General features: G+C 42.6%; 1 non-coding gene across 1 annotated transcript; it reads left to right on the forward strand.

The window, feature by feature from the left end:
* Positions 1-132,773: 132,773 nt before the first annotated feature.
* Positions 132,774-132,847, forward strand: Trnat-ugu (transfer RNA threonine (anticodon UGU)). The gene has a single exon. It is a non-coding gene; the product is annotated as a tRNA-Thr (tRNA).
* The last annotated feature ends 11,332 nt before the right edge of the window (positions 132,848-144,179 follow it).

A 144,179-nucleotide genomic window follows, 5' to 3' on the forward strand; every position in this document is an offset into this window, starting at 1 on the left:
AAGAGTATCATTCATTGGTTCCTGTGAATGGATTCACCCTCAATTTTGAAAAGACACATCATAGTCGAATCTGCACATCTAATAGTACAACACTAATGATAAGTGTAACACGTGGTGAGGAAATAATGAATAAGGTGGAAACTTCAAAATTCGTAGGTGCTCATATCAATGAGAATTTAAATTGGAAAACGCACATTTTGAAACTTAGTTCAGGCACATGTGCACTTAGAATTATTTCAAATCTTGCGAAGACGAATCAGTACATTGATATATTTTGCATATTTTCATTCAGTAACGTCATATGGAATAACGTCCTGAGGTAACTCATCATTAAGAAAGAAAGTCTTCACCGCGCAAATCCATTTTGTAAGAATAATATCTGGTGCTCACCCACGATCATTTTGTAGACATCTATCCAAGGAGTTGAGTATTCTGACTACTGATTCATGGTATATTTATTCTCTCATGAAGTTTGTTGTAAATAGTTCACTACAGTTCAAAAGGAACAATGATGTGCGTAATTACAATACCAGAAGGAAAAAATGACGTTAATTATTCCAAATTAAGGTCGTCTTTAGCACAAAAAGAGGTGCACAGTGCTACAACAAAAACTTTTGATCACTTAAGAGGTGATATAAAATGTCTGACAGACAGCAAAGTAAAATCTGAAACCAAACTAAGAAAATCTCTCCTTGGCATCTCCTTCCATTTCGTAGAAGAATTTCTGTTACTATAATGCATCTTTCTTCTTTTGTAGAAAAAAATGAATAAATAAATATAAATGATCAGAACATAACCATATGTACAAATTTGTGATGTGAATGTAGAACGGCCCGTTCCACATCACTATGATCTATAGTGCAACATGATCCATAGAACAAGTAACTACAAACTACTCCGCTACTTTGATTGCTACTGCTTCTAATTACTTTTGTTTTTTACAGTTTACTATCAGTCCATATTCTGTACTCCTTAGACTGTTCGTTCCTTTGAACAGATCCCATAGTACTTCTTCATTTTCACTAAGGATAGCAATGTCGTCCTCGAATCTTATCACTGATATCCTTTCACCTTGAATTTCAACCACAAGCTTGAACTTTTCTTTCGTTTCCGTCACTGTTTCTTGGATATATAGAATGGACAGTTCGCGCGAAACGCTTCATTCCTATCATACACCGTTTTTAATCCGAGAACGAAGTGTCACTCTTATTATTCCCTCTTGGTTCTTTTACATATTGCATATATAGCTTGATAAGACTTACATGGAACTAATCGAATAATTACATCATGGATAATGGAATCCACTAAGATATGCAACAATTACTACGATCAGGCTTACAATCTCTCGATAAACACTGTAACTCCGCTGTCCATTCAACACACGGCTCGTTCACCCGCTTTCGTTGCTGATTTAACTTAAGGCGCGTTGCCACAACATACGATTTATGCTCAAAATGTGCAGTCGACGCCGTACGCAACTCAATAAATTTCAATGAAGCAGGGTCCTTGCGTTGAAAAGGCTTTTGCACCAAATTATACAAAAAGGAACTAGAAGGAAGTAGGAGTGCACTCACATCTACAGGGTCATCAACTTTTCTTACCTTGCAGTAGAGCAGGAAATGTTTCGGTAGTTGCCCACCCCTTCTTAACCCACTTGTCCTTAATCATTTCGGCTGTCCGAGCATGTTTCCGGGACTGATACAAACTTCTACATATTGTACTGACTACTGATTACTGCGACTGCTAGCGACAAATGGAAAATCCGGATTGGAGTCCCGGTCCAACACTAATTTTTATGTGTCACCAATAGGTAATTTCTTCACACGTAACACAGATAATGTCAGAAAGATTGTGCGCCGCGCGCTATTAGCCGAGCGGTCTAAGGCGCTGCAGTCGTGGACTGTGCGGCTGGTCCCGGCGGAGGTTCGAGTCCTCCCTCGGGCATGGGTGTGTGTGTTTGTCCTTAGGATAATTTAGGTGAAGTAGTGTGTAAGCTTAGGGACTGATGGCCTTAGCAGTTAAGTCCCATAAAAAGAGAGAGAGAGAGATTCTGCAATAGCGAATAAATGTCATACGAATTCTAAGAATAAACAAGACATTCAGCGCTTATTTATTCCTAATAATAAACTAAGTGCTTAAAACTTTTATCATTGTGATCGTTAACTATGAAAACTGAATGGTGATTGAGAATTATTATTTTCAGATGAAGTTCGTGGTAGAGAAACACCTCAAGAGAAATCTGTGCCGCCGTAGGTCAAGTCAGTTCATACTTTCTTGGAGTAATGAAAATTACTGATACTTTAGTTGTAATTTTCACCATTAAAATAAATTCAAGGCGGTATTTACAACAATTACCTGAAAATGGCTTTTAATAATTCTGTCTCAGGTATAACGAATTCGTTAGGAACGATACTGAACCTTTCAAGTACGGTACCGTTGTGGAAGCTGGGAAGCTGATATGGTCCGCGAGGATATTTTCTACTCAAATGTAAAAATTTATGGCGAAAACGATCTCTGTTAAGTAAAATATTACTCCAAAGATATCGAGTTAGCCCTATAAGCCGTGATTTTCAGAAAGTTTGCCTTCATGTTACTTTAAATTAATTACCTCTAAGTTTTTTACGCTAAATGCTTCTCTCAAAACACTAAATAAGTGTTCGACTATAGCCATAGTTCACAAAGATGTTTTTAAACATATGGTAGGCGCATTTAGAAGATGCACAAAAACACAGAGAAGAACGATTCATGTCTTATTTCTGGTGAAAGGATATCTTTGAATAGTTACGTTGGATTCAAAGTGCATGCATCTAGAAATACATATGAGTTGTCAACCTATGTGTAAGACCGTTTTATGGCAAAATAAAATTTTCCATGTAGAGCAATTCTATTTCATGTGATCTTTAACTCTTTGCAAAAGGTAAGGAAATGTTGTTTCGAATTACTATGCCCCGTCGTGCACTCTTCGGATGTGATTATGTGGAATGTCCATACTCCTTGCTGTTTTCATTCTTGTTGGACTAGCATCTCCAGAGAAGAAACAAGGCGCATGACAGCACCCAGTTTGTGAGATAGGTCGACCCGACTCACATTATTGTCAACAATAGAAACAGCTGGAAACGCTTTTGCAACGTCTGCGTACCTGCTAACGATACAAGAAATGGAACAAGTTGTTATGTGAAAAAGAAAGTATGTCTCAGTGAACTAAAAATAAAACAAAAACTGAAATCAAGTTCTCGGCTAGAAGTCAATTTCGTCGTGTGCAGACAGTTACGCATTGTTTGGATCCGCCTCTCAACGGCCTCTAAACTGCGCAGTTCTGCTGCAGTCACCCTAGGGAACCTACAAGCGATAACTTGCAGGTAGTTGTCATCAGCTAGTGATGATCACTGCGCGACCACTGTTGCACAGATCAGTGTTTTTGTGTCTCACGATGGCGGTCGAGTGTTCGAATGAAGTCTATGTGATGTACGTCTCTTCGGCATGTAACTTGGAGTGTTGACAACTCTCTCGCTTGTGCTTATGGTACAAACTTCAGACGAGGCATCAAGGCGTGTTGACTGACTGAACACTGACACAAGCCACACTGTGCCGATCACGACTGAACAGACAAGAGAGCTTTCTGAACTGACAAGGGAAAAGTCCAACCCAAATTTTTTAATGCAGGGAGAATACTCTGAAGGAAATACAATCTCAAAAATTTAGCTGCTATGACACATTGAAAGCATTTTTTTTAATGTTGAAAGTTGCCCAATTTATAGCTCGCCAGGAGGTTTGAAAAATCAGATAGGGCATAAAGCAACAGGCAGGCGCATATCCTTGGTTGACGGGACATGAGTAAATAGATAACACGACCCAACGCAGTCGTAATCTATAAAGCTAATTTCAGTTTCCGTTGATAGGTTCTCTGATAGTTTCTTACAGCAATTTCTCTTTAGAATTTGTAGTTCATTCAGTATCCACAATATTTAGCAGTTGCCTTTGCGGTATCACTTATTGTTAACAATGGAGATAAAACTGAAGTAATTTTCTTTGTGTTTTCTTCATGTATGCTTGTTAATAACATCTGTCTTTGTGCATGTTCTAGAGTTTCGCATTAACGTGGAATCCAGTTAATGGTTTTAATCTTGGAAAGATAAGATATGAAGAACTGCTAAGCAACTGAAATCAAATACTTCTGAAAACCTATATACGTGTTATTCATTAGTTAATTACTTGGTGATGCATTCGAATTACGTCGACATTTCGTTCGAAGTTTTGGAAACATTAGAAGAAGCATGAAATAAATCTGACATTTGAATTGTGGTTCGAAAGATTATTGTCGTGTTAATTAAAGTCCAAACAAAAGTGCAGTACCTTCCTAGCCCAGAGAAAACATAGATATTAATAGCTTCCAGTTACAAAGAAATGGCTGTAAAATTTTTGGTTAAACAAAATCTGAACATGATCTGTGTAAATGGAAGAACGGTATACATGAAGTACAAGATATGCACCAAAATAAAACTTGCAAAAATGTGAAAGAACAATTATTCGAAAGATTTAGAACTCAAGAGAGTCAGTGCACAATTACTTAGGGTAATCTCTGATCTTCAGGTTAAACAGATTCAGCAAATTACGTGGAAAAGAAAAAGGAAGTCTCGAAATTACGAAGTTAACTTCGAGTAATCATGTACTGTCGACGCCATTAATAGCTGATGCGGAGACGAAGCTTGTTGTCACCCCCTAAAATACTGTATATAAAGCCATTCAGTCAGGTTGGATGCAAGAATTGTGTGAAAACCTCCCTTTATGTAGAGCAACATTCTGTATTATTCTGCAAGATAAATAGCAATGATGTGGAATGACTCATTTTACACTCACATCATAAATTAATTTGTAAATGTGGCGACGTGCTGAGCACATGTAAAGCTTTTTTTTTTTTAAATAAAAATTGCAGATTTGAATCATTAATTTTTGCCACTATCTTCTATTCCATAGAAGAAGTTGAAGGAGACACTTGAGCAATCAGTGAGCCTGTGGCACAATCATATGCAACAACGCCAGTGAAAAGTACCAGTGGATTTCTGTTTCCACAGCTTTATACCTGTCTTCAGGAACCCCAAGGCGAATTAGAACCAAAAATTAAACAAAGGATTGTTTAGTTGGAAAACTGAGGAAAAATGGGAGAGAATAATCGTCAGTGTTTCATCTGAAATATCTTACCAGTTGCAGAAAATAATTCACTGCTATTTTAGGAATCTTGGCCTGGATTCTTGTTTATAGAAGGACGATGACAAGACTTAATATAATACGTATTCATCTAGAGGTTAACATTTTGATTCAGCCTTTCGATATAAAAATATTTCGACAGTGTAAAACAGTTTTCAGCAAATTGTCAGACTGTATAATTTCCGATAGCTCTTTGTCATTACCTCTTCGTCATCTGAGGTTTATTATCGGAACAGTATTGTTAAACTTTTGTTATCTGTGCATTGTCAGCTTACATTACCACGTTTTACGAATTTGATCAAGAGTGCCTGGCATGCAGTACAATGTGCAGAACAATGGCCATGACCATTTCTTACCCCGTGCCAATTCTGTCTAAATAAAACTACCAATTTCTGTGAAGTGCCTGAATGCATTTATTTTTCTTCTATCAGTTGTGCCTGCTGTAAGGAAAATGTTTGTTTTCATTATCCCATAGACACTTCACATTCTTGTGGTGACTACAGTCAATAAAAATGGAGCTCTTTCATTCTTAATAAAATATACATTATTCAAAAATTATCGCAAGAACTGTGCTGCTGGAATTGCTATAAAATATTCAGCATCAAAAAATCGTCTGTAATCATGCATTGATGATTTTCTTTCCTATCCTAGTCATTTGTGCGACAATTACATCTCCAGCAGCTTAGCTGTCGATATGAACTGCCAGTTTTCAAAAAATTAATGATTTGAGACATTTTTGGTATGGTTTAAGTGCTTAAAATTCGCTTTTGTGTACTCTGGACATAGCGCTACGCGGTGCTACGCTCTCTTGGCACGGCAGCGTCTGCTTGTTCACCGATTCGCGTTAGGCAGGAAGGGCTTACAGACCGCAGTTTTAAGAGGTTCTTCACGCGACAAAAATGAGTAACTTTAACATTTTTTAAAAATGCTTGCAGTTTCCTTTAGCAACTAAAATTTTAACAGCTCATTTCTTTTGGTTTATTCCCCTGTTTCGGATACGCTTCGACATGTCGGACTGGACCTTCAGTTGTGAGTATAGGAATTTATTTTTTCCTCCGTTACACAGGTGGGCGTACGTAACCATTCCCTGTGGTCAAAAGAGTATTGTGAAAGAGGATTAAGGTGAAAAACAAAATATACAGCGTTTTTAAAAAAAATTAGGTTTGCATCTGGAGGAATATAGTTGGCAGAACCCCAATCGCTGACCCATTCGTGGGTCAGGTGGCGTGATACTCACCTCCTGGAAACATGAAGATGCTAGTCTAAGGTCTACAATAGGCCGCTATTTCGATAGCACTAGTGCAATGAATGTGTGTGCTGTGGACCATCTTTTTAATCAGTCTCAAAATAAGATACACGTTATCTTCTCTAGTAAATGTTGCTTGGCGTGCAAACCAAGTTTCTTCCTTCGTGTCAGTATTCATTTAGCCAGTGCTAAATCATGGTCACAGACGGAGAAAAATACCTAAACGCCACATACAACTGTACAAGACACTGACCTGTACTCCGAACCAGTATGACATAGACAAGAATTATTACATTCCGATGTCAGTTCCATGGATACCGCCGACTGAATGCGTAGAACACCAAATCACTTCTTTATACTGCAGCAGTAGAGTAGAATGGGCTCCACGGTTGTGCTCTGTGCTGACAAAAGTCATGGCACATGCTCATCACGAGGAATAAAAGGATAGTGCATTGCTGGAGCTGTCATAAATTCCATCGAAAATTTATTTAACACTTTCGAGAGGTCGTGCACAAAATCCTGCACCGGAAACACTTTCGCGATTATTGACAGCTATAGAAGCAACATGGCCAAGTTATTTCTACTGGGGACTTCCAGCGACTTTTTAAGTGAACGAGTTTCCGACATGATTTCTGACGCACGAAGGGAATGAATAGATTTTGAACGCGGAATGGTATTTGGAGCAAGAGACATGGGACATTCCATCTCGGAAATCGTTTGGGAATTTAATATCCCGACATCCACAGTGTCAACAAGGGGCTGAGAATATCAAATTCCAATCGCTACGTATCACTACACGGAGCACTGACCGACGGCCTTCGCTTTACGACTGAGAGCAGCGAAGTTTGCGTAGAGTTGTCAGTGCTAACAGACAAGCAACATGCATGAAATAACCACACAAATCGATGTGGGATGAACGATGAGGGTATCCGTTTGGTCAGCGTGGCGAAATTTGGGGTTAACGGGCTCTGAAAACATACGACCGACACAAGTGTCTTTGGTAACAGCACATCACCTGCAGCGCCTCTCCCGGTGACCACATCGATTGGACCCTTGGCTACTGGAAAACAGTTGTCTGGTCAGATGAGTCCCGATTTTAGTTGGTAAGAACTGTTGATAAGGTTCGAGTGGGGCGCAGGCCCCACGATGCCATGGACCCAAGTTGTCAACAAGGCATTGTGGAAGCTGACGGTGGCTCCGTATTGGTGTGGGTTGTGTTAATGGAATAGATTGTGTCCTCTGTTCCAACTAAACCATACATTGACTGCTTGGAGAGCACTTGCAGCCATTCATTGACTTGATGTTCCCGAACAAAGATGGAATTTTTATGTATGACAATGTGCCATGTCACCAGGCCCCAGTTGTTCGCGACTGGTTTGAAGAACATTGTGGGCAATTCGAGAGAATGGTTTGGTCATCTTGATGACCCGATATAAATTCCATCGAAAATTTATTTAACATATTCGAGAGGTCGTGCACAACATCCTGCACCGGAAACACTTTCGCGATTATTGAGAGCTATAGAAGCAACATGGCCAAGTTATTTCTACTGGGGACTTCCAACGACCTATTAAACACATGCCTCGTCGAGTTGTTACACGACGCTGGGCAAAAGGATGTCCAACACGACATTAGGAAGTATCCCATGACCTTCGTCACCTCAGTGTGTGTGTGTGTGTGTGTGTGTGTGTGTGTTTGTGTTTAAGAACGAAGCTAGTTCCAGTCATTCACAAGGTGCTCGGAATGCCAGCCAGCCAGTCAGGCAGCAGCACACGGCCGAGACAGACGCAGAAATAGGGTAAAGTAACCGATTTTGTGACTTTTACGAGTGCCTAACCTGGAGCAAATTGTATAATTTCATCTGTGTGTTGTGCTATTTTAGTGTCTTGAGTTTCTGCGTGTTAATTTAATATCTAATAGCCACAGTTCTCGTGTATTCGTTTGCATCAGAAAGTAAACCGGTTTTATGATACATTACAAGTTCCTAATCAGAAACAAATTATTTAGTTTCATTGAGTGCTTCGGTAGTTAGGTTTTTGCATCTCCGAGTATTAATCTAATTTATTAACTTAAGTTCCTGCGTTTTCATCAGCGTCTACAGTAGAGTTCTGCAGCACATACTAATAGTTCGTTATTTGGGTAGTTTAGTTTTCCACAGTCTTTAGTATGGATAGGGACTGGGACTTGTGTATGGATGCGAGCCTAGTTGGTGACACTTTGCTCTCAGCTCCAGGCTGTGATGGCTTTGGTTACACAGCTTCAAGCTGCAGTGGGTGGGCACCACTGTTGTGGGCCAGCCATGGGGATCCAACGGATGGCCAGCATGTCTGAGTCCTCCGATTGGTCCTCTCCAGTAGCCGAATGGGAGGTCGCCCCAGGGCATAGCAGGTGACGAAAGACTTCCCTGGGGGCCACACGTAAAGCCTCCCCAGTTAGTCTGACAAACAGTTTCCAGGTGCTTTCTGTGGCTGACATTGTCACTCAGTTAGATGCCATTGTCTGTCCTGTTTCAGAGGAAACCATCCAGCCTGCAAGATCCAGGCAGTGACAGGGGGTGGGATTATTGATACTTGGGAGCCCCTTAGCGACATGGCCGCCAAGAAGGGAAAGAAAACCAATGTGCACTCTGTGTGCATACGGGGTGGAGTCATTCGAGATGTGGAATGGGTCCTTCAGGATTCCATGAAGAGCACAGGGTGCAGCCAACTGTAGCTGATGGCTGAAGTTGATACCAATTATGTGTGTCACTTTGGACTGGAAGAGATTGTCTCTGGTTTCGAGCGGCTAACAGAAGTGGTAAAGGCTGCGTCTTGCTTGCGAAATGAAAGCAGAGGTGACCATTTGGAGCATAGTCGGACCAGCTGCAGACCTCTGCTACAGAGCCGACTGGAAGGTCTGAATCAGAGGCTCAGACGGTTCTGCAACCGTGTAAGTAGCAGATTCCTCGACTTGCACCATAGGGTGATTGGGTTTCAGGTTCCGCTGAATAGGTCACAGTCCACTACACACAGGAGGCGACTACAAGGGTAGCAGGGGCTGTGTGGCGTGGAATGAGCAGTTTTTTAGGTTACAGGGCCTCAGAAAAACACAAAAATGGCTTCAGTCACAAAGGGTGCAGGCCGAACACAGGAAAAACGTAGATACAGAAACCATCGGTAAATTGTCGTAGCTGTGTTGGGAAGTATCAGAGCTCCAAGCACTAATAGAAAGCACTGATGCTCAAATCGCTATAGGCATTGACAGCTCTAAAGCAGGGAATAAGTTCAACCGAAATTTTTGCGAAGAACCTAACGGTGTTCCGAAAGGATAGGCTAAACACAGTTGGCGGTGGCGTGTTTGTTGCTGTTAGAAGATGTTTATCTTGTCGAGAAATTGAAGTAGATAGCTCCTGTGAGTTAGTATGGGCAGAGGTCATTGTTGGCAACCGGAATAAAATGACAATTGGATCCTTTTACCGACCTCCCAGTTCAGATGATACAATTGTGGAAAGGTTCAAAGAAAACTTCAGTCTGATTACAAACACATACCCGACTCATTCAGTTATAGTTGGTGGGGGCTTTAATTTAACCTAGATATGTTGGCGAAAGTACGTTTTTAATTCCGGAGACACGCATAAAACATCATCCGAAATTGCATTTAGTTCAGGAGTCCACGCTAATATACCGAGCGGGGTGGCGCAGTGGTTAGACACTGGACTCGCATTCGGGAGGACGACGGTTCAATCCCGCGTCCGGCCATCCTGATTTAGGTTTTCCGTGATTTCCCTAAATCACTCCAGGCAAGTGCCGGGATTGTTCCTCTGAAAGGGCACGGCCGACTTCCTTCCCAATCCTTCCCTAATCCAATGAGACCGATGACCACGCTGTCTGGTCTCCTTCCTCAAACCAACCAACCAACCAATCCACGCTAATAGTAAACAATTGTGAAAACACACTTGACCTCTTAGCAACAAATAATCCTCTTCAAAAAAGCAGATACAAATTCACTTGACGCCTACCTGAGAGACAACCTCCATTCCTTTCAAATTAACAATCTAAGTGTAGACCATATATGGCTTGAATTCAAAGAAATAGTATCGGCAGTACATGGGAGATTTATACAAAATAAATTAACAAACGACGGAGCTGTTCGTCCTTGGCAAACAAAATGGGTCAGAACACTGATGCAGAAACAACGAAACAAACATGCCAAATTTAAACAGACGCAAAATCACCAAGATTGGTGAACTTTTAGAGAAGCTCGAAATTCAGCACTAACTTCAATGCGAGATGCTTATAATAGTTTCCACAACGAAACTGTCTCGAAACCTGGCAGAAAACCCAAAGAGATTCTGATCGTATGTGAAGTACGCTAGCGGCAAGACACAATCAATGCCTTCTCTGAGCGACAGCAATGGAGATACTATCGAAGACAGTGCTACCAAATCAGAGTTACTAAACACAGCCTTCCAAACTAAATATCCCAGAATTCGAATCAAGAACAGCTGCCAACAATGTAGAAGTAAATGTCCTCTAAGTAGTGAAGCAACTTAAATCACTTTAATAAAAGCAAGTCTTCTGGTCCAGACTGTATACCAATTAGGTTCCTTTCAGAGTATGCTGATGCATTAGCTCTATACTTAATCATAATACAACCGTCCACTCAGCGAAAGATCCGTACCCAAAGACTGGAAAACTGCATAGGTCACACCAATATGCAAGAAAATTAGTAGGAATAATCCACTAAATTACAGGCCATTTCATTAACGTCGATATGCGGCAGGATTTTGGTACATATATTGTGTTCGAACATTATGAATTACCTCAAAGGAAACGGTCTATTGACACACGGTCAATATGGGTTTAGAAAACATCGTTCCTGTGAAACACAACTAGCTCATTACTCGCACGAAGTGCTGAGTGCTATCGACAAGGGATTTCAAATTGATTCCGTATTTCTGGATTTCCGGTACGCCTTTGACACTGTACCGCATAAGCGGCTTGTAGTGAAATTGCTTGCCTATGGAATATCGTACTAGTTACGTGACTGGATTCGTGATTTCCTGTCACAGATGTCACAGTTCGTAGTAACTGAGGGATAGTCGTCGAGTAAAACGGAAGTGATTTCTGGCGTTCGCCAAGGTAGTGTTGTAGGCCCTTTGCTGTTCCTTATCTAGATGAAGGATTTAGGAGACAATCTGAGTAGCCGTCGTAGATTGTTTGCAGACGACACTGTCGTTTATCGACTAGTAAAATGATCAGAAGATCAAAACAAATTGCAAAACGATTTAGAAAAGATATCTGAATGGTGCGAAAATTGGTAATTGAGATTGAATAGCGAAAAGTATGAGGTCGTCCACATGAGTGCTACAATGAATCCATTGAACTTCGGACACACGATAGATCAGTCAAATCTAAAGACCGCAAATTCAACTAAACCCCTAGGAATTACATTTACGAACAACTTAAATTGCAAGGAACACATAGTAAATGTCGTGGGATGGCTAACCAAAGACTGTGTTTCATTGATAGGACACTTAGGAAATGCAACAGATCTACTAAGGAGACTGCCTACACTACGCTTGTCCGTCCTCATTTAGAACGCTGCTGCGCGGTGTGGGATCCTTACCAGATAGAACTGACGGAGAACATCGAAAAAATTCAAAGAAAGCAGCACGTTATGTATAATCGCGAAATAGGGGAGAGAGTGTCACTGAAATGATACAGGATTTGGGGTGGACATAATTAAAACAAGGACGTTTTAAGTTGCGAAGGAATCTTCTCACGAATTCGAAAATATTTTGTTGACGCCGACCTACGTAGCGAGAAGCGATCACCATGATAAAATGAGGGAAATCAGAGCTCTTACGGAAAGACATAGGTGTTCGTTCTTTCTGCGCGCTGTACGAGATTGGAATAATAGAGAATTATGAAGGTTGTTCGATGAACCCTCCATCAGGCACTTAAATATGGTTTGCAAACCATTCGTGTGGATGTAGATGTAGATCACATATGCATGGTAGCTATCCACACAACATTTTCAGCAACCTTCCAACTGCTTCATAAAACATTTTCTAGTCCATGCACTTTGTAATTACTAACCACAGCACAGTTTGGAAAGAAAACAGCAATGTAACTGAGTATTATTAAGCAAACTGGTGTTTACAATCTTTCATTGTAACTTAACAATATTATAATAGAATGGAACGACAGAAAAGAGAATTCAAAAATGGTTCAAATGGCTCTGAGCGCTATGGGACTTAACATCTGAGGTCATCAGTCCCCCAGGGCTTAGAACTTCTTAGACATAACTAACCTAAGGACATCACACACATCGATGCACGAGGCAGGATTCGAACCTGCGACCGTAGCGGTCGCGCGGTTGCAGGCTGAAGCGCCTTGAACCGCTCGGCCAGTAGAGAATTCCATAAAGGTCAATGTGCACGCGAAAGAACTCACAAATACGGATGGTACAGGAATGGAAAGAAACGCTTCTTCTGAAAAATTGTAATCGAAAGCTGCAACTCTTAGTGACACAGCAACTCGATATTTGACTATAGGACGTCCCCTACAAACCCTATCGAGAAAAGTAGAATTATATAGTGTCATATCTCTAAGGAGCACACGGAAGTATAACTGTGAAATGATTTGCAGTTGTATTAGTTACAAACAGATATAATGTGGGTGACGCCAATGAGTTTAAGAAGCTTAACATAGAATCTCAAGAAACAGAATGTCGGGACACGGACTTGTCTGTATCCCACTCCGAACTTTCCATATTTAGATACTCTTTGTTCCAACGTCCCCAGCCTCGTCCGCAGTTTATCGAATGTAAGAGCAGTACAACACCAAGTTCTTTCACTTCTCTCACAGCAAGGTCGTCGCGGCGGCGTGGCTTCACAGCAGCTGCACCAGTGTCCAGTAACAGGTAAACCCAGCCGCTCAGTAAGGCTTACCAGGTGCCAACGTCGCACACCTTGAATAACGTAAAAGTACTACACTGAATGTCTTGCACAGCTTTACACTGCAGCCACTTTGATGAAGGTTGACCGGTTTCTTGACTCATGTTCCAGCTCGCCTGTCGCTCTTGATATTTTCTATCTTCTTCTCTGAAGACTTCCTGATGAACGCTACGATCTATCGATAGATGCATAAACGTACGTTTTCCGCAACATAAAATGCGTATTTCTTACCATTCACATATCTTTCCAAAAATATCAAAACTGGAATAATACCTATGTTTTACTGCAGCACTCAAGGTAATAAAACAGTGCAGAATGCAGTATAATATCCTTTTTCCTGAAAGCCTTCCGAAAGTACATTGCGAATGTAGTGCGATATTTTCTTTCTTGTAGCTCGATTTTAGATACGAAGTAAATTCGACACTGTTTGTGTGCCTCAAAACTAAGTTCTTCGTCCTGTTTACACAACGGATTCAGAAAGAAGTCAAAACTGAGCTTACATTTGGTACAACGAGCGTGTAATGTGAATTATTTGAGGTGTGAGTTCAAGCAGTGACGTAAAGAACGATCCCGCACACAGCGCAATGCAGATCGGTGGTGTGTGTGTGTGGCTGGGGTTGGAGGGGGCGGGGGGAGGGGGGCGTACTAAGTGTTGCGGCGGGGGGGGGGGGTGTAGGACAAACTGTCTTCAACTGCGCCCAGTGTACAGAAAATGGTTATGGAAAAAGATAACGACCAATCAAAACCGATACCGATATTTTAGTCCTTAATAATCTACACTCCTGGAAATTGAAATAAGAACACCGTGAATTCATTGTCCCAGGAAGGGGAAACTTTATTGACACATTCCTGGGGTCAGATACATCACATGATCACACTGAAAGAACCACAGGCACATAGACACAGGCAACAGAGCATGCACAATGTCGGCACAAGTACAGTGTATATCCACCTTTCGCAGCAATGCAGGCTGCTATTCTCCCATGGAGACGATCGTAGAGATGCTGGATGTAGTCCTGTGGAACGGCTTGCCATGCCATTTCCACCTGGCGCCTCAGTTGGACCAGCGTTCGTGCTGGACGTGCAGACCGCGTGAGACGACGCTTCATCCAGTCCCAAACATGCTCAATGGGGGACAGATCCGGAGATCTTGCTGGCCAGGGTAGTTGACTTACACCTTCTAGAGCACGTTGGGTGGCACGGGATACATGCGGACGTGCATTTCCTGTTGGAACAGCACGTTCCCTTGCCGGTCTAGGAATGGTAGAACGATGGGTTCGATGACGGTTTGGATGTACAGTGCACTATTCAGTGTCCCCTCGACGATCACCAGTGGTGTACGGCCAGTGTAGGAGATCGCTCCCCACACCATGATGCCGGGTGTTGGCCCTGTGTGCCTCGGTCGTATGCAGTCCTGATTGTGGCGCTCACCTGCACAGCGCCAAACACGCATACGACCATCATTGGCACCAACGCAGAAGCGACTCTCATCGCTGAAGACGACACGTCTCCATTCGTCCCTCCATTCACGCCTGTCGCGACACCACTGGAGGCGGGCTGCACGATGTTGGGGCGTGAGCGGAAGACGGCCTAACGGTGTGCGGGACCGTAGTCCAGCTTCATGGAGACGGTTGCGAATGGTCCTCGCCGATACCCCAGGAGCAACAGTGTCCCTAATTTGCTGGGAAGTGGCGGTGCGGTCCCCTACGGCACTGCGTAGGATCCTACGGTCTTGGCGTGCATCCGTGCGTCGCTGCGGTCCGGTCCCAGGTCGACGGGCACGTGCACCTTCCGCCGACCACTGGTGACAACATCGATGTACTGTGGAGACCTCACGCCCCACGTGTTGAGCAATTCGGCGGTACGTCCACCTGGCCTCGCGCATGCCCACTATACGCCCTCGCTCAAAGTCCGTCAACTGCACATACGGTTCACGTCCACGCTGTCGCGGCATGCTACCAGTGTTAAAGACTGCGATGGAGCTCCGTATGCCACGGCAAACTGGCTGACACTGACGGCGGCGGTGCAGAAATGCTGCGCAGCTAGCGCCATTCGACGGCCAACACCGCGGTTCCTGGTGTGTCCGCTGTGCCGTGCGTGTGATCATTGCTTGTACAGCCCTCTCGCAGTGTCCGGAGCAAGTATGGTGGGTCTGACACACCGGTGTCAATGTGTCCTTTTTTCCATTTCCAGGAGTGTATATTTTACAGTATTTCTTTGGTCTCGATTACTAAAGGTTTTTTTTCGTTTCTTACTAAAAACCCGATGAAAACCGGCATGTCAATTCGCTGTAGCAGCAGTGCTAAAAGTTTTGGTTTTTAATTGTAATGTTTGCTCCTAAAATTTCCATTGTTTTTAAAATATTTCGTCATTATAAGAAAAAGGAAAATCGAGCAGTGCTGCTCTAATAACACTGCTCAGTTAGAAACTAGCAATAAACATGACATGAGAATCGGTACAGTACTGCTGAGACAATAATGTACGTACCTGTTGCCATGTGGTGTGACCAGATGGATGGTAAACGTGTGTGCGCAGTCTGTGAGAATTGCCCCACCTGGTCCATATGGTAGTTACTCGCTGTCGTCCTCAGACAAAGTTAGTACTGCAGAAAGATACCATCTCTGGTTAATAGATTAAAAACTGGAGTAGCCAGAACAAACTTACGGCATCATAAAAGGAAAAAATATTCACAAGTCCCTTGGAACAGGAGGCAAAATTGAGTGATATACCTATAGTTTTATTAGTGTTTTTTAAACTTGGGTTAATAACAAAACCCCTAATTTTGTGGTTGGTTTAGTATCAAAAACTGATGCCATTCAAAAGCGATAATGCAGAAGAGTAATCAACCGTGACCTTTCGCTCTCGACGTCACGGCGCCCATCTCCTTCACCTTCGACATCTTTACTGAGACACTGACAACGATTTAATTGTGCCACAGCCTCAATCTCATACGCATGGAGATTTAATTCTTCACATTGTTTGGAATCGTTCAATCCTTGTTCGAAGCTTATGTTCATTACTGGAAACAATAACAATAAAGAACCGGTCTTTTGAGCTGTTTTAACGGTCGGGTTAAATTGGAGATGAAAAAATCGGTACAACCGCAAATCGGTTGTTTCAGCTATAACCGTCATTCCTAGCACAGATTACGCAAGTACTCTTTCCCTACACAACCAGTGCCTGGTACGCCAGCTAGCCTTCTAAAATGCGCCCCCTTCTTCGTTGTGGGTTTCCTTCAGTTGGTGCTGACAACAACAAAAAATGATTCAAATGGCTCTGAGCACTATGCGACTTAACTTCTGAGGTCATCAGTCCCCTAGAACTTAGAACTAATTAAACCTAACTAACCTAAGGACATCCCACACACCCCTGCCCGAGGCAGGATTCGAACCTGGTACCGAAGCGGTCGCGCAGTTCCAGACTGAAGCGCCTAGAACCGCACGGCCACTCCGGCCGGCTGCTGACAACAGTTGGTTCTCTTAGTAATAGTCCCCTCAAGCTTTTTGTATGTTTGTGATGTACGCAATGTTACAGTGTAAGTAAATGGCAAGTAGAAGGCGACTCGGATATTACAACTGTGAACGTCAGTTGCCTGTGTAATGCAGTTTATTTCCTCTTATTCTAAGTTATGCTTTCAGTAACGTAACACGTATCGCTCGTTGTTTTATCTTGACTGAACTTAAATGTTTGCATTCAATTAATAGAAACAGATCATATTTAAGTGGTGCACAAAAGACCAAAATAAAAACATGCCCAGACTTAGAAGTTAAAAAGACAACGAAGATATATACGACCTTCCAGCGATCACCTAATAACCCAGAACAGATATAAACTAATATCGGTAACGACAGCGAAATTTGAGAAAAGCCTGACGATTTTAAAGTTGAAAGTGCAGGCCAACACAATTGTAAAAACGGCGAAGATAAAAGATACGATGTTGTTGCATCTATGAGTGGGAAATACTTACGTTTGTGGTCAAGAATTAGAGCATGAGTCCTAAATGCTGAGTGTATACATTGTTCAACACATAATTTAGCTCTTGTACTAAATGATTCCGTTATCAATATAGTGCGACTGCAATAGTTTTGAGAGCAAATGCAATGCATTTATCCAGAATGAGATTTTCACTCTGCAGCGGAGTGTGCGCTGATATGAAACTTCCTGGCAGATTAAAGTTTGGAAGGTAGGAGACGAGATAATGGCAGAAGTAAAGCTGTGAGTACCGGCCGTGAGTCGTGCTTCGGTAGCTCAGATGGTAGAGCACTTGCTCGCGAAAGGCAAAGGTCCCGAGTTCGAGTCTCGGTCGGGCACACAGTTTTAATCTGCCAGGAAGTTTCATATCAGCGCACACTCCGCTGCAGAGTGAAAATCTCATTCTGGAAACATCCCCCAGGCTGTGGCTAAGCCATGTCTCCGCAGTATCCTTTCTTTCAGGAGTACTAGTTCTGCAAGGTTCGCAGAAGAGCTCCTGTAAAGTTTGGAAGGTAGGAGACGAGATACTGGCAGAAGTAAAGCTGTGAGGAGCGGGCGTGAGTCGTGCTTCGGTAGCTCAGATGGTAGAGCACTTGCCCGTGAAAGGCAAAGGTCCCGAGTTCGAGTCTCGGTCGGGCACACAGTTTTAGTCTGCCAGGAAGTTTCACAATGCATTTATGTTTTCCTCAGGGCTTCTGTTGTTCGACCGTCCACAATTAGACGGCCTTCCAGATTTGGTTAACTGTTATCAAAGACCATTTTATACAAATTTTGCATTGCCTATATAGCATCATTTTAAAAGTAAGAAGATGGAGAGAGAGAAGATGTTTCTAATTTAATTAAAAAAATATGGAAACTTTTGATTTTGTCCTTCGTCTCGTACTTCAAAGTAATAGTTTCGAAAATATTAATCTAGTTTTCAAACTAATGGATTCACCTAATGCTGATACAGAGAATGCCTCCCAGCTTCTTCAAGCTTCAAGAGGCAATCTAGCCACCTTAAGAAACAATTTTGAAGTTTTAGTAGAACAGTGGTTCCCAGCCTTTCTGACATCATTGTCACTGAGTGCAGCCAGAAATTAGCTGGTACCCCCCACCTTCTCCCACCACCATCATCAGCGCTTAACATTTCTTTAGAATGAAAAAGGAAGCAATTTTTATTGCACCCTGAGTGCTACCTACAACTTCTCAGAAAAGAAAGCTTACGATCATCATTCAGTGTAGACACTCGTTACAAAAAATGCTTCCTCTGTACCACTTCTCTCCCTGTCAGCACTTTCTTAACCCACATCCTGCACCCTCATTTAAAATCAACCAAATTAAAATATACTTAAACCTACTGTTCGTAAATCAGTTGATTGCTAGAATCCTTACTGTCAGAAAATGAAAGGCTTAAGGCAATGCTTAGCACCTGACAACTGCCAGTAATAATAATAGTAATACTCGTAGGAGACTTTAACGCACAGATCGGCAGAGAAGAGAAATACAAGGCAATAGTAGGAAATTTTCCTGCACACAAACGCACCAATAAGAATGGAGAAGGGCTCGTCAACTTCTGCAGACAATTTGACGTAAATCTAATGTCCACCGTTTTCAGGAAATTACCAAGGAGAAATAAGACCTGGTCTTCCCCTAATACACATGTAAGCTCGTATCAGCTGGATCATGTGGCAGTAACCAAACAAAACAATAGAGAAATCGTGAACGTATGGATCAGAACAGAACTAGGCGTAAATTCGGACCACTTTTTAATAGAAGTCAAAGATAAATTTTAACCTAAAACAGCAAACCCCAAAATTAAAAGAGTCCATAGAATTGACACAAAATTTCTGTCATGAAACAGGAACGAATTCGTTAAAAAGATTCACGAAAAGAAAATGAGAAACTGGGATGAAATCGGAGAAGCAATGATAGAAACGGTGAAAGAACTAGAAAAACCACGAAGAAGAAGGAAAAGTAGATAGTGAAATAAGACATGTGACGAAGTGACAGAGCATAGCCTAACGGCTTGAGAAACGTGGAATTCCTGCAAAAAGGAAAGAAACTTCAACACATTCACTGAGATCAGAAAACAGACCTCAAAAATTATTCTAACAGAGAAACGAAAATATGACAGACAACGATTAGAGGAAATAGATATCAATTTCAGACAGAACAACACTAGGGGCTGCTACAAAGTTTTCAAAGAAGAAATAACAGGTTACAAGCCGATGAGCGTACACTTCATATAAGTTCAATAGGTAAACTGATTACCAGCGACAAAGATAACTGAGTTACTAGCAAAATTCTTCAAAAATTTTCTAAACTGAGAAGAATCAACACAACGTCCTGATTTTCACACAGCCTCAAAAGGAAAATCCACCTTCAGAACCACCATCACCACATCAAATTGAACAATACATTGGCCAGCTGAAAAGCAACAGACCTTCAGGTGAAAACGACGTATTAGCCGAAATGTGGAAACTGGGAGGGAAGCAGGCAGCTAAAACCATTAATGAGGTTGTTAAAGACTGCTGGGAGAAAAAAAGATTGAATACGGGATTACTGGAAAGATGCCACAATCCGTCCGCTACATAAGAAGGGCGACAGGACGACACCAACAATTTCCGAGGCATATCTCTACTGCCAGTCACCTACAGAATTACGTCCAAAGCTCTATTTAATAAGATAGACGGTCAAGCAGAACGCACAACTGGCGAGTACCGAGCAGGGTTCGGAAGAAATAGATCGTGCCCAGATCAAATTTTTAACCTGATACCTATCCTCAGGATCACAACTGTGCGGAAACTTAACAGAGTCGTTACATTCATTGATTTCAAAAAAGCATACGATTTGTAGACAGGCAGTATTCCTAACACTGGAAGAAGCAGGTACCGAAAAAACCACTAGAGAATTAGTCGAACAGACACTCGTAGACATAACCAAAAAATTTAAATTTCTAGGAGAAGTTTCTGAACCCTTCATAATCAACATAGTGGTTCGGTAGGTCGATGAGCGTCCAGCGATTCTCTTCAATCTGGTCTTAGACAAGGTCATGAGAGAGTAGAATAAAGAACTACAAGAGAAAAACGATGTAGGACAAGGAAGAGGAAGATCTGAGGTGAAATGTCTCGATTTTGCTGACGACATTGTAGTGATTTCTAAGGACAAAACAGATGCAAAGATAATGATAGAAACACTTCACAAAACTGCAGCTAAAACCGGATTACTAATGTCATATGAGAAAACGGAATTCATTGAACGTAAAAACAACAGAGAAAAATATATACGAACACAACACGGAAACATCAAAAAAATTGATAAGTTTACGTATTTGGGAGAATGGATACAATCCAATGGGTTAGATACCACCACAAGTAAGGAAAGATCAAAGAAAATATAATTAGCATACAATCTCACCCAAAACCGATTTACTAAAAGTATCATTTCAAGAAAAAATTAAACACTACGCAATGTTAATTAAACCGGAAGCACTTTACGGATCCGAATACCTAACACTGAATAAAAGAGGTGAACAAGAAGAACTGGGAAAGAAAGAAATGAAAATACTCAGAAAACTTATAAAAGATCTACACTCCTGGAAATGGAAAAAAGAACACATTGACACCGGTGTGTCAGACCCACCATACTTGCTCCGGACACTGCGAGAGGGCTGTACAAGCAATGATCACACGCACGGCACAGCGGACACACCAGGAACCGCGGTGTTGGCCGTCGAATGGCGCTAGCTGCGCAGCATTTGTGCACCGCCGCCGTCAGTGTCAGCCAGTTTGCCGTGGCATACGGAGCTCCATCGCAGTCTTTAACACTGGTAGCATGCCGCGACAGCGTGGATGTGAACCGTATGTGCAGTTGACGGAATTTGAGCGAGGGCGTATAGTGGGCATGCGGGAGGCCGGGTGGACGTACCGCCGAATTGCTCAACACGTGGGGCGTGAGGTCTCCACAGTACATCGATGTTGTCGCCAGTGGTCGGCGGAAGGTGCACGTGCCCGTCGACCTGGGACCGGACCGCAGCGACGCACGGATGCACGCCAAGACCGTAGGATCCTACGTAGTGCCGTAGGGGACCGCACCGCCACTTCCCAGCAAATTAGGGACACTGTTGCTCCTGGGGTATCGGCGAGGACCATTCGCAACCGTCTCCATGAAGCTGGGCTACGGTCCCGCACACCGTTAGGCCGTCTTCCGCTCACGCCCCAACATCGTGCAGCCCGCCTCCAGAGGTGTCGCGACAGGCGTGAATGGAGGGACGAATGGAGACGTGTCGTCTTCAGTGATGAGAGTCGCTTCTGCCTTGGTGCCAATGATGGTCGTATGCGTGTTTGGCGCCGTGCAGGTGAGCGCCACAATCAGGACTGCATACGACCGAGGCACACAGGGCCAACACCCGGCATCATGGTGTGGGGAGCGATCTCCTACACTGGCCGTACACCACTGGTGATCGTCGAGGGGACACTGAATAGTGCACGGTACATCCAAACCGTCATCGAAACCATCGTTCTACCATTCCTAGACCGGCAAGGGAACTTGCTATTCCAACAGGACAATGCACGTCCGCATGTATCCCGTGCCACCCAACGTGCTCTAGAAGGTGTAAGTCAACTACCCTGACCAGCAAGATCTCCGGATCTGTCCCCCATTGAGCATGTCTGGGACTGGATGAAGCGTCGTCTCACGCGGTCTGCACGTCCAGCACGAACGCTGGTCCAACTGAGGCGCCAGGTGGAAATGGCATGGCAAGCCGTTCCACAGGACTACATCCAGCATCTCTACGATCGTCTCCATGGGAGAATAGCAGCCTGCATTGCTGCGAAAGGTGGATATACACTGTACTAGTGCCGACATTGTGCATGCTCTGTTGCCTGTGTCTATGTGCCTGTGGTTCTGTCAGTGTGATCATGTGATGTATCTGACCCCAGGAATGTGTCAATAAAGTTTCCCCTTCCTGGGACAATGAATTCACGGTGTTCTTATTTCAATTTCCAGGAGTGTATATAAAAACATAGAAGCAATCACAGACACTGTAAGAAAGAGGAGATAAAAATTTTACAGTCATATGTACAGAATGAATGACAACAGGCTAAAGAAGAAAAGTTTTCTGGGAAGATTAAAAGAAGAAGATTGTACCTTTGTCTTAGGTTCTAAGCGGTCTATAATTGGCCAAATTCTGTAATAAAAACTAGTAATAATAATATAGTATAGATCCTACAGCAGTTGCCATTACATTCTTACTTTTGTGTTGTGCTGTCAAATAGTTCACTTACTGTTGCGAAGTAAATACGTAGCAATTTCTAGTCTATTGAGGGAACTACTTACAACTTGCTTTCATGTGATATTTTACCATGTTGTTGTTGTTGTGGTCTTTAGTCCTGAGACTGGTTTGATGCAGCTCTCCATGCTACTCTATCCTGTGCAAGCTTCTTCATCTCCCAGTACCTACTGCAACCTACATCCTTCTGAATCTGCTTCGTGTATTCATCTCTTGGTCTCCCCCTACGATTTTTACCCTCCACGCTGCCCTCCAATACTAAATTGGTGATCCCTTGATGCCTCAGAACATGTCCTACCAACCGATCCCTTCTTCTGGTCAAGTTGTGCCACAAACTTCACTTCTCCCCAATCCTATTCAATACTTCCTCATTAGTTATGTGATCTACCCATCTAATCTTCAGCATTCTTCTGTAGCACCACATTTCAAAAGCTTCTATTCTCTTCTTGTCCAAACTATTTACCGTCCATGTTTCACTTCCATACATGGCTACACTCCATACAAATACTTTCAGAAATGAATTCCTGACACTTAAATCTATACTCGATGTTAACAAATTTCTCTTCTTCAGAAACGCTTTCCTTGCCATTGCCAGTCTACATTTTATATCCTCTCTACTTCGACCATCATCAGTTACTTTGCTCCCCAAATAGCAAAACTCCTTTACTACTTTAAGTGTCTCATTTCCTAATCTAATACCCTCAACATCACCCGACTTAATTCGACTACATTCCATTATCCTCGTTTTGCTTTTGTTGATGTTCATCTTATATCCTCCCTTCAAGACACCATCCATTCCGTTCAACTGTTCTTCCAAGTCCTTTGCTGTCTCTGACAGAATTACAATGTCATCGGCGAACTTCAAAGTTTTTATTTCTTCTCCATGGATTTTAACACCTACTCCGAATTTTTCTTTTGCTTCCTTTACTGCTTGCTCAATATACAGATTGAATAACATCGAGGAGAGGCTGCAACCCTGTCTCACTCCCTTCCCAACCACTGCTTCCCTTTCATGTCCCTCAATTCTTATAACTGCCATCTGGTTTCTGTACAAATTGTAAATAGCCTTTCGCTCCCTGAATTTTACCCCTGCCACCTTTATAATTTGAAAGAGAATATTCCAGTCAACATTGTCAAAAGCTTTCTCTAAGTCTACAAATGCTAGAAACGTAGGTTTGCCTTTCCTTAATCTTTCTTCTAAGATAAGTCGTAAGGTCAGTATTGCCTCACGTGTTCCAGTATTTCTACGGAATCCAAACATCTTCCCCGAGGTCGGCTTCTACTAGTTTTTCCATTCGTCTGTAAAGAATTCGTGTTAGTATTTTGCAGCTGTGGCTTATTAAACTGATTGTTCGGTAATTTTCACATCTGTCAACACTTGCTTTCTTTGGGATTGGAATTATTATATTCTTCCTGAAGTCTGAGGGTATTTCGCCTGTTTCATACATCTTGCTCACCAGATGGTAGAGTTTTGTCAGGACTGGCTCTCCCAAGGCCGTCAGTAGTTCCAATGGAATGTTGTCTACTCCGGGGGCCTTGTTTCGACTCAGGTCTTTCAGTGCTCTGTCAAACTCTTCACGCAGTATCGTATCTCCCATTTCATCTTCATCTACATCCTCTTCCATTTCCATAATATTGTCCTCAAGTACATTGCCCTTGTATAGACCCTCTATATACTCCTTCCACCTTTCTGCTTTCCCGTCTTTGTTTAGAACTGGGTTTCCATCTGAGCTCTTGATATTCATGCAAGTGGCTCTCTTTTCTCCAAAGGTCTCTTTAATTTTCCTGTAGGCAGTACTATCTTACCCCTAGTGAGATAAGCCTCTACATCCTTACATTTGTCCTCTAGCCATCCCTGCTTAGCCATTTTGCATTTCCTGTCAATCTCATTTTTGAGACGTTTGTATTCCTTTTTGCCTGCTTCATTTACTGCATTTTTATATTTTCTCCTTTCATCAATTAAATTCAATATCACTTCTGTTACCCAAGGATTTCTACTAGCCCTAGTCTTTTTACCTACTTGATCCTCTGCTGCCTTCTCTACTTCATCCCTCAAAGCTACCCATTCTTCTTCTACTGTATTTCTTTCCACCATTCCTGTCAATTGTTCCCTTATGCTGTCCCTGAAACTCTGTACAACCTCTGTTTTAGTCAGTTTATCCAGGTCCCATCTCCTTCAATTCCCACCTTTTTGCAGTTTCTTCAGTTTTAATCTACAGGTCATAACCAATAGATTGTGGTCAGAGTCCACATCTGCCCCTGGAAATGTCTTACAATTTAAAACCTGGTTCCTAAATCTCTGTCTTACATTATATAATCTATCTGATACCTTTTAGTATCTCCAGGGTTCTTCCATGTATACAACCTTCTATCACGATTCTTAAACCAAATGTTAGCTATGATTAAGTTGTACTCTGTGCAAAATTCTACCAGGCGGCTTCCTCTTTCATTTCTTAGCCCCAGTCCATATTCACCTACTACGTTTCCTTCTCTCCCTTTTCCTACACTCGAATTAATGTCACCCATGACTATCAAATTTTCGTCTCCCTTCACTATCTGAATAATTTCTTTTATTTCATCATACATTTCTTCAATTTCTTCGTCATCTGCAGAGCTAGTTGGCATATAAACTTGTACTACTCTAGTAGGTGTGGGCTTCGTGCCTATCTTGGCCACAATAATGCGTTCACTATGCTGTTTGTAGTAGCTTACCCGCATTCCTATTTTCCTATTCATTATTAAACCTACTCCTGCATTACCCCTATTTGACTTTGTGTTTATAACCCTGTAGTCACCTTACCAGAAGTCTTGTTCCTCCTGCCACCGAACTTCACTAATTCCCACTATATCTAACTTTAACCTATCCATTTCCCTTTTTAAATTTTCTAACCTACCTGCCCGATTAAGGGATCTGACATTCCATGCTCCGATCCGTAGAACGCCAGTTTTCTTTCTCCTGATAACAACATCCTCTTGAGTAGTCCCCGCCCGGAGGTCCGAATGGGGGACTATTTTACCTCCGGAATATTTTACCCAAGAGGACGCCATCATCATTTAATCATACAGTAAAGCTGCATGTCCTCGGGAAAAATTACGGCCGTAGTTTCCCCTTGCTTTCAGCCGTTCGCAGTACCAGCACAGCAAGGCCGTTTTGGTTATTGTTACAAGGCCAGATCAGTCAATCATCCAGACTGTTGCCCTTGCAACTACTGAAAAGGCTGCTGCCCCTCTTCAGGAACCACACGTTTGTCTGGCCTCTCAACAGATACCCCTCCGTTGTGGTTGCACCTACGGTACGGCTATCTGTATCGCTGAGGCACGCAAGCCTCCCCACCAACGGCAAGGTCCATGGTTCGTGGGGATTACCATATGTGATAAATATCTCTCAGTTTTCTTGTCGAAGATACATTGTACAAGATGCAAAGTATGTGTGTAGTGGATGAACTATATGAGGAAGATGTCCTTCATATTTTAGTTTAGCAAGCTGTACCCTCCACCACAGGGTTACTTAAGTAGTAAGCGTTACAGTCTTGTGAAATAATGATAAGAGTAACGATCTTTTAAAACAATTTAGTTTCGTGATAGGAACACAATTGAACCCTTTTGTATACCTAAAACAAAATTAAATTTTACCCCCCCCCCCCCCCTCCCTGGGGATAATTACCCTCAGATTGGGAACCGCTATAGCTGAAGAAGTGACAGTAGTAGCGATAGTTTGAAGCATTGATCCAAAGTTGACATCAAGGCGTACCCGTAAAGTGATGAAATTTTTTGTCGAACTTTCTGCTGATCATAGAATTTTTCTATGTTTCTGTTGATATTTTAATTCAACAACTGAACGAACGTTTCACCAGGCAGTTTAATGTTAATGATTATCGTCCTTTGTTACATACCATTGATCTTTTTGAGTAAGGAAATTAATATATTCAGAAAAGAATAGAAAAGCTGGTTAGGAAATACGGATTATATTTCCAGGATCTATGCACAGCTCTTCAGCTCTTCTTTACTATGCCGGTTGCCTTTGCTACGGCAGGAAGGTCATTTTCTAACCTCAAACTAATAAGAAACGTTTCTTAGAAACTCAACGTCTCAGTTTAGATTAAGTGCTTCAGCACTGAACACAACATTTGTCGTTTCCTTAACTAGGGTGACGTTTTCGAAACGTTTTTGAGTAGGAGAACTGGAAAGATGTATTTGTTTTACCATAATGCTGCACCCTCACATCTTTGTTCTACAAGGAGTGAATCAATAGGTGAGTTTATTACATTCTTAACCAGAATTATGGTGTGTGAATGTCTAATGTTTTCATATTTTTCTGTGAAAGTTTATCAGTAAGCAAGGCTCCCAGAATTTACTTGTAGGGGACCCCAAAACATTACGTACGCCACTTAGCTCAATAACGTCCAGCGAAACTTATTTAAGGAACTAGGGATAATAACTTCTGCTTTACAATATATTTATTCCTTGATGAAATCTATCATTAAATGCCCATCTCTTTTTCCAACGAAGAGCTCCGTTCATGGAGTCAGTACTAAAAATAAGATTAATTTTCACAAAGGTTCAAAGTAAAATGTCCATTATTCAGGAACATGCACTTTTAATAATTTCTAAACTGCTATAACAAGTTTACCTACTAATAAAGTTCAGTTTAAGAAGATCGTAATGCATTTATTGGTGGCTACTCCATTGATAAAATTCTCAGTAGAATCCACAGATGTAAATATGTTATTAATTATATCAAATAATGCGAGTATTAGGTGCAATGCGACTTCTGTACAAATTCAGTGCAGTAATGCTTTCAGGTTCCGTACCTGTGGTCTATCGGTAGGTCTTTGACAAGTAATCAAAATTTTCTCAGTCCGAGTTCGAACCAAACCACTGTCTACATTCTGAATAAAAATAATCAGCAATGGAACCAAAGATTCCAGCATAAGAAGTCATCCTCATTTTGCCAACGGCCATGTCAAAAAGGGCACAGGAGCGGACAGAGATCCAGGAGACTCTCTTACCCTTTGGATTGCAAACCGTCCCAAAAGGAGGAAAATCAGCAATGATCAACGGCACGATGATGCAGAAGGCAATGGAAACCACTGCATTAAAGACACGTAATGTGTATCCATAGTGCATGTGGTTTGTAATTGGAACAGGTCCTGATGATCGTCTCTCCATTGGCTAACGATTCCGGCCTAGTATCCCATTCGTATCTCCGCCATGGGATTGCCAAAGGGGAAGTGACCTTGAGAAAAAGATCGAATAACCAACGAAAAGAGAACGTTCTACAAGTCGGGGTGTGGAATGTCACAAGGCTCAACGTGGCAGGGAAGCTAGAAAATATGAAAAGGGAAATGCAAATTCCCATCTAGATATGGCAGGGATCAGTGAAGTGAAACGAAAATTATTTCTTGTCAGATGAGTATAGAGTAATATCAACAGCAGTAAAAACTAGTGTAGCGGGATAGGATTCGTTATTAATAGGAAAGTAGGGCAGAGAGTGAGTTACAGTGAACAGATCAGTGATATGATTGTTCTCATCAGAATCGACATCAAACCAACACCGACACATGCCGGTATCACAAGCTGAAGATGAAGAACTGACTCAGCACTTAGTTAAGTCGAAACAACCTACGGTGAAATTAAAAGCAAGGACGGTAATATTAAGAGTGCAATGGGAAATCCACCGTTAAAGGCAAAGGAGAAAGTGGATAGACGGAAAGAGAACGCTGAATGCCTGTATGAGGGTGAAGATTTGTTTGGTGACGCGATAGAACAGGAGTTGATAGGGAAGAGAACTGACGTCCAGTATTAGAGCTGGAATTTAAAACAGCTTTGGGGGATTTAAGATCAGATTAGACACTCCATCGAAAGTTTTAAATGACTGAGGGAAGTAGCAACAGAGCGACTCTCCACGCTGCTGTGTACATGGTGTAATATTGCCGATAATTCATCAGCCTTTCGGAAAAACACCACCCACATAATTCCGAGAGTAGCAAAAGCCGACAAGAGCGAGAATTATCACACAACCAGCTTAACAGCTCACGCATCCAAATTACTCCCAAGAATAATATACAGAATAACGGAAAAGAAAACTGAGGACCTATTAGATAACGACCAGTTTGGCTTAAGGAAAGATAAAGACATGCTGAAGATTCACTGATGACATTGCTATCCTCATTGAAAGTGAAGCAATATAACAATGGAATGAATTGTCTAATGAGTACAGAATATGGCTGGAGAGTAAGTCGAAAAAAAGACGAAAGTATTAAGAAGTAGCAGAAATGAAAACAGCCAGAAACTTAACATCACAATAGGGGATCACGAAGTAGATGAAGCGAAATAATTCTGCTACCTAGGCAGCAAAGAATCACATGATGGAAGGAGCAAAGAAGACATAAAAAGCAGACTAGCAGTGGCAATAAAGGGCATTCCTGGCCAAGAGAAGTCTGCTAGTATTAAATATAGGCCGTAATTCGAGGAAGAAATTTCCGATGGAAAATTGTGGAGGAAGACAGAGATTGGAACACATCCGCAAAGATCTGAGGACATAGGTTGTAACTGCTACTCTGAGATGGAAAGGTTGACACAGGAGAGGTCTTCGAGGCGAGCTGCATCAAATCAGTCAGAAGACTGATGACTATTTCGAGATCTATGGAAGGCCCACCACTATCTCTTTCCTTCTTTTGTAAATGTTAATTGTGTATTTGTTTTGTGACATGTTCTCCGTCTTTCCAGGATCACCTAACAAAGGATATATTCGAACGAACAGTACATCTAACCTATTCTAATTATCTGACCAATACAACTCAAATCCCTGTCACGTTAAACAGCCATGGAAAAAGTCCTTCGCATTATATCAACAGACATTACTGTCGATTTTAACAGGAACAGTTGACGGCTATTAATGTAGTCCCTATAATCATCTTGAGGTTGAAGCTCTTTTGTCTGTGTTTGCTTTAATAATAACATATGTTTCTGGGTGGGGTCCACCTTTAGCAAAACACAGTTTTGTTTGTTGTCCCAGACATATTTGACTGCAGCTGCAGCAGTATCAGTGTTTTTTTATTATTATGTCTGTAAAACATAAGGAATGTTCTTTACTGTTTAAATAGATGTAAATATTAGTTTCTAAATGTTAATTACTGCCTTTTGAAGAGCACATAAAATTATGTATTCATACCTTCTTACCACATGGTGTTGTTTTCCTGCTGTATCACGATTTTGCAGCGTCTGTTTTTCTTTACAGTTTGTCATCTGCAACTATATACAACTTAATGTAGGCAAAATATTTCCACAAAAATTCCGATTTCTAAACTGTTGTGGCTAAGGCGGAAATTAACAATTTATGTGAAAGGTTGTGTGTTTGTGTGTGTGTGTGTATATCTATTTACATTATGTTACACTTATGTTTTCTTGTTTCATTATCTTCATTGTCAAGTTTTGTGTATTGAGTTGTCACTGTCACAGACATTGTCACTGTTTACCAGCTGTAAAAACAAGATGGAGAACAGTGGAACAGTGGAACAGTCGAAGTTGTGAAAACAATATGGCGGACAGTGGAAAAGTTGAAGATGTCATTGGAGGTTCTTTTGAATTTCTCATAGGTGCGTGTGTGTGTGTGTGTTTGTGAAAAAAGAGAGAGAAGGGGAGAGAGAGAGAGAGAGAGAGAGGAAGAGAGAGAGAGAGAGAGAGAGAGAGAGAGGAAGAGAGAGAGAGAGAGAGAGAGAGAGAGAGAGTAGGTTTGAGGATTTATCATTATTATTTTACTTATGTGTATTTACGTTTAGTTTTATGTGTGTGTGTATGTGTGTAGGGTGGGGTTGACGGCAGAGAACAGAGTTCCACTGCAGAGAGTGGCTTATTCATTTATTACTTGCTTTCCTTCAACAATGGCTTTTTGTGTTTGGTTTGATAATTTTCTTCTATTATTAGTTTTTGTGGATGGCTGTTGCTGCATTTGAGAAGTTTCAAATCAGTATTGGTGTCTTTTTGGCTATGTTTATTGTCCATAAGGTATTCAGCAAATGTGGAATGAGAGCTGTTACTTTTTAATGCTCTTCTGTGTACCTGGTATTAAAGTTTCTGCTTGTCCATCCCATATAAATTGATTTGCTGTCCTGACACATTGGTTGGTAAATACCAGATATGTTCTGTGTGTCTGTGCTTGTGTTTGTTGTCCTTAGTTTCCTCTGTGTTGAGTTGTCTGTCCCGTAGGCTATTTTTAGCTCCTTTTTTAGTATGTTGCCTATTCTGTGGGCTGCTTTGCTGTTGTAGGTGTAGGTTTGTTGTTGTGGCTGTTCCTTGTTCACACATGCACGTTTGTGTGTTCTGTGTGTTTGTAAGTTGGTGAGAAGACTTTTGTTTTTGTGTGTTGGGTGTCTTTTTTAATTTTGTTTTAATTTTGTGGTTCAGTTTATCTATAGTGTTTCTTTCATATCCATTCTCTACAGCTATTCGTCTGATTGTCTGTAATTCATTGTTATAGTTGCTTTCAGAGAGTGGAGTTTTGTTCAGTCTGTGTAGCATATATAGTAAAACGGCTAGTTTGTGTAAAATCAGATGATTAGAATATTTGTGAATGGCAGTGCTAGTGATGATGATTACTTTTCTGAATATGGAGAATTGGTTATGGTTGTTGTGTCTGTATATTGTGAGGTCAAGGAAATTTAACATTTTGTTGTTTTCTGTTTCTATGGTGAATTTTATTTTTGGATGGACTTTGTTCACATCACTATAGGTTGTAGGACATGACTCAGTTATTTGTCTAGAAGGCATATGACATCATCTACAAACCAATACCAATATATTATCTGGTATTGTTTGGGTCCTACTGTTGTTTCAAATATTTTATTTTCAATGTGATTAAGAAAAATTTGGCTAGAGGTCCACTGACTGGTGAGCCCATTGGAAGTCTTTCTTCTTGTGAGTAGAACTGATTGTCAAATGAGAAATAGTTTTGCTCTTTGATTAGTTTTAGAATTTCTTTTATGTGGCCTTTGGGAATTTCTGCCTGTTCTTCTAATTGTTGTTTGATGATGTTGATGGTTTCCGTGGTGGGGATATTGGTGTACATGGATGTGATGTCAAATGATGTAAGTGTGGCTGTTGTGGGTTCATTGATGTCTTTGATTTTTTTTGTATCAGCTCTTTGGTGTTGTGTATGCTTCTGTTATTTGTTTATATCTGATGTTTCTGTAAGTATGTGTGCATTTCTCTGGCTAAGTAATATGTGGGTGCACTTCTGAAATTGACAACAGGGCGTCTCAGAATGCCCTCCTTGTGGAGCTTTAGTAGGCTGTTTAGTGTGGGTGCTTGATGAATCTTTTGTTTCATCTATTTTGGTTCCTGTTTTGTGAATATATGTAAATAATTTTCTCACACACACACACAGACCTATGAGAGATTCAAAACAACCTTCAATGACATCTTCAACTTTTCCACTGTCCGCTATCTTGTTTTTACACCTTCGACTGTTCCACTGTCCGCCATCTTGTTTTTACAGCTGGTAAACCGTGACAGTGACTGCGACAGTGCCAACTCAATACACAGAACTTGACAACGAAGATGATGAAACAAGCAAATGTAAGTGCAACATATTGTAAATAGATACACATACACATACACACACACACACAAACACACAACCTTTCACATAAATTATTAATTTCCGTCATAACCATAACAGTTTAGAAATCGAAATTTTTGTGTAAATATTGTATATAGTTGCAGATGACAAACTGTAAAGGAAAACAGACCCTGTAGAAACGTAATACAGCAGGTAAACCACACCATGTGGTAAGAAGGTATAATACATAGTTTTATGTGGTCTTCAAAAATCAGTAATTAAAATTTAGTAAGTAATATTTATATCTATTTAAACAGTAAAGAACATTCCTTATGTTTTACAGCCATAATAATAAAAAACCCATTGATGATGCTTCGCCTGTAGTGAAACATGTCTGGGTCAAAAACAAAAATTGTGTTTTGCTAAAGGAGGACCCCATCCAAATATACATGTTAATGTAGTCCCTCACCTATTATCCAACCCTACAATGAACAATTTGGCTATGGTTTTGTCTTTAAGGCGTTAACGTGCAACTAAAGAACGTCCACCTCTTGAACTCCTTCCTCGAGGAGGCAGGAGGCAGCCTAACAGAATGGCCTGCAGTATTTGCTGGCATGAATGTGTATGAGCGTGCTCGAGTCCAGTTGAAACTGGTAGGCCATCATCACAGGGAATCCTCTTCGGACATCGGGAAACTTCAGAACAGACATTGTTCACTGAAAAGAGCATATTCCAAGTTTTAAGCAAATGATCTTGATGGAACTTGGCTGATATGTACTGGGGTGAAAATACACTCCTGGAAATTGAAATAAGAACACCGTGAATTCATTGTCCCAGGAAGGGGAAACTTTATTGACACATTCCTGGGGTCAGATACATCACATGATCACACTGACAGAACCACAGGCACATAGACACAGGCAACAGAGCATGCACAATGTCGGCACTAGTACAGTGTATATCCACCTTTCGCAGCAATGTAGGCTGCTATTCTCCCATGGAGACGATCGTAGAGATGTTGGATGTAGTCCTGTGGAACGGCTTGCCATGCCATTTCCACCTGGCGCCTCAGTTGGACCAGCGTTCGTGCTGGACGTGCAGACCGCGTGAGACGACGCTTCATCCAGTCCCAAACATGCTCAATGGGGGACAGATCCGGAGATCTTGCTGGCCAGGGTAGTTGACTTACACCTTCTAGAGCACGTTGGGTGGCACGGGATACATGCGGACGTGCATTGTCCTGTTGGAACAGCAAGTTCCCTTGCCGGTCTAGGAATGGTAGAACGATGGGTTCGATGACGGTTTGGATGTACCGTGCACTATTCAGTGTCCCCTCGACGATCACCAGTGGTGTACAGCCAGTGTAGGAGATCGCTCCCCACACCATGATGCCGGGTGTTGGCCCTGTGTGCCTCGGTCGTATGCAGTCCTGATTGTGGCGCTCACCTGCACGGCGCCAAACACGCATACGACCATCATTGGCACCAAGGCAGAAGCGACTCTCATCGCTGAAGACGACACGTCTCCATTCGTCCCTCCATTCACGCCTGTCGCGACACCACTGGAGGCGGGCTGCACGATGTTGGGGCGTGAGCGGAAGACGGCCTAACGGTGTGCGGGACTGTAGCCCAGCTTCATGGAGACGGTTGCGAATGGTCCTCGCCGATACCCCAGGAGCAACAGTGTCCCTAATTTGCTGGGAAGTGGCGGTGCGGTCCCCTACGGCACTACGAGGATCCTACGGTCTTGGCGTGCATCCGTGCGTCGCTGCGGTCCGGTCCCAGGTCGACGGGCACGTGCACCTTCCGCCGACCACTGGCGACAACATCGATGTACTGTGGAGACCTCACGCCCCACGTGTTGAGCAATTCGGCGGTACGTCCACCCGGCCTCCCGCATGCCCACTATACGCCCTCGCTCAAAGTCCGTCAGCTGCACATACGGTTCACGTCCATGCTGTCGCGGCATGCTACCAGTGTTAAAGACTGCGATGGAGCTCCGTATGCCACGGCAAACTGGCTGACACTGACGGCGGCGGTGCACAAATGCTGCGCAGCTAGCGCCATTCGACGGCCAACACCGCGGTTCCTGGTGTGTCCGCTGTGCCGTGCTTGTGATCATTGCTTGTACAGCCCTCTCGCAGTGTCCGGAGCAAGTATGGTGGGTCTGACACACCGGTGTCAATGTGTTCTTTTTTCCATTTCCAGGAGTGTAACACAATACATATTTTTCCGTATTTGCTCAATTTCAGTGTTAAGGAGTTAAACACGCACCAAAAGATAATTTAGCATATTGGGTTTACAGAGGATATCTTCTTGATTATGACATTTAAAAGATGTCTTTCATACAAAGGTTGAAATGTAATTAACATTCTTGAAAAATGTATCAAGTTTAGTTATAATTTCAAATTTTGTAAAACACCACATCACCATCAATTAATTTTGAAAAATGAAAACTTTTGTTACAACACAAATTGAAGAAGCCTTCAGGCCACATTCAACCATGTGTAGTAAAGGTGGTTCTGATACACCAGTTTTGGAGAGAACCCTGTACACAATGTGATATCACATTATTATCAAGGTAACTAATTACAGGATATAAATATTCATTGTTATTACAATTATTTCTTTTATTTACTTTTTATGTTTTAAATTGTTATTTTAAGTTTTAAATTGATTTTCTTGTTGTTTATTTATAGTTTACCATTTCATACACATGTATTTTGTTAACTAAAATAACAAATAATTCGTTATTATGATACAAAATCATCACAGTAATGCTCATCTGTAAAGATTGCTTAAAGCATGCAATTTCATGCACCATACACATTAAATGAACTAAATATTAATAATTAACATTTAGATATTGTAATTACTTATATTGAAAGTAATCTGACAGTGTATTGTGTACAGGCTTTTTTCCAAAAATGATATATCAGCAACCAGCTTTATTACACAAGGAGGGATGTGGCGTCAAAGCTTCTTTAATTATTTGTTGTGGCATAAGTTTTCATTTTTCAAAATTGGTTGATGGTGGTAGAGTCTTTAGCTGAATTTCGAATTATTGCTAAAGATGACTATACAATTTTCAAGAATTCATTCATTGTAAATTTTGTATGAAGCAGATTTTTAAATGTGACATGGTTTTGAAGATTTACCTCTAAGCTTAATAATCTAAATTACCTTCTGGGGTGTATTTTACACCTAAAAACTGAAACTGGACCAAAATGAAAACATACCTGTAGCATTATTTTGGCCTCTGTACATACCTGCCAAGTTCCATCAAGTTCTTTTATTTACACACAGGAATGTTCTCTTGTGACTTCAGTAAAGTAGGCCTGCACCGATTTTCAACCACATGTCTAGTTTATCTACGTGCAAGCTTGCGTAGTTTGAATTTTAACCATCTGCTGAAAGTCATTATGGACATTCATGTGTATATCAGGTGAATATCCACGACATCACAACTCCAGCTACCAGACGTGACCAACATGTGACAAGCCACATCATCCCTTCCTCATTTCTGTTACCCTCTCACTTCTGCATTCAGTTCTCCAATTAATCTAAATGTAGTGTTTTAGTGGCAATTCAAATGAAACATTCAGTGACAGCCTAGTATTTTACCAGGCACTAAAATGAGGAAGCCAATCACAATGTAGATGTGAAAATGCATAACTATCATTTTGATTCCATAAAAATGAGGTCATGTTCAAAGATATTTGCCTCTTACTTCTACACTAGTACATTATCTCTAAAGATCACACATCATTAATGTTCATTATTTACAAAAGAATGGTGTCCACATAGGACTATTAGTCTTTTACTGTAGGAATGCTTTTACATCCTTACGCGGATACAGTCCCCGTACTCTCCCTGAGTGGGGATCTGCTAAGAGATAGCTACACTCATGTGGCACACTTACTACTCTAAAAGGTCCATTGTACACCAATTGCCGAGGACTTAGGATGATTGCGTAAGAGTACCAAGTCCCCAACATTAAATTTTTGGTTATTCGTCACATGTCGATTATATTTTTCTTTCCTTTTCTGAGCGCACCTGGTAAGGTTGCACCCTGCTTTTCTTATCTTCTCTTCCTTAGGCTCTGGAATGACTGGGACCTTAGGCAAAGGTGCCAGCCACTCATTCAAAACTCTATTATTATTCATTATAATCTCGTTTGGTGGATACCCCGTAGAAGCATGCGGGGTTGCGTTGTGAACTTCTACAAACTTACGTATCAGATCTGGCCATCTTGTGTGTTTATATGCAATGTATAACCTGAAAAATTTATTTAACTCTCCAAATGTTCTCTCTACTAAACTTGCTTGTGGGTGAAAACGGGAAATTAGTATATGCTTTATATCTTGTTCATGTAAATAGTTTTTCCAGGTATGGCCTGTAAAATAGGAAGCATTATCCGATATTATCGCTTCAGGCTTACCCACTTGTGTAAAATATTACTTCCCTAACCATTTAACTATTCCACGAGCAGTGGCTGATTTAAGGCAGTATATTTTTAAATATTTAGAGAAAAGGTCATACACCGCTAAAATGTACTTCAATCCACCCCTGGCTCGTGGGTAGGGTCCTGCTATGTCTATAGATACTAACTGAAGTGGTCGATGAGGCACTATAGGATGCAGTTCAAACCTTGTGGACTTATTTTGAAACTTAGCTTTTTGGCACAGAGGACAAGTCCTGATAATGGTGCGAGTCTGCTGGCTTATCCCCTTAAAATAACAGAATTTGGACAAAATCCTTATTGTCTTGCCTATCCCAGCGTGACCCCATGCTAAATGCGTGTGCCACACTACAGCTGGGATAGCCTGTTGTGGTATACACACGACTCCATGGTCATTTGACACACCTGTTTTATAATACAGAATATTATCTACTATTTTGAAATTCTGAACACTTTTAAGATTGGTTCCTTCTTTAATTTTACTAATGATATCTCGCCAAATCGGATCAGTTTCCTGCAATATAGACATATTTTTACACATATGTAAAAAGTCCCTCCTATGTACCTTATCTTGTACTAATAGTATTCGATGTTCCTCCGATTGTTCCAAAATATTTGACATTGAGGATTGCCCTTGTGGAAGCCTCGACACGGCGTCTGCTACAACATTATCTTGTCCTTTTAGGTACATGATTTTAATTTTATATTCCTGTAATGCTAACCTCCATCTTAGCAAGCGGGTATGGTATAATTTGCAAGTCATTAAATAGCTCAGAGCCTGGTGGTCACTGAATACTTTGACTTCTTTACCATAGATGTAATAGTTAAATTTCTTTACCGCCCAAACCACTGCAAGAGCCTCTAATTCGGTAGCGGAATATGCTCTCTCGCAGCTGTTTAGTGTGCGGCTGGCAAATCCGATTACATTGATTGTTGTGGGGTCGTTGCTCCTGTCCCACTGAAATAAACACGCGCCCAGACCGTATGAACACGAATCTGTCGCTATACAACAATCTTTTGTCATGTCTGGGTGTCGCAGTATGTTTGCGTTCACCAAGGCATTTTTGATAGCGTCAAATGCACGTTGATATTCTTCTGTCCAAACCCAGTGTGCATTTTAACGCAACAGGCTCAATAAAGATTCGTTATTCATTAATTGGTTGGGAACAAACCGTCTAAAAAAAGATGCTAGACCTATAAATGCTTTGAGCTGTTTCTTAGTTCTCGGACTAGGAAACCCACGAATTACATCAAGTTTTTTGCTGTCAGGCTTGATGCCTTGTGGTGTTATTATGTGACCTAGAAATTTAATCTGATTACGTCCAAATTTGGATTTATCAAGATTCGCTGTTACTCCCGCTTGCTTAAACCTTTCTAAGACTTTACTCAGTAGTTCTACGTGCTCCTCCCAGGTGGCAGTGGCATTCACTAGATCGTCTACATACACTGTTACCCTTTGCAGCAAATCCGGACCTAACACCGCGTCGAGGGCTGTTATAAAAACTCCTGCACTTACATTTAGGCCGAAAGGTAGTACCCTAAATTGGTAGCTCCTTCCCCCAAATATAAATGCAGTATATTTCCTCGACTCGGGTGTGAGCAGGATTTGCCAGAAAGAACTTCTCATATCAATAGATGTCAAATATTGCACTCCATGAAATTTTTGAATTTGCTCATCAAGATTTTCCGGATGAGTCCTAACAGGTACAATAATTTCATTTATGTCTCTCGCATCTAGTACTAACCGTACCTGTTCGTCTGCTTTCGCTACCGCCACCAAAGGACTACTATAAGGCGACAAAGACGGTTCTATTATTCCCCACTCGATCAGTTTTCTTATTTCTTTAGCTACTATTTCCTTCTTGGACCAAGGAATGGAGTATGAGGCTCGACAGTAAGTTTTGTGAGGCTTTACCTCGATCTTGTACTGATATCCCTTAACAATTCCTGGTCGTTCAGAAAATACATCTGCATAATTAAATAATAACTGTACCAAATCCTGTTGTTGCATTGAATTTAAATTTTCGGACTGTGATACTTTGTTCACAAGTGCGTCCACATTTGCTTTTAATTGATCACCTTGTACGTCAGGATAATAGAGATTCTGGCCTAGACAATGATTGTCTAAATGTAGTATCCACTGATTCCTACACCTTATGTTAATAGCGTTACAATTAGGTACAGGTACCTCTTCAGATCTGAGCATGGACAATTCTATTCTCCTACCAGCATTCATCAAATTTAATTTTCCCCGAGAAAGGTCGATTATTGCGTCCCTTTCTCTCAAAAAATCTACCCCCAAAATGCAGGCTACTTTTAAACCCTTTACTACCAGGAATGAGCACGCTATGGCTTCATCCCCTAAATACATCTCTACCCGCACTTGGAGTTTAATTATTTGTCGCTGTGCACTTATGGCTCCAGTGACTTTACAATTATTCACGGGAAAAGTCAGCATACGCCTTTCCTTCCCCAGTACTTTGAATAAGTCCATACTCATAATACTGACAGTAGCACCTGTATCTACGACCGCTTGTACATCAATATTGTTAATTTTGACCCCTATTATCGCTTGTACTTTGTCTTTGTGCTCCTTTATGCACGTGGATGGTTCAGTTATTAATTCATCTCCCATCTGTACCCCGTCATTATACCTAAGGATACAGATGTTGTTCGGTGTTTTGTTCTGTGTCGGGCTGCTCTCACTCCAAACCTCAGCCGACGATGGAGAGCGTATCTCGGCTGCATCTAGTTTGTTGAACTATTGCTAGTGGATGGGTGTGGCTGCTCTGTGTCACTGACCTCCACTATGTGCACGTTGTGTTGCGTCGGCCGCCACGGTTGCGCAATTGGCGCATTTTGTGGTGGCGGTCGGTTATTGTCATATCTATCACTGTTTTGCCGGTCCGGACTGGGCCTCTGGTTCTGCGGCCAAGTTCGGTTTGCGTCATTATAAGTATTAGTATTGCTCGGCCCCCTGGCATTATTCCATCTATTATTGCTTGGTGGGCCTGTCTCATACCGGTCATCGAACCTCCTTTTCCGGTCATTATTCACCGGCGGACTATTGCCGTTCCGGTCTCTACCTCTATTTCCGTTTTGCGCATAATCTTGTCTCCTATTATTACCTCCGCCGTTTCCATTACTTGGTGGAGGCGTGTTATTTCTACCATTTCTATAACCATTTCCGTTACTTCTAGCCTGTTCAGAGGCTGCCTTAACGTCCTCCTGAATCAGGTCAATTGAGTCCAGAACAGACAAGAAATGTTCCATATCATTTTCGGGCACGTGTATAAGTTTTTCCTTTACATGTATCGGCAAGTGTGATTTCAAAAGTCTGATCAAATCCCGGGATGAAATCTGTTCGTCCCAGTAACGGGTCTTATTAATGTATTTCTCGAAATATTTTCGCAAATTGCCTAGTCGTGGAGAATACGGCTCTGGATTATATACCTCCTTCCGTAATCTCTCCTGGATACATGTTGACCAATATTTGGCCAAGAATGCCTTCTCAAATTGCTCATATGTATCGCAACTATCAGCTGCTTCGGTTGCCCATAATGCAGCATCTCCTTGTATGTAAGACATAACGAACTGTATTTTCTGGGTATGACTCCAAACGCTAGGCAAAATGTTTCTAAATCCCTTGATAAACACTACAGGGTGAACAGATTTCTTCTCCGTTGTAAAGATCTGAAACTGTCGGTTCCTAATCAAGCTTTCTTCAATCACTACTTTGGAATGACATTTATTTGTTTCGCTTACATTGGTTGCCTGTTCTGTCTCGCAGTCGCAATTTTTCACTGCAGTATTTATATGCCTATCATTGTTGGACCCGGCTGGCGTGACATACGCCTGTGCCTCGCCATGCCGCAAGCTAAGCTCCATTTCGGCAAGACGACGGTCCATACTCCGCTGCCACAGCGGAATGTCTTTGTGCACTATCCTTTTTAGATCCTGCACATCCGCACTTGAGCCCACATTTCTGGCCTCAATTGCGGCGTGCACTTTCTGATCTATTTCTTTTATGACTTCATTTTCTACTTTGTGTACTTGTTCGATCACTTTGTCCTCAATTACTTGAGTTGTGTCAATTTCCAATTGCTCGACTCTGTTAGTCAGGACACTAATTTCTTCTACGATATTGGCGTTAGCCACTTGAATACTGTCTACTCTTTCGCTTAATTCATGCACTGTTTTGGGTATGGTTTCATATTTTTGTTTCAAACTAACAAGCTCACTTTGCATAACTTCTAAAGTTTGCATCAACTGCAAGTCCCTCTCATGCAGGCGTCGGTCACGCTCTGCTTGTTTAGCATCACGTTCTTTATCGCGTTCTGCTTGTTTGCATGCAAATTCAGCTACCAATCTCTGGTCACGCTCTGCTTGCATATGTACAAATTCAGCTTGGAAATTTATCATGCGCTCGAACATAACTCTTAATGATTGCACTTCTGACATCACACCACTCTCTGGTCCGTGTCCAGTGCTTGCGGATGGCACAGTATTTCCGCTATCAACTGAATCACTGGGTGGCAATGGCAACATTTCTTGTCCTTCTGCCCCCAGATTCTCACATTGTACTTCCTGAACTACGTCACTAACATTACTTTGTGTCCCACTTTCCAACTCGGTATCACTACTTACTGATTGTTGCTCATTATCCATGTTGATATCTTTCTGACTACGCAATCTAACCATAGTAAACAAAAGAAATAAAATCTGAACTAAATATCCTAACACTCAGGTTTCACTGACATAATCACACAAGAAATGGACGTTAACTAATACACACTTACTATATACTACAATGACTAACTACCTAAATGTCCTGTTATTTTAAAACAAAGTACTAACAACAAGCACACCACTAATGATCCGAGAACACTGCACTGAGGCTACTTTACTACCCACAGGACAACTACACTGTAGCTTTACCTTTTGGTGATCTATCTTGGGTGCAGCTGCCCCCTGATATTGTGGTAGGTAATTAATTTTTCGAAATATTGAGCTCTCTTCTTCAGCTTGCCTCTGGGTACATAGTGTTCTCATGCAAAAAATCATACACAGGTATTACCACACAATATTGGTTATGCAATACATACAATACATAGAAAAATTGTTAAATGTTCTGCAACAAAGTTCGACTATATTAATTCCGTAGTTATCTCACGGGTATTTAGTGGCCACTGCATATTCGTGCCCCACGTTGGGCGCCAATTTAACAAAATCGTCGTCACAATTTCGTTAAAGAAGAACAATAAATTTTATTCTTTTGCTTTTAAGTTAATTTTCTTTCGTGCGAACTTTGTTGTAGAACCACTCTCTTATTTTCGTGTGGTAATAAAAATTTTTACTTTCTTAAGAATTACGTACACTTAAAGAAAAAATAATATTTACGTGAACTCATATGAACAGGTTAAGAATATTAGGTTGAGAATTGAGTCCTTTAAATCTTTCGGCCTTGGCATACACTTTCCAGATGCAGTGGGTTTTTTTTTTAAATATTTTTACTGAATTTTATCCCGGCACTAGCCATAGAACACAAGATTACCTCTATTAGCAGAAAATGTTTTAATTATTGCCAAGCCGACATTTATCACTGATCAAACCAACTTCACTATGCATTTGAGTTAATTTTAAAGAACCAAACTGTTTAAATTTCAATGTTAACAAACATTATCTATCCGCCTACGAATGCACAAACGTATAATTAATTCAAATTTTATCAGCCACAGGATCACTGAAAAAGAAGAACAATTTCTTAATTCACTATTGATTTTTATGCATCTGTTCCCGATTTACGGGTTTGATAATTTTTTTTAAATGTGCCGCCGTTGGTCGCGGCACAGCCCAGCAACACCGCTAAAAAATGCTGAAAAATTCTTAAAGAAATTTTATAGATGACGTGGGCAAGCTAATTTACATAAATAATTCACACATTTGATAAATTCTGATATATTTAGATCAAACAGTAGTACAACTCACATTAATTCGTAACGCATCGTCTAATGGCGGCTAAGTCCAGACAGAGACAAAAGAAGTCTACACATTCGTAAAAAAAACTCTTTCACAGTGTCCTACCGCAATGACTTCTGAACAGAGAAGACCAAAGAATACATAATGCATTGTGCTTAAATAGTATTGCTGACTATTAACATTTCTTTGCAAATTGACGATATTATTCTCTTCTGGCAACATTTTATATCTCTGCTATCGCAAATACTGACACATTTTACAATCACACAATAAATACAGAAAATTTCCTATCCTAAATACAGAGAAATATTACAACAAAAAATATAAGGAGAATAACAAATGTCTTTTACACCACATTCAGTAATATTTTTGTTCAATAATTACGATATATACAACTTGCCCAGAGCGGCGTATACGGTACAAATAAACTCTTGTTCTTTAATAACGTGAGTTTGCCAGGGAACGTTACACATTCCTTCATATGTGCACACACACACGCACGTACAGACACACACATACACACTGCATCATATTGTACCTTGCACTGACTCATTAAATTTCATCTCACGTATGTGTATGTAACTCCAAAATATTACATATAATGTTTCCACAACCACGAGAAATTTCCAGTCTCTCTCTCTCTCTCTCTCTCTCTCTCTCTTCCTCTCTCTCTCTCTCCCTCTCTATCTCTTTCTTCTTTCCATCTCCGTAAATATTGTAACACCTCATCATTAAATTTCAGTTCACATGCGTTCACTTAATTCGAAAAACATTACATACAGCATTTCCACAGCTGATTCATCATTATCTCGCTGCTTTATACACCATGGTAAATTTCCTTTCCTATTTCCGCCTATTTCTCTCTCTCTCTCTCTTTCCACTTCTGTAAATATGTAATGCCTCTTCACTGAATTTCATCTGACATGTATGTACACTGCGTCAAATAATAATATACAGTATTTCCGCACCTACCTCATAGCCATCATCATAATAAGTAAATTTCATCTCTCTATAATGCTTACTTAAATGGCGTTACTACATTATAATACAATGGCGTGCTGAAAAGTAGTGCCTCCGAATTTTGTATTTGAAAGCTCTTGACGCTTTTTAAATAAAACAAATGTTACCAACATTCTACATCTTCGTTCTTCATGTTTACATGTTTGCAGCCTTCTGCGCTAGAGGGCTCGTAATTGTAGCGTGTAACGTATCGGTGTGTAACGTAACTACACTCAAGAGCCAAAGAAGCTGGTACACCTGCCTAATATCGTGTAGGCCCCCACCAGCACGCATAAGTGCCGCAATACGATGTGACATGGAGTCGACTAATGTCTGAAGTAGTGCTGGCGGGAACTGATACCATGAGTTCTGCAGGTCTGTGCGTAAATCGGTAAGAGTACGAGGGGGTGGAGATCTCTTCTGAACAGCACGTTGCAAGTCATCCCAGATATCCTCAATCCCTCCGCCACACACCGTCAGGTGGCTTGCGGAATATGGATTTAGATGTAGAAATGTTCATGTCTGGGGAGTTTGGTGGCCAGCGAAAGTGTTTAAACTTAGAAAGCGATCCTGGAGCCACTCTGTAGCAATTCTGGATGTGTGGGGTGTCGCACTGACCTGGAATTGCTCAAGTCTGCCGGAATGCACAATGGACATGAATGGATGCAGGTGATCAGACAGGATGTTTACGTACGTGTCACCTGTCACAATCGTATCCAGAAGTATCAGAGGTCCCGTATCACTCCAACTGCATACGGCCCACACAATTACAGAGCCTCCACCAGCTTGAACAGTGGCCTCCCGACATGCAGGGTCGATGGACTGATGAGGTTGTCTCCATACCCTAACACGCCCATCCGCTCCATACACTTAGAAACGAGGCAACATGTTTCCAGTCATCAACAGCCCTATGTCGGCGTTAATGGGCCCAGGCGAAGCATAAACCTTTGTGTCGTGCAGTCATCAAGGGTACACGAGTGGGCCTTCGGCTCCGAAAGCCCATATCGATTATGTTCTGTTGAATGGTTCGCACGCTGACACTTGTTAATGGCCAGCACTGAAATCTGCAGCAATTTGCGGAAGGGTTTCACTTCTATCACGGTGAACGATTCTCTTTCTTCATCGTTGTCCCGTTCTTGCAGGATCTTTTTCCGGCAGCAGCGACGTCGGAGATTTGATGTTTTAATGAATTCTTGATATTCACAGTACACTCGTGAAATGGGCGTAAGGTAAAATCCCACTTCATCGCTACCTCGGTGATGCTGTGTCCAGTTGCTCGTGCGCCGAGTATAACACCACGTTTAAACTCACTTAAATCTTGACAGCCTGATACTGTAGCAGCGGTAACCGATCTAACAACTCCGTAAGACACTTGTTGTTTTATATAGGCGTTTCCGTCCGCAGCACCGTATTCTGCCTGTTTACATCTCTCTGTATTTGAAAACGCATGCATATACCAGTTTCTTTGGCGCTTCGGTTTATATTAAAGTGTGAGAAACAGCATGCTGTAATCGAGTTTCGAATTACAAGAGTTCGCCCACACATCTCTCTTTCAGCATCACAATGCCAAACCACACATGAGCTCTGCGACATCTGAACCTTGGGTTCATTGTCGTCCGTCATCCTTCATACAGTCCCGACCTGACCCCATCAGACCTGTTTTTAAAACTCAATGAACACCTTCGAGGGCATCACTTTCTTAGTGATGAAGCGGCACAAGCAAAGGTGAGGTTGTGCCTCTGTCAGACGTTCTACAGTAACGTTACCAACAAACTGCTCTCTCGTTGGGAGAAATGTGTTTGTCGCCAGGGTAACTATGTTGAAAAATAAATATGTAGGCACGAAGCATAAAGAAGGAGAATATTAATAACGTTGTTTCATTTAAAAAGCTTAAAAACTCAGAGGCGTTACTTTTCTGCACATTTTCATACATTACGACAGATTGAAAGGAAAAAAAACGCCTTAATCGCAAAGATGGGAATTTACTAAAAGACCAGCTTTGGCTTGACTGTATACAAATTTTCGATGGTGTCAAACGTATACTGTCCACAAGAAAATCTTCATTCGTCTGTCGGTAGCCTTTGCGAGTGGTTCATTTCCTCTATATTCCATTAAACAATTTTTGTGCATACAGGTTCGTTTGTCAGTTTACAAAGTACTAGGATATTGGTCATGTTTGCCACTATTCAGAGACCTATGAATTTTTGCTCTTTACTGTCATTCTGTTTAATAGCGTGCTTATACACTAGCAGTTTCACTTCTCATACGATGATGTACTGGAAGTGATATTAATTTCATTGCTATCATTACTCTTGTAATAACGTACTTACACAAAGGCATCACTGTTTCCTTGTGATAATGCACTGACAGTCCTTCAAAGATCCTACGTTATGCCAGTATATTTTATGTATTGGTCCTCGTCAACATCTTATTCTATACTTGTTGATTTGCATGGTGTATTTCCGTTCGTAATTTCAATGTACTTGGGCTTATTGCCTGTTTAGACAGCAAAACGTACATGTTTACCGGGCAATGCGCCTCAGGAGTTGTTTTTCTGGTACCCATGCTCTCCACTTCCCCTCAGTCGGCATTTAGCTATTAACATGGTCTGTTATTCTGACTTTTTTTACTAGCCCTTGATACTAGGGGTCTTAATTTATACCTAAAATGTCATGGGAAGACAGCTTTTACTGAGTGAATTGCTAATGTACAGTTGTAAGTACTACTTGCCCAATGTTGTTTGTGATATTCCTACACTTGTAAAGAGTAGCTTCTGCTAGGGATTTAATATTGGTCCATGGACTTTTCATTATAAGTTATCGCATTGGATGCAGGTCTGTCCTTCTGAAGAAGACGGGTTTAGATCCGTCGAAACCGTGGTCAAGGTTATTTGGAAACCACCATCTTTTGCCACTGGTTGGCTATCCTTTATTCCTGCTGCTTCCAAAAAATACTATAGATACAAGTTGTATTATATTTTTTAACATTTTCGTACAATAAATCACAGTTAACTTTGACGAAGTATGTATAGTTTGACATTTTATGCTGTCGCATATAATGGAAATATATGAATTTAATACATGTTCTACGTCATTTATAAAACTTTTTACAATATAATCTATTGTAAATGGTACTTTGTTACGATACGAATAAATATTTGAAATATTTCCCCACCAACTAATCAAGTTTCGACAGCTGTATCTGCTTTAATAAAATCGAAATGACTCAGAATTGGATTTTGTGAACAAACTACCGACAGTTTGAGAAAAAATACTCACTGTAACAATCAGCTAGTTTGTTATATTGAAACATAAACATTCGTACTTATAACACACTTCAAAAGCAACAAAGTGTTCAGAGTCTGTAAAGCACTCCTTTCTGAGCGATTGTCTTATTTTTACATTCACTTCTGAGAAAGAGTTGGAAATGGAGTCACAACAATCTTGTTTTGGATAGCAAATATTAACACCTCTTATAGTTCCACTGTGTGATAGCTTGTGAAGAGGAATGACATTTTATACATAGCTGTTTTTGTTAGAAACGTATCACTATTCTTGAAACCAACTGTGTCCTCGTTGTTCACTCTTCCTTAATATCTCATGCACATAATGCAACTGTTGAGAAAGTCAAGTTCGTCGGCACTGATAGTCAAAAATCTTGATGGCAGAGATATTTTGCAGTCTTTCAGATAAATCAGCACTGCCACTTCAAATCTGTTGCTGACGCTTCTCGCACTCTGTATTGGGTTGTGCTTGCCTTGTTCAACACGAGAAGTCTTTCAAAGCATGTTGTTGCTCCTCCTACTTCCAGATAATTCACCTTCTGTAACACGGAAGTTGAAGAATCGCTGCTTTCTTGTGGTAAAACAAATAGTTGAAAATCAAAATGTAAATTCTATTAGTAGACGTAGTATGTAGTATATGTCATACTAACATTTTATCTGCAAAAAGAAGAAAGGTGGAATGAAGACAACGACTATGATGACAGCGACGTCTTTGATGGTGCAGCAACAATGACAAGCTATTCACAGTGATTCTTTAGCTTTTATAACACCCCACCACGCAGAAGTAACAAGTTCAGCAAGTCCTATTTGTTGACACGAGCACTATATTTCGGCTTTCCACATTCGCATGGGACACAATCTCCAAATTGGAGGTAATTCAACCTCAAATGCGCCTGTTATGAGTCTACATTTCAAAACGTGAAGTAGATATGCGTACAGAAGGAACTCAAATGCCTCTCTGCGTCTCTGTGCTGCACGTATTACATTGTATAACCACTATTTTGTGGGTAAAAATAAAAATTATCCACTGACGCTTACGTCAGATGTGATAATCCAAACCACCACGTCTCCCATGCCAAAATAGCCATCAACAGCCACCGGGAGAGAGCGAGATAAGGTAGGTGCCCAGCTGAGCACTACCTTGTACGCTGCATTCTGTTACGCGCGTAAGTTATTGGCGCTACAATTCAGCCTATATTTTTACTTCTTCACTCCAATCGAATACTATCCCTGCCCATATTTCCAAGACCTTCCTTTTATAGTTTCTAACCATATGTAACATAAAAATACATAAAATGTGGTACCATTTGGGCAATGTGGGTTAATTTTGCAGGATCACTGCCATTACCGTCAGTCATAGTGGCTTGCATTACCCCAAATGCATGGTTTTATTCGACTATTCATAAACAATTATGTAACACAAAAATAAGGTTTACCTTGGTACTGTTTAATCAGTAGTATGTCAGCAGAAGTAAGGAATCAAGCAATTAATTGTGAATTGTACTATGGCCTTGCCTACAACAGACACAACATCTCGCTTCACATTAAAAAAAAACCGTCAAGACGACCAATACCACACCCCTTCTATTTAGAAGACTGTTGCTGCGCTGTGCTCACCACCGTGAATACTCGGGTAATCACCGTTACCCTGGAAGATATCATTATTTATTTATTTTTCCACAGCACAATATTAGTTGTAGAAATATCAGTAATATTAGCAGTAGCAGTAGTAAATTTTTCTTTTCATAATGCTCTCTGTAAGCTCTTGACGTTACAACGTAAGGTACATGTGACCTCCTTTGTCTTCTGTCAGTAACACTGCATCCTGCTGATGTCATTGTCTCTAGAATTCTTTGTGTAACCTCTGGGTGCCTCTTCTGCTGCACTGTTCAGGTATTAGTAGAGCATTTTTGTGTTTTCGCTGGACATTGCAGTTTGTATGTAATACATTTTGTCTAGCAATTAAATGTCGATATTTTGAAAATGTTTGGATGTCGCCTTTTGTTCGCTCCTACAACTTCTAATTGGTGTGATCCGGTTCGCCACGATCTCCTTTACATTAGTATTCCTTCACATAAAATTTGCTGTATACAGCACCACGCCTCCTCCTGCTCCTCCTGCCCGCTTGCTCAAACGGAGGTAGCAATAAATAGCTGATGGTTGGCGAGTAGCAGTTAAATGTAATAACATGTTATTTCCACAGCTTGCAAGATTTGTTCGCACAATGGCGATAATTAGACAGCCAAGTTAATTTCACTGTCAAATTATAATTATTGCTAGTCTATGAAGCTATGCAGCACAGAGGTGTGAAACAACATCACCTGCATTTGTGTGCTTCAGTCTGCATACCTGTTTCCTGTTGCTTGTAACGTAGAAGTGAAATATGACGATAGCAATGATACAAAATGTTCATTTAAGCGCATTGCATTCTCCTTGACAATGCTTATCTTGAGGACACACATGCCTTGAAGATCATGATCCTTGTAAATCTGAAAGAGAAAATATTGACGAGACAGGACGCATCGCTTTTTTCCCTTTTGGAAAGCACCTCCCCCCCTCCTCCTCCTCCTCCCCCCCCCCCCCCCCCCGCCCCACACACACACACACTTGCTGGTTCCTGGTTCATCAGGAAGGCCCAGGAGTACTTGGAAGAATTCGGAACTACTCAGCTGACTCAGCAGCAAGGGGTGGTTATAAAAGCCGGTTTCCACTCGAGGAAGGTAGTGATGTCATGTAATCATAGCTGTCAAAACTGTTCAACACTTTTTATTTCAAGAACGCGTGCGCAACCAAAAAATGTAAGACTGACACATATATTACTATTAACAGTCTTACAGCTTTCAAATACTCATTACTTGCTGTAACTCATGGATGCTTTTTCTCAATCAATGTTTCAGTTTCTGCAAGCAACTGGAGAGAAAGCAGTGACTGTCGTTTCACGGAAAAATACGACTAATCGTGACACAATTCGACATACACTGCAACTTTCTGCAAAAATGTAAATCTTTCATGTGTCGCTTACTGACTCCTCTTTTCTTTCTTCCTGAAACGTTTCTGCTTTTGCAGGTTTTTCATAGTCTATAGTTCAAGGAGAGGGAGACCAAGAGATGAATACAGTAAGCAGATTCAGAAGGATGTAGGTTGCAGTAGGTACTGGGAGATGAAGAAGCTTGCACAGGATAGAGTAGCATGAAGAAAGAGCTGCATCAAACTAGTCTCTGGACTGAAGACCACAACAACAACAACAACAACAACGTTCAAGCATTTGTTACACATGTTTCTAAGCTGCACCCTTGCATCTGTAAATGGAACGAAAGCCACATACTTGCTGTAACTCAGACATATTTTTCATTCAGTATTGCAGAATCTGCAAGCAGTTGCCATCTAGCAACCGATCAAGCAGTGGAGCTTTTGCAATTAACTGCTACCTAGCGCCCGGATGGAGCAGCAGTTGAAAGACTGCAGCGGCTGATACCTGATCAAAGAAGACGGCCACAGACAGACAAGTCTTTCTGTAGACTGTACTTCAACGCCTCTGTCATTGACTTTGAGACTAACCTAGTAATATTATGCTATTAATGTCAAGTTTGCAGTAATGGTTGAATCAACACCAAAACACATTAAATAAGGATTGAATAAGGCCCAACCAACAAATGGGTTGCTGGTGAGTCAGTGTTTACAAATCGAATATCTTCAGATATGATAGCTAACAGGGTTAAGTTTAAGGAGCCTAGACATTCCTTGGACGTCTGTTTTCACGTTTTGGAGAAGAGAGTTCGACTATTAACATTTTCAAATCAATTTTTCAAAAAATGGTGCAAATGGCTCTGAGCACTATGGGACTTAACATCTAAGGTCATCAGTCCCCTAGAACTTAGAACTACTTAAACCTAACTAACCTAACGACATCACACACGTCCATGCCCGAGGCAGGATTCGAACCTCCGACCGTAGCGGTCGCGCTGTTCCAGACTGTAGCGCCTAGAACCGCTCGGCCACCCCGGCCGGCTCAATTTTTCACTAGTCTGCAAGTTTCTCCTGCTCAAGTGAGGTGAAAAACAAACAAATGTATCACAATACAAAGAATATGTTATTGCTACTTGGCTAATATCATTGATAAGATGTGAAATAAATTTCAGTGTTTTCAGTAGGGAGATTCGAGTTGGGGCTTGAAAGAAATAGTTCATTTGTGTGTTAATGTACTTGAAAACAAGTTTTTTGTGCAGGACTATATGCGAAACTTCCAGAAGAGATAGCACTTACAGATACAGTAACAAATTCCAGTTAAAGGACAATGCCTGTTTTAAGTGGTCACTTCTAGTAGTTCTCTATTCTGTAAGTAAGGATGCCCAATTTGTGTACAAATGCTGGTGATATGAAAAGAGATAAAACTTCGCCAACATACCGTTTCCTATACAGCTGGAACACATTGTCGAAAAACAGAATGAAGACCTCTGTATAATAACTTCTGCACCCAGTTTGACTGTGGAAGACAAGACAGATGAGAATGACTGTTGTACCGCAACATGTCACAAAGTACCACAATGGGTGCAGGTTTCTAGTGCAAATACATACCTAATACAAGGTTTCTAATACAAATACATACCGTTTCTACTGTGTAAACAACCTTTCAACGATAGCACACAGTAGCATTACAGGACAGCACCATTCAGCCGTAATACGTGTACGATGATTGCACTATTCTGATTCGAAAAAAATTACATGCCCATTTAGCTGAACGCACACAATTTATTAGCCAATTGTGTCATACCTAGAAGCTAGACGGAGTATGTAAAATTTACCAAGTTTATCAACAAATTGATGCTGCCGTTTGTAATTTATACTGATAAGGAATGTGTGTTACAACCTGATGTTACTTGCAGTCATAGTAGTGACTCTGGTTCATAATCCGGTCGGGTACATTTAAGTACACCATTCAGAATAACATACTAAATACACTGCAGTTATATTGAGGGGTGTTCTGAGTTTAAATTGTACAGAGGAAGCGACTGCATGCACTGGTTCACTGAACATCTGCATGCAGTCTCTGACAGTGTTAAATAGTTTTTGTTGCGAGATAGAAATATGGAAATAAGTGCTGAAGAAGAATTAGCCTTTCACTCGACAGAGGTCTGCATTGTTTGCCAAGAACTGTTTCGGGAAAGTGATGTTAAATTCAGAGACAATTACAGTTTCCCTGGTGCATAGTGAGATGCAACACAAGCCAGTTGCAACTACAAGTCTCACTATACAATGCCAATAGTGTTCCACAACCTCAGCAGTTGCAACAGGCAATTCTTGATCACAAACGTACGTGAACAAAAGCCGCTAGATTGTGATGAAGAATTAAAATTACAACCAGGTCACGTTTCTTCTCTTTCCTCTGATATTCAGACACATAAATAATTTATTAGAGCAGTTCTGTTTGATTTAGCGATTTGTAAAATTGTTGACAAAAGTACACGTCGTATGTGAAATCTAGTGAACTCAAGATACTGAGGATATTTTCCTGATGATTGAAAGGTTAATCTAGTTAATCAGAAGGGGATTTTCCATATGTGTATGTGAACAATGAATCGTTCTTACTGGAAGGTCACTTACCCACAATTGGAAAATTTAAAACTTTATTAACAGGGCAAACAATAACAAAAGCCGAGTACCAAAGAGCTTCCAATGTTTGGCATGTATTCAAGTGTAAAACGCTTAGAGATTATTTTGATTTATACGTGAAAGTTGGTGTGAAATTTATGTATTACTCCTCGCTAACATGTTTTAAAACTTGCGCAGTCTATCCCTTAAAACAAATAGATTGGATCATGCGCATTACACTGCTCCACATGGTTTGGCATGGGATACTCTGCTGAAATTAATAAAGCTGAAGTATTGCCGATGTTGAACTATTCCGTTTTGTTGAAAGAGTTTAGATGGTATTGTCTATTGTTCTTGTAAACATGCCGTTGCTAACGACAGATTCACGGTTAGTTGTGATGATAAAATTGATTAATCTTACGTTATCTGCCTTGAGGCGAAAAGTCTTTTCAGCTGAGTGATGCCACAGTATCTTCCAGTGACCAACTATGTATGTCTTTCTCCAGAAAGTGATGAAATTAGTGACGTGAAAAATGTATCGAACTAATCTACCATGGGGTACGTGCTGGAAGTGGATTTTGAATGTCCCAAGGGTATTCACGATTTTCGTTGGGATTTGCATTTATGTGCAAAAAAAAAAATGTTGCCAGATGTTTATGAGGTTACGAGGAATGATTTGCAAACAAGACCTGATACTTTTCGTTTTCCTGTACATAACAGATTCAGTGTTCTACTGATAAATACAAAGAGGGTGGGCTGAATAAAAGACAAACTGAATGGTGAACCTATTACAGAATTTGTCAGTCGATGAGAAAAAATGTATGCAATGAAAGCAGTGTCGGAATACATAATACACAGATCAAGAATGTAAATAGTTATAGGTTAACCATAAATGGATTTAGACGTTAAAATAACTTTACAGTATGTAATTCAATCAAGCCACCAAGTATTTTCTACTATTAAACAATACAAACTAGGTTAACCTGCAGAAGATGATAAATTTGTTGTATGCGAGTGTGTATGTATGCGTGTGTGTGTGTGTGTGTGTGTGTGTGTGTGTGTGTGTGTGTGTGAAAATACGAAACAATGTAAAAACACTGAATGTATAAAATATAAAAACATTGTACATTTTCAACTCTTGCCATTTATTGAATGAAAATATAAAAAGTAAGAAACATTCAATTTTAAAAAATGTGAAAACATTGTACAATTAATACTTTTGTGTTTTATACTATGAAAATGTGAGTGAAAATTACAATAAATTTTATATCTATAGCATCATTTCATTTTAGTTCTTTTTCCTCCCATTCCCTTTGTCATAAACTGTTTGTGCTTCATGAAGCAGCCATTACAGAGAGAGATAGAGAGAGAAAGTAATTTGGCATAATATTAACTGAATTGATGTCTTAGCTCCTGATTGATCATGTTATTAGACACCTGCACCGCTGAGCTATGAGGAGTTACCTCCCTTTCACTCTCTCTCTCTCTCCCTCTCTCACTCACTCACTCTCTTTTCTCAAGAAGTAGCTGCACTGAATCGCACAAGATGTTCCTCAGATGTGTGTGTGTGTGTGTGTATGTACGTTTGTTTTGTGTTATTGTGAGTGTGTGATGGTGCCAGTCTATGGAATTCAAAGAAATCTCTTCGTATTCGACCAAATTCAAGTGTATGTTATGTATTTTTTCGACGTGGGAATACTGTATATATTTGAACAACATGCCAGTTTGCGCAATTCAGAGACAAATATTTTTGAACGTAATGACGTTTTTATGCACTTCAAATGAAGCTCACGTAATTTCACAGCTACATTGTGACTGACCACCTCGTTTTAATACCCACAAAAATTCTAAACTGAGATTGGCTAGAGAGGGTAATGAGGAAGGGAGGAGAGAGAAGGGAGGGTATGACTTTTCAATTGATAATCATAGATAAGGTGGTTGGGATTTGTGACAACAGGGGTGTTCATGAGATATCCACATGTTTATACTTCATGACTTTCATAAGGCAGTTGAACTCCAAAGAGTGCCAGCTTACCCATAGATATACAGAGGGGGCCTAAAGTCTAGGTACAATGAACGGTATTTCTTTCCTAAAAATTATACAACTTACGATTTTGTGGCGTTTGACAAATTAAAGAACAAATTGTCAAGCTTGTTTGCATATTTTTGTTGCAGGTAGAATCTGAGTATAGAGCACTATAATTGCTGTTGTAAAATGACATCAAGCGAGGAGAAGGCGCAGTGTGCTCTATGGTATCACAAGACAAAATCTCCAAATCTTGCGAAAGAGAAGCACCTGGCATAAGGAGTGTTCTTACGCGCTGCATGAAGTTTAAACAGCCTGGTAATATGTTGGATATTTCGTGAACAGGGCGGCTTTCAGTCAGTGGACAAAGTGTCGGAGTTGAGGAAGAGGTGTTCTTACGAAGCCCTTCCAAATCTACTCAACGCGAATCTCGTGAGTTATGGATTTGCAGGCCCACTGTGCGAATAGTTCTACAAACAGACTTCACCTACATGCTTATAAGATCCAGATAAGTCACATGATGCAACCAAAGGAAGGAACCTGTCGAGCACCTTCTGCGACTGAGAACTGGCACCAAGTCCACATGCTGCCTTAGATCACGTTAGGCACCCCCTGAAATGAATGTTTGGTGTGGTTTGAAGCACAACACACTCATTAGTCCTTTCTTTTATGTCGAAAAATCAGTAACAGCTAACAGGTAACTGGATATGCTAGAACAACTTGCGAAACCGCAACTGACAGGCTTCCAGCCTCATGCTATTTTCCATTAAGATGGTGCATCACTTCATTGGAAATGTCACGTTAGAAATTTTCTTAATAAAGCATTTACCGACAAGTGGATTGGGCATGAGGGTCACGTCTCCTGCCCTGCAAGATCACAAGACATAAAGCCTTTAGATTTCTTTTTGTGCTCCTACGTAAGAAACAATGATAACAGATGCTTTTCCTGGTATTACACGAACATATGGCACGAAATCGAATAAAGATTGGGCATTGTTCGAGCAACAAATGATGCATGCGTTGCAATTTATTGACATCGTAACAAAAACGTGGTGATTTATTCTTTCATTAGTCATAAGCCGCAAATTTGTAAGTTCCATAGTTTTTGTAATATAAATATTGATAATTGTACAAAGACTTTAGTGACGCCCTCTTCTACTCACATTTACGTCGTCAGGTGTCATATGTATCTTCTGTATCACATATACTGAAGTCACACATTACGGTTTCCGTCTGTACGTTCGACCTAATCTCAGGAACTACCGGTACTGTAGGGACCATGATATAGTTTTCACTAACAAATACACTGATTCACGAGGCAGGTTTTTAGGCACAGGTGATAGGTTTAAGTCCATCTGATTGACACACCAGGCCAACATGAGCTACCATTACTGGGTGTTCAGAATGACCTGCCACTGACTTCCTGCAATGCACGACTCTCAGATACTAAGCTGTTAAGAACAGATATTTTGGTATGGGGTGAATGTATAAGGGATGTTAAGGGAATTATGAGAAAAAGTCACATGTGAAATGTAGCTCGCACTGGAGTCAGGTGGTAATCAATATCGTACTCCGAATTTTAATCACAACTGTACGTAATGGCCTGTAAACAAAATTGCAGGTATGCCAGACAAGTCATCAGGCATGTTCTAAGTGTGTATAGATTAATGAGTCAACACCACTACCGGATCGTAAAAGCATGGCTTTAGCTTTGCAATTGTAAATAAATTAGCCTCTGGGTCCAAGTATGGTTTTTAATTTCTTTACTGCACAATCTATTTCAGGATTGCTAGTCCCATCTACAGATCAACCTTGAAATATACATCTACTCGATGTTTCCATTACTATGGAAAGTCAAAATACGTAACTTCAGGCTTTATAACTTTTCTTTTTTACTTTTGAGTGGTTCATTAATAGGAGGTGGAGTATTTTCTACAGTACAAAGCAGGATGCTCAAAGTTTAATGCAAAGACATTTGGTAAAAAATCAGTTAATAATTTAAAAAAAAATAGCTTCTACTATATTCCCTGTCGCAGCTCCTTTGTATAAGCTTACAATACTGTTGTAATCACCTGAAATTAAAATGTATTCTACTTCCTGCTTAAAATAAAATGGTAGATCATTAAGATGGATCGAGTAAAGCAATGAGCTTATGATCGAACCATGTATATCGCCTTTGTGTTTTATCCCTGTATAGATTATGTGACGCCCCTCTTCGCGTTGCTGGACATCCTACGTAACTTCCTGCATCCTGTCTCTCACAGAAAATTATGTTTTACACAAATACTCTCCATAAATTGGAGGATCTTAAGTGGTAATATTTTATAATTTAAAATTAGTATTTTGTTCCCAGTAAAAGTATAATTAATTGTCTCAGTAGGACTGCCCTTTTTGCATTGCTCTTGTGATTACTACATAGATGGGTGATAAATAACGAGTGCTGTACGCATTACCTTTTTAAAACTTTTGTAACTGTTATAAGGACCGCGGGTGATTCTGTTCCATCCTGCTATAGTTGATGTGTTTAATGAGGCCTCAATGTCTTCCGTATATTTTCCTATGAGGGAAAGAGAGAGTATATTGCTGAGAAATACATTATCAAGTTATAAAATATTAATCAACTTGTGTTACTCATGAAGAATGATAATCATTGGATTATTTGAAAAGTAACACTGTAATGACAAAGTGCGATATATTTAAACTGGAACTGAACTATGCTATGAAAACTATATAACAAGTTCAGTATAAACATCCGGCAAAAACATAATAAAGTCTTAGCTTTCAAAGTTCGTACTAAATAAATTTATGAATAAAGAAGTTGGACTTCCTGAATATTTTTAATTGATCTTCTGTCAACAATGAAACAATCACCGAAAATTACTCAAGAATAAAGAAAACATGTAGAGTTTTTTATACGGTATTTTTTGTTTGTGTCAGAGGAGACAGCAAAACATCAGTGTCAACAGACTTTTGTGTACTATCCCCTGCTTTTCTCTCCAGACATTTTCAGGAACAAAGAGAAAGGTGATACTTCTAGATCTTAAAACACTTAAGATGGCTTTACCGCTGCTTCCAAATCCCTGTCTGTTTTTTCCAAGAACATACATTATAAAACTAGTTTCCATGTACTAAGAGCCGCTACTGGACTTAAATCCTGGCTTCTTGCAAGACCAAAATTCTCGAATGATCCAGCATTGTAGTATTGGACAGTGTTATCTAATGTGACGAGAACTTCATAGAAGCCTGATGGAAACCCGTTCATTTTTCAAGGGAGGGATGTTCTAGGTAGTGACAATGGCGTGATGTTCAGTATAAATTGAGCTAAATCCCGTTACAGACACCAGACGCTTCCAGCAGTTCTCTGGCCTTCACGCATGGCCTTTGTCTGCCTCCGTCACTTAACCTTGAGCAACCTTGTGTGTGGACAAGCATCCTGCAGCTTACCGTGAGATGTCCCAGGTATCCCATACAAATCTGAAAGTAAAAGAATCTTGCTAACTATATTTCCATCTACGCAAACTGCAGCACCTCTACAATTTCGCATTGCAGACATGGTCAGACCTCAGACCACGAATGCTTTCTTGCCGGATACGTTCAACACCTGGTTCTTGTGTCTACCACCAAATCACATTTTGTAAATTAGATAACATTATCTCAAGGAAACTGATCGACTACTTGCAGCAGTAACTAGCAGCCACCCTGAAGGAAATACTGTGGGCTTTGCAAAACGTGATCCGGCAGTATACTCGAGAGCCAAATATTAAACCATACAGTACTTGGAAAATTTTCCCCCACACTTTTATTTGCACTGAGTTGGCCCTCTCTGTAGCTACAGTTGGCCTTCAACCCGACAACTCTAAACATGTCTGTCAGACACATTCACAAAAATCTTCGTCGTTCATCGTTTGAATTGCTGTTCTTCTAGAATGTCTCATTGATTTCGTCCATGATTTCACAAAAGCTACTGCCACTCCGTTGGTGTTGTTTTCGTCTGCAGCTCTACGGCAGTAGTCGGTTTCCATTTCTTTTGTAACATCAACGCCTGTCCTGGGATCAATGTTTCCATCTGCTGCTATGTAAAGTAACAGTTCGAACGATGCGCTTCATAATCGGCGCTTTCCGTATCTCTTAGCAGTAATAATTGCACTATTTCTGTGTGTAATTTACTCAGTCATCTTCTACGTGAAGTCACATTTGGAACAACAGCGATCTCCTTTCTTAATTTAATATCCAAGTTATTCTAGCTCACAACAGGTGTTTCTGTAAAAAATAAGGACCTATCGCGATCTAGATTATTTGTTTCTTGTTAGACAACTTCTGTGTTTTAATTCACTTGTCCAAAATCGTTATGCAAACCATCCACAGGTGATTACATCGATGATTACTAAACCAAGAACATAAAGACGTCACAAACATTGCTAGCCGCGAAGGCTGTTGTCCTATTTACAAGCATAACTTACGACTTCGGCTCTATCCATGTAAATGCAACGCAACTCTCAATTTTCATTACAAACCGCCTAATTATAAGTCTTGTAATATCACTCCAAGTGTACTTGATGGTGCTATATTAACGTTTTGTACATTGATGGCCATTACTTCGTTTCATGTTCCATGCATCAAATACACAGTAAATGATAATTATATGGAAAGAGGCATTTTATACTCAAATAAAAAATTAATTTGTAAATGTGGCTACATGCTGACAATTTACAACCTTTTTTAATATACATAGATGAGACCGTGATTCCTATCCAACAGATTTCACACATTACAGTAATAGAATTTCTTCTACAGAGCAAAAGGAGCTGTGAAGGAGAAACTTTCTCAGTTTGTTTTCAAATTTTACTTTTCTGTCAGTCAAACATTTTATATATCTGAGTAAATGATCAAAAAGTTTGGTTGCAGAACTGTGCACCCCGTTTTATGCTAAAGACAACCTTAAAGTAGAATAATGAATGTCATTTTTCTTTCTGGTATTGTAATTAAGGTCATCATTGTACCTTTTGAACTGAAGTTGATTATTAACAACAAATTTCATGAGGGAATAAATATAGCAATAGCCAAAATACATCACTCCTTAAACACATTTCTACACAACAGTAGCACACTAAGCCCATTGGATGCCCCTGATGCAGAACTAAATGAGGCCCCCAGCCTACATCGAAACTGATGTATTAGGGGTGTACATTCTGTAAAAAATGAATAACCTGAATGTAATGGCTGACAAAAAAATCCAATATTTGTAACATGTGTACTCTACATTCTAGTAATTGTAACGTATATTCTTACAGATAGGTGAGAAACGTAGAACACGAATCATCATTTAGCACAGCAAACGTCACGAAGAGTGCAAATAAATGATACAGAAAAGAATAATGAAATCAACTATTATTTCATATGTCTGCAAAGAAGGCTTCTGCAATTATAATATCATTTAGTTTCATAATCTTAGTATGGGATTTCAGTTATTATCAATATTATTGTAGTATATGTTTTTGTACCCTTACTTTACTAAACGTCTCACTAACATAGCTTAAATCCTTTTCATTGGAAACTTTCCTTTCAGTTGACGAAACGGATAGATTCGTTGGTCGTTACTCAGCGAAGGTAATTTTTTTATTATTTACAGTTTATAAAAACTTCCCTTGTATGACCGAATTGGGACACAAATGATCAGGACGTATTGGATAAGGAGCCCTATGCATACCACCAGCACCAGAAGTATTGGATTCTAAGTTATTTACAGGGCAACGATTCACTGAAGTCACATCTTATCATAAACTGAAAGATTTCTTCGGCTGTCAATCTAGCATAAATGTCCACACTTGTCTCAGCTGCATGTAGATATCTATGATGCCATTTTATTTCTTGCAGCGCCTTCACCTTAACACTACCACCGTACATTTGTATCATATTCGTCCTTTCTGCAGCCAGAGCGCCATCGAAAGCTTCAAGCATGAATTTTGTTTCAACAATTTGGAAAATTTTGGCGACTTCTTTTATCCCGTGTATCACAGTGCAATTCTTGTATAAATCAGTTTATGCATTCCAACGATCGTAGACGAACTTTTCTTGAATCTATAATTCATCGCCTTGAGCTAATTCATCCGGCACTCTTTTATTTGCCTTCTGTTTCCTTCGTCGGTAAGTGTGAATGTCCATACCAATACACTTTTGGTGCCAAAAGTAACAGCTTAATCTATACCTGTAGTTCGTTTCGTCACTAAAAACTCAACCAGGTTCTAATTTAGCCAGTCCTTTATCCAAAGGCGTTTCTGGAGACTATACAGAGTTTTGGACTAAATTAACTTCCTCCATTATCGTGTTCCAAAAGAAGATGTAGGTCAAAAATATAAGACTGCATCTAACTGGAAGCACCAAGCTAGCTGTAGATCCTCAAGCTTGCTCTTGGATGGTCTACCAAAGTGCTCAAAATTGTTTTCTTTTGTGACTTTAAATGGATTGTAATGAGCACTCCAGCGAGTAATAGACATTAATTTCAAACTTTTTCTGCTTTTTCTATGTGGCCGAGCGGTTCTAGGTGCTTCAGTCCGGAACCGCGCTGCTACTACGGTCACAGGTTCGAATCCTGCCTCGGGCGTGGATGTGCGTGATGTCCTTAGGTTAGTTAGGTTTAAGTAGTTCTAAGACTAGGGGACTGATGACCTCAGATGTTAAGTCCCATACTGGTTAAAGCCATTTGAACCATTTTTTGAACCGAAGCCAAAAATAATTTGCTCAATTTACAACAAATTCAAATAACATTGGCGTTACAGATGAAAGGGACCACCATGGCCTTCACAATCAAATGGTGCCTAGGCCTTCCTGACAACTGCCTTCACATATATATTGACGTATACAAAGCTCCACAGAAATATAAAACGCACATATAAAATCATTGCAGGACATAGCACCAACGGATGAAGCCGTCAATAATGTCGCAATTCATATCCGGTAAACCCTTTTAAAAGGATCAAAACTTATTCAGCCAATCTCGCCGTAATAACATAACCCAGATTAATAAAAACTAGCAAATAAAAATGAACCAATAATCTTCACTAAGGGAAATGTGGGCGAAAGTGCCGCGACTTATTAAAAAGTTAAAATTTTTAAGTAGTAAAAAAATTCTACGGAACCTCTCTTTGAAACAGATCTAAAAATACCAAGGTTAAACAAATTTAAAATCTATAAGCTTTTATTCTCAGCTCACAATAATTGTCTGATCCAAAACAATCAGAAATTAAAGCCTAGATAAAATATTTTGGTAATATTTACTTCAAAACACAATCACTAAGAAACAATTTCATTCCCATTACGGAAAAATAAACGCTACTAGAATAAATGAGCCAGAAAATGAACAATTTAAAACATTACACTAAATAAACCTCACAATGAAATACAAAGCGGATTTTCTGCTATTCTTAAAACCTAGGCAAACTTATTGAGCATGCGAGCACCTTGTGCCCATTGAATATACAAAACTTGACAGCAAAGTCACGCACCGCAACAGCAAGCAAATAATTGAGCCACTTGCTCTAACGCTAGTCAAAACTGTTTACATGCAAACAGAATATTTACCATTTCATACACTGAAATTTTGTTTGTTCACTGCCGTAAAAATTTATCACACATTGCACAGGAACATAATGAAATACCCCCCCCCCCCCCAAGATGCCGCTAGTTTAATATTTATTTAACAGCATAGCAAAAATGAAATACCGATCGAACAGATTCATTAGCAGAGACATTAACTAGGAAGGTGCAGACAAACGAAGAAATTTTTTCACATTCACCTTTTGATGTACAGTTTTTTTTGTTTTTTTTTTTTTTTGTTTTTTTTGTTTTGTTTTTAGTAGTGGAGGATAGTCGAAGATTTTCTCGTAAGGAAAGGATGTAGATTTTGTAAAGCAAAAGGTACTGCAGTCTAAGTGTATTTAAATGTGCGTGACTAATACAATATAGAAGACCAATATAAAGCATTTTTATTTATTGAAGTATGTGAAGTGATTTATATGTAATAACGACCGGCGCCGGTGCCCACGGAGTCCTTTAGCTGCCTGCATCTTCAAATATTTCGGCGAAGTTGAGCACAGAGTATTTTTGCAGCAGCACACAATTCATTATTTCTATTTTATAAACAAATATATTTTATTCAATTACATTACAATTGGCGACTTACGTGCCAGGACTTCTGGACACTGGTCGTGAATTGTGTTTGTTAACTATTGTTATGGTCAGAAATTTTTACGGCATTGTTATAAATTGCAAAAACTAATTGCCTGTATTTTCTGTTTGCATGAATCACGACGGGGAGCGAGGATTAAAAAAGGCAAAAATTGGACCTAGGTCACGAAAATTTTCCATAGTAAGCTGTTTTATTCGGCGCAGCAAAAGGCAGGACGGCTGCGGAAGTTGCTTGCATGGTATGCTTGGTAGCGCCTCCTTTGATGTAGATAGAAACTTGTTCCTCACTACTTCCTTCCTTGAATTTTATTGGCGAAAAAAAATTAACAACAAATTTTCAGTGTTATACGTATTGTCAGTAAAAGAACTGTGATACACTAGTTAGAGCATCATAACAGACGACAAAACAGGCTTTGAGATCACGTAATTTTCATCTATCAAGTGTAATAATTAATGTACGAAATTTTTTAACATTTTGTTGAAATTTCTATTTCTTGCAAATTCATATAATATGGCCGAAAAATATAAGCCCATTGTTGATAGCGATAGCGAAAATGCAATCAGCGAAGACGGCGTAGAATTGCAAGATCGAACAATTGAAGTTCAGGCGCCATGCATGACTACTGTATAATGTTTATGCAGATCAGAGAAGAGTGTCGCAGGAGTGACGAATGATAACGACGCTCCAGCGCAAAATATCCGCACGCATCTCCCAGAGCGACATACCGCTCATGAATGAAACATTGGAGAGCGAGCAAAATATGAATCTTGACAACACGTTACAAACACCACTTGGTCATAACACAAACATTAGCTTGGGAAGCACAGCGGAGGGCAAGCACAGTACTACAAATGAAGCACTGCTGTGGCAGCTGCTATCTAACATGAACACGAAATTAGATCGTATCAATACCAATTTCAGAGATATGAAACACGATATGAATACCAAAGTTGATAATTTGACACAAAATATGAACACTGTTACACAAGATCTAAATGCAATGAAGCAAAAACAAAAACAAATCTTCAAAGATTTGCAAGATACGATCTCACAGAAATTCGATCATTTAGCCAAAAATTTTCGCACTGAAATAGGCGAAAAACTGAATGATGTGAAAACACACACAAGCATGAAATATTTTCTGAAGTTAACGGTAGCATTCCGGCGTTAAAGCAGAAGGTAAATTCTTTTAATGACCATCACGACCTAGTAGAACAACAGATAAATAAAATCACAGACGGAAACACAGACAGTGAAGCCGCACAAGACCAGCTGTGTTCGACAGTAAAAAAAGTAACCACTGTTGTTAACAAAATAAATAAAGACTATGGAGGTGTACCTCTAGCTGTAGAGGAGCTTACTTTAAGGGTAGCGACATTAGAAGTTGACTCAGCATTTGCTAAGAAGGAGAGAGAGAAGATTAATGAAAATCTGAGTGAGATCATTAGCTGAAGCAGGTACACTAGATAAGGGTAACACCATTGCAGAGAAGTTGGTAACCGATTGTAAGTTATAAACAGATGTAGTAGAAAAGGCTATTCAGAAAAAGGAAAAGGAAATCGTGAACAAGGTAAACATAACCTGCAAGCCGTGGAAAATAGGATCCGCAATCTTTTTAAGGAAAATACTGCCGGATCTCGAAATATAAATGTAAATTATACACAAGCTACAGTAAACAAACCACAACCTGTTTTTATATATCTACAAATTGTCACGAGTCCCACAGCAGGTACAAGTGACAATTGTAGATTGCAAAGTGTAAACATACCCACAACTCCAATACCTGAACAATTACCTGCCGGAATCACAGGTAACAACCATAACGACATAAATACGTCCGAAAATTCCATGTGCTTCTCAACTATTTTTGCAGACGAAGGTTTGCTGATGCATCGACAATTCCCTACATTCACTACCGAAGGTAAAAGAATGAATCCCGTAGTGTTCATCAGTGCCTTTCGTCATGTATTTCCACGCAACTGGAAGGAAGCACAGAAAATCAGTTTTGTCGTAGGATATACGCAAGGTGATGTGCTCTTATGGGCAACTGAAGTGGCCGAACGTTGCAACACTTAGTTCAATTTGAAAGAGCTTTCCTCTACAAATACTTGTCTGAGGCAGTGCAGGAAAGATTCAGATGCGAGGTTTTCAATCCTGCACCATTCAATGGCAAATACGTTAGTCTCCGTGGTTACTTTGAAAAATACCTGAACAAGACACGCTACTGGACGAACCCAATATCGCAGGTAGCCATGTTAAAAATTTTAAAAAGTCGGTTACCATCGCACATCAGAGAAAAATTAGTCACAACGACCGAGCACGACACTGAACATTTCCTGTCAGTGCTCGATTCAATCGACGTAATCTGTGAGGAAAGACCTATACCCCATAGAGCAATAGAAGAACAGGAACCACAACATAATTACGTAAACGAGTCAATAAAACGTGATTTAAACACGCAGCAAGGTTGGTACACACAACAGCAAAACTACATACCGAGAGGCAATGAGTACGGTAACGGGAATGGAAAAAACAAACGATTTAAAAGAAATTTCCAAAACAACAGGGGTAATTTCAACGCACAAGCGAATTACAATTCACCACCACAATGTTCTATGCCGAATACAAACAGAAACAGTCATCCGCAGTAGTGGCCGACGCAGCGCAACACTGCCGTGTCTTACGCTGTACCGCAGCAAACTTTTGGGCAGCAAAATAGCTCCACAGCAGCTAACGACACAAATTGGCAAAGTCCACACAGTGCAACTCATTGAAATTTGTCCAGGTAATGAAATAAGTCACACTTCTCCGTCGGAAAACACCAACCGGTCGTAGTACAGCCCCAAACTATTGACCTCTCAGGAAGTGGGGGCAAGGAAGAACTGCAAACATGTTTCATAAGATTTGACAAACGAGGTAACATCAAGGATGATCTGTATCAGCATGAGTTATACAGAGTAGATAAGGTCAAGGAAGATCAAGTACAAACAATCATTAAGGTAAAAATATTTGGCATTGACACACAGTTAATTTTAGATACAGGTAAAACTACCAACCTCACGTCAAATGCATTTTTTTGTGAATTGAAGAAGAGAGGTAAGTTCCCAATATTTCCTGTACAAAATTTCAAGGTGCAAACTGCTAACGGCAGTAAGACTAAATTTGTTAAGCATTAAGTGCTTATTCCAGTACAATCTGAACATTTCACAGTGAAGTGCAACTTTCTTATAATTGACAAACTAATTGTTAATTGTCTTATTGGGATGGACACATTTAGAACGTACAAAACACAGATTGACAAAGGTAATGGCAAATACCACTTTTATGTAAAGGATCAGATCTTTTCTATTGACTTAGTCAAAACACCCGATGAAAGTAACAAAAACAAACCAGAGTCAAATGTCGTAGTACAGTATTCCTTTCCAGCTTTGTATATGACAAACCAAATTGATACTGAATAAGAAGCGAACACTGAGGTTAGTTACGAAATGGTAGAGCAGAAACTAAACGAATGAGGTGCAACGACGAGAACTTTCTAACTTGTTATTTAAGTATGCCAATGTTTTCAGTAAGGAACCAGGAGTAATCAAAGGATATGAATGTAAATTTGAAGACTATCCACATGAAATATTTTGTGTAATGTCATATCCTATTCCATGGGCAAAACAAGAGGCAGTAAGGGAAGAGATCAATCGTATGATTAAATGGGGAAATATACAGCCTTCATTTTCACCCTATTGTAGTCCAATATTAGCAGTAAGCAAACCACATGGTTCTGTAAGATTAGTTCTTGATGCTAGAGGTATCAATAAGATTACAGTACCAGTACGCATAAGACTAGACAATTTGGACGAACAGCCTTTAAAGTTTTGTAATACGAAATATTTCAGTATACTCGATCTCAAAATGTCCTACTGGTAAAAAAAATTCCACGAAGAAAGTCGAAAATGTACTGCATTTGTTTGTGGGGGCAGAAGTTACGAATTCCGTGTTCTACCTTTTAGACTGAACATTAGCGCAGGAGTGTTTATATCTGCAATGGACAAGGTCTTAAGACCAGAACTGCTTAGCAACGCCACTGTATAGGTAGACGACCTGCTGACAGCCACAGATCAGACTCATTGAACAGGTGCTTCAACGATTTGCAGATTACGGAGTAACAGCCAATTTAAAAAAGTCTAGTTTTGGTAAGGAGCAAGTCAAATTTTTAGGACATGTTGTGTCAGAACAAGGGATATTACCTGATCCCAAAGAACTTCATGTCATACGCAATGGTCCATCTCCAAGGAATAAAAAACAACTAAAGGCCTTTTTAGGGCTAGCTTCGTTTTTTCGTAAATTTGTACCACAACAACTAATTAAAAGAGATGCAGTGCTCAACTTTTTACGAAAAAATAGGCTTTGGTTGTGGGACGATAAGTGTGAAAAGGACTTTAATAACACTAAGCAGGTATTGGTAAATGCAAACATTCTAAGCCACCCTGACATGTCCAAGGATTTTTGTCTATGCACAGATGCCTCATTCAGGGGATGGGGGCATGCTTATTTCAGATTGTTGTTGTTGTAGTCTTCAGTCCTGAGACTGGTTTGATGCAGCTCTCCATGCTACACTGTCCTGTGCAAGCTTCTTCATCTCCCAGTGCCTACTGCAGCTTACATCCTTCTGAATATGCTTAGTGTATTCATCTCCCTCTACGATTTTTACCCTCCACGCTGCCCTCCAATACTAAATTGGTGCCCGCATCTCGTGGTCGTGCGGTAGCGTTCTCGCTTCCCACGCCCGGGTTCCCGGGTTCGATTCCCGGCGGGGTCAGGGATTTTCTCTGCCTCGTGATGGCTGGGTGTTGTGTGCTGTCCTTAGGTTAGTTAGGTTTAAGTAGTTCTAAGTTCTAGGGGACTTATGACCACAGCAGTTGAGTCCCATAGTGCTCAGAGCCACTAAATTGGTGATCCCTCGATGTCTCAAAACATGTTCTACCAACCGATCCCTTATTCTAGTCAAGTTGTCCCACAAGCTCCTCTTCTCCCCAATTCTATTCAATACTTCCTCATTAGTTATGTGATCTACCCATCTAATCTTCAGCATTCTTCTGTAGCACCACATTTCGAAAGCTTCTATTCTCTTCTTGTCTAAACTATTTATCGTCCACGTTTCACTTCCATACATGGCTACACTCCATACAAATACTTTCAGAAACGACTTCCTGACATTTAAATCTATACTCGATGTTAACAAATGTTTCTTCTTCAGAAACGCATTCCTCGCCATTGCCAGTCTATATTTTATATCCTCTCTACTACGACCATCATCAGTTATTTTGCTCCCCAAATAGCAAACCTCCTTTACTACTTTAAGTGTCTCATTTCCTAATCTAATTCCCTCAGCATTACCCGACTTAATTCGTCTACATTCTATTATCCTCGTTTTGCTTTTGTTGATGTTCATCTTATACCCTCCTTTCAAGACACTGTTCATTCCGTTCAAATGCTCTTCCAAGTCCTTAGCTGTCTCTGACAGAATTACAATGTCGTCGCCGAAACTCAAAGTTTTTATTTCTTCTCCATGGATTTTAATTCCTGTTCCAAATTTTTCTTTTGTTTCCTTTACTGCTTGCTCAATATACAGATTGAATAACATAGGGGATAGGCTACAACCCTGTCTCACTCCCTTCCCAACCACTGCTTCCTTTTGATGTCCCTCGATTTTTATAACTGCCATCTGGTTTCTGTACAAATTGTAAATACCCTTTCGTTCCCTGTATTTTACCCCTGCCACCTACAGAATTTGAAAGAGAGTATTACAGTCAACATTGTCAAAAGCTTTCTCTAAGTCTACAAATGCTAGAAACGTTGGTTTGCCTTTCCTTAATCTAGCTTCTAAGATAAATCGTAGGGTCAGTATTGCCTCACGTGTTCCGATATTTCTACGGAATCAAAACTGATCGTCTCCGAGGTCGGCTTCTATCAGTTTTTCCATTTTCTGTAAAGAATTAGCGTTAGTATTGTGCAACAGTGACTTATTAAACTGATAGTTTGGTAATTTTCACATCTGTCAACACCTGCTTTCTTTGGGATTGGAATTATTATATTCTTCTTGAAGTCTGAGGGTATTACGCCTGTCTCATATATCTTGCTCACCAGATGGTAGAGTTTTGTCAGGACTGGCTCTCCCAAGGCCGTCAGTAGTTCCAATGGAATGTTGTCTACTCCCGGGGCCTTGTTTCGACTCAGGTCTTTCAGTGCTCTGTCAAACTCTTCACGCAGTATCATATCTCCCATTTCATCTTCATCTGCATCCTCTTCCATTTCCATGATATTGTCCTCAAGTACATCGCCCTTGTATAGACCCTCTATATACTCCTTCACCTTTCTGCTTTCCCTTCTTTGCTTAGAACTGGGTTTCCATCTGAGCTCTTAATATTCATACAAGTGCTTCTCTTTTCTCCAAAGGTCTCTTTAATTTTCCTGTAGGCAGTACTATCTTACCCCTAGTTATATAAGCTTCTACATCCTTACATTTGTCCTCTAGCCATCCCTGCTTAGCCATTTTGCACTTCCTATCGATCTCATTTTTGAGACGTTTGTATTCCTTTTTGCCTGCTTCATTTACTGCATTTTTATATTTTCTCCTTTCATCAATTAAATTCAATATGTCTTCTGTTACCCAAGGATTTCTACTAGCCCTCGTCTTTTTAGCTACTTGATCCTATGCTGCCTTCACTACTTCATCCCTCAAATCTACCCATTCTTCTTCTGTTGTATTTCTTTCCCCCATTCTTGTCAATTGTTCCCTTATGCTCTCCATGAAACTCTGTACAACCTCTGGTTTAGTCAGTTTATCCAGGTCCCATCTCCTTAAATTACCATCTTTTTGTAGTTTCTTCAGTTTTAATCTACAGTTCATAACCAATAGACTGTGGTCAGAGTTCAGAGAAGGATGTACATTTTGTAAAGCAAAAGGTACTGCAGTCTAAGTGTATTTAAGTGTGCGTGAATAATACAATATAGAAAACCAATACAAAGCATTTTTATTTATGGAAGTATGTGAAGTGATTTATATGTAATTACAGCCGGCGCCGGTGTCCACGGAGTCCTTTAGCTGCCTGCATCCTCAAATATTTCGGCGAAGTCCGAGCATCAAACGAGATTAAGTTAAACACAGAAAATTTTTGCAGAAGCAACTATTATCAATTCAATTTATTATTTCTATTATACAGATAAACATATTTTATTCAATTACGTTACAACATGTACTGGGAAGTGCCCACAATACGCAGCTAGTAGAGGCAGTACATGGTAGGTCAGTCGATCCGCCCGATAGCATACAAATAACACATCTATTACATCTACATCTACATTTATACTCCGCAAGCCACCCAACGGTGTGTGGCGGAGGGCGCGCATTCGCCAACCATACACTACGGCTACCACGGCCACTACACTTCAGTGCTCTGTATCGACCATCAAACGACAACTATGTGTCCACGTCCCCCACTCGCCCCCCCCCCCTCCACCTTCCTACCCACGCCCTCACCTAGAACAGCCCACACTAGCTCTTTCTTGAACGGAGGCAACAACAGCTGGCTATCAAGATTGGTTCAAATGGCTCTGAGCACTATGGGACGTAACATCTATGGTCATTAGTCCCCTAGAACTTAGAACTACTTAAACCTAACTAACCTAAGGACATCACACAATACCCAGTCATCACGAGGCAGAGAAAATCCCTGACCCCGCAGGGAATCGAACCCGGGCGCGGGAAGCGAGGCTATCAAGAGATGTCACTGCCAGCCATGACCATCGTAGACAAGACACTGGTGGACAGTACATCCTGAGACTCCTCACTGTTGGATCGTATGTGATCCTTTAACCAGACTCACGCACCTCGGCGGCCTCCTAAAAAAGGCGCTGGCTGGGGTGGCGCAGCCTCGAGCGCCGCCTGTCAACATCAGACCGGCTCAAGTAAAACCACCATGATTTAAATAACGATGTGTTTTTCCTTCAGTGTGTTCACAAGGCCTTTCTATTGATTCAAAAGGTCCCTCCTTGTTTTAATATACTCCACTATCCTTTTCAATAATAACCATTGAGTTTAGCTCTGGAAAAGGTATAAGCCAACGTGTATTATCACTGGATGTAGCGGAGTTGAAGTTAGATTCATTATAAACATGTTCATTCTCATTAATTTTCACGTCATTATTATACTTATCATCCTTTTTTTCGGTGTCACTTGTGTCAAAGTCATCATTAAAATAACATACAGTAAGCTCTTCACCTGTGTTTGTAATCTCAGCATCAATAATTGTCTATACATCAGAGCCAGGTTCAACAGGGTGATTAAATCTTCCCCACCTCTATCTTCTCCCCAAGCGGAGGGGTTTTACACAGGGACCCAGCGAGCGATTTAGCACCTTCAGCCCTTGTCCTTCTTAGCTTCCTCAACAAGAGCCAGATATGTGAATTGTGAAATATTCCAGAGATTATTTCGGTGACTCATCATGGCCTACACGCCCATCAACAGTACTTTTTCTCTCCGAGTACCCCGTAGGCCCGTAGGGGAGAGCAGATAGGTACAATCGTAGTCATAAATGCATAGTCATTTCCAAAAGTATACTGTGGCTCATAATAAGACCAGCTTTTTCAGTGGATGAAAAGATTATTTTTATTTTAGTATTTTATAAACCATTATTTGTTCGTTAAACATAATGATTCTAAATTTATAATACATTTCGATATTACAACAAAGTTTTATCCGCTGTAAAACAGTGTAAAGAAAGACTCTAATGTCTGCAAAGGATCCTGATACCATGTACTAGAAAATTACGAGATAATAATTACCTAATTAGAAACTTAGGTATTTACTTTTCGGCTCTTCTTGGATACGAGCAATGCAGTCACTGTTTACAATCAATTAACAAACAACAATAAAATTCAAAGAAAAATTACATTAATTTCTTAGTATACCTAATCGAGTTTCATGAAGAATGAAATTAAAGAAATTTAACAAGAAACTCAAGGTATTTTAGAGAACATGCACTAGAGAACTGTTTGAGTTTTCCTCATTCTGAGTGGTATTCGCCGAGAATTTTAAATTGAAGTTGGAGGGAAGCCACGCAATGACTAATATTTTAATTTGTTGAAACCTGCTAGTTATAACGTAATTTTATGAAAAAGGTTCATATTGAGTAGCTTGTTGCTATTCTTTTATAGGTACTATTTGCTCACTTTATGAAAGAAATCATCCCATAATTTCTCCGTTGTGCACGTTATTTATGTTTCGCCCTGAAGCCGCCATGGACCGAATTGGGTGCACCACTTCAACGCACTGATTGTAACTATATAATTAGTTATGCTATATTGTGTGTGTTTAGCACAAAAAACCTTATTCCCGGAGCGTAAAGTCTCGATCACTCTTGTGTTGAACTTGATGTCTGCAGTTGGTAAAATCCATTTCTTGAATCTAGATGACACCACTCTAGTTCATTTAGTTCGATTTTCATATTGACAAAATACACTATACAATATCTATATAAAATCTTTAAAAAACTTTTGGAATGTAATATTTCAGTTAAAAAACGAATAAATCACTGGTAAGTTATTCACTGCACTCCTGTGCGTATTTTTAAACAGTATTTTTAATACACCTGCCTAGATGGCGTAGACATCAAAAGACGTTTCATGTAGAGTAGTTGCGTCTAGCTGACAACTGGTTACATTCCTACAGTTTTTAAGTTTCATGTAACATTTTCCCAAAATTCAAAAAATTCTGGCCTCGAACTCCCTACTGCTTCTTATTTATTGGACATACTTTGTTTGCGATTTGATTAAAATGATCTGGTCCAGAGGGCCTCCAAATCCTGAGGTCCTCGAGATTTGGAGGCTCCCAGGAGCGGAGACCCAGTGCAGACTGCCCGCTCAGCTTCCCCTTTGCACACAACTGCTTCAAGACGGTTGCGGGTGAGCACAACATATTATTCTCACAGAACTTTTTGAGCAGTGAAGAGTTTCTTTCTGAAAGATGGGTTGTCCAAGAATATTATTCCATATGACATTATTCAATCAAAAGAAGGAAAATCTGTAAATTTACAATGATTGTAAGTACTAATGTGGCTGAACTGAGGTGTTTTAAGGACATTGTACAATTACACCTCCAATACGCAGTGGGCCCAGAAGATTACAAGTGCTTTACGAGTTCCAAAAGTGTTCCTCCAGTTTAAATTCTCAACACTGTGGCAGCATAAGAATTTTGAAGTTTCCATCCTATTTATTATTTCCTCACCATGTGTTACACTTATTGATGTAGTACCCATTGATGTGGAGAACTCATTATGTTGTGTCTTTTTAAAATCGAGGATGAGATCATTCGTTGGAAACCAGTCAGTGATACTTTTAAGAACACTGCTTACCATTTCCTCTGTTTCTGTATGTATGCTTGTATTGATTAGAAAGCTAGTGTCATCTGCAAAAATAATTAATTCTGTTTGTTGTATATTATAGGCTGGGTGACATCACATTCCGTCAATTCTCATCAGCCTGTTGTACCAATATGATTCTGTATACATTCTTTAAGAGTGGATACCTAGCTGAACGTCCTGCACAGTTTGTAACTCCCAAGGGGTTCGCCTTCGATTTTTATGGTGCGAACCTTTTTTGATTACTGTGGTGCCCCATTTTTCATTCGGTGTTCATGGTGCAAGTTAATGGTTTGTTTTGAACGTTTTTTGAATGTCGGCAATGTCAATTTTGTGAAGTGTAATACACAAATTCCATAAAAGGTCTGTTTCTACACTTCCCGGATACTCATTTTCTGCACCTTCCTGATGCACATGTTGAGTCATTAACAGCTAATATCTTCCCTGTCAAATTGTTAACACAACACTTTCAAATGAGCCCTACTAAATATCGATCTTGCGGCTTCGCACTGAATGGGTTCCTTGTCAGCAATCGATGTTTTCAGCGGGTTGTAACATAGCAAATTATTCCGAATCTTTATTCCTTTGCAGTGAAGGAATCGACCTTAGATTGTGTCTTGCCATGTAGGCGGGAGGATAGCAGCCTTTTTTCTTCATATACGCGTAGCTGTCACTCTGTGCGCTAGGGCCAGGAGCAGATTTCCTTATGCACACTACTCCCAGTGACTTGAAAGAAGTAGTTGTAAAATTTATTAGATATTTTCCATATTCCATATACAGACCTGTCTTAATAAAACGACTTACTATAAAAATATAAGTTTAGTGCCTTCAGTACTTTTAGAGACATAAAACTTTACTTACAAAGCCCACAACAACTTCTCTGGTGTTGCGAAATTGAGCAAGGAACTGTAATGATTCATCTATCGTATCAGCAGAAACTGAAAAAAAAAAACTTAACTCCTCTCGAACAGGGCATGAAGGCCCAACAGTACCGACAAGCCGCCGTGTCATCCTCAGCCCATAGGCTTCGCTGAATGAGGATATGGAGGGGCGTGTGGTCAGCACATCGCTCTCCCGGCCCTGTGTTACTTTCCGAGACCGGTGACACTACTTCTCAATCAAGTCGCCCCCCAGTTTGCCTCATTAGGGCTGAGTGTATCCCGCTATCCAACAGCGCTCGGCAGACCGGATGCTCACCCATCCAAATGTTAGCCCAGCCCGACAGCGCTTAACTTTGGCGATATGGTGGGAACCGGTGTTACCACCGCGGAAACTCCATTGGCCAGGCTATAAGATCCGATAAACTAAAAGAACAGTTCATATAAATTGTGTTTTCTAGATTTTTCTTTGCTTTCATCACAATAGCTGCTGACGGAATACTAAACATTTTCAAAATAATTATTTAATTACATTTTATTGTGTGAATTATGTGGAGAGAGAGAGAGAGAGAGAGAGCGTGGAGGGAGGGAATACTTCAAGTATGAGTGTTTTATTTTGTCAAGAACTACGTAATATATATGCGTGAGAAAGTAAAACCATGAAGCACTTTACGTACGTACTAGCGTGCATACTTCTCTGCGAGAGTAAAAGAAGGTGGAAGAGAAGTTTAGAGTTAAATCAGTTAGTAATTCATTTTTTGGGATAATTCGTACTTTCTGTTTTTTAAATTAAATCTGGTTTCGTAAATTCAGAGTTTCTTTTATAAATTGCTTTCTGTGATTCTACTGGATGATTCACGGATTATCGCGAGTATTTGAGGGCAGGAGCTTTTCCGGCTGGTTGCGTAAATCATCACTCGTTAGGAATTAAACATTTCCCGCGCTAGATGTAGTGTTTTGTGCTACAGTTTCTATATCTCTGGGAGTCGATCGTGAACCATCTTATTTAGTTTTGAACGTTGTAGGGAAAGTCTGGAAATTTTAAGTGGATTCGTTTGGAACTTATTTGCGTGTGAACTTCCTGACCGAACTTAAATTGCGCGTGGCGTGTTTCGTGAACATCACTATACATTATGGCAGGCACTTTTTTTAAGAAGCGCACAGAATGACCTGATGTAGTAACTCACGAATAGCTGTGGGTCCGTAACTGTATGGAACTTAAAGTAATTCAGATCGGATTGGTGAACTTTGAGCTGCTTTTCGTGTGGAGAACTTTTAATAAAACAATCATTAACTTGCATCAGTATTAATTGGACAGTAAATACAGACTTTATATCCGTTTACAACATGTTTTGGAGGCAATAAAGCCCAATCAATTGAACTTAAAAACTTTTCACACGACTGAGTTAGAATCCCGAAAGCCTGATATTTTTACGAACTTTCAGATGCTGCCTCTAAGCTTGTGTTATGCGGTCATTGTTTGGGAGGTATTTAGTAGATTTTTCTTCAACGCTCTTGTCGGATGAACCAGTACCTATCGACGCAGAGTGAAGGGGACGAACAAAAAGAAGTCTGTCGAGGAAGGCGGACTGAAATGTCAGGGAAGTGAAGTTATATCCCTCCCTGCCGCAGGGTGAACGTCTCGGAGACTTCAAAGAGAGAGCACAGCCACCGACCTTAGCTCGCCAGAAATGTAACTCAGCTTTCCAAATTACACACAGTATGCACCAGAGGTGACCATGTTGTGTACCAAAGCACCCGTTACCATCACACCAGATGTTGGGTTCGTCTGATGATTACAAATGCAATCTGATAACGTTCATCGTCCTTGGAGCCTCCACACAAAGATACGGTGCTTGCATGTGAACTTCTACATCTACCTCATCTACATGGTACTCTGCAAATCACATGTAAGTGCCTGGCAGAGGGTTCATCGAACCACCTTCACAATTCTCTATTATTCCAATCTCGTACAGGACGCGGAAAGAATGAACAACTATATCTTTCCGTAAGAGCTCTTATTTCCCTTATTTTATCTTGGTGATCGTTACTCCCTATGTAGGTATGTGGCAACAATATATTTTCGCATTCGGAGGAGAAAGTTGGTGATTGGAATTTCGTGAGAAGATTCCGTCGCAACGAAAAACGCCTGCCTTTCGATAATGTCCAGCCCAAATCCTGTATCATTTCTGTGACACTCTCTCTTCCTGACCGAACTTCAACTGCGCGTGGTGTGTTTCGTGAACATCACCATAGATTATGGCGAGCTCTTCTTCTTAAGAAGCGCACAGAATGACCTGATGTAGTAACTCATCATTTCCATACTCCCATGACAGTCGTGAGATCCCAACCAACGCGGCCAGCACACAAACAACATTCAAATTTATTTTTGTATGAGAAACGCTTTGTTTTATCTTTTGCTATATACAACCTGCACAGAACCAGGATTCGCCTGAAAAGTCACTGCTGCGTCCAGTGCTGTCGTTAGGCAGTTTATCCCTCTGCTGCCGCGTCAAGGGAAATCGCACCATTGGCTGCCGTGACGGTGGTCCGTGATACTGCCCGTCATACTGCCCGTCATACTGCCGTCATACTGCCCGTAGGCCGGTTGCACATAGCTGTGACTCTTGCAGTGTCGGAAGGTGTGGACACTCGCATTCGAAGTGACTGACCAATCACAATTAAACACCTCGCCGCTAAATCAGACATCTCTGTTCGTAGTGCTGACTCACGCCCGCTGCGTTCTTCGCTTCCAGAGAGAAGACCACACAGAGTACCGAAGGACCATCTGTGCGGAACTGCTTGCTCCTTACAGAGGCTGACCGTCACGTGCGATGAAACAAGGGTTCATCACTTCGAACCTGAAACAACACTGCAGTCCATTGAGTGGCACCACGTCTCTTCCTCTTCAACCGGTAAAGTAATGACGACGGTCTTCTGGGAGTCTGATGGGGTTATTTTGTTTGATTTCCTCGATCATGGTGCAACAATCAACTCTGAAGTGTACTGTGCAGCCTTCAATAAATAGAAGAAACGACTTCAGCATGCTTGTGGCCACAGAAATGGAAACGAACTTCTCTTCTCCATTACAACGCAAGGCCTCACATAAGTCTGCGCACTCGAGAAGTACGGACTAACCCTCATTTAACTGTTCTTCCTCATCCACCATACAACCCGAATCTCCCACCTTCCGGCTTCCATCAGTTTCGCCCAATGAAGGGTGCACTCAGCGGGAAACAGTACGTAGATGATGGGGTGGTTATTGATGCAGCAAAACGTTGCCGCCGACGTGGACCATTAGGGTGGTACCAGGCGGTATACAAGCCTTGCCAGAAATGTGGCGTAAGGCCGTCGCATTGGACGGAGATTATGGTGATAAACAGGATTTTGTAGCCAAAGAGTGGGAGATAATATGGTGTATCAAAATCATGAATAAAACTAACCTACTTCAAGAAAAAAGTCTGTTTCAATACTTTTTGAACGCCCCTCCTATATTAACAGACCGTAGAGTCGTAGTTTTATTCTGGACCTTTCGTATCTCCCATTGTTTATGAGACCGATACCTCTAGCAGCAATTCCTCTAGCAGCACGAGAAAATTCTGCATTGTCACAACCACTGCACTTCATGGGAATTCTATGTAGCACCAAGAGATCTAGATTAAATTCAGATTCCAGTTCATCAGTTTTGTCAGTTAGATGTACCTTAACAACTTTGATAGAACCATGTCACTTATAACTGACTTAAGACCCAACCTTGTTAATTTGTTGTGTTTTGTCAAACTGTCCACCATGTGTAATTTCCTTCCATAATAGTCCTTCACTAGCACAGCTTAAGATGGAAGTTCCGTTGGAGACTTATCTGTCTTAGTTGTTACACGTTTTAACTCTGCCTTCAACTAGTTAACGGTTTGGTACCAATTTCTCATCACCTTACGTTCAGATTTGTGACACTGACTAGTGTCCAGTAGCGTTGATTAATAGCACACCCATTTCTTTCCATTGGGTAGCACACAGTGAGCACTTGGCTAATTCGTTGATTGTATTGCAGTTTGGTATCTTAGGCTTGGATACCGCAAAATGGAAACGTTTCATCCACATCTATATAGTACACGGAAGTCTGCTATCGGCAAGGTAAGGTAGTCGTCCAATCTGCCAACAGCTATTTACGCATTTTCAGCATACTTCGAACTCACTATTTCTGTTTCCATTTGTCCTCTGATCATGCACTCTATCAAATTATGTTCATAGATACGTGGGTCGTTCAATAAGTAATGCCCTACAATTTTTTAAAAAGTCATTATATACATAGACAAACGTCCTTGTTGGTGCTTCACATTTGATATTTTTTCTGTGCGCCGGTGAAGTTTCGAACCTTTCTGGCAAATGGCAGAACCGTAGTACAGTGTTCAAAACGGCGTCTACATACGACTCACGTTACAAGCAGCGTCCTGTTATTGAATTCTTGTGAGCAGAAAAAGAAACCGTGGTGAACATCCATAAATGTTTGTGTGCAATGTATGGCGATGCTGCAGTTGATAGTAGTACAGTTGGGCGTTGGGTAATGAAAGGTACAGCCTCAGTAAATGCAGAAATAGAGCTCCATAGTCAGCCACACTCGCCGCGCCCTGTCACTGCCAACTGCCACTGCTCCGGACGTGCTGAATCGTGCGGATGCCATTATTCGTGCCGACTGGCGCATCACAACTCAAACAATTGACTCTGCACTTGTCGGTCAGCATGGGAAGTGTGTTTGCAATGATCGAGACTCTCGGATATTCAAAGAAGTGTTCACGATGGGATCCACGAATGCTCACAGCGGACCATAAGATTCAAATAAGGGCCATTTCATCTGAATTCTTGGAGCGTTTTGAGGCCGACGGAGAGGCCTTTCTGTCACGGATCGTTACGGGGGACGAAAGCTGGGTGCACCACTTTGTGCGGGAAACAAAAAGGCAGTCCATGGATTGGCATCAGCCGGCCGGAGTGGCCGTGCGGTTCTAGGCGCTACAGTCTGGAACCGCGTGACTGCTACGGTCGCAGGTTCGAATCCTGCCTCGGGCATGGATGTGTGTGATGTCCTTAGGTTAGTTAGGTTTAAGTAGTTCTAAGTTCTAGGGGACTGATGACCACAGCAGTTAAGTCCCATAGTGCTCAGAACCATTTTTTTGATTGGCATCATCCTCATCCACCACAAAAGAAGAAATTCAAGACAATCCTCTCTACCGGAAAAGTGATGGTGACAGTCTTCTGGGATTGTGATGACGTCATTCTCATGGATGTGATGCCAAGAGGGTCAACGTGCAAATTAGAGGCATTCGTGAAGACTGTGAATAAACTCAAGAACCGCTTCCGACGTGTTCGATCGGACAAGAATCCAGAACAAATCTTGCTCCAACACGATAACGCACGCCCACTCACGAGTCTGAGAACCCGGGAACACGTCGCCAAATTGGGTTGGACATCATTGTTTCATCCACGCTACAGTCCACACCTGGCACCCTCCGACTTCAATCTCTTTGGGCTGCTTAAAGATTCTCTACGGGGAGCACACTTTGACGATGACGAGAGTGTCAGCCATGCAGTGAAAACATGGCTACGCCTACACGACAAGAGATTTTACTAGCAGAGAATACATGCTTTTCCACAACATTGGCGTAAGGCAATAGAACGTGATGGAGACTACGTAGAAAAATAGGCTTGGACAAGACATGTTGATGTATATTGTCACCAAATTCTGAGTCTATAACAATAAATACGTTCTGAGAAAAAAAAGTGGGGCCATACTTATTGAACCACCCTCGTAGTTACTGATGGATCTTCTTTAGACATTTCAATAGCAAATGTGTATATAACCCGTTCTCTTCTTTCACATTTCAGATTTGACTATGTGAACTGAACTCATGTTCTCCATTACCTGTATGTTTCAACACCTGAAATAGGGGGCTCTAGGTTCTTACTTGGGGAAGTGTTCAATACTGAATCATCATACTTAAAATTCGAAACACGATAAAAAGTTCTACGTGTACGTACATTGAGTTTCACCTCGGACCCGCAGAAAGACATATACAGCGTAAAATAATGAGAGTTTTCGAGGACAAGAAAAGTAACTCTATTCACTCAGTTGCTCATGATTTAAAAAATAGGAAAACAGTCTCAAGTGAAAATTTTGTTTGAACCATAAAGTAGCGAGACAGACCTCGCTACGAGTATCGAAAAAGGAACGGGAAAGCGGCAGTCTCTTCAGCTTGATAATATGATACCCAATAAGTAAGCAAGTAACCACGTGTGCTCCCTGAAGGTTGTTTTATTAAGTTTCGTACAGACCTAGTAACTTGGCACCACTCCGCATTCGAGACTGCGAGAGTGGAGAAATGTAGGGTCCCCCTGAATAGGTCAGGCGTGCACTACACGCAGGAAGCGGCTACAAGGGTAGCGGAGTACGTGTGGAGTGCACATGTGGGTTTTTAGGTTAGAGAATTCCCTCCTTAGGCCCGACAAGACGCCTCCTGAGACGCAATGAGGTAGTAGTAGGCAAAACGCAACAGGAAATAACAATATTAATGTGGTAATTCACATGCCAATCAAAAAAATGGTTCTGAGCATTATGGGACTTAACTGCAGGAGCGTCTATAGAAAGGTACCAGAACTGCTCTCATTAATAAACGGTCACAATGCCCATATAGTACTAGTGACATAAAGTTGGCTGAAACCAGATGTAAACAGTAATGAAATTCTAAACTCACATTGGAATGTATACTGCAGAGACAGGCTGGACAGTGAAGGGGGAGGCGTGTTTATAGCGGTATAAAGTGCAATAGTATCGAAGGAAACTGACGGAGATCCGAAATGTGAAATAATTTGGGTGAAGGTCACGGTTAAAGCAGGCTCAGACATGGTATTTGGATGTCTCTATAGGCCCCCTGGCTAAGCAGCTATTGTGGCAGAGCACCTGAAGGAAAATTTGGAAAATATTTCGAGTCGATTTCCCGACCATGTTATAGTTCTGGGTGGAGATTTTAATTTTCGGATATAGACTGGGAGACTCAAACGTTTGTAACGGGTGGCAGGGACAAAGAATCCAGTGAAATTTTTTTAAGTGCTTTATCTGAAAACTACCTTGAGCAGTTAAACAGAGAACCGACTCGTGTCGAAAACATATTAGACCTTCTGGTGACAAACAGACCTGAGCTATTTGAAACAGTTAATGCAGAACAGGGAATCAGCGATCATAAAGTGGTTACTGCATCAATGATTTCAGCCGTAAATAGAAATATTAAAAAAGGTAGGAAGATTTTTTCTGTTTAGCAAAAGTGACAAAAAGCAGATTTCAGAATACCTGACGACTCAACACAAAAGTTGTGTTTTAAGTACAGATAGAGTTGAGGATCAGTGGACAAAGTTCAAAACCATCATACAATATGCATCAGATGAGTATGTGCCAAGCAAGATCGTAAGAGATGGAAAAGAGCCACCATGGTACAACAGTCAAGTCAGAAAACTGCTGCGGAAGCAAAGGGAAGTTCACAGCAAACATAATCTTAGCCAACGCCTTGCAGACAAACAAAAATAACGTTAAGCGAAATGTAATGTGATGAGGGCCATGCGAGAGGCGTTCAATGAATTCGAAAGTAAAGTTCTATCTACTGACTTGGCAGAAAATCCTAAGAAATTTTGGTCTTATGTCAAAGCGGTAGGTGGATCAAAACAAAATGTCCAGACACTCTGTAACCAAAATGGTACTGAAACAGAGGATGACAGATTAAAGGCCGAAATACTAAATGTCTTTTCCAAAGCTGTTTCACTGAGGAAGATTGCACTGTAGTTCCTTCTCTAGATTGTCGCACAGATGACAAAATGGTAGATATCGAAATAGACGACAGAGGGATAGGAAAACAATTAAAATCGCTCAAAAGTGGAAAGGCCGCTGTACCTGATGGGATACCAGTTCGATTTTACACAGAGTATACGAAGGAACTTGTCCCCCTTCTTGCAGCGGTGTACCATAGGGCTCTAGAAGAGCGTAGCGTTTCAAAGGATTGGAAAAGGTGTAAGGTGTCAGGCAAATCCAACACCTTCCATGAAAACCCTGACATGATAAGCAAATCCAGAAGTATGTCACATAGCTCCGAATAAATCGTGACATTAAATTAACCAAAGTAATACGAGTAACGAGTGAGCAAATGGAATACCAGAGACTAACACAAGAATGCCTAAATGCATGTGATACCTTCCCACCGTGAGACAGACGCAGTTCCCAGGGGAGAAACGAGAAGCCGAGAGCAGAACCGTGTTAAGCTGGAAGGCCCGACGATAAGGGACGGACGGACACCCACGTCGCCAGCTAACCGCTAGGACCGCACCACCCGCAAGTTTTAGCGTGAGACGTCAAGACCACCCCCCAGCCAATGTTAAAAGCTAGAGCCCTCCAGAAGAACAGTATAGATCTTGCGATAACACAAAAAGGGCTACACCACCCGCAAGTTTTAGCGTGAGACTTTTTCGCGTCTCTGTTACGTTAGGACCACCCCCCCAGCACATGTTAAAAGATAGAGCCCTCCAGAAGAACAGTATAGATCTTATGATAACGCTAAAAGGACCACACCAGCTGCAAGTTTTAGCGTGAGACTTTTTCGCGTCTCTGTTACGTTGCAAACTTTAAAAACATTGCCCCACCACGAAAAGTATAACGTTTCTCATTGGATAGACAGAATTTTTGTAGGCAGAGCTTAAGGTTAACATTGAGACCCTGATTGGTCAGATGAAAACACAGCCAGATAGTTCTTTTTTTAAAACCAACTTCGGTACATTGTAGTAAGGAGAAGTTAGGAGACGGTTGCTTCCGAGACAGCGAGGTGAGCGGAGCTGTGCTGGCTGCCGCCCCCTGGCGAACACCGACAAGTAATGAACGCACGCGATGCCGCATTTTTGAGCGCATAAGGCTTCACTCAGAACTGCAGAAGTCTCATCTGTTACACCCCCTTTACGTAATACTAGTGTCGATCGTCAATTAAAGCTCATGGCGTTCACATTTGCCACTTGAAGTAAAACTCTGAAACACGATGATTTATCTGTTATATTGTTACTGAGAAGCCACATCTGCCACTGTAATTTACGACAAGTTAGATGAGTAATTAAAGATAATTGAGCGTCACTGTAGACCATTTTGATAGTTTTCTCTTTTGTGAAATTTAATTTAAACCTAGATTATAGATGTGATATGGCATAGGTCATCCTTCGATCCATTGTAGAACTTGGAAACCCATTCAGGGAATATTCGTTCACATTTTTGTTGAACGCAGTTGGTTTTTACCATCCTGCATTAAAACATTTCCTTTTATCAATAGTACAATTTATAAACGATGTTTTGTGAGTAGAATAAAATTTCAATGGTAACCTTAACTGCTTTTTCGACGTTATTTTACCAGCTAACTAAAAATAGGAAAGCCTTGAACCCCTTCCACTAAATTTAGTTAGTATTAAGATTCTTTTACATGGAGTGAGTGGAGCTGACGCTGAAATCATTAAGTATTTGGTTATATCATCGCTAGTCTCACTGAACTCTTCTGAATGTCATGTGTGGTCTGGCGTCTCCTTACTAGCAATAGGTACCAGGTTCAAACTATTCAATTCCCTAAAAAACACCCTCAGAATTTTTTTTCCTAAAGTTTTAAATACTCTAAAACAGTAGCTGCAGCGATAGATAGTAAGAAAGTGTCAGAGACAATAGCATAATTAAGTTGTTAATTTTAATATTGTTAGAATTAAGTTTTCTCCTCAATGCAAGCGCACAGTTGGTGGATACATCGTTGACAAGTTGGTTTTGATCCAACAAGTAAGTGAATGGATTGTCAGTCTTGGTAGTGTCAAGTCGTGTGAACAAAAAGTTTATGAAACGCGTGAGATCGTATGAGCGCATGTTGACTCGAAGTAGGGCGCGTGAATTGCTTTTAAAACAGAAAATAAGGGATTCGGAAACATTAGCAATGGCAGATCGAAACCTTGACCGAATTGAGGTAGAGACCCAGCATGAAAATGGACAGAGAATAGAGGACAGTACAACAGACGATGCAGTATCGCGAGGAATAGGACATATAACGCACCATAACGAGGATAATGTACGCCAAGGCATACGACAGAGGAGCAGGAAAGTAGAGAGACAGTCGATGAGGATTCTAACTTGCGTCTTGAATACGTAGAACCCATAGTACAAGTAATCAGAGCTCCCTCACCACAGAGTAAAAGGAATGCGAGCAGAAACGTGTCACCGCGCAGTTCAATGCAATCGGTTGCAAACCAACAATTGGGCGAAAACACAGAGCGTAGGACGTCGGAAGAAAACGCAATAGGACCCACCAATCTGGCAGAATTACTACAACCTATTACGGAAACCATGGCAAGACAAAATAAAGGCATAGCGAACCAAATTCAATTCAGAATTCAGAAAACACGAGACAAATGCGTGAGATTAAAGAACAAAACAAAAAAATTCAGTTACACCTAAGTCATATTGAAGACGAGGCAAAATAATCTCGAGAAGTAATAGGAAACTTAATAACAGGTTACAATCAATTGAGAACAGATATTGACAAGGTGCAAGTGGACGTACAAACATTGCGTAATGACACTCAGGACGAGATCAAAACATTACGTAACAACACCCAGGGACAAGCCAAGAAACTAGAGAAACAGATAAACGTAATTACTAGACAAGCAGCAGGTACAGCGCGTGAAATTGTTGAAAACAGTGTGTTACACAAACGTATCACAAAAGCAGTGCTGAAAAGATATGATAACCGCATAGTCAAAACAGAAGCGCAAACGAAGCGACAATTTCAGAAATTGCGAACAGAGTTGTTGCAAACCATTGAAGAGCGTAGTGAACAGGATCGAACAAGCACAGAGTCTGTAACCACATCCGTATCTGTAACAGCACCGGAAAAACAAGCAATTAACGAAGATATTACACATTTGCGATTCCAATCACTGGCGGAAAGTAACATACGTGACAATGGAAAGCCAGGTCGCGAAGAGTACAGTGCAATGCATTCAGCTACACGTTCACAACCGATGGAAGAAAATTATTGCGTACCACTCCAACGATACTACGCAAGGGTAGGCGAAAGTTACAGTGGACAATATCCAATGGATCTACCACAACCGGAAAGAACGACGGGAGAAATGATCAGAAACAAAAGTGGCGAAGAATGGCGAATTTCATATGGAACTATGACAAAGTACGACAACGATCATTTCCTCACAGTCAGAAAATTTCAACACTTTCGAGAAGGAAACTCATTACATCCACGAACTTTTATTGATCAATTCCGAGTAGGATTACCAGAACACTGGACGCTATCACACAAATTAGACTTTATATGTGCACACATGTTAGGAACAGTCGCAGAAACCACACAGAATGTTGCAGCGACATGCCGATCGTACGAAGATTTCAGAGAGAAGTTTCTCTCACGATATTGGTCCAGCGAACCACAGAACAGAGTGAAGTACGAATTATTACAGAACCCATATTTTGAAAATTCAGGAGAGAAGAGTCCCGTGAAATTTTTCGAATTAATGGCAAAGAAAAATCACTGCTTAGATATACCATACAGCGACGGAGAGTTGATTAAATTATGCGCGATGAAGCTACCATTGAAATACCACAATCATTAGTAGGTCGCGGAGGCAATGACGTCGAAGTATTTAAAGGTATTCTAAGGGAACTAGAGTTCATATTTTCGGAAGATGACGCAAGAAAAAGACGAAGCGCAGGTGAAAACGAAAGCAAAAAGCAGTGGAATCCACAAGACACAGTACGAAGAAACTATAATTACGAACCATGTGATAACTTCGCACCAAGAAACGACAATAGATTTCAACAAAGAACCGGTTATAGATTTAGAAGAGAATATGGCAATAACTATAATTCACCCAGGAACGGCAACAACTATTACAGAGGGAATAACGACAACCGGAATGGGTACTGGAGAACCAATAGACCGACAAATTATCAACAAAGAAACCACTATCAACAAGCTGAACAAGAAAAGAGAATAAAGATAGAAGAGGTGGAGGTAAGACCACCAAACCCCGATAAACGTTCGAAATGACAGCTAAGCGCCCATGCCAAAGAGAATGACGCACCGACCCAGGACAATTGCAGCACCTTGAACAGAGAAGTAAAAATCTTATCACGAGAAGAGAAGAAGGAAGAAACAAATCCGCAGGGACCAGATGAAAACGAAGACAAGAAAAAACAATATCGTGTTGGGACGAAATTAATTGAGAGAATACTGACGAGGAAGATGAATTACCATAGGCATGCACAACGAATGTAGGAGGAAAGGACGAAGTAATGAGTATTGCAGAGCTATTTGAGATGGAAACCAGGGAAAGCGAATTCAATGAGGATAATGCGCAGTCGACAGAAGTTGAAAATAAGTTACGAGTGGGCACACAACCCAACGTATATAATGAAGGAAGTTATGAAGCGATAATTAGAGCATTTAGATGCGATTATGTGGAAGTAGCGACGAAGAAGGGGAAGATAGACGAGGATGACGAAAAGGTAGAGGATGTTGAAGAAAGTGTAAATGAAGGAAGAAATAGAGAAGAGAAAATAAAAGAGAGAGAAGTAGAAGTCGAAGCTTATCCTACAGAAAGTTCGAATTCACAAGGGAAATTCCTAAAAAGACTCATGTATGATTCAGTGGAGGATTCGTTGATGCAAGAAGAAGAAGAACAGGACCAACCCTTTCAAATTCAACCAATTGTGAAGGCCATGGTAAAGCATATCCCAGTCAATATTGTAATTGATAGCGGAAGTGAACTGACTGCGATCTCAGAAAATTTATTCATGCAGTGTAATGCCAATGAGGAATTGCCAGTTCTGAAAACACGTAATATTAAAGTAAGAGGTCCTATTAGAAACAATGCTGCGGAAGTTACGAGACAAACAAGGTTAACTCTTTCGTGCCAAGGTCAAAATATCGAAGCCAACTTCGTGATTATACCTAAACTAACTGTAGATTTGATTATAGATGCAGATCTTTTAAATGAGAGACGAGCGATAATAGATATGGGGAAAGGTAGCGTAACATTCGGGAATGTCACACTTCTCTTTGAGCAAAAGCTAAAATTAGAAGACATAACAGTCATAAACAAACAATTAAGAATGATGCGAGATAAAGAGGATGAAGAATTAGAATGGTATGCACAAAAGGGGGAATCGCCTCAACTCATGTTAGAAGTCCATAAAGAAATCGACGAAAAATTGCAAGAAGTTCAAGGTATTTCGGAACACAGTAAAAGAGAATTAGGGGGTATTTTACGAGATAAAGCAGAGGTATTTTTACCTAAGACTGGCAGTATTAAACACTTTCAGTACAAGTTTGAAGTAAAACAGCACAAACCATTTAGAGTGCCACCCTATACAATCCCATTAAGCTACAGGAATAAAGTATTCCAGGAGATATCTAAAATGTTAGATGACGATATTATTGAACCAGCTACCTCCACATATAACAGCCCGCTCCATATTGTACAAAAACGAGATGGCAGCATCATGTTAGTGCTTGATTCCAGACAGATCAACACAATCATATTCACTGAGACAGATCGCCCAGAAAAATTAGAGGAATTGATACAAAACTTCCACGGTGCTAAGATATTTTCATCAATTGATTTACAGAGTAGTTTCTGGCAAATACACTCCTGGAAATGGAAAAAAGAACACATTGACACCGGTGTGTCAGACCCACCATACTTGCTCCGGACACTGCGAGAGGGCTGTACAAGCAATGATCACACGCACGGCACAGCGGACACACCAGGAACCGCGGTGTTGGCCGTCGAATGGCGCTAGCTGCGCAGCATTTGTGCACCGCCGCCGTCAGTGTCAGCCAGTTTGCCGTGGCATACGGAGCTCCATCGCAGTCTTTAACACTGGTAGCATGCCGCGACAGCGTGGACGTGAACCGTATGTGCAGTTGACGGACTTTGAGCGAGGGCGTATAGTGGGCATGCGGGAGGCCGGGTGGACGTACCGCCGAATTGCTCAACACGTGGGGCGTGAGGTCTCCACAGTACATCGATGTTGTCGCCAGTGGTCGGCGGAAGGTGCACGTGCCCGTCGACCTGGGACCGGACCGCAGCAACGCACGGATGCACGCCAAGACCGTAGGATCCTACGCAGTGCCGTAGGGGACCGCACCGCCACTTCCCAGCAAATTAGGGACACTGTTGCTCCTGGGGTATCGGCGAGGACCATTCGCAACCGTCTCCATGAAGCTGGGCTACGGTCCCGCACGCCGTTAGGCCGTCTTCCGCTCACGCCCCAACATCGTGCAGCCCGCCTCCAGTGATGTCGCGACAGGCGTGAATGGAGGGACGAATGGAGACGTGTCGTCTTCAGCGATGAGAGTCGCTTCTGCCTTGGTGCCAATGATGGTCGTATGCGTGTTTGGCGCCGTGCAGGTGAGCGCCACAATCAGGACTGCATACGACCGAGGCACACAGGGCCAACACCCGGCATCATGGTGTGGGGAGCGATCTCCTACACTGGCCGTACACCACTGGTGATCGTCGAGGGGACACTGAATAGTGCACGGTACATCCAAACCGTCATCGAACCCATCGTTCTACCATTCCTAGACCGGCAAGGGAACTTGCTGTTCCAACAGGACAATGCACGTCCGCATGTATCCCGTGCCACCCAACGTGCTCTAGAAGGTGTAAGTCAACTACCCTGGCCAGCAAGATCTCCGGATCTGTCCCCCATTGAGCATATTTGGGACTGGATGAAACGTCGTCTCACGCGGTCTGCACGTCCAGCACGAACGCTGGTCCAACTGAGGCGCCAGGTGGAAATGGCATGGCAAGCCGTTCCACAGGACTACATCCAGCATCTCTACGATCGTCTCCATGGGAGAATAGCAGCCTGCATTGCTGCGAAAGGTGGATATACACTGTACTAGTGCCGACATTGTGCATGCTCTGTTGCCTGTGTCTATGTGCCTGTGGTTCTGTAAGTGTGATCATGTGGTGTATCTGACCCCAGGAATGTGTCAATAAAGTTTCCCCTTCCTGGGACAATGAATTCACGGTGTTCTTATTTCAATTTCCAGGAGTGTAGAATTGGCCCCAGAACGTATAAAATTTACAGCATTTATCGTATTCGGTAGATGTTACCAGTTTAAACGATTGCCATTTGGTTTAAACATATCATCAGCAGCGTTTATTAGGGGACTTAATACTATACTCAGTCCTGAAATTTTACAAAAGATTACTTGTTATGTTGAAGATGTGATTATAACAGAACCCTCTTGGGAACATCACAACGACACATTAAATCAGTTTTTACAGATAATGAAAGAGCATGGGGTCACAGTAAATACAACAAAATCCAAATTTGGAAGGCGAGAGGACAAATTTCTAGGACACATAATTTCAGAGAAAGGGGTAATGCCCGACCCAGAAAAACTAACGGCAATCAAAGAATTCTGTACTCCATATTATAAGAAAACTCTCAGATGATTTCTAGGTCTCACTGGATTCTATAAAAAAATTATTTGGATCGACTCTCTCGCAACACCACGCCTATGTGCATTGACTGGAAAAAAGACGCCATGGGTATGGGATCAACAAGCCAATGAAGAATTTTTAAAAGTGAAAAACGCACTAACAACAGCACCGATTTTAGCACATCCTGATCTAAGACAAAAATTTTGTATGGCCACTGATAGCGCGAAAACAGGTTTAGGAGTTGTTTTATTTCAAGAATACGAACAGGCAGGGCTAAGATCAAATAGAACAATTGCATTTGCCAGTCGGGTACTCACAAAAAGCGAGAAAAACTATTCAGTCACGGAGCTGGAAGCATTGGCCATTGTATGGGGCTTCCAACGTTTTCGATACTTCCTATTCGGAAGAAAAACAAAAGTATACACTGACCACAAAGCATTAAAATTTCTGTTATCCGCCAAACTAACTCATGGGAGGTTAGCCAGATGAATGTTAATACTACAAGAATTTGACTTCACTATTACACACATACCAGGACCAGCGAATGCATTAGCAGATGCTTTATCACGATGTCCACATAGGTTTGGAAGCAGCAGAAGACCAGTTTACAATGTACTATATGAAACAAGTACCTTTCGAAAACTACATTACGACAGCATTGAAAAACATAGGCAAAGAACAGGACAAGGATCCCGAAATAATAGGAATCAAACACAAGTGGAGAAGTAAGGATTTTCCAGACATTCGACAGCACTATCTCGTAAAAAACAATGTTTTATTTTTTAGACGAAATGTTGCAACGAATGAATGGTTAATTTATATCCCAGATGAACTAATTAATAAGTACATATGGTATACACATTTAAGTAATGGCCACTTTGGACCAAAGAAATGCTTTTTAAAAATAAAACAAACAAGCCATTTTCCTAATATGGAAAGACGAATTAGAACACTATTAGTCAAATGCAAAAAATGAATGAGGGCTAAACACGTCACTTTCCAAACCAAATCACCTATGTTTCCAATAATCCCTAAAAGATTAAAACAAATAGCTGCAACAGATTTGATGGGGCCCCTCCCACGCACAAAAAATGGATACATTTTCATATTTGTCGTTTTGGAACTTACTTCTAAATATGTTACCTTGACACCATTAAAACAGGCAACAGGTCTTACTATAAGTAAAGCATTTAGACAAGATTGTCTCAGACAAGTAGGTCAAGTGGAACGAATAATTTCGGATAATGGCCCACAATACAAATCAGTGCAATGGCAGAACACTTTAAAACAACACAAAATAAAACCCATCTACTTATCTAAGTACAAACCTAGCGTAAATCCAGCAGACGATCTATGAAGGACATAGGCACTTTATGCCGATTATATGCAGGCAAAAGACACAACACTTGGGATATATACCTTAAAGATTTTCAAGAAGTAATAAAGGAAATGCCACATAGCACTACACTACTACCTCCAGTTACTGTACTTAAAAATATTGAACCCCCAAACATAACCAGAGAAAATGTTAGATTTCCTATTGTACCACGTAGACAGCACAAACAAGTAATAGCAACAGCACTCTCCAACATCAGAAAGGCAGCCATTAAAAGAAAAGAAAGAGGAGATAGAACAGCAATTAAAAGAACATTATCAGTAGGCCAGAAAGTATTTGTAAAAACACACCATCTCTCCAGCAAACAGAAACACAAAATACATAAGTTTTACGCTGCATACAAAGGACCTGTCATAATTAGCTGAATTGCTCATGATAATGCGTGGAACTAATGAACCCAAAAACAGGCAATACCTTAGGACTTCACCACGTGAGCCATATCAAAAAGTTTGAAGATTAATTTTATTACTGGTAAATAATCAGCACAATATTTCAAGATTATGTTGCAGATAAGATCGTCAGGAGAAAGAAGAAAGAAGAGAGAGGAAGGTGGGAAAAAGAAAGTAGTTTCAATAAAAACAAAAACAAAAATAACACCAATAGTACCATAGATTAAGGTGAAGGGATAAAGCGTAGATAGTCTAACAGCATGAAATACTAAAATGCTATACACCACAACACTACACAAAAAATAAAAATAAAGCGAATTTGAGGATTTTTGTAGAAGTTAAGATTCAAAATATCTTAGAATTGTAACATGGAAAGGGCGCCGAAATTTGTAAAGCTTTTTAAGAAGGCGTAAAATAATGTAGGTACTAGACATATGTTAGATGACTATAAGTAAAACTTTTTGTAAGAACCATTGTAAAAACTCCAGCAAAGACCAGATGCAATGACCCACAAGTTGCAACACGAGAAGTATCAAGAAAGAAAAGGATGTAATTAGCAAGACACGATTCCTACAAGGCAGAAGTGTCGAGAGAAGGGAAAGGACAGTGAGACCAACAGAAGGCCCTTGTAACTGAAGTGGGCAATAAATTTGACCGCTAGGCAGAACCCTGCTGGAACGAACACGGAGCCGCACAGTGACGGAGCCCTGCAGAGAAGGGACGCCAAACGCCGAACGCCGGAGAGGTCTCCAAGCGCCCCCACTCAGTGGAGCGAGCAAAAAACGGCCCGACGAGAAGACCGCTTGGGCAAGCCACCACTGTCAAAAATATGTCTAAAAGTCACACTACTGCTATTAAACAGCACGCTGATGCACGAAACTGAAGAAAACTCCCACAAAGTAGAAATGACATGTCCAAACCATTAATCAAACTGTTACTAAGAGGAGAACTTCAAAGCGACTAATTATCAATATCCTGGCCAGAGAAGAACCAAGAAGCAAAGAAAAAGCAGGAAGAACAGAAGTTGAAGATTTGCAAGACTGAGACCAAGAAAGAAGATGGGTGAAGAATAGACGACATACCTTCCCTAATCCCTATCCTATTGTAAACTAGTCGTCTGCGAAGTATTACAACGAAAAACGACCGCTTTCAGCGACATATAACGATGACTTTCACGCATACAAAGCCAGTAAACCACGAGATTCTGCACTCACAGCTCCATTCCATTATTGGACCTCCACAACAGCAACACACACTTGCAAAGCCAACAAGGGACGACGAATGAAGCTGTACATCAAATACTTGCTTACATCCATCTCGCTCAAGTCCATCACCTTCGTGCAAGAACATTCGCCAAATTCATGCTTAAACATTCATAGGATTGTGTGAATGTGTAAAATCAAATTATGTGATGTAGGAATTGTGCAAAAGAAACATGTGAAAAACTAAATAAGTTAAGCACACCAGACAGCTAATAAACTACAAAATAACAGTCATTGACTATGGACTTAAGTAAAAAATAGACTATCGATAAAAATAAGTCATTAGTTCTGAAATGGACAGTATATAAAGAACAAAAGTAAGGCATAATAAACACTAAAACTATATGCCACTTCTTTTCTCCTCATAAAAATAAAAGAATAACTATATTTTACTTATTTTCCTCTTATAAAAACAAAGAGTAAAAAATTTTCTTGTTGGATGTTTTCCCTTTTTTTAACATTTGTACCATTTGTTAGGAGCGAGTCATTAGTTCTGAAATGGACAGTATATAAAGAACAAAAGTAAGGCATAATAAACACTAAAACTATATGCCACTTATTTTCTCCTCATAAAAATAAAAGAATAACTATATTTTACTTATTTTCCTCTTATAAAAACAAAGAATAAAAAATTTTCTTGTTGGATGTTTTCCCTTTTTTTTAACATTTGTACCATTTGTTAGGATAATATCTCAATACTTGTGTATGTATATTTCTTTGTCAAAGCAATTCTTGGAAATAATTCTTATTTGTTAGTGTAACAATATTGAAATGAGTGTCTAGAAACAAAAACATTCTACTTGTACATGATATTTAGAAAATGTGTTAGGAACAGATTTTACTTAATTACTACATTTATAAAAACAATATTTCTAAGAAAATCTATGTGAAATACTCCACACTTTCGATAACAAACTTCTTAAAAAACAAACTTCACACTTAAATAAAGAAAGAAAATAATAAAAAAATTAATAATAGCATAAAAATATTCTTCTCTTGTCATTTTTAAGAATAGTGTGGAAGAATATAAAACTATAAATTAGTAAAACAAACTAGCATAGAACAGAATATACAGAATAATGTGGCTGAACAGTAGGCAACATAATTTAGATAAAGCAATAATTTTGACTGACTTAGACAACGATTCAATCATTGCCTAACTTCAGTCGTCTCTGTTACGTCAAGACCACCCCCCAGCCAATGTTAAAAGTTAGAGCCTTCCAGAAGAACAGTATAGATCTTACGATAACACAAAAAGGGCTACACCACCCGCAAGTTTTAGCGTGAGACTTTTTCGCGTCTCTGTTACGTTAGGACCGCCCCCCAGCACATGTTAAAAGATAGAGCCCTCCAGAAGAACAGTATAGATCTTATGATAACGCTAAAAGGACCACACCAGCTGCAAGTTTTAGCGAGAGACTTTTTCGTGTCTCTGTTACATTGCAAACTTTAAAAACATTGCCCCACCACGAAAAGTATAACGTTTCTCATTGGATAGACAGAATTTTTGTAGGTGGAGCTTAAGGTTAACATTGAGACCCTGATTGGTCAGATGAAAACACAGCCAGATAGTTTATTTTTTTAAAACCAACTTCGGTAAATTGTAGTAAGGAGAAGTTAGGAGAGGGTTGCTTCCGAGACAGCGAGGTGAGCAGAGCTGTGCTGGCCGCCGCCCCCTGACGAACACCGACAAGGTAATGAACGCACGTGATGCCGCATTTTTGAGCGCATAAGGCTTCACTCAGAACTGCAGAAGTCTCATATACTACAGCCCCTTTACGGAATACTAGTGTCAATCGTCAATTAAAGCTCATGGCGTTCACATTTGCCACTTGAAGTAAAAATCGGAAATGCGATGATTTTTCTGTTATACAGTTATTGAGAAGCCACATCAGCCACTGTAATTTATGACAAGTTAGATAAGTAATTAAAGATAATTGAGGGTCACTGTAGACCATTTTGATAGTTTTCTCTTTTGTGAAACTTAATTTAAACCTAGATTATAGATTTGATATGGCATAGGTCATCCTTCGATCCATTGTAGAACTTGGAAACCCATTCAGGGAATATTCGTTCACATTTTTGTTGAACGCAGTTGGTTTTTACCATCCTGTATTAAAACATTTCCTTTTATCAATAGTGCAATTTATAAACGATGTTTTGTGAGTAGAATAAAATTTCCAATGGTAACCTTAACTGCTTTTTCGACGTTATTTTACCAGCTAACTAAAAATAGGAAAGCCTTGAACCCCTTCCACTAAATTTAGTTAGCATTAAGATTCTTTTACAGGGAGTGAGTGGAGCTGACGCTAAAATCATTAAGTATTTGGTCATATCATCGCTAGTCTCACTGAACACTTCTGAATTCTATATCTCATGTGTGGTCTGGCGTCTCCTTACCAGCAACAGGTCCCAGGTTCAAACTATTCAATTCCCTAAAAAACACCCTCAGAGCGTCGTTGCGTGAAAGTGGTAGGGAGACACGATATAGAACAAACGGACACCACGCAGAATATTTAGAAAGGGCACAGGTAATCTCTGTTTTCAAGAAGGGACGTCGAACAGATGTGCAGAACTATAGACCTATATCTCTAACGTCGGTCAGTTGTAGAATTTTGGAACACGTATTATGTTCGAGTATAATGAATTTTCTGGAGACTAGAAATCTATTCTGTAGGAATCGGCATGGGTTTCGAAAAAGATGATCGTGTGAAACCCAGCTCGCGCTATTCGTCCACAAGCCTCAGAGGGCCATAGACATGGGTTCCCAGGTAGATGCCGTGTTTCTTGACTTCCGCAAGGCGTTCAATACAGTTTCCCACAGACATTTAATGAACAAAATAAGAGCATATGGACTATCAGACCAATTGTGTGATTGGATTGAGGAGTTCCTAGATAACATAACGCAGCATGTCATTCTCAATGGAGAGACGTCTTCCGAAGTAAGAGTGATTTCAGGTGTGCCGCAGGAGAGTGTCGTGGGACCGTTGCTGTTCACAATATACATAAATGACCTTGTGGATGACATCGGAAGTTCACTGAGGCTTTTTGCGGATGATGCTGTGGTATATTGAGAGGTTATAACGATGGAAAATTGTACTGAAATGCAGGAGGATCTGCAACGAATTGGCGCATGGTGCAGGAAATGCCCATTGAATCTCAATGTAGACAAGTGTAATGTGCTGCGAATACATAGAAAGAAAGACCCTTTATCATTTAGCTACAATATAGCAGGTCAGCAACTGGAAGCAGTTAATTCCATAAATTATCAGAGAGTACGCATTAGGAGTGATTTAAAATGGAATGATCATATAAAGTTGATCGTCGGTAAAGCAGGTGCCAGACTGAGATTCATTGGAAGAATCCTAAGGAAATGCAATCCGAAAACAAAGGAAGTAGGTTACAGTACACTTGTTCGCCCACTGCTTGAATATTGCTCATCAGTGGGGGATCCGTACCAGATAGTGTTGATAGAAGAGATAGAGAAGATCCAACGGAGATGGTGGTGGTTAGTGTTTAACGTCCCGTCGACAACGAGGTCATTAGGGACGGAGCGCAAGCTCGGGTTAGGGAAGGATGGGGGAGGAAATCGGCCGTGCCCTTTTAAAGGAACCATCCCGGCATTTGCCTGAAACGATTGAGGGAAATCACGGAAAACCTAAATCAGGATGGCTGGAGACGGGATTGAACCGTCGTCCTCTCGAATGCGAGTCCAGTGTGCTAACCACTGCGCCAACGGAGAGCAGCGCGCTTCGTTATAGGATCATTTAGTAATCGCGAAAGCGTTACGGAGATGATAGGTAAACTCCAGTGGAAGACTCTGCAGGAGAGACGCTCAGTAGATCGGTGCGGGCTTTTGTTGAAGTTTCGAGAACATACCTTCACGGAGGAGTCAAGCAGTATATTGCTCCCTCCTACGTATATCTCGCAAAGAGACCATGAGTATAAAATCAGAGAGATTAGAGCCCACACAGAGGCATACCGACAATCTTTGTTTTCACGAACAATACGAGACTGGAATAGAAGGGAGAACCGATAAAGGTACTAAAAAGTATCCTCCGCCACACACCGTCAGGTGTCTTGCGGAGTATGGATGTAGATGAATATGTAGATGTAGTGTTAAAGGTCTGAAGACGAAAAATTGGTGTTCGGCGAAATTCAGACACGCGAAGTGCTATTTACAGTCCTTTGCAATGGTTCCTAATCGTTATAAACGTCCAACCAGGTCATTATCTGTAGTTAACGGTGAGGCGTAATTGACTTGTGTATATACGGCAGCTGGAACCAGAGCTCTAGGCAACGTCAGGAGCTTGAGTTTCAAGGCAAACTGCATAATCGTGGCTGCATACAGACGATTCGAGCTGAGTTCCTGCGCATACATGGAGCGACGCGCTCCTTGCACTCGAGTCAAAATTCAACTCTATACACGATTCGTATCACTCACTGGTTTAGAGCTAACGAGAAACTTATAACGGATCAATCCAAAAAACAAGAGTAGCCACAGCCAATAATTACACATCGCATCAATCTTCCAGTTCAGTGGCAAGATCTAAGAAATAATTGACACCAAATAACAGGCTGGACTAAAAAGGAACTGCGTTGGAAACTTACGAACGATCTCAGCCAACATAATGTTAATTTGCAGTCATCGAAGAACGCTTGGCACACGCAGGCTCGAAGACAGAAACAGAGGGATTTCTGACAACGATACAAGATCAGGTCATTGTGACTAGGAACTACCGGAAGTATATCCCGAACGAGTACGGAATAAACGGTAGGAAATTGACGGAGATCCGAAATGTGAAATGATTTGGGTGAAGGTCACGGTTAAAGCAGGCTCAGACATGGTAATTGGATGTCTCTATAGGCCCCCTGGCTCAACAGCTGTTGTGGCTGAGCACCTGAAGGATAATTTGGAAAATATTTCGAGTAGATTTCCCCACCATGTTATAGTTCTGGATGGAGATTTTAATTTGCCGGATATAGACTGGGAGACTCAAACGTTCATAACGGGTGGCAGGGACAAAGAATCCAGTGAAATTTTTTTAAGTGCTTTATCTGAAAACTACCTTGAGCAGTTAAACAGAGAACCGACTCGTGGCGATAACATATTAGACCTTCTGGTGACAAACAGACCCGAACTATTTGAAAAAGTTAACGCAGAACAGCGATCATAAAGCGGTTACGGCATCGATGATTTCAGCCGTAAATAGGAATATTTAAAAGGATAGGAAGATTTTTCTGTTTAGAAAAAGTGACAAAAAGCAGATTTCAGAGTACCTGTTGGCTCAACACAAAAGTTTTGTCTCAAGTACAGATAGTGTTGAGGATCAGTGGACAAAGTTCAAAACCGTCGTACATTATGCGTTATATGAGTATGTGCCAAGCAAGATCGTAAGAGATGGAAAAGAGCCACCGTGGTACAACAACCGAGTTAGAAAACTGTTGCGGAAGCAAAGGGAACTTCACAGCAAACATAAACATAGCCAAAGCCTTGCAGACAAACAAAAATTACGCGAAGCGAAATGTAGTGTGATGAGGGCTATGCGAGAGGCCTTCAATGAATTCGAAAGTGAAGTTCTATGTACTGACTTGGTAGAAAATCCTAAGAAATTTTGGTCTTATGTCAAAGCGGTAGGTGGATCAAAACAAAATGTCCAGACACTCTGTGACCAAAATGGTACTGAAACAGAGGATGACAGACTAAAGGCCGAAATACTAAATGTCTTTTTCCAAAGTTGTTTCACAGAGGAAGATTTCACTGTAGTTCCTTCTCTAGATTGTCGCACAGATGACAAAATGGTAGATATCGAAATAGACGACAGAGGGATAGAGAAACAATTAAAATCGCTCAAAAGAGGAAAGGCCTATGGACCTGATGGGATACCAGTTCAATTTTACACAGAGTACGCGAAGGAACTTGCCCCCCTTCTTGCAGCGGTGTACCGTAGGTCTCTAGAAGAGCGTAGCGTTCCAAAGGATTGGAAAAGGGCAAAGGTCATCCCCGTTTTCAAGAGGGACGTCGAACAGATGTGCAGAACTATAGACCTATATTTCTAACGTCGATCAGTTGTAGAATTTTGGAACACGTATTGTGTTCGAGTATAAAGACTTTTCTGGAGACTAGAAATCTACTCTGTAGGAATCAGCATGGGTTTCGAAAAAGACGGTCATGTGAAACCCAGCTCGTGCTATTCGTCCACGAGACTCAGGGGGCCATAGACACGGGTTCACAGGTAGATGCCGTGTTTCTTGACTTCCGCAAGGCGTTCGATACAGTTCCCCACAGTTGTTTAATGAACAAAGTAAGAGCATATGGACTATAAGACCAATTGTGTGCTTGGATTGAGGAGTTCCTAGATAACAGGACGCAGCATGTTATTCTCAATGGAGAGAAGTCTTACGAAGTAAGAGTGATTTCAGGTGTGCCGCAGGGGAGTGTCATAGGACCGTTGCTATTCACAATATACATAAATGGCCTGGTGGATGCCATCGGAAGTTCACTGAAGCTTTTTGCAGATGATGCTGTGGTGCATCGAGAGGTTGTAACAATGGAAAATTGTACTGAAATGCAGAAGGATCTGCAGCGAATTGACGCATGGTGCAGGGAATGGCAATTGAATCTCAATGTAGACAAGTGTAATGTGCTGCGAATACACAGAAAAATAGATCCTTTATCATTTAGCTACAAAATAGCAGGTCAGCAACTGGAAGCATTTAATACCATAAATTATCTGGGAGTACGCATTAGGAGTGATTTAAAATGGAATACCAGATAGGGTTGATAGAAGACATAGAGAAGATCCAACGGAGAGCAGCGCGCTTCGTTACAGAATCATTTAGTAATCGCGAAAGCGTTACGGAGATGATAGATAAAATCCAGTGGAAGACTCTGCAGTAGAGACGCTCAGTAGCTCGGTACGGGCTTTTGTCAAAGTTTCGAGAACATACGTTCACCGAAGAGTCAAGCAGTATATTGCTCCCTCCTACGTATATCTCGCGAAGAGACCATGAGGATAAAATCAGAGATATTAGAGCCCACACAGAGGCATACCGACAATCCTTCTTTCCACGAACAATACGAGACTGGAATAGAAGCGAGAACCGATAGAGGTACTGAAGGTACCCTCCGCCACACACCGTCAGGTGGCTTGCGGAGTATGGACGTAGATGTAGATGTAGATGTAGCTTCAGGAAGCGTGGGATCAAAAGGAGACTATATCTCACATCACTTCTGGAGTTAAAAGCCTGCAACTACCGGAATATTTGAAAAGGCATTTTGAAGTTCTCAAAATATCCACCAGAGCTTGGGACTGCAGTATTAATTAATGACAGACTTACACCCATTCCATAGATGTGATCCTCTCGGTGTAGAAAAACAGAAATTGAAAGAATACTGGACCTCGAGACACTGGAAGGTTTCACATTGATTATGTATTTGTAGGACAGAAATTGCGGAATCAGATTTTAAACTGTAAGATATTCCAGGAGCAGATCTGGACCCTGAGCATAATTTGTTGGTTACGACCTGTAGACTAAAACTGGTAAAATTTCAAAAAAAAGTAGAAAACTGTGTAGATGGGATGTGGATAAGTTTAAAGAACCAGAGGTTACTGAGAGTAGTTTCAGAAGGTGCATCAGATAACAATGAACTAATACAGGGAAAAGAAATGTCATAGAAGACTGAATAGGTAGCTTTGAGAGATGAAAGAGTGAAGACAGCGCAGGAGCAATAGATAAAAAGACAAGACCTACTAGAAATAATTAGAAAAAGCGGGAAATATTGAATTTAACTGGTGAAAAGAGAAAGTGCACGTCTAAAAAATGAGACTGACTGAAAGTGCAAAGCAGCTACACAGAAATGGCTAGAGGGCACATGCAAGGATCTAGAAGTACAGTACACATCACTAGGCCGAAGATGGATACTGCCTGTAGGAAAATTAAAGAGACCTTTGGAGAAAAGAGAAGTTTCTGTATGAACATCAAGAGCTCAGGTGGAAAACAACTACTAAGCAAAGAAAAAAGGCTGAAAAGCGGAATTAGTATTTAGACGGGCTACACAAAGAAAACAAGGCAATATTGTAGAATGGGAAGAGGACGTAGATGAACATGAGGTGAGAGATACGATACTGCCAGAAGAATTTGACAGGACACTGAAGCTAACCTTGGGGAAGATCTGTTTGGATCCAGGAGAAAAGTAGGAACACGCGAGGCAGTACTGACCCTACAAACTTTCTTCAGTGAGCACTTAAGGAAACCAAAGGAAAATTTGGAGAAGGAATTAAAGTTCATGGAGAACATATAAAAACTATAAGATTTGCCTATGACACCTTAATTCCATCAGAAACAGCAAAGGACTTGGAAGAACATTTGAATGGAATGGACGGCGTCTTCACAGGATACAAGACGGACATTAACTAAAGCAAAACCAGTTATTATAGACCTTGGGATCCAAATACCAGTAATAAAGAGCCCCCCTATAGCCCGCTGGAACCTCAGGAAGGCTAACTGGGCTAAGTTTAAAGATACCATTGAAAATAATGTAAACAGAATTCCCCCAATTCCAGAAAATTACGACAGAATTACGAAGTTAATTATCAAAGCGGCACATAACTCAATACCAAGAGGAGCGCGGAAAGAATACATCCCATGCTGGACAAAGGAGTGCGAACAACTACTCGATGAATACAACAAAACAGAGAACCCAGAACTAGGAGAACAGCTCATAAGAGCTATGGACGAGGAACGCAAACAGAGATGGCAAAAGCGGATGGAACAAATGGACTTTACGCACTCCTCACAGAAGAGCTGGAGTCTACTGAGGAAACTTGGCGGAGCACAATTCAAGGGACGGAACATCAATAATAAAATGACCCCTAACAAGATATGCTCTTCTATACTACAAACATCCAGAATCCATGCCTCCGCCTCGAAGAAAAAAGAACTGCACCAACTGATGAACGAAGAGCTAGATGCAAGCGAGGAGGAAGCAGGTTTAGCGAACTGGGTAACACAGGAAGAGATAAATATAGCACTAAAGAAAATGTCACCTGGTAAAGCAGCTGGCTGTGACGGCCTTCTTCCAGAATTCTTGAAGAACCTCGGGCCAAAGGGAAGAGTATGGCTGTCTTCTCTTTTCTCTAATATCATAGATACCAGCCGGTTACCAAAGCAATGGAAAAACGCACAAGTCATAGCCATCCAGAAACCACGGAAAACAGGAGAGAATGCTAAAGATTATAGACCGATATCTTTATTGTGCACCACTTACAAGCTGTTTGAACGAGTCATCCTAGGCAGAATAGAAAGTAAAATAAAAGCTGCTCTTCCCCCAGAGCAAGGCGGTTTTCGAAAAGGAAGAGACTGCTGCGACCAAGTTCTCGCCCAAACCACTTTCATTGAAAGAGGTTACCAAAACAAAAAGAAAACGGGCATGGTATTATTAGATCTCACCTCAGCATACGACACCGTATGGACAAAAGGGATACTGTATAAATTGTCAAAAGTCGTGAAATGCAAGAAGATCATAGATCTAGTCAGAAATATGTTGATAAACAGGAGATTCAAGGTATCTCTGAATGGGAAAACAAGCAGCTACAGGACACTACAAAATGGTCTCCCCCAAGGGTCTGTGCTGGCTCCATGCCTTTTCAATTTATACATAGCGGACATCCCAAACCTGGAATCTCGTTCTTTTATGTATGCAGATGACATCGCTATCGCGGCTCACGCCAACACTTTCGAAGAACTGGAAGAAATTTTAAACAGGGATCTGGAACGACTACAACAATATTATGACAACTGGCACCTCAAAGTAAATCCGACTAAATCCGTGGCATCAATAATGCACTTGTGTAACAAAGATGCAAATCGTGAGCTAAAAGTGCAAATAAAAGGTAAATTGTTGAAAAACGATAGAACGCCAAAATATCTGGGTGTTAAGCTAGATCGCACTCTCACATATAAGAGCCACCTGTACGAAGTCGCCCAAAAAATGAAAACAAGAAACAACATCATAATGAAACTGGCAGGAACAACCTGGGGATGTTCCACTGAAACTCTACGTACATCAGCACTGGCACTTCTGTATAGTGTAGCGGAATATTGCGCACCCGTCTGGGCCCGCAGTAGGCATGTCAGATATATTGATGTGCAACTTAACGAGACAATGAGGCTCATAACAGGAACAGTAAGACCCACCCCGAAACCTTGGCTGCCCGTCCTTGCCAATATCGAACCACCCTCGATTAGACGTGAAAGAGCAATCCAGAGGTACAAAGAAAAGTTCAGGGACCTACCTCCTCCCCCTGGCAGATTGATGTCAAGAAATCCCTTCTGGAAAGGACTCAAACAACAGATTGATATCGATAACCTGTGGAAACAGCAATGGCAGGAAAGCAAAGTGAATAACAGTTTCCTTATTGAGGACCCATCTCAACGAGTTCCAGGCTTCCAACTCCAACGTAGAGTGTGGGTAACTCTAAATCGTCTGCGGACAGGTGTTGGTCGGTGCGGATATTTGTTGAAAAAGTGGGGTTTCTCCCAGGACCCCAATTGTGAGTGCGGAGAGAGTCAAACCATGCAGCATATAGTTGAGTGCGACGTACACGGACTTAAGGGAGGAAATCTGATGGACATACATGTGATAAGTGACCAAGCACTTTTGTGGCTGGAAACCCTGAAAATTTTTTTGTAAATCATTGTTAATGTTAATTTAAATTTTTATGTTGATGTTTGTAAGTGTATCACGCTTTGCCTGTAGCTGAACGAGAAATAAATAACTAAAGCAAAACAGGGGTAATAGAATGGAGTCGAATTAAATCAGGCGATGCTGAGGGAATCGAGACACTGAAATAAGCAGACGATTTTCGCCGTTTGGGCAATAAAATAATAAATGATGGCCGAAGAAGAGAGGTTATAAAAATAACGCTGGTGATGCAAGAAAAGAGTTTCTGAAGAAGAGAAATTTGTTATCATCGAAAATAGATTTAAGTGTTGGGAAGTCTTTTCCGAGGATGTTTGTGTGTAGCGTAGCCTTATATGGAAATGAAAAGCGGACGATAAAGAGTTTAGACAACAAGAGAATAGAAACTTCTGAAATGTGGTGCAACAGAAGAACGTTGAGGATTATATGGGTAGATCGTGTAACTAATGAGGAAGTACTGAATAGAACTGAGGATAAAAAAAAAGTGTCGCATAACAAGATTAAAAAAAGGGATCGGTTGATAGGACACAGTCACAAACATGAATATATCACCAATGTAGTATTGCTGTCATAGCAGTTGTAGGTAGTAGTTGCGCTGAACGCCCGGAGAACAAATTGTCTGATTCGTGGGGAACATAGATAACTTTGTGATAACACGTTATTTAAAACCGTTATCATTTTATCAACACATAGTGAAAATGAGTGATTCTGTAAAGGAGATTAATAATAATACGTATTCATCGTTTGAGCATTTTGCACAATGATGTGAACTGGTCACTTACAGGTATTTACATAGAATGTAGATAATGTGGCATGTAAATGAATTTATTCCATAATTTTCTACATGTACAATCAAAATATAACGCTCTACCATTTACAGAGTCATATATCAGCATACTGTACTGTGACAGCATTGCATTTACCTATTCTAGACTGTGTTGTTGGTCATAACAAGTCATTATCGATTGTATCGATACATCAGTTCTGTGAAACCAACTGCAGTTAAAGGTAATTTGTACTTCACAGCTTATTGCACCATAAGTTTGATGTATATACAATTATTTATAGAAGAATATGTGACAGGTCACAGCAACATTTGGAATTTTTCGTTGTCGTCACGGTAGTTTCATCGTCTTAACTTATTGACGCAGCAGCTGGACTGACATATGTTATTATAAGTATTGCTTAAATGTGATAAACAGGTTTAGCGGAGTGGTCGAACTTTCAGTAGTAATAGAGTTTGGGGAACTTTCAGGTCAGAGTGATCACTGATCTGATACAACTGGAAGTATATTTGCGGGATTGGTCAGTCGGCTACGAAGAGTGATGACCATTCGATTTGTTTAACTCTGCGGACGTCTGTTGATGAATTACTGTCTTGTTGGTTCCCATGATTAAGAATTGACTTGCTAAAGTCGGAGATCTGGCTAAATAATGGTGTAAAAAGAGGACTTTTATAATTCGTCGGATTATAGGAACATTTCATTGAGAGAACTCTACTGGGACAAAGCATTTCTTATTGGTACTTACCGTCACATACTAGTCGGTATTGTTGACTATTGTTCCTGTTTGTCAAACTCTGAGGTAGAGTGTTATGGTTCAAATGGCTCTGACCATTATGGGACTTAACATCTGAGGTCATCAGTCCCCTAGAACTTAGAACTACGTAAACTTAAGTAACCTAAGGACGTCACACACATCCATGTCCGAGGCAGGATTCGAACCTGCGACCGTAGCAGTCGCGCGGTTCCGGAGTGAAGCGCCTAGAACCGCTTGGCCACCGCGGTCGGCTACAGTATTATGTGTGTGTTTATAATACTTAGCACATTCTGAGAGAACTGAGTGTCAGCTGTGTTTATTTGGACAACTGGCACACACTAGGGTGATAGTGTGGTGTTATGGCTGTGTAGAGGATTGATTGGCGGGTTACATTGAGCGATAGTGACTCTGTTTGCAAAATACTTGATCAGACAGGCAATTGAGAATTTCAGAACGGGACTATACATTGGTCCCACTATCAAGATCTTTCAAATGGTTCAAATGGCTCTGAGCACTATGGGACTTAACATCTGAGGTCATCAGTCCCCTAGTACTTAGAACTACTTAAACCTAACTAACCTAAGGACATCACACACATCCATGCCCGAGGTAGGATTCTAACCTGCGACCGTAGCGGTTGCGCAGTTCCAGACTGAAGTGCCTAGTACCGCTCGGCCACACCGGCCTGCCAAGATCTTTCCCGTAATAGTAAATACTAACATTTCATGCAGGCACGTTACAGTATTGTCATTACTTTCAACTCTTAAGTGGCGAGTGATCAATAAGTTAGGGAATGGTAGTGAGACGCGATTTGCCAATACCTGTAGAGGCTTAATTTTCCTTGGACCGTTTGGTTTCAGGTTCCAAAGTGGTGGTGGCACTTGCGTTTTTTGTTTATATTTTTTGTATTTGAATCGTTGTACTTGGTGGTACAGAACTGCTGGCAGCCGTCCACAGCCGTCTACTTGCGACGTAAGACTAAAAAGCAAATAAACCTACGGTAAGCAAAAAAGGAAAAAGAAGTGACGGATATCATTTGAAGAACAATAGAATTATTTCCAAAGAAATTTGAGTCCCTAAAGAAAAGAAAAAATAAATATAATGTAGAGCAACAATACCTTAAGAAGTTCGAAAAAGGGAAAATGTGTGTGTGAAGATATTAGTTTGCTGTTAGTTACTTAAACGAAAAGAAGAACAAATTTCATAGAAGCAGTTTATTATTAATACGTCTAGCTTGACGATATTATTTGGGTAGAATGAATGAAAAAAGAAATACACACTCAAATACAAGAAAAAACACGTAACATGAAGGAATAACCCGAATGGGACGGAAATCTGTAGACGTGATGTACAAGTACAGACAAACAACTGATTAAAATTTTAGAAATAATGAATGATTTATTCAAGAGAAGGAGCTTCACAAATTAAGCAAGTCAATAACGCGGTGATCCGCCTCCAGTCTTTATGCAAGCAGTTACGCAGCTTGACATTGATTGATAGAGTTGTTCGATGTCCTCCTAACGGATATCGTGCCAAATTCTGTCTAACTGGCACATTAGATAGTCAGAATCCCGAGTTGGTTGGAGGGCCCTGCCCCTAACGCTCCAACTGTTCTCAGCTGGGGAGAGATGCAGCGACCTTGCTGGCAAGCACGAAGACAAGCAGTAGAGACTCTCACCATAGCGGGCGGGCATTATTTTATTGAAATGTAAGCCCAGGCTGGCTTGCCATGAAGGGCAACAAAACTGAGCGCAGAATATCGTCGACATTGCACTGTGCTGTAGGGGTGCCACGGACGACAACCAAATGGGTCCTGCTATGAAAATAAATTGCAGCCCGGCCCATCACTCCTGCTTGTCGGACCGGATGGCGGGTGATATCCCGCCACCGTCCTGGGAGTCTCCACACGGGCATGGAATCTCATTGGAGTAGAATTGGCTTCAGTGATGAGTTCAACTTCGAACTCAGCGCCGATGACCAGCAAAGACGTATCGATCGACATTAATTCATACACTAAGGATAATTAATTAACCTGGTTTTATATATACACGATGGTCCATTGATCGTGACCGGGCCAAATATCTCACGAAATAAGCGTCAAATGAAAAAACTACAAAGAACGAAACTTGTCTAGCTTGAAGGGGGAAACCAGATGGCGCTATGGTTGGCCCGCTAGATGGCGCTGCCATAGGTCAAACGGATATCAACTGCGTTTTTTTTAAATAGGTACCCCCATTTTTATTAGATATTCGTGTAGTACGTAAAGAAACATGAATGTTTTAGTTGGACCACTTTTTACGCTTTGTGATAGATGCTGCTGTAATAGTCACAAACATATGGCTCACAGTTTTAGACGAACAGTTGGTAACAGGTAGGTTTTTTAAATTAAAATACAGAACATAAGTCGTTTGAACATTTTATTTCGGTTGTTGCAATGTGATACATGTACCTTTGTGAACTTTTCATTTCTGAGAACGCCTGCTGTTACAGAGTGATTACCTGTAAATACCACATTAACGCAATAAATGCTCAAAATGATGTCCGTTAACCTCAATACATTTGGCAATACGTGTAACGACATTCCTCTCAACAGCGAGTAGTTCGCCTTCCCTTATGTTCGCACATGCATTGACAATGCGCTGACGCATGCTGACAGGCATTGGCGGTGGATCATGATAGCAAATATCCTTCAACTTTCCCCACAGAAAGAAATCCGGGAACGTCAGATCCGGTGAACGTGCGAACCATGGCAACGGTGCTTCGACGACCAATCCACCTCTCATGAAATATGCTATTCAATACCGCTTCAACCGCACGCGAGCTATGTGCCGTACATCCATCATGTTGGAAGTACATCGCCATTCTGTCATGCAGTGAAACATCTTATAGTAACATCGGTAGAACATTACGTAGGAAATCTGCATACATACACCATTTACATTGCCATCGATAAATGTGGGCCAATTATTCTTCCACCCGTAATGCTCACCCGCCAAGGTCGCTAATGTTCCACTTGTCGCAGCCATCGTGGTTTTTCCGTTGCCCAATAGTGCATATTATGCCGGTTTACGTTACCGCTGTTAGTGAATAACGCTTCGTCGCTAAATAGAACGAGTGCAAAAATCTGTCATCGTCCCGTTCAAAGTCGTCGCCATGCAATTCCTGGTGCATATAAACGTGGTACAGGTGCAGTCGATGTTGATGTAGCATTCTCAACACTGACGTTTTTTAGATTCCCGATTCTCGCGCAATTTTTCTGCTATTGATGAGCGTATTAGCAGCTAAAATACCTACTTGGGCATCATCATTTGTTGCAGGTCGTGGTTGACGTTTCACATGCGGCTGAACACTTCCTGTTTCCTTAAACAACGTAACTATCCGGCGAACGGTCCGGACACTTGGGTGATGTCGTCCAGGATACCGAGCAGCATACATAGCCACACGCCCGTTGGGCATTTTGATCACAATAGCCATACATCAACACGATATCGACTTTTTCAGCAATTGGTAAACGGTCCATTTTAACACTGGTAATGTATCACGAAGCAAATACCGTCCGCACTGGTGGAACGTTACGTGATACCACGTACTTATACGTTTGTGACTATTACAGCGCCATCTATCACAAAGCGAAAAAAGTGGTCCAACTAAAATACTCAATTTCTTTACGTACTACATAAATACGTAATAAAAAAATGGGGGTTCCTGTTTTAATAAACGCAGTTGATATCCGTTTCACCTATGGCAGCGCCATCTAGCGGGCCAAACATAGCGCCATCTGGTTTCCCCCTTCAAGCTAGACAAGTTGCGTTCTTTGTAGTTTTTTCGTTTGATGCTTATTTCGTGAGATATTTGGCCCGGTCACTATCAATGGACCACCATATATATCATTACCGTCTGGTTCTAAATACCAACAGGATAATAATTGTAAATTTACTATTATCATAAATAAATTATACGTGTCAAAACGTCAGCAAAATGGTTATTCAGAAGCAATCAACTGAGGCAAGGGCGAAGCTAGTTACTAATTCATAGTAAACATATGGTAACGGCTCTCAGCAAAAATATGCATATTGCTTACGAATACGTAGTACCTTGGAGCTCGGTCTTCTTGCGACCGTACTTTCTCGTGACCACTACTGCACTTGGCTACATTCCTGCCAAGGGTCGGCTGGACCGTCAACGAGAGAGTCCGCCGCGTCTAGGCAGTCTTTCGTTCACCCGCATTTGTGTAGATGTTTGTGTAGACCCTTGTGTCATATAGGCTTTTGATTGTTTTTGATGTTGCTGAGCAATAGTCATACAATAATTTTTAAATGAACACACCGCCATTTTATTATATTGTTGTTTATTTGATTACGGCCCAGGTTGTGGCCTTTTATGCTATTTTCAGCTGATTGAGTTTATATCATTAACACATATTACAGGCCATGAAGTTCAAAATTGGCCATAAATTGAGAGAAATATTCGCTCGCCACGAAATGCCATATGTAAACTCATCATCTTGTAAAAAGATCAATAAATAATAGTGGGAGCATATGACGTGCTGGACGTCCAGGAGAAGTCCAAATGAACGCGCTGCCAAGGCGCTTCTGGTTTTAGCCAATCAAAGAGACTTTGAGTAGGAATTCTCTGGTGTTCCACACAACCATGGCACTTAGCCGTCATCTGTCCTATTTGAGCGTCCATGTCAAACCAAGTGCAGTGTCTGCAAGCTAATTGTTTCGTGCGGACAACGCACCAGTGACCTTGATGGAGAAAGCTGAGTACATGCATGAAGAGCCTTTCGGATCACCGCACGCGACTGTTCTGATTCAGTGCATAGCAAAATAGCGCCTTGTAGCACTGACAAGTCATACCCACGCGCAAAGCATCGGATGATCAACGGGCTAATGATTTGTTTCACTAAGAGGGGACAACTCGTGCGGACATAGCTCAACAAACTTCGGGTCCACTGCCGTTGCTTGGGCGACCTTCCGGTGATCTAAGGGGAATTGGTCCAGAGCATCTACCTCCCTTACATCAGTGTGACAACATGATGCTTCCGATATGTCAAAGTATGCATCCGCTCCCACAGGAAGACGTGAGAGCGTGTCAGCATTAGCGTGCTTGGATGTGGGCGTGAAAATTATGTCGCACTGATAATGCGAGAGAATAAGAGCCCATCGCTGCAATTTTTGTGTAGTGCGGTTTGGAATAAGCTTGGCCGTGTTGAAAAGTGCCGGCCGGGGTGGCCGAGCGGTTCTAGGCGCTGCAGTCTGAAACCGTGCGACCGCTACTGTCGCAGGTTCCAATCCTGCCTCGGGCATGGATGTTTGTGATGTCCTTAGGTTAGTTATGTTTAAGTAGTTCTAAGTTCTAGGGGACTGATGACCTTAGAAGTTAAGTCCCATAGTGCTCAGAGCCATTTGAACGTGTTGAAAAGTGACTGCAGCGCTTTGTGCTCAGTGACTAAGTAGTATGTCCTTCCATACAGGTATTGGTGAAATTTAGTCACTCCATAAATGATTAAAGGAGCCTCCTTCTCTATCTGCGAATAATTAGTCTGAGCCTTGTTGAGAAGTTTGGAGGTGAAAGTTATTGGTCTGTCTATAGAAGCAATTCTCTGCGAAAGTACCGCGCCAATGCTGTACGAGGTGGGTCCGTGGCCAAGACAATTGGTTTGTCGAGATCGAAATAGACCAGTGAAAGATCGTTGAGCAAAGCGTCTCTCAGTTTTTGAAATGCACTGTCACATTCGTGTGACCACACGAAAGGTACATTCTTGCATCAAAGACGATGTAGAGGCGCCGCGATTAGGAATGAAGCGGATGTAATAGGTCAGCTTCCCTAGTATTGATTGCAGTTCAGAGAGATTTCTTGGAGATCTGAGATCACTAATAGCCTGTAAGTGCAACTGTGCGGGATAAACACCTTGGGAATTGATCATATGACCTAAGTGCTCAATTTCAGTCTGGAAGAACACACACTTGTCTTTGTTACATGTGAAGCCTGCCTCTCAACAACATTTTTAACAGGGTGTGCAAATTACTGAGGTGCTCTTCTGCTGGGCGGTCTGATACCACAATGTCATCCAAGTAATTTGTACATGCAGGCACAAATGCAGTTAATTGTCCCAGAGAGCGTGGAAAGATCGCTGGTGCACATGCGCTACCGAAGGCAAGCGAAGAAATTTGTAGAGTCCCATATGTGTATTAATCACAAACACGTCCTGTCACTGTAATCATTAGATTGTTCGTTCCGTTCAGCAGACCGTGTAATTCTTCTTCACTTTCAGTGAGAATAGCAATGTCATCAGCGAATCGTATCATTAATATCCTTTCACACTGAATTTTGTTTCCATTCCTGTACCTTTCTTTTACATCCATCATTGCTTCTTCGATGTACAGATTGAAGGGAACGGGTGAAAGACTACAACCCTGTCTTACAACCTTTTTAATTCGAGCATTTCGTTCTTGGTCGTCCACTCTTATTATTCCCTATTGGCTCTCGAACGTATTGTATGTTACCCGACTGTCCCTATAGATTACCCCCTTTTTCTCAGAATTTCGAACATCTTGCATAGTTTTACATTGTCGAACGCTTTTTCCAGGTCTACAAATCCTATGAACGTGTCTTGATTTTTCTTTAGTCTTGCTTCTATTATCATCCGCAACCTCAGAATTGCTTCTCTTGCGGCTTTACCTTTCTTAAAATCAAGCTGATCGTCATATAACACACTCTCAATTTTCTTTTCCATTCTTCTGTATGTTATTCTTCAAAAAATGGTTCAAATGGCTCTGAGCACTATGGGACTTAACATCTGTGGTCATCAGTCCCCTAGAACTTAGATCTACTTAAACCTAACTAACCTAAGGACATCACACACATCCATGCCCGAGGCAGGAGTCGAACCTGCGACCGTAGCAGTCGCGCGGTTCCGGACTGCGCGCCTAGAACCGCTAGACCACCGCGGCCGGCTATGTTATTCTTGTAAGCAACTTGGATGCATGAGCTGTTAAGCTAATTGTACGATAATTCTCGCACTTGACGCTTCTTGCAGTCTTCGTAATTGTGTGGATGATATTTTTCCGAAAGTCAGATGGTATGTCGCCAGCCTCATACATTCTACACACTAACGTGAACAGTCATTTTGTTGCCACTTCCCCCAATGATTTTAAGAATTATGATGGAATGTTATCTATCCCTTCTGTCTTATTTGATCTTAAGTCCTCCAAAATTCTCTTAAATTCTGTTTCTAATACTGCATACCCTATCTCTTCTAAATCGACTCATCGTCTTTTGACTTTCCTGTATTCTGAGTCAGTCCTTCCGACAATCATTTCTTTTTCGATTTCGTTACATTTTTCATGCAGCCATTTCGTGTTAGCTTCCTTGCACTTTCTGTTCATTTTATTCCCCACAGTCTTATATTTCTGTATTCCTGACTTTCCCTGAACATTTTTGTACTTTCTTCTCCGGTAAACTGAAATATTTCTTTTGTTACCCATGGCTTCTGCGCAGTTATTTCTTTGTACCTACGTTTTTCTTTCCAGCTTCTGTGATTGCCTTTATAGAGGCGTCCATTCCTCTTCAACTGTACTGCCTACTGAGCTATTTCTCTTTGACGTGTCTATAGTCTTAGAAAGCTTCATGCGTATCTCGTCATTCCCTAGTACTTCCGTCTCCCAATTCTTTGAATATTGGGTCTTCCTCACTAATCTCTTAAAATTCAGCCTACTCGTCATCACTATTACACTGTAATCTGAGTCTATATCTGCTCATTACGCCTTATAATCCGATACCTGATTTCGGAATCTCTGTCTAGCCATGATGTAATCTCGGAATCACTGTCTGACCATGATGTAATCTAACTGAAATCTTCCCGTATCTCCCGGCCTTTTCCAAGTATACCTCCTTTTGTTGTGATTCTTGAACAGAGTATTCGCTATTACTAGCTATAATTTATTACGGAACTCAATTAGTCTTTCTCCTCTCTCATTCCTTGCCCCAAGCCCATATTGCCTTGTAACCTTTTCTTCTGCTACTTCCCCTACAACTGAATGCCTGTCTTCCACGACTATTAGATTTTCATCTCGCTTTACATGCTGTATTGCCCTTTCAGTATCCTCATATCGTTTATCTCTTCATCTTCAGCCTGTGACATTGGTGTGTATACCTGAACCTATTGTTGTCGGTGTTGGCTTGCTATCGATTGTGATAAGTACAACCCTGTCACTGAACTGTTCACAGTAACATTCTCTCTGCCCTATCTTCCTATTCATAACGAATCCCTGCTGTTGATATTACCCTACACTCATCTGACCAGAAATCCTTGGTCTTTTTTCCATTTCACTTCACTGAGTCGTACAATATCTAGATTGAGCATTTGCATTTCCTTTCCAGATTTTCTAGCTTCTCTATCACGTTCAAACTTCTGGTATTCCACGCCCCGACTCGTAGAACGTTATCCTTTCGTTGATAATTGCTGATTCTTCCACCTTTAGGGGCAGCTTCCCACCGGAAGGACAACAGAGTGCCCTGAAACTCTGTCCGCTCTTCCGCCCTCTTTGGCAAGGTGGTTGGCAGAATTAGGGTGTCTTCTTATGCCGGAAGTCTTCGGCCGCCAATGCTGATTATTGATCGAAATTTAAGCTGTGCGGGTTTCGAACTCGGGACCGAGGCAAGATGCCATACCAATCCAAGACGCCACCCCTATACCACCTAAACCACAAATTAGTGACTCCAAAATATAAACTTTATTGCGTTGCAATACTTAACTTAAGTTGCACAACAACTTGTTGGGTGTGCTTGCGGGCAGATGCAACTAGGCAGTGGCCTGTCAAGGCGTGTGTTACAGAATACAACGTCTACAAGGCTATGTCCGTCCTGGCCGTCACACTGTCAATACCTGTAGCAAAAAATTCCCTATGCGAAGGCTGTAGGCGACTCCATTTGTAGACTAAGTCTCTCAGGCCGATCTCCACTACGAACTGTAGCTACGAACTGCAACCTTGGAACTCCGTACTAGAACTGTCGTACGGCAACTCCGAACATGAACCTGTTGCTGCCTGTGGCCGTCGCTTAACACAACGCGGAAGGCTATCTCATTAGCGTCGGGGCGGAGGTTGCCGATAGGGCCGCGCTTGTGCATAGCAGCGAACTTCAAAAATCCACCCGTGGTGCCAGTCGCAAACAGTTTCGGCGCTCCAGCTACGTTTGCGTCTACTGGTGAGGACACAACAGATTAAGTCTACTTTTTTCCCGTGCGCTGTTCGAGAATGGAAACGTAGAAAAATAAGTTGAACGTGGTTCGATGAACCCTCTACCAGGCACTTGATTGTGAATTGCAGAGTAATTATACGAATGTAGATACAGAAATCTTTCTGCAATATTGCAGAAGGGACATCATTTGTACACAATCTGATTCAAACTCAGTGAGGTACTGATAATGGCGTCAGTGTATTTCCTGATAAAAGTAAGTATGTCTCAATCATTGTCTTCCGCTTCCGTTTATGAAGTACTGGTGTCCTCTATGATTATATGTCTACCAAAACATGAAATAACTGACGACCGCTGTTAAGATATTACCTCGTGTACGCAGTGCATAAAGAAGTGCCCGCAATCAGGAATAAGTTTTAGACCAAATAACATGGGTGTTACTCGGACACAGAGCAAATGAAAAAACCGATGTCGAGGAAGATCAGTCTGAATGACGGAAAAATGTGGGAACACGCAAGGCAATACTCACTCTCGGACTTATCTTAGAATGTAGGATTATGAAAGGCAAATCTACGTTTATAGCATTTGTAAATCAGGAGAATGGTTTCGACAATGTCGCCTGGAATACATTATTTAAATTTATCAAGATAGCAGGGGTAAAACAGAGGGTGCGAAAGGTAGTTTACAGCTTGTACAGGAACCAGACAGCAGTTATAAGAGTCGGAGGACATGAAAGGGAAGCAGTGGTTGAGAAACGGATGGGACAGAGTTGTAGCCTATGCCCAATATTATTCATTCCTAACACTGAGCATGTTGTGACGGAAAGCAAGGAGAAGTTTGGAAACGGAGAAGAAATAACAACTTTGTGATTTGCCGATGACATTTCAATGTTGTCAGAGACAGTATAGGTCGTGCAATTTAACGGAATAGACAGTGCCACGAAAACATTCCTCAGCCCATAACTGTTGCAGGGTGTCTGCTTTCAGACGTTTCACGCCGTACACGCCAGCGGTCATCTGTCCGATGGAGTATAAAACTTGATACATCTGAAGAGACCACCTGTCGCCTCTCAATGGACGTCCAACTGCCGAACTGGCGTGCAAATTCCAGCCTTCAGCGCCGATTAACAGTAGTCATCATGAGTGCATGTAACAGGCGCCTACTGCGGAAGTCCATACGCAGCAGCGTTCGATGAACAGTGGTTTAGGTCTAGTCCCTTGGTTTATCTGGGTGGTCAGTTGCTCAACAATTGCACATCTATTCGCCTGAACACACCGTTCACGTTTGTCATCTATGGCCTTGGCGCCGGTTTTGAATAGCGCCATGCACGGTACACTTTAATCATGGCGACACCAGACGTTTCGGAAATGCCTCCATCCCTGGCCCGAAAGCCAATGATCACGCCCTTTTGGACGTCAGGAAAAACCGCTTCGTTTCCGCATTACTAAAGCTGCATTGTTTTCCGCGTCCCCTCGACACGCTTTATGTGCCCTCCACTGCTAGTGCTGCCACCTGCCACACGCGGTATTGCACGTCGACGTCGAAACAGGTGCTGCACACGTCAATGTGACTGGACCGTGTAAACTTGTTAGGAAGTCTTTTCTTATTGCATTTGTCTGGCTTGTAACCTTGTACGGAAGTGAAATATGAAAAGTAAGCAATTCAGACAAGAGAAGAATAGAAGCAATTGGAATCTGATGCTATAGAAGAATGCTGAAGATTAGATGGGTAGGCCAAGTAGCTAATGAGGATGTACTGAACAGAACTGAGGGGAAAAGAAATTTGTGGCATAACTTGATTAAAAGAAGAGATCGATTGATTGGGTACTTTCTGAAATATCAAGGGATCACCAATTTAGTACTGGAGGGATGTGCGTGTGGTAAAAATTGTAGAAGGGGACCATGAGACGAATACAGGAAGCAGATTCAAATGGATGTTGGTTCCAGTCGTTATTCGGAGACGAAGAGGCTTGCACAGAATACAGTAGCGTCGAGAGGTGCATCAAACCAGTCTTCCAGTCTGAAGACCACAGCAACGACGACAACAATATTCCTGTTTTCATTCATGCAAGTGATAAAAGTCTATTCCCCTCCTGAGCAACGAATATTTTATATGAAGTTAGGAGTGTTTGCTTTAACCACAGACATAATAGAAACACAACGTCTATTATCTTGCTTTTCCGTACCCGAACGTCTTTTCCCCGAGCATGGAGAGCAGAGCGTAGGTAACAGTGGCAGACATGCCACGCAGAGCATAGTTCACTTACAGTGCGCCCTACATAAAATTGATGATTATTGTGCAGAAGAACGTGGCTGTTTGGTGCCTTTTACAGCAGTAAATCGTATCATATAACCCATAGTACCGGACGCAAGATATTTCCAAGTAAAATTCCGCATTGTTGCACCACCGGTACATCAATCATTGTTCAAATCTAAAAAGCGGATAATACAGAATACCGAGTTTTCTTCATCTGTGTAACACGAGGCGTAAAGACACTGTGAAAGCTAATGTGAATAATACTTGCGACTGCATTGTGGCTGAAAGGCAAGAATTTTGTCATGAATTTTATATTTAAAATTGGTACAAAAGAGATAGTCATGTTGGCGACAGTGTAGTGACCTTTTTCAAAACAATACAGGGATGGATTTATAATAATTTGTATTAGCATCACTTAAATTTACCTCATGTCTATTTTCCTAAATCATTTTCAGAGAAAGATTATTAAGCTAAAAGATATCTCCATCAGTAAAATGTTATGTGTTGCAATCTTAATCAGAAAGTGATTACGTAAATTTTCAAACCAGTAAGTTACGCGAAAAATGTGAAACGTCGCGTTTTAACATTCGTTGGTTAATTTGTGTTTGTCAGTTTTTCAGACTTAATGTAAATTTAGTAAGTTAACTTCTGTTTGCATTACTTCTTTAATCCGATTGCAAAAATTTCTTTCTAGTATCATTCTTGTCCTAAAAGTGAAGCTGTGTACTTTTAAGAAAAATATCAGTAACGAATTCAAGTTCAACTAAAAAAACTATTTTCAAAATTTGTACTCTCAGGACTGGTGACCGATTTCTGTAGACACTGTTATGCGATTCCGGAGGGAAAAGATTCAAGGTAAGTTTGTACTGATTCCAGATCCAGTTCTAAGTTCTACCACTGTGGTTTATCGGAAAATATGTAATTGCCTGAACGACAGAAAAGGTAAGTAGAGAAGTGCGTGAAAATGTGATCGTTTCCTTCTAGAACGAGCCCCCAAATATACACTAAACATTGATAGCCTTTGCAGTAGTCAAACGCGTTTTACACACTATTAAATTTCAATAAAATCAATTCTCAAAAGTGTTGAAATGTAATATTATTAGTATTTTCGAACAATCGCTTCGCGCTAACATTACAGTTTAAAAGTTGTAGCAAGGTTGCGCTATTTCACAGACGCTGCAAGCCCCTCATGAAGTTGCCAATAACAGTTCACGATATTTAGAGAAAAATATAGAGTTGGGTCGTTACAGCACTCAGAATACTGACAACACTCCACTCTCGCAGCTTCACACACGTAGTTTCACACATGTAATTATTATTGCTCTTTGACAAGCTCACTTCAACAGCTTTCTGAGTATCCGACTGCCTGAAACAATAAATACAGAGAAGCAGTAGCAGACACATTCTTTATGTGAAAGACATAATGAAATACATCAAATGGTTCTTCAATGAAATGTCAAACCGTGTCAATGTCAATAATTTAAATATTCCTCAATGCTATACGGGTAGATTTATTACTTGTTATCAACATTTCTAAAGGCTTTCTTAACTTATCTGTTTTTTGAGGTCATTTGATGAGGCCCGCGACGAATTCCTCTCCTGTCACAACATCATCATCTCAGAGCAGCACTTGAAACCTACATCCACACTTATTTGCTGGATGTATTCCAATCTCTATCTATTCTACAGTGTTTGCTCTCTACAGTTCCCTCTGCCGTCATGAAAGTTATTCCCAGATGTGTTAATAGATGTCCTATCAACCTATCCTTTCTTATTGTCAGTGTTTTCTATATGTTCCTTTCTTCGGCGATGCTGCGACGAACCTCCTCACTCCTTATCTTATCAGTCCACTTAATTTTCAATATTCTTCTGTAGCACCTCACCTAAAATGCTGCGATTTTCCCACAGTCCACGATACACTACCATACAATTCTGTGCGCTAATGTACATTCTCAAAAATATCTTCTTCAAATTAAGGCCTACGTTCGATACTAGTACACTTCTTTTGGCCAGGAACGCCTTTTTTGCTTGTGCTAGTCTGCTTTTTCTGTACTCCTCCTGGACGACGTCCATGGGTTCGAGCCCGACAGGGGCAGGCGGCAGCAGCGCAGCACAGGCAACTGGCGGAGGGGACAGCTGCAGAGACAGAGGCGGAGGCGGAGGTTCCACCACAAGGTGGTTGGCGATAGGCATTGGCAGTTCCCCCAGGGCGTCGTGGTCCACCAGACAGGGGTGGAGCTGGTTGAGGTACCGGCGGGCTGCGGAGCCGTCAGCCCATCAGAGAGACACTACCGCAAGGCTGCAGAGCTCAGTGATGACCGCAGTCATGAAGCTCCCTGTGGATGTGAGAAAGTCCGCACCCAGACCTCTTGCCTGATAAGAAAGGTCTTTGCCGGCATGTGGGTAGGAGGATGAGAAGCCTCATGAACCAGGGCGACCATGAAGCGTCTCTCCTGGACGTTTACCAGCATGGAAGGTGGCATGGTATGTATCCAAAAAAAGAAGCATGGCCTCCTCCAGCAGGTAATGGCTCAGCAGCTTACCGAGCTGGGTCTTGAACGTCTGCAACAAACATTCCGCCCAACCGTTTGACACAGGGTGAAACGGTTCAGTATGGACAAGGGGAAATTCTGTTTGCAGTACAGAATTACTTAAACTCGGTAGAAGTAAACTGTGGATCGTTATCCATAACAATCGTTTTGGGGAGGCCCTCGCCAGCAAAAAGGCGCTGGAAAATTTTGATAGTCTCAGCAGAAGTGTGGTTTATCATACAGGAGACATAAAAGTATCCCAACCCAGAGTCAATCAGTATGAGCCACTGGGAACCATGAAACGGCCCTGCAAAATGCAAATGGAGATGTTCCCATGGAGCAGCTGCATCCGGCCATGGAAAATACTGGCACCGGGGTGCTGCCTGTCGTGTTTGACACGAGGGAGGCAATGACTAGAGGTGTCAGTGGGCCAACTGTTTGGTGAGGATGATGCCCCAATGGCCTGCATGGAGGATGTCGAGGACACAGCGGCGCAACGCATGCGGTATGACCACCTGGGGAATGTTGGAATCATTATGCAAAAGGATAACGCCACTCTGGAATGCAAGACGCAGCCGATGATCCCAAAAATGCGACTTCTGCATCGCAGACACTATGATGGCTGGTCGGCCAACCCGCAGCAATTTGACGGCAGAGAGCTTGTAGTGACTGATCCTGAGCGGTGGCCTTCCAGACTGCAGCGGCATCCAATGGAAGTGCATCCAGAGCTGCATCCACGTCCGGTTCCATATGGAAACAAACGAAGGGGGAGGAGCCAAAACCAGGGTCCGTTCCGGCAGACAGCTGGGACAGAAAATAGGCGTATGCGTGCCATTCAGAGGTGCGGTACACAATATCAAAGTTGAATGTCGCCAGCAAATGCACCCAATGCTGGAGGCGCTGCACTGTCTGGGTGGGCACAGCAGCACCCGGGTGAAAAAATAAACCAAAGATTTGCTGTCGGTCCGCAGCATGAAATGACCACCATACACAAAATCGTAGAATTATGTTAGGGCGAAAACCAGCGGCGAAGCTTCCTTTTGAAATTGACTATATTTGGTTTGAGCATCAGTCAATTTTTTGGATATGAAAACCACCGGCCTCTCAATGCCGTAGACCACTTGTGAGAGGACTACACCCAGGCCATAGTCTGAGGCTTCGGCGGCCGCGATGAGAGACAAGAAAGGATCACGCCGGTAATAGATGATTTGACCGAGGACAGATTGCAGTTGATTCACTCCTTAGAGGCATGTAGGCCACGTGCATCAATTGTGGGCCTGATATAGCTGACCTCTCACGCAAAGAAGTCACACTTTTCTTTCCCGTAATGCAGGTTAGACTCGGGAAAACCTGAAACAGCCGATCCAGCTTGTCCACGAGGTCCACCGAGGACGAGCCACCGACGATGACATCGTCCAGGTAATTGGCCGCCCGGGGCACCTGGCTTGTGAGGCGTTCCAAATAATGTTGGAAAATTACGGGGACACTGGCAGTGTCAAACGGGAGGTGGTTGTACCGGGAAAGGGTATTGATGACTAGGATCTACTGCGATTCGTCATCCAACGGCAGCTGCAAAGAAGCATCACGCAAATCAATTTTGACGAAAACAGTTGAGCCCTCAAGATGTATAAGTATGTCATCGAGCGATGGGACAGGATAGGCATTGATGACAAACTGAAAATTGACCATGATCTTAAAATCGCCACAGATGCATAAATCATCATTCAGCTTCTCATCTATCACGATAGGCATCGCCCAGCGACTGTGCGCGACGGGAAAAAGGATGCCTTCATCTTGTAAGCAGAGAAGTTCCACCTGGAACCTGTTCATGAGATCAAAGGGGACTGGGTGGGTCTTAAAAAAAACGAGTAACAGCAGAGGGAAGAGGCTGAACATGCGCTGTGAAACCCTTCACTCCTGGTGTGGAGGATGAGAACAACATTTCGTATTTTCTGAGCAAAGGGGCGAGGAGGGTATCTGATGAGGGAATCGACACTCCCTGTACTGTGTCCTGCACTGGTAAATCCAGACGACAAAAAATGTCCACACCCAGAAGGTTAGCAGCGCCGGGGGATCTGACCACCAAAAACTGAGCGGTGAAGGAACGACCATTGTAAGAGATTTGTGTGGAAAAAACGCCATCGACTGATACAGAGTGATTACTGAAACTGCGCAAGGCGCGAATGTATGGGGATAAAGCCAGCGAGCCCAAACGTTGGTACGTGGCACCATCCGCAATAGAAACAGATGGTGCCGTGTCAATTTGGAAGACCACCAGAATATGCGCGACCTCCAAGTTAAGGAGAAAACGGCACCTGATTGGGGAATGATAGAGAATACTTGGCCGTCAGTGGAATGCGAGGCTTCCAGGTCCAGAGGTGACGATTCGTGATGAGCCTTTGTGTCGGCAGGAAGCGTGGCAACTACGTGATGTTTCTGCGAAGCCCGACTCACTATGGCGATATGGCCTGCTCGGCTGCGAGCCATACATCTTGTTCGCCGGTGGGGGCACTCCGACCATTGGTGAGTCCGGAAACAGACCAGACAGGATGGAAGTCGGGTGAAAGACTTCCTGTCATGGAGTGGACCAACGGATCGACGAGGCTCCCGCTTGGAGCTAGGCAACTGGCGCACTGTGAAAACAGCTGGGTCAAGGCGTGGTGGTTGAAGCCGGTGAGACTGTTCAAATGCTCGAATGATCGGCAGACAGGTGTCGGGGAACGAGGCTTGTAACTTCAAAATATCAGCCCGAAGACCCTCGTATGGTGCCTGAAATACCACCATATCGTGACTCAACGAAGAGGCATAAGACTGCTTGCAGGCAACGTTGGCAAACCGGAATTTACAATCGCGGGAGAGACCCTGGAGAGGCGTAGTCCATTCTCTTTAAGTCTGACCAGGCCACTTTCCACAACAAAAGAAAGTCCGATGGACGGAAGTGACGTGTGTTTGTACATGAAAGTACTCAAAAAGGCAGCACTTAATGTGAGTAAATGAGAGATCTCGAGGGGACTGCTCAGGGTTCAATTGTCGAATTAAACAATACACCTGTGGACCGACTGATGTTAAAAAAAAAAAGCCCGACTTCGATTTTCGTCGTGGATCCCAACCGTTTGATACAATTTAACCATGGTTCGACGGACATATCGAAAGCTGGAATCGTCGGTGGAGCCACATGCAAAATGTTCAATTTACCTGCGATGGAATCAACTCTATGAGCTAACTCTTGCAACGCTGGCGAGTGAGAGCGAATTTCTGAACGTGTGAGCCTTGCCTGAATCTGCTGTAGTTTCCACCAAGGACTGAAGAAGCTCCTCAGAGGAGGCAATTCCATTCAAAAATGAAAGTTTTATCCTCGTCGTCAATAAATGTAGTGTCCTGCGGTCGGCAGAAAAGAACTAACAGTCAGTTTGAACACACTTTATTATAATTAAAGAAAACGCCTTCTTGGCGTGCACTAAGTGTTAAACACAAGAACAAACAGAAAAACATCACACCTCTTGTGGTGGCAAACCAGATAAGGAAACAAGACAATAGAAACTTCCTGGCAGATTAAAACTGTGTGCCCGACCGAGACTCGAACTCGAGTTCGAGTCTCGGTCGGGCACACAGTTTTAACCTGCCAGGAAGTTTCATATCAGCGCACACTCCGCTGCAGAGTGAAAATCTCATTCTGAAGACAATAGAAGAAATACTGACCAAAATCTACTCTAAAAAATACAGAAATAACGGCTACTACAATGCTACTGCGAGTGAATACAATGCTAGGGCCGGTGTAAGTACTGGCCGGAGCCGTTCCTAGCGGTTGGTAAACACTGCCGGTCTGCACTGCACTGCACTGCACTGTAAACCTCTGGTTGCATCTACCAGGAGGGAGACAGGCTAAGCAGCAAAGCTGCTGTTCCTGTGTGGACCTCAAGAACTATTGTTTGGCCTCACGGTTAGGATTGGCCTATGTGAGCGTCCGCGTGGGGGCGGACGTTGCGTCCAAAACGTCATAGGGGCCGCGGAAGAAGCTACTCCCGCAGCAGATCAGGGCAACGCGTGGTCGGCCTGCGGTGGACTGGGTGGCCCAGTCCGCGTATAAGACGACTGCCAGAGTGTTCTGCAGAGACATAGAACACCCTGGCGGACTGCCTGATACGATCCCGCAGCAACGGGACGCCAGCTTCCTCATGAAGCAGCCTCGTGGAGTAACGAGGCGGCTTGTGGAGAGCGAGTCGCAGCGCCCGATTCTGGACACGCTGGAGCATCGCAACGTGCGACGGAGCGGCATTGCCCCACACGACGGCGGCGTACTCGAGTACCGGCCAGACGAGGGCCAAGTACACGGTCAGGCCGTACCGAGGGGGGAGGGTGGATGTTGGGTTCAGCAGCGGGTAGAGCGCCCGGAGACGCCCAGTCGCCTGCCCCCTGATGTCACGGATGTGCGGCAGCCAGGTGAGACGCCTGTCCAGCGTCACACCGAGGTATCGGCCGGCCGGTGACCACGGGATGGGGCCTCCCGAGATCGAGACAGGCGGCAGGGCAGGAGGCAGCCGTCTCCGAGTGAAGACGACCGCCTGGCTCTTGGCGGGGTTAAATTTGAGACGCCACTTGGTGGACCACGCACCCAGGACGTCGCACGCTAGTTGGAGCCGGCGGCACATCGCGACCACGTTCATGCTGTGGGTGAACAACGCAGTGTCGTCGGCATAAAGAGCCAACTCCACGCGCGCCACCCACGGTGCGTCAGCGGTGTACAACGTGTACAGCAGGGGGCCAAGAACCGACCCCCGCGGCACCCCCTCACGAATCGGCCGGTCGGTGGAGGTGCCGCCGGCGGCCCGGACGTGGAAGGTGCGGCCCGCGAGGTAGGACCGCAGCAGAAGGGCGTGGGACGTCGGGACCCCATGTACAAGGAGCTTGTACACAAGGCCCTCGTGCCACACGCAGTCGAACGCCTTGGAGACGTCGAGGAGTACCGCCCCAAGGTACTCCCGTGACTCCAGCGCCCGCATCGCCTGTTCCACCAGGCGTAAGAGCTGATGCGTGGTCGAGTGACCCCGCCGGAATCCGAACTGCTCCGCTGGAAGGAGCCCTTCGGCAGCGTCGTGGCGCCACAGCCGCTCCACGTACAGTCTCTCAAAGATCTTGGAGAGAGACGGGAGCAGGCTGATCGGCCGGTAGTGCTCCACCCGACGAGGATCCTTGCCGGCCTTGGGGATAGCCACCACTTCCGCGTGTTTCCACGCGGAAGGGAAGATCCTGGAGTGGAGAACGCAGTTGAAAGTGTCCGCCAGTGATTGATGGAGTGCCGGCGGCAATAACCGAAGGAGGTGGTTCGTGACACCATCGGAGCCACCCGCCTTCTTGGGGTTGAGGCGGCGAAGCTGGAGACCAACCTCATCGGCGGTGATGGGTGCGATCACATCGTCAGCGGCCCTGGCGGCGAGGAAAACTGGCAGGCGGTCTACCACGAGACGGACGTGGTCGGCATCGACGACGTCCGCGATCGGGCGGAAGTTGTCGGCAAACACGTCGGCGAGGGCGTTGGCCATGGCGTCTGGGGCACAGACAACCTCGCCGCCGACGTGGAGCGGAGGAACAGGCTGATGGCGGCGGAGGAAGCGCTTGGCGGTCCGCCAGGCACTCCCATCAGTCGTGTTCAGTCACGGTTGCGGTGGTGGTCGATAGCGGCCCGGATTTCGCGCCGCGCCCGATTGAGGCGGCGCTTGGTCGCAGGCTGGCGAGTGAGCTGCCACTCACGGAAGAGACGGTTTTTGGCCGTTATAGCCTCCAAGATGTGTGGCGGAAGCTGCCGGGACATCTCGCAAGGCCGCCGCGGCTGGCGGGGAGACGCAGCGGCAGCAGCGCTGAGCGTGTGCGCGTAAAGAAGGCCAGCGCAGCATCGGCCCCCACCAGGGCAGGATCTGGAGCACCGTCGAAGCGACCGAGCAGTTCAGCCTGAAAGCGGGCCTCGTCAATGCCGCGGAAGGTACGGCGGTAAGGCAGCAATGAGGCGCCGACGACGTCCATGTCGTAGACCACCGGAAGGTGGTCGGAGGACAGGGCGCAGCGGACGGTAGCCGACGTAAAGTGCCCGACGCCTTTCAGGACTGCAACGTCGAGCACGTCGGACTAGCCTCGGTTGGGGAAGAAGGTGTGGGCAAATGGACCCAGGACGACAGCGCCATGACGTTGTGTGATGCGAAGAAGGCGCCGCCCGCTGATGTTGGTGACTCGAGAGTTCCACTGCGGGCTCTTGGCGTTCAAGTCACCCGCAATGAACAGTTTCCCACGCAGCGTCAGCAGGGCATCAAGGTCGGCCTCCAGGAGGTGGCCCCTCGGTGGCCTGTAGACCGTGATGAAGGTAACGACCCCCACCGTGGTGGTGACAGCGACCCCAGTGGCCTCCACCGCAGCGAGAGGTGGCAGCAGGAAGTCTTCACATAGATGGCGGTGCCGCAGCCATGGGTTGGCCGGTCGGTACGGTAGCAGCGATAGTTCGCCACCCCGACGGCCACACCAGGTTTCAGAAACGTCTCGCAGACGAGACAAATGTTTATCACTTCATCCCGGAGGAACTGGCGGAATTCCCCTTGTTGGGGAACCAAGCCGCGGGCGTTGAAACCGCACACGGTGAGCCCATGGACATGCTCAGTATCCATGGCGGGCAGCAGGAACAACGCCGGCCTGGAGGGCGGACGTGACGGCGGTGACGAGCACGGGGAGCTGCTCGAGCAGCTGGCTCAACGAACGCAGGAGCATACGGAGCTCAGCCGCATCGGGAGCCGTGGGGGCCTCTGGGGCGGCCGCCAAGGCAGGAACAGGTGGCTGCGGAGGGACCGCAGGAGGCGGCGTTTGCAGGGGCACAGCCCGAGGGGCAGACCGCCGTCGTGGGGCAACAGCGGCTGGACGTTCCGTCTTGGTACGCTGCGGTCGCCGGCGGCGCTGGCGGGGGGCGGCAGCTGATTCGGGAGGCGTGGGCGCAGGGGCAGCAGCCGCATCGGACGAGGCAGGCTGCAGCGGCGAAGAGCCACCGGGGCAGCAAGCCGCTGAGGGGAGGGGGCGGGCGCCCTCCCCATGGCGGCATCAGCGAAGCTGGTGCCAGGCTGGACCTTGCGGGAAGGGGCAGCCGGGCCACGGCGCTGATGGCGGCCACGCTGGAAGGCTGGACATCCCCGGTAGCTCGCGACGTGCGCGCCACTGCAGTTGCAGCACGTCGGTTTATCCTCACGTGGGAGCGGGCAGTCCTTGCTCTGATGCGGGGCCCCGCACTTGACGCAGCGGGGCGGCATCGAACAGTAGCGGGACACATGGTCGAGCTGTTGGCAAGAGAAGCATTAGGCCCTCCTGCCTTTGGCCCGCAGCGGCTCCACTTCGACGTCGACCCGCCCAACCCGCCGTACCTGAAAGATCTTGCGATTCACCAGGTTGTCAACAAGAACGACCTGGTACAGCGGCATGGGGCGGTGGGTGCGCGGGGAGTTCATGAGCCCCGTGTGGCGGATGCCGAAGCCCATGTCCTCCAGTTCTTCACGTAGGTAATCCGCCCCAAACTGGAGTGGGAGGCGGCGGAACACCACCTTCAACAGCTTGAGCGGTTCCGACGGGTGCGTGTAGCAATGGAGGCCATCTTTGCATATGACATCCATGACTGCACGATAGTCCTCGACAGACGTCGTGGAGAGCCGGTAAAGATCATTGCCGGCAGTGCGGACGCTGGCAGTGGGTGCCACCCGAGTGATCTTCTGCTCGAACGGCTTATAAGGGCCGTCCCATTGGACCACAATCGGTGAGGGGCGCGGCGCTGCTGTCCGGGGCGGAACCCCGGCGTCGTCTGGGACGCCAGCAGATGCGTCCTGGAAGGCGTTGGCGGTCGGCAGCGGCAGCGCAGGCTGTAGGACAGCCACCCGTGCCGTGTCCTCATCAGGTTGGCGCACAGCAGCAGGCCCTGTGGAGGACCGCTGCTCCCTCGCGCACACCGTCGGCGCGACCGTCGGGGCCGCAGAGGCAGCGGCGGCGCGGGAGGCTTTAGGGGCCTTCTTCCGCGGCCGGGCAGTGTCGGAGGCTAGGGAGCGGACGTCAGAGTCGTCAGCCGCGTCAGCACGGCGCTTCCGGAGCGCACGAGCATCGTCAGCGTCACGTCTGTCGGCGTCAGCAATGGCCTCCGCAAGATTTGCGTCGGGCAATTCGTCGTCGTCGGCAATCACGGCGGCCTGTTGAGTTGGCTTTGCACCCGCCCAGACCACAGTAGTGCCCCTCGCGCAGGGCGAGGCAGAAACTGGCGTGGCTACGGGTTCTTGATGTTGCAGGGCCGTAGGAGCAGCCACGAGCGAACCGACCTCTTGCATGGCAGACCCCTGTGGCGCACCCAGTGAGACCGCCGTCGCCAGGGACGCAGACTTTGCGCCCGGCGAGGCCCCCACCGGCTCACCTGCCGCCTGTCGCCCCGTGCCCGGCAGTGCAGCAGCCTTCCAGATTCTGCAGAACGCAAGCACGGCAGCGGCGTCGTCCTCACGACTGGGGTAGTCACCCCCATGTGCAAGTTTGTGCATGCGCACGAGCATGCGTTCCTGGGAGCGAGAAACATCACCAGAAGAGACATCCAAGTCATTGTCAGGTAGTCGGCGCCGGTTCGTCATAAAGGGGGGGCCGGATGGGGCCGCCGACGGGAACAACCCAGTCGCCTGAGCTGACCCCGTCGGACAGCGATCCGCCACACCCTTCGCTCGATCGTCAAACACGTCCTTTCGCCTCGACATCGCAACTCGGAATGTCGCGTACTGCCGGTCTGCCGGTCTAAGCGTGCTTATAAAGCCAGGTCAGCTGAGTGCTACATCAGTCATATTAATTCCGATTGGTGGAACACTGTCACATGTTGTCTGGCGAAGTAGTTCCGTGTTTATTTGGAAAGTCTGTTATTGTTTCTGTCCGCTGGCGATGTTTCTCTCCACCACTCCTGGGTCGGCAACCCATTTTGCGTGTTGGTTCTGCGGGCCCTCTAACAATAAGGGGCCGCTACGACATCGCCAGTCTCACTTGAATAGCCGTTTGGTTGCCATGTCCCCTAATGATATCAGAAACGACGTAATGTTATCTATCCCTTCTGCCTTATTTGATCTTAAGTCTTCCAAAGATCTAAATTCTGTGGATCCCTATCTCTTCCAGATCGACCCCAATTTCTCCTTCCATCACGCCGTCAGACAATTTCTCAGTCTATTAGAGGTCTTCAGTGTACCTATCCCCTCTCTCCTCTACGATTAACAGTGGAATTCCCGTTGCACTCTTAAGATTCCCACTCCTGCTTTCGCTTTCAGCGAAGGTTATTTTGACTTTCCTGCATGCAAAGAGAGTCCTTCTGATGACTGCTTCTACACTCCTGGAAATGGAAAAAAGAACACAATGACACCGGTGTGTCAGACCCACCATACTTGCTCCGGACAACTGCGAGAGGGCTGTACAAGCAATGATCACACGCACGGCACAGCGGACACACCAGGAACCGCGGTGTTGGCCGTCGAATGGCGCTAGCTGCGCAGCATTTGTGCACCGCCGCCGTCAGTGTCAGCCAGTTTGCCGTGGCATACGGAGCTCCATCGCAGTCTTTAACACTGGTAGCATGCCGCGACAGCGTGGACGTGAACCGTATGTGCAGTTGACGGACTTTGAGCGAGGGCGTATAGTGGGCATGCGGGAGGCCGGGTGGACGTACCGCCGAATTGCTCAACACGTGGGGCGTGAGGTCTCCACAGTACATCGATGTTGTCGCCAGTGGTCGGCGGAAGGTGCACGTGCCCGTCGACCTGGGACCGGACCGCAGCGACGCACGGATGCAGGCCAAGACCATAGGATCCTACGCAGTGCCGTAGGGGACCGCACCGCCACTTCCCAGCAAATTAGGGACACTGTTGCTCCTGGGGTATCGGCGAGGACCATTCGCAACCGTCTCCATGAAGCTGGGCTACGGTCCCGGACACCGTTAGGCCGTCTTCCGCTCACGCCCCAACATCGTGCAGCCCGCCTCCAGTGGTGTCGCGACAGGCGTGAATGGAGGGACGAATGGAGACGTGTCGCCTTCAGCGATGAGAGTCGCTTCTGCCTTGGTGCCAATGATGGTCGTATGCGTGTTTGGCGCCGTGCAGGTGAGCGCCACAATCAGGACTGCATACGACCGAGGCACACAGGGCCAACACCCGGCATCATGGTGTGGGGAGCGATCTCCTACACTGGCTGTACACCACTGGTGATCGTCGAGGGGACACTGAATAGTGCACGGTACATCCAAACCGTCATCGAACCCATCGTTCTACCATTCCTAGACCGGCAAGGGAACTTGCTGTTCCAACAGGACAATGCACGTCCGCATGTATCCCGTGCCACCCAACGTGCTCTAGAAGGTGTAAGTCAACTACCCTGGCCAGCAAGATCTCCGGATCTGTCCCCCATTGAGCATGTTTGGGACTGGATGAAGCGTCGTCTCACGCGGTCTGCACGTCCAGCACGAACGCTGGTCCAACTGAGGCGCCAGGTGGAAATGGCATGGCAAGCCGTTCCACAGGACTACATCCAGCATCTCTACGATCGTCTCCATGGGAGAATAGCAGCCTGCATTGCTGCGAAAGGTGGATATACACTGTACTAGTGCCGACATTGTGCATGCTCTGTTGCCTGTGTCTATGTGCCTGTGGTTCTGTCAGTGTGATCATGTGATGTATCTGACCCCAGGAATGTGCCAATAAAGTTTCCCCTTCCTGGGACAATGAATTCACGGTGTTCTTATTTCAATTTCCAGGAGTGTATTTCAATTTCTTCAGATTTTTGCTGGAACCACTTCGCCTTCTCTTCCCTGCACATCCTATTATTTAATTCCGAAGGAAGTTACATTTTTGTACTTTCTTCTTTCATCGATCAGTTGAAATACTTCTTTTGTTGCCCAAGATTTCTACACAGCTACCATCCTTGGACTTATGTTTCCCTGTTTAACATTGTTTTAGAGGTGTCCATTCCTCTTCAACTGAACTGCCTTCTGTGATATTCCATACTACCCATAATTCCGATCCACATCTTTAGTGAACTTGAAACACGTCTCATCCTTCCTCATTCCTTCAGTAACCGACTTCCTTCTACACTGATTCTTCCATACGAGTCTCTTCCTCATTACTCAGTCGTGATACAAGACTTTATCTGCTCCTGGATACATCCAATATCTGATTTCGGAATCTCTGTCTGGCCATGATGCAATCCAGTTGGATTCTTTCCGCGTCTCAGGGCGCTTTCCACGTATACCTTATCCTCTTCTGGTTCTTGAACTAAGTGTTCACTATGACTGGGTGATATTTATTGCAGAACTGAAGCAGCCTTCTTTCTCATTCCTGCTACGAAGCCCATACCTCTTCTTCTACTCCTTTCACTACAACCGCATTCCACTCCCACATGACTATTATATTTTCATTTTTTTTATGTTCTGAATTACTCAATGAGTATCCTCAAATACTTTCTCTGTTTATTCATTTTCTGACTGCGACGTCAGCTTGTATACCTGAGCTTTTTTTATATTTTCATTTTTTTATGTACTGAATTACTCAATGAGTATCCTCAAATACTTTCTCTGTTTATTCATTTTCTGACTGCGACGTCAGCTTGTATACCTGAGGTTTATTTCCCACCGTTGGTTTTCTGTCGGTTCTAATGAGAACAGTCCTGTCACTGAACTGTTCACAGTAACTAACTTTCTGTCCTAACTCCCTGTTCAGAGGAGTCCTACTCCTGTTATACCATTTTCTGTTGCTGTTCGTTTTATCCTATGTGGTGTCATCGTAAGATACCACTCGTGCGCTACCATCCAACGCCCGGCAGAGCGAACGTCATCATCCGCGGACCCCTAAGGGTGGCGCCAACGTAGCAGTAGTCTCTGGGAAGACTACATGACACCAGCGCCCTCTCCAGCGCTGCCATAAAGGACGCCGACGACAGCACTAGGGGGCCAGTTCGTCAGCACAGATCGTCTCCTCAGTTCCACAGCTCAACTCCATGGGCCACCGGCTGCAGCGTCATAGTTAAGTCAGCACAGCCAGAAAGATAGCTTGTAGTTGAATTGACAAAAGTGTTCAGGGATTGAAAATGTTAGGTTCTGCATGACTTCTTCTCAAAAGATAAGTAAAAGTGTTGGATTATTCAATTATAGCACTATTTATTGATATTCTGTAGTATGCCCAGCTACCCTGGCGCTGTATGCTGCTTCCTAGTCTACGAATTACTGTTGTGACCACCAGAGATACAGCACCCTATGTCCGGCGGGTCAGAAATCCTTATCTTGTTTCTACTTCACTTCGCTTATCCACACTACATTTGCACTGAGTCTTAGCGTTTCCCTTTTCATATTTTCTAGCTCCCAACCACGTTGAGACTTTTGATATTCCACGTCCCGACTCGTAGAATGTTACCCATCTAATTCTTATGGTCACATACCCCTTGGCAGTCCCCTCCCGGAGACCCAAGTGGAGAACAAGTTCGGAATATTTTGTGAAGGGAGAAATCATTATGATACTTTCTCAGTTACAGGCTACATATCCTGTGGCTATACCCTATGTGTCTTTAAGACAGTGGTTTCTATTGCCTTCTGCATCCCCATGCCGTTGATCATTGCTGATTCTTCTGCTTTCCCACTGAAAGTACAAGAGAGTGCCCTGAACCTCTGTTCGCCCCTCTGCTCTATTTGACAAGTCCATTGGTAGTACGAGAGTCTCTTCTTATGCCGGAATTCTTCGGCCGCCATTACTAATGATTTTTATTCTACATTTAAGCACTAGGTAGGCTCGAACCCGGGACCCCCGATGTTTTGATTACTGGTCAAAGACGCTATCCATTTTTTTATTACTTTTTCCATTTCTTCATTTTGATCGTCATTGTTCACTCCATTTGGTTTATTTCGTACTGTGGGATACATAGGGCGCATCCAGGGAAGACGCAAAAGGTCTGAAGGTGTTCATTCGGCTAGAGTAGCGAGTGGTTCCTGGGAGAGTAGGAAAAGAAGTGTTGTCGGCTCGCCACACGGAGTGGCCGACCGGTTTGAGGCGCCATGTCAAGGATTACGCGGCCCCTCCCGCCGAAGGTTGGAGTCCTCCCTCGGGCATGGGTGTGCGTGTTGTTCTTAGCGTACGTTAGTTTAAGTCAGTTCAAGTAGTGTGTAAGTCGAGGGACCGATGACCTCAGCAGTTTGGTCCCTCCCGAATTCACACACATTTGAACGTTTTTGGTTGTCGCCTCAGGAGCCAGTAGCGGAGAGCGAGCTAGTTTGGGCCTGGCACTTTGTTCCCACATAACAGAGCCTCACGCGAGCAGTTTCCTACGCTTCCGTTGGTCGAGGACTCCTGGCGACGATCGCAAGGCGTCCGTTCATCAGAAACCCCTAAGCGTGAGAACGATGCTGGTCCAGCAGCATGGGCTGGCACCGTGAACGAGCCGTGGGAGCAATCTCCCAGCAAACAGCACCCTTAACCAAGGACATCAATTTTTTGAAAAAAATTAATAAATTCCTCCAAATGGGTTGCCACCTGCACCTCCTCCTTCTGCAGGACTGGACTGTAAAGCTTACAAAAGTTATGGTTTCTTAAATGCTCCCGTGGGCAGACTGTGCTATTATGGGGCTCTAAAATACTAAGGCAGGGCAACTATTTATATATATATATATTAAAATGGCATCTGTTCTTTCGGACATGTCCGAAACAAGAGATACCATCTTAATATATATATATATATATATATATATATAGTTAAGGCTCACCGTCCACTTGACCATCTTCTTCTTCTGTGCGAATGCACAAACAGTGCCCGAACTCTTACGGGAATCGGCAACGCGACACGAGTACTGAGTATAATGGGCGGAGGCACTACGAATGCAGTGCGGGACAATACGTTGAGAATGTGGGTTTCGCGGGAGGCGTGCCAGAGATAAATCCCTGCAGTCGCGCTATGCTCTATGTCCTCGGTGGCTCAGATGGATAGAGCGTCTGCCATGTAAGCAGGAGATCCCGGGTTCGACTCCCGGTCGGGGCACACATTTTCATCTGTCCCCCTTGACGCATATCAACGCCTGTAAGCAGCTAAGGGTGTTCATTTCAGTGTAAGGGCAACTGTTGACTGACTGCAAATAATTTTGTTTTGAGGGTCATACCCCGATCGTCACAGTCTAGTTATGTCCCTGAGTTGAATATTAACTGAGAGAATAAACATTTATTAACACAATAATCAGAAATGCACTCTTATGAGGGGACTGGCAAAAGAGGAAATTAGTATGCTATCGCACCTTCTTTATCACACTTACGTAGACCGGGCTTCGGGATATTGTATGGTCTGCAATGAAACACTTTCTGTTTTACGGCCGATCTCACACGTGTGTAATATTTTATGCCTGAATTTGAATTATTAATATTTGTAGTGGTTGAAAACAAATAAATTGATAGGCTGTAATTAATTTCACTGGAAATAATTTATAGATTTGTGCTGTCGTACACTATCAACACCACACGTACGTCCAGAGGTTAGTCAATCCGCAGCCGGCTCGTAGACAGCCTGTACTGTATGCGCGAGGAACGCTCACAATGAGCCGACTTCTGAAGATGCCGCACCAACACCAGCTAGTCTAATCGTGGAGTTCCCTTGGAGCCTTCGCAGCCTTTGTTGCCATATGCCCTGTCGGATATCGCTCAGGTATAGATCACACATAAATAGGGCGGATCACTATACAAATACTGTTGATGTGTAACGCGGAGCCGCGCGGAGGGGCCGCGTGGTCAGAGGGGCCATGTCATGGATTGCTCGGCCCCTCCCGCCTGATGTTCGAGTCCTCCCTCGGGCATGGGTGTGTGTGTTGTCCTAGCATACGCTAATTTAAGTAGTGTGTAAGTCGAGGGACCGATGACCTCAGCAGTTTGGTCCCTTAGAAATTCACACACATTTGAAGATTTGTAACGCGGAACAATGTTGGAAGCGGCCGCCGCGAGGTATGTGGCAAATGGTGGTGGTTAGTGTTTAACGTCCCGTCGACAACGAGGTCATTAGAGACGGAGCGCAAGCTCGGGTTAGGGAAGGATTGGGAAGGAAATCGGCCGTGCCCTTTCAAAGGAACCATCCCGGCATTTGCCTGAAACGATTTTAGGGAAATCACGGAAAACCTAAATCAGGATGGCCGGAGACGGGATTGAACCGTCGTCCTCCCGAATGCGAGTCCAGTGTGCTAAATGTGGCAAATGCGGGATACTCTGACGACAGCTTATTTTAAATGACGAATCATTAAACTGCGAAAAACAAAGCGTTTTGTAGCCCTGAATTTAAACTTATGCACTAAGCTTACCACAACGTCGTGACGTGCAATGTATCGAGAAAACGGCAGTCAACAACTGCGGCAGAACTAAAATCACGGTAGCTTATTGATGGCAATTAAAGCTATCCTCTATGAGCAAACTCAAGACAGAAAGGAAATCGATTTCAGTTGTAAGATCAAACTATAATTTTTTTGCTATCACTGGTTGCCAGAAACGATCCTGACACTGGCTACAAGAGCTGCTGCGTTACCGACAGATTCATTAGCACTTGTTTGCACATTAAAGGCGTCAGAGGCAAGTTTCAACCGCAAGAACAATGACAGGAAGAAAAATAAGAGTAAATGATGCGCCAAAGTACTAGAAACAAAAAATTATATTTAAACCAGTTAACTGAATAGAAATAATTAACAAACTCTTTTCATTAGCTTTAGAAATAAGAAAATCCGCTATATTTGACAAAATTCGAACGTAATACCTTCCCCACTATAGGCTAATACGCTAACCACTACACTATGCCACAACACTGAGTTGAAGAAATATATTTATAACTGTGGTGACTCGGTCGCAACGACGAATTGAAGCTTTAAAAAATTGAGCTTCACGTAGTGTCGTGCGAAGCTTATCTAATGTAAACCTATCTCTGTGATTATGGTAGCTGGATACACTAAGTGATCAAAAGTATCCGGACACCTGGCTAAAAATGACTTAAAAGTTCGTGGCGCCCTCCATCGGTAATGCTGGAATTCAATATGGTTTGGCCCACCCTTAGCCTTGATGACAGCTTCCACTCTCTCAGACATACGTTCAGTTAGGTGCTGGAAGGTTTTTTGGGAAGTGGCAGCCCATTCTTCACGGAGTGCTGCACTGGGGAGACGTATCGATGTCGGTCGGTGAGGCCCGGCACGAAGTCGGGTTTTCAAAACATCCCAAAGGTGTTCTATAGGATTCAGGTCAGGACTCTGTGCAGGCCAGTCCACTACAGGGATGTTATTATGTAACCACTCCGCCACAGGCCGTGCATTATGAACAGGTGCTCGATCGGGTTGAAAGATGCAATCCCCATCCCCGAATTGCTCTTCAACAGTGGGAAGCAAGAAGGTGCTTAAAACATTAATGTAAGCCTGTGTTGTGATAGTGCCACGCAAAACAACAAGGGGTGCAAGCCCCCTCCACAAAAAACACGACCACACCATAACACCACCGCCTCCGAATTTTACTGTTGGCACTACACGAGCTGTCAGATTACGTTCACCGAGAATTCGCCATATCCACACCCTGATATCTAACCGCCACATTGTGTACCGTGATTCGTCACTCTACATAACGTTTTTCCACTATTCAGTCGTCCAATGTTTACGCTCCTTACACTAAGCAAGGTGTCGTTTGGCATTTCCCTGCGTGATGTGTGGCTTATGAGCAGCCGCTCGATCATGAAATCCAAGTTTTCTCGCCTCCCGCTTGTCATAGTACTTTCTGTGGATCCTGATGCAGTCTGGAATCCCTGTGTGATGGTCTGGATAGATTTCTGCCTATTCCACATTTCGGCCCTCTTCAACTGTCGGCGGTCTCTGTCAATCAACAGACGAGTTCGGCCTGTACGGTTTTGTGCTTTACGTGTCCCTTCACGTTTCCACTTCACTATCACATCGGAAACAATGGACCTAGGGATTTTTAGGAGTACAGACGTATGACACAAGTGACACCCAATCACCTAACCAAGATCTAAGTCCCTGAGTTCTGCGGAACGCCCCATTCTGCTCTCTCACGATGTGTAATGACTAGTGAGGTCACTGATATGGAGTACCTGGCAGCAGGTGGCAGCACAATGCACCTTTTTGTTCTTGTGTGGTTATCGTGTGCGAAGAAACACAAAATTAAAGTACCAGACCTGTGATTCGGGATCCAAACACATCAAGAAAGAAAGCTGGACAAGTAATTTGAAGTGAACTGGCCAATCATTGCGCCAATTTGGCAAGCTTGACCTGTTCGGGCATGACGCTGTGCGCTTTGATTAGAAGAAACCAACTCCAAAAAGTGAAGTGTCAACTATCAAGTAATTTTAATCGGACTGTAGATTGCCTCTCTGTTATTGCGATTGTTTAAGACTAACGCACTTGCAACGGACTGGTCCGGTTGCTAAATGGACTTGCAGAAAAAAGTTAAGTCACGACGTTACATACATATTACATGCGCTTCTAATTGTTTTGCTTTCTGTCTCAGTAACCATATATTTCTCGGCATCCAGCCCTGGACCGAGCCAACAGTTTTAACCATACCTATGTAATCCCCAGATAGGTTTAAGTTGCAGTGGCATGAATTACCCATCAGTCAAAGACTTAAGAACGCTGCAGTGAAATGCAAATCCATTTAATCTCTCGTAGAAACGTATTTAAATTATTCTTATTCAAAAATCGCTGTTAAGTGTTGCCCATTATTTCAATAAATTCAGCTCCTGCTCTCATGGTAGAACATTCTAGGTTCGAAACTAGCGGGCTTATCGCAGACCATATCTCAGCACGTCGGAATCACACCGTGATCCAACTCCAGCTCCCTTGCAACTGCGCTTAGGAAGTTGCCCTTTCGTTAAAACAATACATTTTCAAAGGAATGAAACGCACTTAAAAGACACAGAAAGTATATCTAGGTACATTATTCTATAAATGTCCTACATGTACTACATTCTGTTGCTCGCTTGTATGGTGGTGATTGAATTGTGTGCCGAACTATTTGCGAATCCAGCTTCCTCTGCGTGTCTAAAGTACGTGCTTCCAGAACAGGGCGTTTATATCACATGAATCGTCGTTGGAAGAGCTTCAAAATGGTACATATGTCTTCTGAAATCAATCTTTCCTTCTCTCGAAGACATCGCCGTCCATATATTACTTGAATCTTCACCATTTCTTTAGTCTCAGCCGGAGTCTACATTACTGCCTGGTCGCCCTACCGTCGAGTGTAGGGATTTCATTCGGCCACGATTTCGTCAGATCGCTGTCCATGCAGACCTGTCAAACTCTGTCGGTGGAGCCTTGGACTTTCCATTGACGGAATGCCACGGCAACGCTCCCACTCTCCTATTGCGCTGTTCTCACGTGTAATGTCACAAAGCGGCCGTGAGAAAGAGAATGAAACGCCAACAACGCAGCATGAAGTGTCTGTAGACTGAATGTGGTAATGGAGTTAGAAAATCTGAAAAGAGTAATAAAAAGGTTGAAAATAGATGCAGAGGTGTCCGTGAAACGAAGTAGAAACAGGAAGACATTTGGTCAGACTAACAGTGTGTGATAAAAACAGCATCAGAAAAAAGTATAACGGGAGTAGGTTTCATTGCAAGTAGAAAGGTAGGTCAAATTGTGAGTTGTTGTGAACAACTCAGCCTCAGGATTGATCTTATGAGAATGTAAACGAAACCAATGCTAACAACCACAGTTCGGAAATACGGACATTACAAGATAAATGTGTATATGAGGTGATTAACGAATAATTCTGTGTGTAAAGCGACTTGAAAATCTAATAATCATGTCAAATCAGAGTGGTACAGTAAAGGTAGGAATGGAATACAGAGACATGGAGAAATATTGGTTCGGCAGTAGTGATATGAGCTGGATTGCTTCATTGTGAGACAAGGATTCCGATATCAGGTTCTAGATTGTAAAACATTCTCAGGAGAAAATATAGACTCAAATCATAATTTAGAATTTTTGAAGAGTAAACTGGAGAATAAGAGATCATCATGTAGTACCAACACACAAGGGAGTGGAATACCGGAATATTTAGGAATGGTTTTGTGGGTTCGAATTTCTTTGATGTTGTAGATAGTCAGAAGATAGTGGATGTGAGGTGAGATGGACAAATCTAAAAGGGTATCGCAGACATTCCACCGACCAATATATAGTCATAAGGGAGGTAACTGCGAAGAAATTGTGGGTAATAGAAGAAGTATTTCATTTGGTCAATGGAAGAAGAAAATGGTAAAGAATTCAGTAAAATAAAGAGACGTAGCAACAAAAGTCCCTTAGAAATAAAGTAAATTGAAAAAATGAGGAATTAAGGCGAAAATATTGCAGGAAAAAGGTAAAGAAATCATAACAGAAATGAACGTCGAAAGGACAAATTAAGAGAATAGAAAACTAGAAATACTTTCGGAGAATTCACTGTTAAACGTGGAAGAGAGAGAGAGGATAGGTATAAAGAGTATGAATGTCACTAAGAGGGGCGGGGTCTGTCTGGCAACCAATGGAAGACAAAACCCGAGGCGAAATGCGTGTCCACTTGGAGGATATAGGGGGTCCAGTATTAGAGAGATTGACAGAAGTTTGAAAGACTTACGAGAAACAAGGCAGAAATGGCATAAATTTCCTTCGGAATGTTTGAAATAATTGTAGAAAATGGTAATAACACACCCATCGATGGGATGGAGACCATAATGGAGTTACCCCGTTACACCTTTGAGTTACAATGGAGGCAGTGGCATATAGATTAAAAACTGTAATTAACTGGATATCTTTAGGATATCCAGAATCTCGCACCAATATAGTGAATATGGTAAATAAAGGAATGATCTGGGAAACGCCGGATGAAAACACAATAACTTCCAGTTGCTTCAACAAAACTTTCAGCGCAACAATTTCGAGAAGGGAGCAGTGGAAGAATGAACCACAATACCGTTAGGAACCATAATCTGGTTTACCGATGGGTCGAAAACAGACGAAGGTATACAGCTCAGATTAGAGAGAGGGGAGCTGGCCACAGTATACCAGGAGGAAATATCCGATATCAGAGTGTATGCTGAGGAGAATTTGCTTAGGTGCTACAATGATCGTTGCATCTAGATTTATGCAGGCAGCCAAGCACCTCTGAAATCTCTATCTGCCCTTGCAACGAGATCAAAGATTGTTGCAGAATGCCATGAAGCCCTTGGGTGACTAGGAGAAACTAGCAGGGTAAACCTGCTGTGGGTCTCACGAATTAGTAGCATCGAACACCCTGATAGGCTGGCCAGGAAAGGTTTGATGACGCCATTTATTGGCAGGGAAGAGCCGGATGAGACCGCACTTCTTCTAATCTTCCAAAGTGAATCGTTGGAGGGCAAAAAACACAATATTCATTATATCCTGAAGGAATTGTATGTAATAAGGAATTAGTAAAGGGTCTATTACTACTCTTTATGTTATTCGCCTAACTTTACTAGAATCACAGACAGCGAAACCGCCCAGCAAACTCAAATGAAATAACATGGTAACAAAACATTTTCAAGTTTTTATGTAAAATCTGTGAGACTGGAAACGTCATGCAGGATCTCGTGGCGCTTGGAATGGGCAGTCACGGCACAAATGGACTCTCTGAGGAGCTGGCTTGTCAGTTAGATTTCAGTAAAGAATTCCATTTGAACTGGATGACGGTGATCATCCGAATGACTGTTTTAGCAACTGTATTGGATTGATTTGGGGGAGGGGACCAAACAGTGATGTCATTGGTCCCATCCGATTAGGGAAGGATGGGGAAGGATATCGGCCGTTCCCTTTCAAAGGAACCATCGCGGCATTTTCCTGAAGCGATTTAGGCAAATCACGGAAAATCTAAATTAGGATGACCGGACGTAGGTTTGAACCGTCGTCCTCCCATATTCGAGTCCATTGCCCTAACCATTGGGCCAGCTCGCTCGGTTTGGCAGCCGAGTCAGAACTTGGAACGTAATGGGATCATACTGCAAAAGTAGTAGCACAGAGTCCGAAGACTCTCAGAAAAGAAAAGAAAAAGTCGAATGTCTTTGAAAATAAACATCGGACTAGAATTAAATCCAGAAAAGTCTTAAAGGGAATCAGAATAACATGGAGTAGATTGAAGTCATCACAGGATCGGATCAGCACCGAAGTCAAATGCAGACCAAATCCTGACTACCTAGTATTGAGATAAAATTCCAACGCAGAGTCTCTCGAAAGAATCGCCAAGAAGTTTCACTTCTCACTGATTGCCTCCACCAAAAACACTCCACTCATTGTCATCACTGAATTTCATCGCTCCAGAGAATGTGTCTCCACTCACCGGTTGGTCGGTTTTTATCCAAGTCTTCCCACTCTCCAGTTTGCAGAGCGCTGAAAGTTTGCCGTCGCATCTACCATTGGCCGACTATGTATCACTGCTGTACAATAGATGATTCCTCCTAGGCAGTTCTCCTCCTCTTTATTCCTTGTTCCAAGGTGCTAACCTACTGCTGAATTCTGTCCGTAAAATATTTCATTTGCAGCCAGTGTTGTGGACGGTTTTTCACACACTACATCCAGCAAGCATTCTCACCGTCTTGCCCGGCGCACTGACTGGGGATGGCTTCTCGCAAACAAGTTTATCCCATTGAAAAGCCTTCAGATGGTTTCAGGGTGGGCGCTCACCTGCAGGAAGGTTAGTTCCGCTGTCATGTTTCTCACGGAGGCGCAGGTTTAGGGACAGTAGGTGCTTTCCTAGCGCAGAAATCCGGCTGGCGATGAATCCCCTCTGTCATCCATAAGCCTTCCTCAGTGACGTGTCTCCAGTGGGAAACGGTGCTCTCCTCGGCAAATCCACATTGTCCATCACTCGCGTTTGGAGAAAGGATTTCCACAGACCACCAACAAGCTCTTACCAGTTCCTTTTGTGTGTAATGCCGGTACATCCAAATCACAATCTCTCTGATTACTTTTGCGTTAACTGATGTACCTATACAGTCGATTCTGCGAGGTATATGTGTTACAGTAAACTCAGCACTGTTCATCCACAGTCGTTCTGAAAGCTGGTAAAACGTCTCATTGCATCCCACCTGTTAAAAATTATAGTATGTGAGCCACTCCACGATCTATCCTTTTTCATCCGAGGCTGTGAATCGTGAAGAAGAGAGCCAGTATGTATAAAATCCCCTGTCCGTGTTACGACCGCTACACAAGTTAGGCTTGGTGATATCATCTTATCACTGCTTCCAACATTGCTGAGCAATATTTCGAATTAAAATTCCTAGACAGACTGCCAATCCCAGGCTTCGAACTCTGCCTGCCCTGAAGAGATGTCTTCCGCCTCTTGCATCGTTGGAATGTTATATATATTCTCTTCCATCATCTGAGCCGTTGACGTCCTCTTCAATAGAGAATGAAAATGAAACACACCATCGAGCCTCGCAACCTAGTAGTACCTTCTGGGTCGAAAAAACAAGAGTTGGCAAAAGAGGCCTACAGGAAAGAAAACAGAAGGTGGTTGATCCAAGGAAGTGGAATATATGTCAGACACAGCTAAGGCATATGAGGTTACTGTCCACGTCCTCCAAAGAAGGGAACCTATAAACTAATGAAAGATGTAAACAGAACAGAGAAAAATAATGCCGAGCTGAATATACACACATTAAAAAAGTTTTGCGTCACGCCAGTTCCCAAAAAATGGACTTTGACTGTCTATGTTGTCTCACAGACACAGTCGCTTTGACTGTTCAGAGATTTCAATAAACCCACCCGAAGATGTAAAAAACTATGCATGAGAAGTGCCTATTAGACGCAGGGGGTCCGACAGCCGATCAGTTCCAGGCATTCCACCAGGAAGGAGGTACACGTCTCGTGTTATCTGCAGTTCAACCATGCCTAGACGGTTAATACTGCGGTTCGATCGCGTCCGCATTGTTACTTTGTGCCAGGAAGGGCTCTCAACAAGGGCGGTGTCCAGGCGTCTCGGAGTGAACCAAAGCGATGTTGTTCGGACAAGGAGGAGATACAGGGACAGGAACTGTCGATGACATACCTCAATTAGCCCCCCCCCCCCCCCCGGGCTACTACTGCAGTGGATGACCGCTATTTATGGATTATGGCTCAGAGGAATCCTGACAGCAACGCCACCATGTTGAATAATGCTTTTCGTGCAGCCACAGGACGTCGTGTTACGACTCGAACTGTGCGAAATAGGCTGCATGATGCGCAACTTCACTCCCGACTTCCAGGGCGAGGTCCATCTTTGCAACCACGACACCGTGCAGCGCGGTACAGATGGGCCCAGCAACATGCCGAATGGACCGATCAGGATTTGCATCGCGTTCTCTACACCAAAGTGTCGCATATGCCTTCAATCAGACAATCGTCGAGGACGTGTTTGGAGGCAACCCGGTCAAGCTGAACGCCTTAGACACACTGTCCAGCGAGTGCAGAAAGGTGAAGGTTCTCTGCTGTTTTGGGGGACGACGTACGCCGCTGGTGGTCTTGGAAGGCGCCGTGATGACTGTACGATACGTGAATGCCATCCTACGACCGATAGTGCAACAATATCGGCAGCATGTCGGCGAAGCATTCGCTTTCAACGGCGACTATTCGCGCCCACATCGTGCACATCTTGTGAATGACTTCCTTCAGGATAATAACATGGCTCGACTAAAGAGGCAAGCATGTTCTCCAAACATGAACCCTATCGCACATGCCTGAGATAAATTCAAAAGGGCTGTTTATGGACGACGTGACTCACCAACCATTCTGACGGATCTGCGCCGAATCGCCGTTGAGGAGTGGGATAATCTGGACTAACAGTGCCTTGATGAACTTGTGTATAGTATGCCATGACGATTACAGGTATGCATCAATGCAAGAGGACGTGCTACTGGGTATTGGAGATACCGGTGTGTGCAGCAATCTGGACCACCACCTCTGAAGGTCACGTTGTATGGTGGTACAACACACAGTGTGTGGTTTTCATTAACAATAAAAAGGGCAGAAATGATGTTTTTGTTGATCTCAATTCCAATTTTCCGTACAGATTCCGGAACTCTCGGAACCGAGGTGACGCAAAACTTTTTTTATGTGTGTAATTAGCTAAGACCAGTGAAAGGAATTGTTTAAAAAATATGGCAAAAAGAAGATCCAGAATTGAAGGAAGACGAGATCACTTTACATGATAGCACCGTGGATCCAGTCACAATAGAAGAACTGCAAGTAGTTTTAAAAAGTATGAAAAACAGGAAAGCATGTGTACTCGTGATATTAATATGTAACTTTTAAATATTCCGATCCCTTTCGTGATTTTACTCTGTGCAACATAAATAAAGATCATTTTTCGGAATTGTTTCCCATTGCGGCGCATAAGTTTGAAATTTGGCTCGTGGTGCCTACAGAAGCGTGGTCCCCTACGACATCATCCCCGGGCTCTGCGACACTTCAAACAGCAACGTGTCAATACATGCGAAATAAAGGTCAGAACTCAGAAGTTCATTTGGGGTGCAAGCTGGGTTAATGGTATCACATTGGCACCAAATTTCCCTACAGTTACGTCCAACGCCACCGTCGACGTGTCACGCGCTGGGAAGCCTCTTATCCACATTTCATTCCTTCCTTTGACACCTCTACAATGGAAATCAGAACCCGAATGCCCAGCTTTGAAATCACGTGGTTTCCTACGAGTGGCCGAGGGAAAAATTTGAGAATCGCTGTCACTTAGGGTCGCCACGAATTGGCATTTAGGGGTAGCATAAAGGAAATCAAAGAAACCACCACTTCCCTTGGGGCGTAGATCCCCACGTATTTCAGGATTGCAAACGACAGTTTACAGTGTGATGAGCAACAGGACAACGTTTTTGACAACCTTTGATTTTGCGGGCGCCTTTCTCTGAAGACATCATGTCCCAACAAGCCCAGTGAAAGTGATCGCAGTCCTTTGAAGTGCAGTGCGACAGCAATTTTTACTAGGGATGGTTCAAAACCATTTGACGAAATCTGAACGAGATTCGAAGTGGCAAAGGGTGCTTATGCTTTTCAGCCCTCCTGTTTCGCGTCTTTCTGTGGCGTGATCACAGAGTAGAGGAGTGCGACATTGTCACATGCATGAATAAAACGGCAAAAGATCCCTCTATCCCCCCTCCCCCCCCCCCAGTCCGGCAACACCCTCGGTATCACCCACCAGCCTTTGTTGAGCACTTCACAAATGTAACTGAGCAAAGATACCTTGACTCTCTGTTCTTGCAGACAGACAACCACTTCGACACCCTTCCGATTCCGGCTGGCCCACTAGCAGGCGCAAGGGCAGAAAACTAGCCTGTCTGCAGACGCCTAGGGCTCTTGCCACGGGTTCTGCCT

The sequence above is a fragment of the Schistocerca cancellata genome, chromosome 6, assembly GCF_023864275.1.
Source record: "Schistocerca cancellata isolate TAMUIC-IGC-003103 chromosome 6, iqSchCanc2.1, whole genome shotgun sequence".
Classification (NCBI taxonomy): domain Eukaryota; kingdom Metazoa; phylum Arthropoda; class Insecta; order Orthoptera; family Acrididae; genus Schistocerca; species Schistocerca cancellata.